Below are 128,284 nucleotides of genomic sequence, written 5' to 3' on the forward strand. Positions count from 1 at the left end.
TGATTTCAGGTCAAAATAATGTGAGCAGCTGATTTTCTGAGGGTGCACAGATCCTAGATGACTAAGATAGTTTATAAATGTGATGACTGGACTACAATAGAGTTACACATAAGTAGTTTTATATTTACAACCACTGTTTATTTGTCAAATGTCACATATTAATTCAATGAAACTTTATTTATACAGGGACAATTCCAACAATAGTCACCTCGTAGCGTGAGATAACAGGCAACACATTGTGTGATCATTGGTTTCTAAGAAGGGTTTACAGATGAAAAGCTCTATTATAGCTAAGTGTGTGCTAATATGCTAACTATTGTAATATACAGTTTTTAATAGCAGACATGATATTTACAGTCATAATATATTGTGTTTCTGGGTGTGTAAAGGTTACAGATGTGTTCCAGTGAATTAATATTATTTTGATATTTATTTGAAATATGTTTTAATTAATATTTCATCCCAAGGTTCCTTTTTCAATGCAGATATGGTAAACAACACCAAAATTCCATATATTCACAATAATAAAACTTTATAAATCTCCCCCATGTGACCAAACTATAACACTGCATTTTTATTATTTCCATTCATTATTAAATAATGATGACATGTATGGTGACCATACGTCTGGTTTTAGTCATGTCCTCTTTTGTTTTCACATGGTGTCAGGGCTGTGTGGGGATGTTTTACAAATTTCTCGGGTTTTCCAGGGACTTTGAACGCATCTCAAGGCATGTGTTAATTTTAAAAGATGTACCTCCCCAAAATGTGTTCTATCTGTCACTGCAGTCATAGATTTTTTATGCATAGATATAGAATCAAATGCACTTTGTAAAAAGACAAACAAACAAATTATATAATTGTGTTACCATTGTTATTGTTGATTTTTAAAAACCAATCATGAAATACCCCATTTTTTTTTTTTTGTATTTGGTTTTTTTTTTTCCTGTTTCTGGTTTTTCTGTTTTCCTGATTCTGGTTTTAAATTAATTAAAAAATTACAGGAAAAAGTGCCACAAAGTAGATGTTTACGTAATAACATGCTCCTTAGTTAATTATTAGTTATGTTTGCTGTGTCAGCATGTCTTTCAGTTAATGTACAGGAAGTGACTTTAATTCAATTTGTTGAAAATTATTCCTAGACAAACAAATGCAGTTATTCTGCATCATGCAGTGATAGACACAACAAACACATATACAGCTGGTTATGTTACTGCACAATATCATATAAGTTAGCTGTTAGCATAATAGCTTTATATTGTAACAGCTCTGCTGTTTGTTGGATGTGTCCGTTGTAGATGTTCCTAATTCCTACAGCGTTGGCAGTCAGTGAAGGCAACTTGAGGATGCGTAGTGGAGATGTGTGTTTACAGTCTATGGTGTAGAGAGTTTGTGTCAGAAGTTAACTTTGGATTCATCTTTGTAATTTACCTTTCCATGTTTTATTTTGTGTGGTCACAGCAAACAGTGACTCAGGAATTTTCATGCAGTGAAAACTCCTGAGTCATGATGGTAAACAGCTAGGCAGGCAGTATTGGTTTCACGTTTATGGTGAAGTGCTACGAAGTGTCACAATGTGTGTGTGCACTCTGTGTATCTGTTGCACGGTGTATATTCTGTTTGCTTTGAAGAAGTAATCCCACTAAGTAATCCCCATTTTTAATAAAAATACTGGCAATCTGATTACATGTTTTTAAATGTACTGTAACAGATTATAGTTACATTATTTTTGTATCCAGATTACATAACGCTGTTACTAGTAATCCATTACTCCCCGTGTGTGTGTGTGTGTGTGTGTGTGTGAGAGAGAGAGAGAGAGAGAGAGAGAGAGAGGAGAGAGAGGAGGAGAGAGAGAGAGAGAGAGCATTTAGGGGCCCCCATCCATGAAGTCAGCAAAATGAAGGTCCGTCGTTCAATGTGATAAACACATGTATTTATTTATCTGAATAATATTCACTGTTATGCAGGATGTTTACTATTATTTGGGCCATTGTATATAGTCATCTTAAAGATGTAAATCCTTGTTTTAATCATAAAAAAAATTGGTTGAAAATGACCAAAAATAGTGGAAAAAGTTGTCAAATGGGATTTTAAAAACCAAAGTTGCAAATTAGAATGGACAAAAACGGACAGAAAAGTGTTTTCACAAGTGTCCAATATTGGAACAATTAGTTTAAACTTCATAAATGGGCATGACAAATGGTGTATGTGGTTAAATTGGCAAAAATAATCATGAAATACGATGAAAAAGGATAAAAGTGACAATAATTGGTCAACATATGGTGGAAAGGAGTTGTAAGTGTCTTGAAAGTGGAAAAATGTGTATTAAAATGAACTAAAAATGCATTAAAGTTCAGGATTGGTCCGTGGATACAGAAAGTGTCTGACACACACAGCCTCAATCAGCTGACTAGGCATTTTACAAAGATTATCATTCAAAAGTATTAATATTGTTCATTTTTAGTGAGTCACACATAAACCTTTTAGTTTCTGGGCAAAGATTTATCCATAGAGACTAGAAACAAATGTAGAGACTTTATCTTGTGTTATTGGAGAGTTTTCTGATGTTTTACAGACATAAAAGCATGTATCACTCACTGCTGTGAGGACAGTAAGAGGCTCAGAGCCACAGCTGATCCTCACACACAAGCAGCTGATCAGAGCAGACACACTCCACACTGCAGATGAAATGTGTCTGTTCTCTGTCTCCACCTTAGATAATGTTTCTCTTAGTTTTACAAGCTATTTATCTCGTTTGTTATCACTCTCTCTCTGACTCAGGGCAGACTGTGCACGAACTGAAAGCAGATCAAGTGAAGTCCACCACACACACAGAGTCAGAGGAACCTCTGTGACTCTGTTCCTCATGAACATGTTTGTGCCTTTATTCTGTTGCTTCTCCACCTCAGTCTTCATTTTTCCTCTTGATTTGACAAAAGTCACCTTAGAGATTTCTGCTGGAATATAAAGCCATGAGACTTTCTCTACTCTCGGATCAAGAACACACATTGATTTTTAATGAGCAGCTCAAGCAGCCAATAGTAATGCTTAAAACAGCTCATTGGATGGTCCCATTGTTAGAAAGACCTCTGATTGGCTGACATCCATTCTGTATTGATCAACTTCATTTTCAGAGCCTGCAGAAGGAGAAAAGATTCACTGTCTACTCAGAACACTTTGGATTACAATATGCTCAAAGATGATTATGGATTTTTCACCAAATAACATTAAAAAAAAAAAAAAAAAAAAAAAAAAAAAAAACATACTGCAGCTTTAAGCTAAGGGATGAGTACTGCTGAATTTTCACCTGCCAACTTTCTGGGTGTTAGCTCAGCTGGTCAGAGCGTGGTGCTAATAACGCCAAGGTCATGGGTTCAAACCCCATACTGACCAGATATTAATCAAGGACCATAAACCTGCTTTCATGTGTTGTAAATGTTAGTGTATGAGTCAGAAAGGACAAGGTATGAATATGTATATAATAAACACAGACAACCTGGAAGAAAATTCACAAAAATCTAGAATGACTGTCAGTAAAGAAGCTTCTTTTTGACATCTTAATAAATCAGCAAGTAGGACAAATACCAATTTATTGATGAATAATCCCAGAACAATTTAGGTTAAATACTAATAATACTTACTTTGTATGTGTATGCCTTGTGTATTCAGGTGTCCAACCATCATTTTGTATCCACAGTTGTGATGGAGCTGCAGAATGTAGGTTATACTTTCATCCAAATCATTGTCTTACAATGTAGTGAATAAATCATGGACTCTGTTTATCCAAAACAATGAGAAAGGTCACAATAGACATGAAATGAAAACTGTGTGTGAAATGATGTAACCATTGTATGTAATAAAAACTCATAGACTAATAATAATGTAGCCTATTTTTAATGATCAAACATGTACATATATTAGCACACTATAGCTACAACTGTGCTTGTTTTGACAAAGTAAGTTTTACTGAACTCTAAATGAAAACTACTGCTAACCTGGACAGATGCTAGAGATAACAAGGACAAAACAATACTAGATGACTTTATACATTAGCTGATATTAAGGACAAGGGCTGATGTGCTGTTAAAACAGACCAGATTGTTTTAATGTAGCCTAATTGTTGTGTAGTCTACATGACATTAGAACCTGAACATATGCCATATAATATGACCAGTCTATAGCTTCATAATATAAGTATTGAAATGGAATAGCAATGCAACGTTAGCCTAGCCTACTATTAATACACATTAACATGAGTAATATTTACACACAAGTATAGTTCTACTGTTGCTACTTTCAAACAAGCAAGAGTTAGAAAACAGATGTTGACAGAAGTAGGTTAAAATGAGCTTATCTCATAATGTACCATCCTCACACTAATTGTTCTCTCACTCACACTGAACATCTCTGTGATGTCCAGAGCAGTGTTCTCTGAATGGAGGTGAGCCTCAATCATATGGGGGGTAAAAAGTAGGAGGGGCATCTGAAGGTTGTTTCTTCAGTCTCTGAGAAGATGCAGAACTGGTGGGAAATTTCTTCCAGACCATCAAACACTGCTGGGTCAACTTCTAAATCCATATCAGAGTTTAGCTGAGCTAAGCTGTTAATAAAACTATCCAGATAAAAGTGAAGGTCGTCATTTGGTGAATTGTTTTCAACTTCATCAGCTAAAGCTCGTAAGTCATTCACTAAAACTCTGAAATCAGCCATCTTCACTTCTTGATCTAAGCCACGCCCATCTGCTGCAACAGGAAGTGGATCTGATTGGATCGCTCAGTTGACCAATCCTGAATGAGACTGAGGTTAGTCCCTCCTACCTCATTAGCATACAGACACAGAAATGTGGAATTAAATAAATGTGGAAATAAATACATGTTGAAAAAATTATTTATGAATAAATACATGTATAAATAAATAAAAGTAGAAATAAATAAAAGTTAAAATAAATAAATTTTGAAATAAATAAAAGTAGAAATAAATAAATGTTGAAATAATTAAAAGTGAAAATAAATACATGAATAAATAAATAAATGTATAAATCAATTTAAGACATTTATTTGTTTATATCAGATTTATTTAGCAGTTTTTATTAATTTATTTATGCATTTAATCATCTCTTTATTTATATATTCATTCTTTTATTTATTTATTCCAATATTTATTAATATATTTATTTATTTATACGTTAGGCAGGTTTGGTCCTTCATACTCCCTGAGCACCAGTCAAACAAAGTTATGTTTATAGAAATACACAAAAAGAGGATTTAAAAGACATTCATCATTTAAAACTACAATTATGAATAAAAATAGTGTGTTTAAAGTGCTGATGAAAAAAATAGAATACTGATATTCTACAAGTCAGTTTAAATCTAAACAACTTAACGTAATATTGCATATTACGGTACATGTAACATAATGGAATGATGTCTTTCTGTCTATCAATTATCACCATGGTACATCACAGGTAAATAAGTCATGGAGCTTCCTCACCCATTCCCTCAGACAGGCCTTAAGTCCTGATGCACAGGAGAACATTCTACCACAACAACTCTCACTCTGAGCCACCATCAGACGTCCATCCAGTGGTGGACCGTCAGGGCCAGCAAGGCCTTCTCTCCTGGCCTAAACATAATCAGAAAATAAATTTCATTTTTTCATAAATATGTATTAAATTATTCCTCATAGTCTTTTCTCTTCATTTCATAGCTTTCCTCTTGGTTTCGCTGCTTCCAGGATTGTATATTTATCTTATAGCTTTCATCCAATCATATTTGAGCTGTCACGTGTTGCCAGGCTAAACGAAATCTTCCCAAGGCCTTCAGAATTAAAAGTGGGGGCGGGCTGTACACTTAAATGAACTGAAACAGACAGATTGTGATAACCAATCAGATTTCGAGTTGGTGACATCAGGGCCAGCTAGCAGGTCTCACGTTGAACGTGACACGTTCTGACGTTCACGTCCTCTGATTGGATACGCACTAGTGAGAGGCAGCGCTATGCAAAGTAGAGTGACGTTAACCAAATGGAAGCTGGTGTCACATTAGGTTGTCCAACCCCCACGCTAGCTAACCTGTCCCAGCCAGGAAAAGGGTTTGTGCGCCACTTTCAAAGCAGCAGCTACGAGCGGTATCCCTGGCTCACAGGTTCAGAGAGACTCTGCTTTCAGCACTAGCCTCCATGTCGATAGAAAAGGACTTATTGGTGGAACTGAGACGGACAGATAAACTGTACAACAGTCATTGAAGTCTTCTTGAGGAAAGAAAGGAGGATGGATTTTGTGTTCAAATAAGCGGGGAGAGTCGTTTTGGTGAGTACAAAGCTTTTATTTCTTCTTTTTTTTTTTCTATATTTTTGTGATTTTATTTTGTAAGCCCTGTCTTGACGGTCTGGCGAGGCGGTCTGCGCCGTGCCGCGCCGGGCGCAGCCTGCGCTTTAACGTCGCGACAGAGCCCATAATGTGCAGGTACCTGGCGCACCTGTGACTTCAGTGAAGGGACTGATTTGTTTCGCTTTAATCTATATCAAATGTTCAAGGAGTAGCTACACCATTTCACCACTGTCGGAAATGAATGAATGAAACTGCTTTACGGGTGCGACAATGTGCTGTTTAGTGGACTTTTGTAGACTAATTGCCTTTTATTTTTAAGTTGTGACAGTATCCAAGTGATCATATAACATTTACTTTACTACTCTTAATTGTTAATACGGATGTATTGATTTTAAATGCTAAAGGAATAAAGTAGTTGTACTCAACTATGTTTGTTTCTGTATAAATGTATGGTTTCGAGAGACATGATGTCATAATGATGGTATTAAGAGGTGGATTCATTCAGTGTAGGACATCACTGAAGGCCTAGGTGTGAAATGCACGGCTCGCCACTGGTCTAATGGGACCAGCTTTGTCAGTGAACACGTGAAATATAATTAAAAAATATTGCATTTCACAAGTTGGGATGAATAAATAGTGACATTAATATTATGCTAACATTTATTTCACACAATGTGTGACATGTTTAGCATTTATTCTTCCATACAAGTGTTAAATCTGACCATAAACAAATCTATGGCTTTATGACAGTAAGACGTGTACCTTTTACTTGGTCTATTATTTATATGGAGTGGTTAGCGTTTGCTCTTAGCTCAGTCTGTGTGTTGGTGCGTTAGCTTTAGTTGAGTTTCCAGTTCATAATCGTTGCTACAGGTTCATCTCTGTCCCCGTGTTTGTGGAACTTTGGGTGGATCTGATGGAGGAACTTGGACTGTTCACTTTGTTGGATGGTTGTCTGGTTTTAACAAAATAGCAGTCCATGATGTATCGCAGCTCGGCAGCTGGGATGACATTCTCACCAGTGAGAATATTTTTGACGATAAATCATAAACAATAAAATATCGCACATTCGTAATATACACATACAGTAGATCGGCTCCTTAACAAACTGCCAGCAGAACATTCCAGTCACTTCAAACGCCATGTATGCCGCAATCAGGATGTCCTAACATACGATTTACAAATGTTTTCATCTTGGTTACAAACTGAAGCTCGTTGTCAACCTAGAAAAGAAAACTCCATCTCATCTCTCAATCACCATAAACACCCATGTAAATCAATACCAGCAATGACAACAATTCTACATGGAACAAACAAACCCAATGAGACCAGACAATCTTCAGAGCTCCTTCAGAAGAAATTCTAAAGAAATTCTGTGACACCTGCAAAAGGAGATATCTGCAGATACTCTGTGATGTAAATCAGAGAACCAACAATGTTCCTGTTCCTGCTGTGAAGACACTGTACCTTGACAGACCAGTTGACAGCAATGGTGTCCTCCTTAAAGTCGTCAATGTGATTCTCCGCAATGGTGACCGAACTTTAAAAACATATGCTGTTCTCGATGATGGTTCACAACGAACAATTCTGCTTCATGCAGCTGCTCAAAAATTCCACCTGGTTGGACAATTAGAAAAATGATCACTAAGAACGGTTCACCAGGACATTGAAACTCTTCATGGTTCATCTGTCAGTTTTCAGATCTCTCCTGCTGCCACACAGAGAAGACCTTTACCATCAAACATGTTTGCACTGCAACCCAGCTGGCACTTTCTGACCACATTTATCCTGTACAAACCCTCCAGTGAAAATAAAAGACTTTCCACTCCCATCCATAGAAAAGGCATCATCACTATTGCTCATTGGCTCAGATCACATTCATCTCATTACTCCTACAGCGCCAATCAGGTTAGGCCCTTCCGGATCCCCTGTAGCTGTCAAAATTCTGTTAGAATGGACACTCCAAGGTCCAATCAGAGAAGTTCAGTCACACAATTCCCTAGTGTCTACGCAATGCTTGTTCTTGTCCATCGGACCCCCTGCAGAAGAGTTGTGCTGCCATGTTGAAAAACTTTGGAAACTTGACACCCTTCCTGTACACAATGAGAAAGTTGTCATCAGATCTAGGCAAGATAAACAAGCCATGGAGCTTCTTAAAACCACAACGAAAAGAGATCTATGTCATGCCCTCTACCTCTGGCATCTCCTGAACTGGTCCGTTGGCACCATCTGGTGGTCTCCATGCCTCACTGTCCAGACTACTCAACTCTAATCATCAGGATTGCTTCCAGCTGCGGCGGGGAGTGGTCACACCACTACTTAAGACACCGGCAGACCACAAACCGACGCCAAACTGTAAGCATTGCAGACTCTGACCCTCTCAGCCGATGGGATCTCTCCTGCTTCCTTCCCACCTGGAACCATCATCACCGCTGGAATCCCAGAGCTCACTCCACCCTTCAGCTGGTTCTTCCCCACTCCTGTGCCAGGCTCCTTCGTTTCGCCCGCGTTGGCTGCAGCTCGAGCGTCTCTGTGTTCCTGCCCATTTGGGGTTCAGAGGTTTCCTTTGTTAGTTTAGTCATTCTGAGTTTATGCCTTTAGACCTAGGGTTCTGTTTTTTCATCAGTAGTTTCCTGATCGTTTTTAGTTAATCTTAGTATTAGGTCTCCCTCAGTTTGCTCAGCACTTAATTTCTCCACCACCCCACTTTGGGCGCTGGTAGGTTTTCTGTTGTATTCAGTTTTTGTGAAATAAATCAGTTAATTGTATCTGTGCCTCCTGTTGTGCTGTCTGCGCTTGAGCCTCAGTTCCGTTTCGTGACAGTACAGTTTGGCCATAATGAGCTCAGCAGACCGCACTACAGATGAGGCCTCAGCCGCTCATCATGCTGTAGTTAGTCATGACGCAATTCTAGGCCGGCATGATGAGCTACTCAAGACTCTCGTGTCTAGCGTTAAAGCTCTAATCAGCCAAATGTCTCACCTTACTGGTCAGCAGTCCGTGTTAGCATCTTCACTAGCTGCGTCAGGTTGCCAGCCTACCCCCATTAATGCCCCCGAGACGACGGTTGTAGGCTCTCCCTCTGCCCTGGCCACAGTAGGCCGTGAACCCACGGTTCCGGTTCCTGAGCGCTCTGCTGGAGATCTCGGCTCTTGCCAGGCCTTCTTGACTCAGGTTTCACTCGTCTTTGAGTTACAACCGACCTCCTACGCGTCCGATAGGGCTAAAATCGCATATCTAATTGGCCTTCTACGGGGGCCTGCACGGGACTGGGGAACAGCTGTGTGGGAGAAACAGGGGGAGATCTGCACCTCCTACTCCCGCTTCTCTGCAGACATGAGGCGCGTCTTCGATCACCCAGTTCGGGGGCGAGACGCTGGAGATCGCCTCATGGCCCTGAGGCAGGGGGCCCGCAGTGTTGCAGAGTACTCCGTGGAATTCCAGGCCCTTGCAGCTACCAGTGGGTTCAACGATCCGGCCCTCCAGAGGTCATTCTATAGGGGACTGTCCGAGGCTCTGAAGGATGAACTCGCCACCAAGGAGGAGGTGGGCAGCCTGGAGGCCCTAATCTCCCTCGCCATCCGGCTTGACAATCGCTTGAGGGAGAGGCGCAGAGAGCGCGCACACTGGAGGGACTCAGCACCCTCCCGCCGACTGAGTCCCACTCTCCAGCCTGCTACGCCCACACCGTTCCCTGAGGCTGCCTCCGAGGCCATGGAGGCACTTCATTGCTTCCTGCCCCAAGAGACCAGCAAAAAAGAGGGCTCACTCGTGACAGGGAGTCTACGAGTGAGCCGGACTGCTTCTACCTCCCCTCATCTGCTACAGCTACCCGCTACACTCAGCTACCAGAACCACTCACTTTCTGTGACCGTGCTGGTGGATTCTGGGGCCGAGGAGAACTTCCTTGACTCGGACCTCGCCAGGCAGCTCCACATCCCGTCGATGCCACTGGATTATCCCGTAGAGGCCCGTTCTCTCAACGGCCTCCCCCTGGCCACGATCCGCCGGAGAACAGTTCCTGTCACCCTCCGGTTAGCAGGTAACCATCACGAAACACTAACTTTTCACTTGATGGAGCATTCTCGCCCACAGTTGGTGCTGGGGCACCCCTGGTTGATTAAACATAACCCCTCTATTGACTGGTGCGGTAGCCAGGTTAAGTCCTGGAGTACTGGGTGTCATGCTAACTGTCTCCGTTCAGCCCCATCCCCTGCTCCTGTAAATCCCAGACCAGATCCTCGGCCTCCAGACCTGTCCGGCGTTCCTGAGGTTTACCATGACCTAGTTCGAGTCTTCAGTAAGGAGGATGCCCTATCCTTGCCTCCTCACCGGCCCTACGACTGTGCCATCGAGCTCCTGCCCGGAGCCACCTTGCCCTCTGGCCGTCTGTACAACCTCTCTAAACCCGAGCAGGCTGCCATGGAGACTTACATCAGGGACGCCCTGGCAGCAGGTATCATTCGGCCCTCCACTTCTCCAGTAGGTGCGGGATTCTTTTTTGTAAATAAGAAGGACGGGTCCCTGCGACCCTGTATTGACTTTCGGGGCCTAAATAATATAACCGTGAAGAACAAGTACCCTCTACCTCTGATAAACTCTGCCTTCACCCTTCTCCACGGGGCCAAAGTGTTCTCCAAACTAGACCTGAGAAATGCTTATCATTTAGTGAGAATAAGAGAGGGAGATGAGTGGAAGACGGGTTTTAATACCCCCCTGGGACACTTTGAGTACTTAGTAATGCCCTTTGGCCTCACGAATGCTCCCGCCATCTTCCAGAACCTGGTTAACGATGTGCTCCGGGATATGATCAACCGCTTTGTGTTTGTCTACATAGACGATATCCTGATTTATTCCAGAGACCAGGAGGAACACGTCCGCCATGTCCGCTTGGTTTTGGAGCGCCTGTGGAAGAACCGCCTTTTTGCTAAAGCGGAGAAGTGTGAGTTTCACATTACTACTGTATCATTCTTGGGTTTTGTCATCTCCCCAGGACGTGTGATGATGGACCCGGCCAAGCTATCGGCTGTCTCCGAGTGGCCCCAGCCAGAGACCCGGAAACAGTTACAGCGTTTTTTGGGCTTCGCTAACTTTTACCGCCGCTTCATCCGTGATTATAGTAGGGTGGCAGCCCCTCTCACAGCCCTGACCTCCACCTCAATTCCCTTCCAGTGGACCCCCAAGGCCGAGCAAGCATTCCAGTCCCTCAAGGTACGCTTTACCTCTGCTCCTATCCTTGTTCAGCCAGATCCCCACCTTCAGTTTGTGGTCGAGGTGGATGCATCTGACTCCGGGGTTGGGGCCGTACTCTCCCAGAGGACCCCATCTGACCAAAAGCTGCATCCCTGCGCCTTCTTCTCTCGCCGCCTGACCCCAGCAGAACGGAACTACGATGTGGGGAACCGGGAACTGCTGGCGGTCAAGCTAGCTCTGGAGGAGTGGCGTCACTGGCTGGAGGGGGCAGAGCACCCATTCATTGTCTGGACAGACCATAAGAACTTGGAGTACATTCGTTCAGCCAGGAGATTGAACTCTCGGCAGGCCCGCTGGGCGCTGTTTTTTGGTCGCTTCCAGTTTTCCCTCACGTATCGCCCGGGGTCCCGTAACATCAAGCCGGATGCCCTGTCTCGTCAGTTCTCCTGCGACGAACCCTCTGGTGACCCTGAATCTATCCTTCCCCCTGCTCGTCTTGTCGCCTCTCTAACCTGGCAAGTGGAGGATCAGGTCCGTCAAGCACAGTCCCAACAGCCAATCCCAGGTAACTGCCCGCCTAATGTTCTCTATGTTCCTGAGTCTGTGCGTACCCAGGTGCTCCAGTGGGCTCATACCTCTCGCTTCGCCTGCCACCCTGGGGGCTTCCGGACCACAGCCATCCTTCGGCAGAGGTTTTGGTGGCCCTCTCTCGAAAGGGACACTCGGGACTTTGTCGCCGCTTGCCCCACCTGCTCCCGGGGCAAGACCCCTTACAGACCCAGCTCGGGTCTCCTTCAACCACTCCCGGTGCCCACTCGGCCTTGGTCACACATCGCTGTGGATTTCGTCACGGGGCTACCCCCCTCTGGAGGTAACACGGTCATCCTCACCATTGTTGATCGTTTTTCCAAAGCAGCACACTTCGTCGCCCTTCCCAAACTCCCCTCAGCCAGGGAGACGGCATCCCTCCTAGTTGACCACGTCTTCCGGTTGCATGGGATACCAGCAGACATTGTCTCGGACCGGGGTCCACAGTTCATCTCCGGAGTCTGGAAGGCCTTCTGCGCTGCCCTAGGGGCCACCCTCAGTCTCACCTCTGGCTTTCACCCCCAGTCTAATGGCCAAGCGGAGCGGGCCAATCAGTCTCTGGAGACGTACCTCCGGTGTCTGGTCTCCTCCAACCCCACTGCCTGGGTTGAGCATCTGGCCTGGGTGGAGTATGCACACAATTCATAGATAAACTCTTCTCTGGGGATGTCTCCTTTTCAGTGCTCCCTCGGCTATCAACCTCCGTTGTTCCCCTCCCAGGAACAAGAACTCTCCGTTCCCTCTGTACAGACCTTCGTCAGCCAGATCAAAAGGGTCTGGGACAGGGCCAGGGCCAGACTTATACAATCAACTGAGAGGATGGAGCGGCAGGCCAACCGCCGTCGCTGCCCGGCACCAACCTACTCTGTGGGCCAACGAGTCTGGTTGAGGGCCAAGGACCTCCCTCTGAAGGTCGAATCCAGAAAGCTGGCACCCCGGTTCATCGGTCCCTTCCCCGTGGAGAAGATCATCAGTCCGACAGCGGTACGTCTCACCCTTCCCAGAACTTTGAAAATTCACCCCACGTTCCATGTCTCGCAGGTCAGGCCCGCCAGGGACTCCCCCCTGGCTCCTCCTGTTCCCCCCCCCCCTCCTCCCAGGATGGTGGATGACTCGCCCGCCTACTCGGTTCGGCGCTTGCTGGATGTCCGCCGCAGGGGTCGCGGCCTCCAGTTTCTCGTGGACTGGGAGGGTTACGGGCCTGAGGAGAGGAGCTGGGTCCCCCGCAGTCAGATCCTTTGCCCTGACCTAATCAGGGATCTCAAGCGGCGGCGTCCTGAACGTTTTGGTCGTGCGCCTGGAGGCGCTCGTAGGAGGGGGGGGTACTGTCATGCCCTCTACCTCTGGCATCTCCTGAACTGGTCCGTTGGCACCATCTGGTGGTCTCCATGCCTCACTGTCCAGACTACTCAACTCTAATCATCAGGATTGCTTCCAGCTGCGGCGGGGAGTGGTCACACCACTACTTAAGACACCGGCAGACCACAAACCGACGCCAAACTGTAAGCATTGCAGACTCTGACCCTCTCAGCCGATGGGATCTCTCCTGCTTCCTTCCCACCTGGAACCATCATCACCGCTGGAATCCCTCAGCTCACTCCACCCTTCAGCTGGTTCTTCCCCACTCCTGTGCCAGGCTCCTTCGTTTCGGCCGCGTTGGCTGCAGCTCGAGCGTCTCTGTGTTCCTGCCCATTTGGGGTTCAGAGGTTTCCTTTGTTAGTTTAGTCATTCTGAGTTTATGCCTTTAGACCTAGGGTTCTGTTTTTTCATCAGTAGTTTCCTGATCGTTTTTAGTTAATCTTAGTATTAGGTCTCCCTCAGTTTGCTCAGCACTTAATTTCTCCACCACCCCACTTTGGGCGCTGGTAGGTTTTCTGTTGTATTCAGTTTTTGTGAAATAAATCAGTTAATTGTATCTGTGCCTCCTGTTGTGCTGTCCGCGCTTGAGCCTCAGTTCCGTTTCGTGACAATCTATTTAATGGTGTTCAACACTATGCCACTCCTCTTCTCAGGTAAGCAAACTCACCCCTCCTGAATATTCCTCAAACGGCAGTAATGTCAAGACTCCGTAACATTGAATCTCGACTATCCAAAGATCTGGACAAAGCAAGCTCATACTGTGAACAAATGTCAATTTAAATAACTAAAGCCAAGTAAACAGGTTTTCCATGTAGACGTCAGTTCAGGAATTACTATTACCATGTAAACATGAAGCACAAGACTTTAATTCCAAATGACTTAATGCAGAAAAACTAATTCCGAATGAAAAAAAACATTATGTAACCGTGGCAACTGAGGAGTTTAGAACAACCGTTGATATGCCGGGGAAGAACTCCACATCAGAGAACATCAAAGGAAGAGCAAAAAGTAGAACTCTAAAAAAGAGACTAAAAGGCAGAACTAAAAACCCAGAGCTCACAGAGCAGATACTTCCTCAGGAGAGAATAAACAGACATAGTGTGAAAGCCCAAAGCTGCAGATAGGAGAGAATAGGAAACAGCTGGAACAGCCCCTGATTCAAAGAAAGACTAAAACATCCCGGAATTAACATCCTTCCCACAGATAACACACTAATACTAAGCTGCTCTTAAACGGTAAATCTCATGTTACAACCATCTATTGGCACAAAGGACAATCTAACAACAAGTGTTGTGCTTAATGATTCTGATTCTTCTCTCCTTTAATATGTCTTTGTTGTGTTTTAATATATGAATCTGTTGTTTTTATATTATTTTGTGTATCATTCTGTAATTTAGTATGTTTCTTTCAGTAATATTGTATAATTTTTCTCCCAGTTTATGTTATTGTTGTCTTTGTGTACGTTATTTATTTTTGTTTATTTTGGTATTTGTTTTATGTAATCCTGTATATTTTTCTGTGGTTTGGTTATCATTTTGTTTGTTGTGTCATTTCTGTGTGTGTATTTTAATAGTCTTTTTGTGTGTTTTAAGAGTAATTTTGTGCATTGTTTTGCTATTGTTTTGTGTATTTATGTCATTTTGTATGTTTATGCTAATGGCAGCACAAAATGAGACCAAAGGCTGCTTGTGGCTCCTGTGGCACCAGTGTCCCATGTCTGGACTAGTGTGACACTTCAATAGAGAATCAGAAGCAAGGTTGGGGTCAATTATAATTGTAATCACGCAATTGATAATTAATTACAATTATGGCGTAATCATAAATGTAATTTTAAAAATATGTTACTGTCATAATTGTAATTAAAATGTAATTGAGTTTAGAGAATTGACTGTCATTTGTAATTGCCATGCAAATTCTCTAAAAATAAGTATCAATATCAATTATAAGTTGTCAGTAAAAAAGTTTCAAAAACAAAACAGAAAACAAAACTGGGGAACCATGTTACAGTTCTACACATACAGTATGTAGTTAACAATTAAAATATGTTCCATATCAAGCTTTCCCACATTTTAATAAAAATGGCACAGATACCCACACCAAAAATATTAAAAACTATATTTTCATTGATTAGGAAGTCTTAAGATAACCAAGAGATAGGAAAGTAATCAGATGATATATATTTGTTTTTAGTGTATTTTACAGCTAATTTAGGACCCGTTATCATGAGAAACCAAAAAAAAAAAAAAAGTTAACCTTCATCTTGTGTTAGCTTTCTGTTAGCATCTCATATGATAACGGTCTTAAGTCAGTTGTAAAATACATTTTTAAAATGATCTAACCTCAACTAAAATTTAAGGAGATTACAACAGCAAAAAAAAAAAAAATCAATTACAATTACGATTATAACTACACCATCTTTGTAATTAATTATCAATTACATGATTACAATTATAACTGACACCAACCCTGCTCAGAATCTGCCAGCTAATAATGGTAATCTAGTTTGTTTTAGTGGTACTTATAATATGTTTCCTTGTGTTTCAGGTTGTTTACCAAAGCAGTGACAGTGCACCAGTCATGAAGAAAGGGAATAAGATTGTCATGGATCAGTCCTTGAGGAGAGAAACTGACCCCCAACCACCTGCTGATGAGTGGTTAGATATCTTTGGATGTAATCTGATAATGAAAAAGGTGCTGCAGCCTGGAGGAGGAAGAGACAGTATGCCACAACCTGGACAGATTGTGAAGATTAATCTAAAAACACGTCTGTTGGATGGGACGCTGGTCGAGGAGCTGTCGGAGTTCTGGTTCACTTTGGGACACAGAGAAGTGATCCCGGCACTGGATTGGGCGGTGCGATTCATGGGAATGGGAGAAAAGGCGGTTATCAAGACAGATGGAAGATATGCAAAAGGTTTCCGTGGAAATCTTTACCCTGAGATTCCGTCAAAGGCTGATCTGTCACTTGAAGTGCAGCTGCTAGAAGCTACTGATGCTCCAGACCTGAAGCTGCTGTCCCCCACTGAGAAGATTGCTCTGGCCACCTGCAAGAAGGAGCAAGGCAATGTCCTTTATCGGTGCAGAGCCTACAACTACGCCATCCTCAAATATAGCACTGCCCTGAAAATAACAGAGTCAATTTCTAAAGATGACATTAGGTCTGAAGAAGAGAACAAGCTGATAGAAATGAAAGTGAAATGTTTGAACAACATGGCTGCTTCTATGCTGAAACTAGAACACTATGCTGAAGCGCTAACGTGCTGCAGCGCAGTGCTGATGTATCAGCCCAAAAATGTGAAAGCACTTTTTCACATGGGCAAGGTTCTGGCCTTGCAGGATAAATACTCAGAGGCCATTCAAACACTACGGAAGGCCCTGGAGCTGGAGCCACGCAACAAAACGGTCCACGATGAGCTCTCCACGATGATGAAAAAGCACCGTGAGCATGAAGCAGCAAAGCAGGCTATGGATGAGAAGATGTTGGAGAACCCGTCCAGCACCCAAAAACATCAGGCCATGGATGAGAAAATGTTGGAGAACCCATCCAGCTCCCAAAAACATCAGGCCATGGATGAGAAGATGTTGGAGAACCCGTCCAGCACCCACAAACATCAGGCCAAGTCAGCATGGGGTTTGAGCTGGAAGTGGCTGCTTGGTGCCACTGCAGTAGCCATTGGTGGCATCGCTCTGTCTGTGGCCATCTATGCTAGAAAATGATTCAAGAACTGTAGTAACAACACGACTTAAACACTGAAGCACATCTGGCAGAGCATTCTGACCATGTGGTCCATGAGGGTGAAAATATTTATCAGTTTATGACCTCCTCACTAGAGATGTAACGATTCACTCAACTCCCGATACGATTTGATTCACGATACTGGGTTCACGATACGATTCTCAGGATTTATTTTACAAAATGGGAATGTAAATAAATGACTGAAAAATATTCCTTTATTTTTTTGGGAAAATACGATACTATTTTTCATTGTCAAAAGAATCCCTTGATAAACTATTCAAAACAATGCAATTTAACTAAAAATAAATCTTGAATGAAATAAATAAAGGAATAATACAAATGAAGAACAAGCTTATTATTTAAATTCTGGTTCTATAGTAAACAATACAAAACTGCATAATAGTTCTTTTTCTTTTTAAAAGTGCAACTGAAAATTTATTTTGTGCCTTAACAATTGCACGAAAAAAAAAAAAAACAAAAAAAAAACGGTCATTTTACTGTATTTAGGTCAGATATTTGTTTGAACCAGCAGAGGGCGCTGGTAACCCAATGGTCGGTTGGCATGCAGATATTTTGCTAGCAGACAGAGCTAATAGAAAAACATGACTTTTACAGATATTCACGTATTATTACAGATATTCTTTTGGTGCTAAAGGGGTAATGAACCATTTATGAATATGTTTAAGAGTAGAAGGCGGCCAGAAAGAAAGTATTAGCAGATTTCGCTCGCCGCCAACACTTCTGGGTAGCGCCCTCTTCTGGTTAAAAAAAGTACTGCGATTCAATTTTCACAGCATCGATGTGAATCGTTATACCTATGAATCGATTTTTAACTGCCTTACGATTAATCGTTACATCACTACTCCTCACTGTCACTCTCTGTTCTCTGCTATGTGTGACAAATGATGTCATCATCCTCTACAGTTACAAGATGCATTTTGTAGGCGAACAAAGGTGAATGAATATTCAAAAATATGAATTATTAATATGAATATGTTTGTTTGCCAGGAGTGCATCTGAAATGGATGTTTAATAAAAGTTAAAATGTAAAAAAAACAATGTTTACAATGTGTACATTTTTATTTTACAAGCATCTATTCACATAGGTTACAAGCATAATGATGATAAATACAGGGTGACTCCAGGTAGGAAGAATATAATAATATATATTTATGACTTTTTAATACCACCTTAAGAAAATTTTAGACCAAACTTAAGATGGAAATACAGACCAAAGGGAAAATATATTGTTTTACAATTAAAGGCATTGATGACAGTTAATATAATGTACAATAAATAAAAATGAAAATATTCAGTTGTTTAAGAACATTATCCAAATGTGTTTATTAATGTGGAAAGAAAAAAAAAAAAAATCAACATTGTCCAAAATTATATTTATTGTAACACAATTCTTACAACATTTAATACCAGTGAACAATAACCAGAAATCAAAACTGACTGGAACCTGTGAGCAAACCAAACACCAAAGTGCTTTTATCAGATCCTTCACTGATTGGGCTTTTCCACCTGGCAGGAGCTGGAGCTAACTTGGAGCTAGCGCGTGTTTTGGCTCAGCAATGGAGGAGCTCGTCCTGTAGAACTGTTAATAATCCTGGTAAGTTTTATTTCACCTGTTGTTAAACTACTACCAATATTAACTTGCTACAATATTCTCTCATCAATATTATGAACGTTACGTCTAACGTGGTACAGGCTAGCCAGTTAGCCGCTGGTTAGCTAGGAAACCATAACAATGCTTTAATATTCCTGAAAGCAGCAGTAATATATCATTGATCTGTATTCAGAACTGATCTTATTGTTACACAATGATCATGTAATAATATTACTGAACTATGTGGTAACAACGTTTCTGCTCATTTCAGAGTTAGATTTAAAGGTTCATCTGTAGCTCAGCTCGTCTTCATCTCAGAACAAATCCAGTTAGATTTATTCATTCTATGCAAACATCAACATGATCAATATTATCTGTTGGTCCATCCTAAAATATCATTATACACCATTTACATTAATTTATATTTGTTTATGAATAAATTAAACTATTATTAAGAACTAATATTTTCTATTCCTGGACAAAACAAGGCTCACACTTAATCATAAAGCATTGTACACTCTATTATACACTTGTTTTACCATATCTGAGTTACTATCTAGAAGTTTAGGGAAATACATACATGACAAACATCCAATCGTTATTCATAATGTAATAAAGATCATCAGACTGATAAATAACAGAATACAGAGAACACACACATGGATTATTGTTAAAAACACCAGATTTAAAACTCCAGATCTCATCAAACTCTAAACTGTCCAAATGATTTATAAAGTAAAGGTGTACTTCCAAAAGCGTTGCAGAAAAGTTTTTTTTTTAGAGAGAGAAGGGGGAAATAATTTAAGAGAACTACATTTCAAGATGAAAAATACTAGAAACACAGTCAAAAGGATGAATATAGCAAAATCAGGGGTTAAATTATGGAACTGCGTAAGTGATGAAATAAAACAACATAAACCAGTTTAAAAAGCTTTTTAAATCATATATTGTTAGTAAGTATAAGAAAGAACAGTAACAATTTTACCAAGTACATGTCATATATACATTCATGTGTATGTATATGTTTGATGTGAATGTATAAACTGTATATAACACGTGTAGATTATATATTACAATAGTAATACAAGCTAAATATTTTTTTTGTGCGTGATTATCTAGAGAGTCTTAGTTTTATTGTGATAAGGTAGGTTTATATAAGCTTTGTTTCAACCTACACACTTCAGCTTAAGAATTACACAATTGTTTGTTTTTGTATTTTCTTATTGTAGAGACTAACGAAATAAATAATAAATTCAAATATTTCTAATGCTTCTATGCAGGAAAAAAAGGAGGAAGATGTTAATGCAGATTTTCTTCCACGGAGCAGTCAGAGACACGGTTCATGGACCAGAACCAGGACCAGGACTACGTCCATGGTCCATAACCTCCAGCTCATGATGAACTCCTCAGCACTGGTGTTGGTTCTGGAGCAGATAGAGGCAGACTTTGGCCCTTTTCTAATAGAAAACCCATTATCATTTCTTAAGTCAACGTTATATTGAGTTGGTTTATATATCCATTTTTACTTTGTGTAAATAAAGTTACTTATTTTGTATTCTACAAGGACTTTGTTCATTGTTTGTTAAAGATTAATATTAAATCGGGGCTTTCGCCTTTAATTGGCCATGTAATGTTGTTACATACATGGAATTTGTCCTCTGCATTTAACCCATCCCTGAGGAGCAGTGGGCAGCCATTTTTGCAGCGCCTGGGGAGCAGTTCGGGGTTAAAGGACTTGCTCAATATCCCACAGTGATGGCCCAGGTGAGGCTTGAACCAGCAACCCTCCGATTACAAGCCCAGCATCCTTAACCACTAGGCCACCACTCCCACTCCATAGTGTGGAGTGTAGTACCATGAAACAATGTTTTCCTCCTCTGACCACTGCTTTGTCTTCTTGGACTCACTTTTAAATGTGTTTTTGTGTCGGATTTGCGATTATGTGACCAGACGCCCGCCAGCTTAAAAAAGGGCTGCTTTTCGTTTTTGGAGAACCGTCGACCGCCCACTTCAGAGCTGAGCTGTAGCCCAGCAGCTATGTGGGGCCAGCGTTGCTCTGGTTTCTGGCACCGAGAGCTGGAGCTATGTTGGTGGAAACAGAATGGCTCGGAACCAAAACACGCGCTAGCTCCAAGTTAGCTCCAGCTCCTGCCCGGTGGAAAAGTGTTATGAGTCACACCAAAATACATCCGACCGGAAACACAGCCTTCTCAACACAATGTTCCCCACCATTTCACAGTCACTGGGTGAATTATGAATGTAACTGATCGCCACAGTATCATCCATTCTATGAACACCACCGGCAACAGAGAAGCCCCTCAGCTCGAAGCGCGTCGCGAGTATCTTCGACGTTGATGACAAGCATCTGTGTTCAATGAGCACAAGCGTCCAACTACGTGCGTGAAGCACATTTTTGACGCCCAAAACACGTTAGATGTGAATGTACCATAAGGGGGCTCTGCATGTGTAATCTGGAAAATAGAAGGCTCCACGCATTGCCACAATGTTGTCGTGCTGTTTTTAATTCTTATTCACGTACCCCGATGACAGTTCGCATACTCCTGGGGGTACCCGACCGTACCCCACTTTGGGAACCTAGGCTTTAGCATTTGACTGCATTGCATGTTAAATGTGCACTTTATATGATTAAGTTTTCTGTTCCAAATTCTTGAAGTGAAAAAAATGTAAGTTGCTTTAAGTGTTTTATGACTTAATTAGCATTAAGGTTGAACATTTGTCTTTATAAAATGGTGACTGATAAAATATTGCTTTTGCCTTGCAGTGTTTGTTCAAATAAATATATGGTTATGTTACACCCCGAAAAGGGAATAAACACATTAGGAAGGACACGGGAAAACAATTAGGATTGTATAACTTTTATTCATAACTGTTAACTATTATTTTACTTCTTCTTTTTCAAAAAAAAGAAGAAAGTTCAGGAACCTGAAGAACAGAATAATGTTAAACACAAATAAAGGAGACAAAAAACCCAAAAAATCCCATATCCTTAAACTAACTTTAACTTTAAACCAAGTTTACCTGGTGGGCCGGCCAAAAAGAAGAAAAAGATGCGGTACTGGGCCAACCCTTTACAGGGCCGTAGAAGCCAGTACCACATCCAAACTAAGAAAGAAAACCCCATCTACTCCTGAAAACCAACTGAAAACGAAAACAGAACAGCCGGTCGCATCAGAAACAAACAAAATATACCTAAACCCCAAAAAGAGAGGCGCAGGTGGAGGAGCAGGAACAGACCTCCGCCCAGCTCCCCGTCTGCAGGTGAATGAGCGAGAGAGAGAGAGCGTGCACTCCAGGCCCAGCCTATTTATAGGCGGAGCCGTAGGCTTTTCAAGCGCCTGAAACAAAAAATCCCCAAATTGGAAAACAGTATAAAAATAAAGAAGAGGTAATTTAATCACAACCAAAAACTACCTTATAACCAAGAAATAAAAAGAACAATGTCTTAAAGTCATATAAATGTATAATATAATAAACAAAGAAACTTGCAAATACCTAAGAGGTTAAATGATAGCATTAAATACAGTGTAATATACATTTTTGGTGCTGTATATATATATATATATATATATATATGTCAATTTATCCATATTATTAATGTTTAACATTACATCTAACCATTCATCAACATCAGGCACCAGATCACAGCGCCATCTCCTGGTTGCTTTTTACAGGCCAACATCATAACCCTCAGTATTTTACCCATCATGTTTATTTTGAAAGTTCAAAGTATTTAATATTCTCAGATACAAAATCTTAAAACTAGTTGGAATCTTAATTCCGATGACCTCCATATCTCTGTCCCATATTGATTTATCAAGGTGCATCTTTTGCCCAGCTTTACTATCATAGAAATATCATAGTTTCTTTTCAGCACATCTCATTTGTGCGCTAGTGATTAAAAATCCTGTGTTTATATAATTAATGTAATGCTCGTGCTGGTTTATCTTTGCAATAAGTTGCTTAATATTTGAAGATTCATTGATATTTTCATTTATCAGACGACCCGACCGTCCACTCCATCCCAAGCCAAGTGGCCTTGGTTCATGACGACTGCATTCACTTCAACTGGACCACCCACAGAACCAGTTCATTCCTTTTAAATGGACACGCTACATATTACATTCAGGTGCACCTGTATTGTTAAGTCAATAATGTTTGTTTGTTTTGTGCCTGTGTGGTTTACTTTAAATTGAATACATTTACAAATCTTTATGCTTTCAAATTGGAGAAAATGTGTAGAACCAGTGTAAGGAGACATTTAAAATCCATAACAAAATAGTTCAATATAGGGTACTGGCAATTATAGTAATAATAATGATAGTAATAAATAACATTAATAATAATAAATACTTGTTTCACTAATGCCAAAAGTGATAAATTAAAACAAGAAAACTTTTTGGGAACCCATGCTTGATTATTTACAGCAGCGCTCACTAATCCTAAACATAAAAATATTACATTTCAGAATCAAAAATATTTTATTAATCCCAGAAGGAAATTATTTGAATAATCGAAATAAATAATTTCTGTAATTATATATGATTGTTATAATTTAATATATGGTAGTGATAATGACACTAAAAATAATTCCATATTATTCAATATAATTGATATATTACATTTTGACTAATTTAATACATTGCTAATTGTACTTCAGAACGTTTTTAAAGTATTAAATATAACATACATAGTACATATTTAATTACATATTATTAAACTCATATATATGTGGGTGTGCATGTATATTAAGTATTATAATTGATTTAATTATCTATTGCTCCCTGCTCCCAGAGGAGCAGGGAGAAGATACAGTACCAGACTTTGTAATCTTGGATAGTAGAGAATCAGTTCTCCGAATCGAGGCTCCTCGGTTGAGTCCAGACTTTGTCCGCAAGATGTTTCAGAGTCTGAACGAGACCCAGTCGTGCTTCTAAAGCAATGGTGCCTTTGGCGCGTGTGGGGCCAGGATCCAAAACCGTTCCACTACTTTGTTTCTGGCGGAGCTGGATGCGGCAAATGCCACATCATCAAGTGCATTTATGAGGAAGCGACAAGGATTCTGCGGGAGCTCCCCAAATTCCGAGACAGAGCCGACATGTCCCAGCCCACCATGCTGCTGACTGCCTTCACGGGCACGGCAGCCTTCAACATTGCGGGCAAAACGTTACACTCTGTCCTCAAGCTCCCGAGGTCACTGGAGCCGCCGCACCAGGGCCTTGGCAATATACATTACATTACTCACATATTTCCATTTGCTCAATTGATGAGAAAAACTAATGTATATTAGTTTGTCACTCTCATTTCTTCACCTAGCTTCAGAATGTTAGACACGCCGTCCAGTAGCAGATGGGCCAGTGGATGTTGCGGTGTCTCCCGACGGTCTGTATAGATTCGGTAACGGCCGTAGCTCCATTTATGTCTAACAGCTACAACGAGACATGCTGGCTGGTGAATATCATATTGATTGATTTGATTCGTGACAACCCCAAACTACACACGTCTCAGGCTGTGGAATTCTTCTTCCCGAATTCTGGTCCTCTGCCTGCACAAGACTCAGGTAAGAACAAATGCCAAATTGAGATTTACATTCCTCACATATATCACAATTGTCACAGTGACACATTATAATTTCTCTTTTTGTTTCAGAGGACAAGTTACACCCCAGAACCAGGACATTGGAGACGCTTCCCAGACCATCAATGCCATCAATGACCGCATGAGTTTGTCTCTTTTTTTTTCCTACATATAGCTCTAATGGGTTGCAATTTGTGATGTCCACAAAGACACAGTTGTGCCGGGTTGTAGCTAACAAACCTCTCCTGACCCTCGTTGTATACCCATTACATTGCTCATGCTGCTTACACACCATTTACACTGATGTCCACCCCATATTCATTCTCATTACATTGTATTTCTGTATCACGTTTTTCTGCAGTGTGTGCCTTGTCCTCGCTCTTCTCTCTCTCTTGTGTTTCAGGTGTCTTGGAGCTGGCAGTTCCTAATATGTTGTAGAGTTAGGGTTAGTGTGGTTCATTGTGTGTATGTGTGTGTGTACACCAACGAACTAACCTGTGTTATGTGTCTCTCTCTCTCTGTGTGTGTGTGTGTGTGTAACAGGGTCACTCAGTGTGTTATTTTGTGCCAGTCCCAAGCCTGGATAAATGGAGAGGGGCACCTTGAGTGTAAAAGCAGTTTTCTGTGTCTCTTCTCTATGGTAGTATGTTGGATGTACATGACATTGGAGACACTTCCTAGACCATCCCTGCCATTGATGACCTGAGTTTAAAGCCTCATGTTTTATCCCCAACAATATTTTATTATTTGACACAGATTGCCTTAAATTGACACCCATTCTCTTTATTACACGAAGAGATGAACAATGTACAATCTGCATTATATAATTTAATGTGTGGTGTCCAAAATTATTTATTTTATACATCAATGATTTTGTCTGTGTCTAAACTGCTAAAATGTATTCTCTTTGCAGATGACACTACTTTATTTTATTTTGTGGAAAATTTAACACTGTTGGAAGTAGTTAAAAATTAATTTAAAAAAAGAAAAAAATGTTTTGACATTAAACAATTGTCACTAAATTTTGGAAAAACAAACTTTATGGTATTCAGTAACAGAAGGAAAGATATTGCATGTTCAGTTATTATACACGATATTGAAATAAATAGAGTAAGGGAAACCAATTTTTTGTGTGCTATGGTTGATGAGAATTTGAGCTAGAAATCACATATAAATTATACAAATGTGAAAATATCAAAAACAATAGCTGTACTACATAAAGTAAATGATCTATTGGATAACAAAGCACTGTTCATGTTATATAACTGTCTGATTGTTCCTTATCTGACCTATTGTGTAGAAGTCTGGGAAAATGCCTGTAAGACAAACATCCAGTCAGTCTTTATATTACAGAAAAGAGCCAAACCAATAATAAGCAGAACACAATATAGACATCCAACAAACCCATTATTCCATCAGTTAAAAATGTTGAAGTTCAATGACATTGTAGATTATAGTATTTTGCAAATTATGCATAAAGCACATCAAAAAAATCTTACCTGTAAATCTCCAGGTCAGATTTGTAAAAATAGTAAGTAAGTATAATTTAAAAGGAAAAGAGATCTTTATGAAACCAAAGTTTAGGACAAAGTTAAAGGAGCGTTGCATTTCTGTAATAGGGGTGTCTTTATGGAACAATCTGAGCAAGGATTTAAAAGAATATAAAGCAAATATAAGATTTAAACATCTAATTAAGACAAGTATATTATTAAAATTTAATGAACTCCTCTGAAGTACCATAATGTGGTGGTGTTGTTATTTACCCTTTTTGCTCGTATGTTTTTGTTCTATAGTGTTGTTTTCTGGTTTGGTTGTAATAAAAAGTTAAAGCATGTTCATTTTTCCAGGTACTTTAAATACATTACCTTTGTGGCCACACCAGCCTGTCATTGGCTGATCTCATTAGATCTCAGAAGCTAAGCAGGTCTGGTCCTGGTTAGTAGGTGGATGGAGACCACTGAGAATTCCAGGTGCCACAGTGGAGTGGCAGTCACCCCAGTGGTATCTGTCATTGTGTCCTTGGGCAAGGCACTTCACCCACATTGCCTAGTATGAATGTAGTGTGTGAGTGAGAGTTGGTGGTGGTCAGAGGGGCAGATGCCCACTTTCCGTCAGTCTGTGGCTACAATAGTAGTTTACCACCACTAAGTGTGGAGTGAAAGAATAATCCCTTAATTCTGTAAAGTGACTTTGAGTGTCTATGATAAAGTATATAAAGTATATGAAATTGATGCATTGTTATAATTTTTTTACCATTTTTGAAATTTAAACATTTTTTTACATGTATATTATTCTGTGCTTTGGCTTTTCCAAACTTGTGTTTTCTCTTGTTATTACTGCATTTGTCATTCATGTGTTCAGGATATGACTAGGTGGTTTCTGTTTCCATTAAAGGAGTTCCTGCTTGTTGCTGTTAATAAATGACCTTGTAATGACAAGTGGGACATATTGTTATAAATGAGCTTAGAATCAAATGCTGCGTCAGCGTTTAGCAAGTCTTTTAGTATGTGAAGCAATTGTAGTTTAAGAATCAATAATTTCAGTAAAACAGATGATATTTTCAGTTAAACATCTTGTAATAAGTGCAGGTAAATGTAGTATCTATATAGAGCCAGGAGGTGGTGGTAGAGCTACAGTATAGATGTGCTGTTCCACAGGTTGGACCATGTGAATAGATTGTAAACTTTCCATGTGACCAGCAGTGATTAGAACTCAGTGAAGGAGAACCAGCAGAACAACAAGGATGCTTTAAAAGCACAGAGTCAGTTCAACTCAGACACAGAGTAGCTCATCTGGAGGACTGGGATCATTCCTGGAGGACTGGGACCATTCCTGGAGGACTGGTCTGATGTCACCTGGTTAGTGATGGAGGATGTGAGGGATTGAAGCACTAGAAATAGAAATAGGAAAGTGTTTGTCAGCAATATATAATAACTCTCCTTATGATTGTAACTATATAATTATAACACATACACTTCTTTATGACTGTGTTTACAGTCTCTCTCTCTCTCTCTTTTTATTTACTTGATATTATATGCAGTGCAGAAGTGCTTGTCTTTTAATTCTCCTTTTGCCAAATGTCACAGTACTTTAAATGATTTTTAATGCAAAAACTGAATTTGTTTCAAATGTTTTGTGAAATTAATTTAAATCAGTGGTATGTGTCGTTCTTCACTAATAATATAGCATTAATAATAATAGTAATAACAGCAATACTAAGATGAAAGAATAATATAATCATGATATTGATATCTGAAGGGAAATTAATTAATAATAATAATACAATGAGAATACCAGTAACTACAATATTAAAGGAGTGAACAAGGGTTCATTAGCATGTTAGCTCAGCTTCTGTAACATCTCACAGCTTCTCCATCAGCTGCTCTGCATTTCATTATGAGGTGCATTCACTTTCCTCAGGAGAGTGTGGGAAAATAGAGTCTCTATAGGAAACCCTAACATATGATCCCTGATATCCAGGTTAGAAGAGTGCTTAGATTGATCAGAAAGAGCTGAACTAGTTTGATCTAAAACACTTCTTTATCAAAGTCTCCTCTTTACAGTAGAATATATTCAACCATTAGCAGGAGACAGAAAAATCCCAGGTTGAGTGAAGGCAGCACAGGTGCAGGTGGTTAATTGTTCACCTCTCCTCTCTGTGTGACCTGACTCACTTTGACTTTCACACGTCATTGAACACTAACTAAACCAGATACACAGACTCATTGTGACCCTGTATTGACTGTGTTTGGGGCCAATCAGCATCACTTCTAGATTGTGGATATCCATCAGATGGTACTATTGATATGTTCAACAGTGATAAACAGTGAATGAAAGCTGCTTCAACTGTTTACTGTTATTAACAATTAAACTTCACTTCCTTATTAAGAGATTTTATGAACGCACCTGTTCACTGGTGTTGTGGATTATCCTGCAGCTCCTCCCAGGGTTTTCTCCAGTGCTGTTGAGCGTAGGGGACCCCAATGTTGTAGTGATGGCGCCCCCTACGCTCCGTTTTCAACAACGTAGGGAGATTTTCTGTTGTTTTTTTAATTTTTTTAATCGGTACCATTGTTGCACACTTGGACACAAAGGGACTTACAGGCATTCACGGATTGTTTAAACTCATTTTTTAATCTGAATAACTGAGAAAGACATACATCAGCCTCACCATCTATTTAATACAGGCGATCTGGACGGATGCTCCAGTCTTTACCTGAGGACCCCTGCAGCCCTTTACCTGCCCCTGATGCCAAGAGGGTCCAGCTGTAGAACCTCTACGCTCAGCTCATCCACGCTCATCTCCGGAAGTGACGTCAGGAAATGAAGAAAAAATTACAAAATAAAACCGATAGCATATCCATGTTAGCTAGGCACTTCCGGAAGGTTTCTCTGCATTTTAATACCTTTATTAACCGGATTCCTCAGCAGTGTTACATTGAAAAAACAAAATATAATACACCTCATCAACAACACATAAACTGATCAGCATTTCCGTGAATGATGTTGATTGTCGAGAGACACAATAGTTTTATTTGTGCTGCAGTCCTATCACAACCTCTTTGTTTTAACCTTAAAACGGGGATAAATGTAGGATAAATTCAATGTTTACAAATTCATAGCATTGTTAATACCTTAAAACTTTAAGTGCAACACATGAAGGTAAAATATTTCATCAAGTCCGTTTTATAACTGGCAGTTATGTATAGTATCCTATATATATATATATATATATATATATAGTTGGGGACCTGTGTAAAAGCTATTCTCCTGTGAAATCTGTGTCCTGTTTATGTGCACAGTTCCACAATAGCGTGCTTGAACAAGCTAGAAAACACGCCTGGAGAGCGACAAATTAAATATTTTTATGTCCAATTGTGTCAAAGGCATTTACAAAGTCCTTAAATGGAAGTTAATCTACAGAACTTGAGGAGGGTTTAATTTTATCCTCTAGTGTAGAGAAGTCTTCTAGGCACACAGGATTAAAAGAGGAGCACATTTGGGAGGGAGGTTCAGTTGGAGTTGGGCTTCACAAAGGAAGTGGTTGGATTTTATCTTTCATGTCCCGGGAAAGTAACTGCTGTCTTCCTTACAGAGCACAGGAATAGCCATAGTGGCTTCTTAAGGAACACTTTTATGTACCTTGGCACTATTCTCTGACACACATTAGTAACATTACACACCACAGACGTACTCACATCATTACTAATGATGTGTTGCGTTAGGTTTGTTAATTTTTATTTTCCTAACGGTATTTTTCTTTATAACATTGTGGATACAGAGCATTTAGTGAAAGTCACTGAGAGGTTGATCTACATTAAAACATCTACTGACGTCTGTAGTAAAGTTCCCTGAATACAAACCTGTGGCAAATGTAAAGGGTAAAAAGTCAATTTAAAAGAATACACATTTATGGCTCAACATTGACTTTACGTTGTTTAATACTGTAATATAGGTGAATGTATAAAAGTAACTCAAGGTTTACATACTCAGGGTTGATTAACCCACTTCATACCAGCTGTAATAGAATCAGATAAACAGAGTTTCCCATCATGGGGTATGTTGACCCAGAGTTTATGGATAAACTCAGAGTTTGTTAACCCTCCTTTATGGAACACAACCCTGGACAGATTGTCAAAGGTTTTCTGAGGACCAATCAGGAGCTATTGGCTGCACCTGTGAAGTTCTCCTTCAGCTGACTCCAATCAGTAGCTCAGAGTCTATATAAGGGGGGGCAGAGCCCTCGCTCAGTGTAGTGTGTGCTATCAGAGGGTCAACACATATTATTGCAAGTTACAACCAATTTTACAAGTAATGCCTCGTCAAATGATGTCACTATCAAACTATGACCCCGCCTACATTTTCTTACGGTGGCCAGGATAATTGGATTGACCATTTTAATGCAAACGCTGGAACTTTGAACGGCAGGAGAGGAGAGAAAACAATAGTCTGAACTTTATGTGGAAAAATACGAATACCTCTGGTGAATATGTCAATACAACATAGTAATGTTTAAGTAAAAACAATAAAAAAAAAAAAACTAAAAAAATCAACATACATAGAAATTAAGGGTGAAAATCGGGGGAAAAAACAAAATTGGGGAACGTAAATGTATTCATGATTACCAACCACACAAGGGGTTACAATTTTTGTTCACATAAGACAGCAAAATTAATCAATTAATCAAGCTCTAATAAATAAAAATGATGAATGGTGGATCTTGCAATGCAGGGTTTATTTATACCAGGGGTCTGCAACCTGTGGCTCTGGAGCCTCATGTGGCTCAGCATTATCTTGTCTCCTTTGGTAAAGGATTTCTTATGCTGCCTTTACACCAAATGCGTTTTTTGCGGGACCGTTCGCATGTATCGCGCGAAACCTTCCGCAGGATTCGCAGGATCAAAAATGTTTCCCTATTTGCTTCATATTCGCATCTGAAGCGAAGCTCCGCCCACCAGACTCCCAAAAAGGCGGCAACCAAGCTCTGTTTCTTTTCACACCCAACTATGGAGGACCCCAGGAAAATCACTGCACTTTACCTCTTTTTGAAGAGGAACAGCCGTCAAAACGCACGACGCCGGCATTCCTGGATTCACCAGGTGTTTCACTGCCTGCTCCAGGAGCTTCGCCTGGATGATGACCGCTTCTAGCGGTACCTGTGACTGATCGTTGCCCAATTAGATGACCTGCTGGGTCGGATTGGCCCACGGATCTCCCGGCAGGACACCAACTACCGGCGTTCTATCTCTGCATCCGCACGGCTGTCCATCTGTAAGTTTCATTAACCGAAGATGCCATTGCCATGATTCATCAGACATATCGCTCAAATACACAATAAAGATAGATACTTCATTAAAATGTTTGTCCTCTTTAGACACCTATTCTGGGAAATAAGGCCTGCCTCATTCATATTATTTATTGTTAGTAATTAATATATTATTTAAGTAATAATTCACAAATCATTATTTATTTACTATTGGTAATTATTTTCGTCTGAAGAAACCTATTCTGGGAGATTAGACCTGCTTCATTAATATTATGTGTTGTTTCTAATTTCTTTAATATGAAGCAATCATAAATCATTATGTACTAATAATTATTGTCCTCTGGCTACACCTATTCTGGGAAATAAGGCCTGCCTCATTAATATTGTTTATTGTTGATAATTAATATATTATTTAAGTAATAATTCACAAATCATTATTTATTTACTATTGGTAATTATTTTCCTCTGAAGAAACCTATTCTGGGAGATTAGGCCTGCTTCATTAATATTATGTATTGTTTATAATTTATTTAATATGAAGTAATCATAAATCATTATGTACTAATAATTATTGTCCTCTGGAGACACATTGTGGGAGATAAGGCGTGTTCTCTCGCTCTCATTTCTCCCTCTTTTATGCACACACCCACATTATGTATATTTGATCATCAATCGATCTAATCTTTTCTGTGTCGTTCACCGTGCAGGTACCTGGCCACAGGTGACTCCTTCAGGACCATAGCAAACAGCTTCCGTGTTGGGGTCTCCACCGTCTCCATCATTGTGCCTGAGGTTGCAGCTGCTATCTGGGACTGCCTAGTGGAGGAGTTCATGGCTGTTCCCACCACGGAGGAGTGGAAGTCTATTGCTGAGACCTTTGAGGCAAAGTGGAATTTCCCTCTCTGCTGTGGAGCACTTGATGGAAAACATGTTGTCCTTAAAGCCCCCCCCCCCAAGTCAGGATCCATGTTCTACAACTACAAGGGAACATATTATTTAGTTCTCCTTGCAGTTGTAGATGTAAATTATTGTTTCCAGGTGATTGATGTCGGGGGCTACAAGTGATGGAGGGATCCTCTCGTCAACTGCACGTTTGGTCAGGCTCTCCGGGCCGGCACCCTCCCCTTGCCTGCAGACCAGACACTGCCAGGAGCAGACCACCGTGGGCCACAGCCACACACGTTTTTTTGCTGATGAGGCATTTCCACTCAGGAAAAACCTCATGAGGCCATTTCCTGGGTGCAACATCCCAAGAGAGCAGAAAATTTTCAATTACCGTCTGTCCCGGGCTCGTATGGTGGTGGAAGACGCCTTTGGCATCCTCTCCTCTCAGTGGAGAATGTACAGACGTGCCATGGAGGTCAGGGTAGATGTTGCAGAGAAATGTGTGAAGGCAACCTGTGTTCTGCACAACTTCCTGCGACACACATCTACCACAGCCAGGGCGAACAATCCGACTGCTGAGGTGGAGCCACTGCCAGGACTGGGGAGAGTTGCCGCCAACTACTCTGGACGGGAGGCCATCAGGGTGCGAGAGGTCTTCACGTCATACTTCTCTGCAGAGGGAGCTGTTCCGTGGCAAGACAGCAGGCTGTCATAGTGCACCAGCGCACACAAAACGGCTCTTTTAAGAGCCAACCACATACGTCTATAGAGCATACTTCCTACTGCATTAACATGTGTATAATAAATATGGATAATTGGGGGAGAGACATTTGCCATCTTCATTTTTAACCAGACATAAACAATCCATGAAACCTCACCTCAGAAATTCAGTTAAGGCATTAAAGGTCTCACAGAGACATAAGGAGACTCTAAATTCTTATATGAACATTATATATAACCTTGATGTGGAGTACACATATAGATGTTTAGATGCATTGGTAAAAAATACAAAGAAAGCGAATGTCAACTTGAAAATGTGATTTTACTCAACAGTCCTTAAAGAACATTATTTACATGAGCTTTATAATACCTCGATTTTAAACAAACTATTATATTAACTTTATAATACCTCGATTTTAAACAAACTATTATATTAACTTTATAATACCTCAATTTTAAACAAACTATTCACATGAACTTTATAATACCTCAATTTTAAACAAACTATTCACATGAACTTTATAATACCTCAATTTTAAACAAACTATTTACATTAACTTTATAAAACTTCGAAATAAACTATTTACAATGTGATTCCTACCATGCAAAGAGTGCCCCCACCCCACCCCACCCAGCCAAATCTAAAACCTATTCAAAATTTTCTAAATTTAGAGTCACCGGAAGATTGTCAACAAGTACTTTGTACATTTGTAATTTTACAAACTCCCTGTTTTCTGGGGGCACTCTTTGCAGGGTAGGAAGCAGGCTTTTTAAAAACATTTCATCTGCCGACATAGGTGGTGGTGGAGAAGGAGGAGGTCTTCTGAGGGCCTCCATGATGACCAGGTCCATCTCACTTGGGCCTTGGCTGGGTCTCTTCTTTGCCCTCCTTCCTTTAAAGAAACATATATTAATAGCTTATCAAGTCACTGTTACTTAAATACGATCATAGATATATTTTAATTAATCGAGGTAATGATCAACATTGTCATCACTGATATACCAAGCATTTAAAGATACATTGTATTTATAACAGAATGCAAAACAACTTCTGTTATGATCATACCAGATGGTTTGGCTGCACTTGATCCTGCAGGAGATGCTGCTGCAGCATTAGCAGGAACCCTTGCAACAGCAGCAGCACCCCCATCAGCACCTCCAGCCTCCACATCAGCACCACCAGCATCCTCTCCTTCGCCCTCACCTTCTGCTTCCTCTCCCTCATTGTTTACCTCTGAGTGACAACAAACATGAGATATGAAATATTACTATACATTTTAAATCATGATACTAGATTTTTATCCCCCCCCCACCCACACTAGAAGAAGCCCTATTGTGCATAAAGGTCTGATTATGAAGCAGATACATTTTTCTATATGTATATATGTCTGCACTGATAAACAAACCTCCAGTCTCTGATGGATGACCATACTCTGCAGCCCTGTCTTCCTCAACCCCCTGCACCATGTTGCTGCTGGTGTCTCTCGGTGAAATGAAGGGGTCGAGGAAGGACATGACCGCAGAGTATTTCCACCTTTTTGATGGCCCTGCAGCTGACCCACTCCTTTTCTCCTGACACTTTCTTTTCTCCTTTAAGTAAGTGTCTCTCAGGCCCTTCCACCTTTTACGGCAGAGATCCGCTGTCATAAACAGCAGAAAAATAAACAATAATATGTATACAACGGTATAACATATATCAATCCTTACTAAATAAAATAAAATGTTTTTATTAATTTATATATTGCCACTCTAAATTTAATTGATGACGTTTGTTTTATAAATATGAAATAGTGTATCAATATTATGTAATATACATGTACAGACTGTATATATAAAAATTGTGCAGAATTTATATTGAGTGTGTATTGTAAAAATAGTAATATAAGTTAAATATTTTTTGTGTGTGATATTATGTAGATAACCTGGTTTTTTATGTTGTGATGGTGAAATAAGCTTTGCTTCAACCTATACCCTTTCGGCTGAAGAATTGAACTACTGGGTGTTGTTTGTTCTGTACTTGTTTATGAAGACTATAAAACGGCGGTAAAATGACACAGCGGCCATTAGCTGCAAATCCTAGCTCATTGCCGACTTTCAAAGATGAAAACTACAGAGAAAGAAGATTTACCTGCTAGTCCCACCGCTTCGCCGATCGTCCTCCACGCCAGGTCCTTCTTGGTCCGGTCCCGGTACCAATAACTGGCTGTGTTGTACAGCTCAGGGTGGTCACACACCGCTACGATTAGCTTGTCATCCATGTTTGAATAGGTGGGTGGACTGGTTTCCGCGTTGACGGCATGACGTCTTTGCCAACAAGGACTCTGATTGGCGTTCGCGCCTGCGCGTCACGCGAAACTGCCGCTGGAGTTCAATATTTTCAACTCAAGTGAACGGCGAATAACGTGAAATCATCATCTTTTCAGTCCATCTTAAAAGAGAAACAGCTGGTCGACCTTAAATATTACCAGTAGAGGCGCTTGATCCCTCTTTGAAGGTGACGCCAAAGCTTCCCATTGGTCAAAACTCTGCATTTAAACGAGGGGTGTGCTCATGAAAAGCCGTTAATAACGTCAGTTCACCTGTTGGCAGAAAGCGACACAAACATGGCGATAGACTGGAGTGGAGCAGGGTTCACGCTAACTTTATTCATGTTTTCTTGTATTTTTGCAGGCATACGGACCGAAGCGGCGGTTTCAGACACTAGAAATGTCACTCAAATACTCGGCATGAGGCTGGAGAAGAGCGAAAAACCCGCGGAGACCACCGTGAAGGGAGTTATTCAGGTGACCGAGGGAAGCCCCATCCTCGTCAGGTTCTACGGGCTCCACCTGTTCCCTAACAGCTCGGAAATCATCACCTTCGCCGAGCTGTATTCAAGCGAGGAAGAGGACGATGATCTTGGCGCCATAGAAGTGTCACTGAACAGAACCTGTCCCGAACACACTAAGGATATAGTGGTGAATGGCCCCATGGAAGTGAGTAACCAGAAAACAGCCGGAGTAGTCAGTCTCAACGTCAAACAGCTCCGAAAAAGCGAGGCGGTTAAAGTGTTCGGGCTGTGTGTGCTGGACCGGGCCGAGCAGAAGTGGCTGCTGCTGGATGAGAAGGACGGTAGACTGCGGGTGGTGGAGGTGAAGAAGTCCCTGTTGCCCATCTGGCTGCAAGTGATCCTCATCGCCTTCCTGTTGGTGCTGTCCGGGATGTTTAGTGGACTCAACCTGGGTCTGATGGCTCTGGACCCTATGGAGCTCCGTATTGTGCAGAGCTGTGGAACTGAGAAGGAGAAGAAGTATGCTAGAAAGATAGAACCCATCCGCAGGAAAGGGAATTATCTTCTCTGTTCACTACTTCTAGGCAACGTCCTGGTTAACACCACCCTCACCATTCTCTTGGATGACCTGATTGGCTCTGGGTTAGAGGCGGCGGTCGCGTCCACCTGTGTCATCTTTGGGGAGATCATCCCCCAGGCCCTGTGCTCTCGGAACGGCCTGGCTATTGGAGCCAACACAATCCTGGTCACCAAGTTATTCATGTTGCTTACCTTCCCTCTGTCCTGGCCCATAAGCAAGATCCTGGACTGCGTGCTGGGCCAGGAGATCGGCACCGTGTACAACCGAGAGAAGCTGGTGGAGATGCTGAAAATCACCGAGCCCTACAACGACCTGATCAAGGAGGAGCTCAACATGATCCAAGGGGCCCTGGAGCTGAGGACCAAAACGGTGGAGGACGTGATGACACCAGTCAGCAACTGCTTCATGATCCACAGCGACGCAGTGCTGGACTTCAACACCATGTCAGAGATCATGAAGAGTGGATACACCAGGATACCCGTGTATGAAGATGAACGCTCCAACATCGTGAACGTCCTCTTTGCCGTGGATCTAACCTTCGTGGACCCAAATGACTGCATCCCCCTGAAGACCATCACCCAGTTCTACAACCACCCAGTCCACTTTGTCTTCCATAACACAAAGCTGGACTCCATGCTGGAGGAGTTCAAGAAAGGTTTGTGGTAATCTTTTCTGCATTGATTGTGACTTTCTCTGCTGATGATGTGAGGAGGTCTCTCTGGTTGCTAGGTAACAGAGGATTGGGATGTGCTTGTTGGAAGCCTCAGGATCAACAATGGAAGATTCAACTTCATTCTCGTGTTTGTTCTTTTGTCGTCCATTTCTCTCTTTCATTTCCCACAAAGGGTCATCACATACATCAATAGAAATAATTTTATAAATTTAGAGAATTTCAACCAATTTATCTCTCAAAAACTCATGACTTCATTGCACAGTATTCAGTGTCAGACTCTGGCTTCAATTTTATAAAGTCATGTTTTTTTTACAGCAAGTCAGCATAGCTCAAAGTGCCGTTACTATAAAAAAAAAAAAAAAACTTGCTCTAACATGTAATTGCTGTGGTAGCTGTCTTGTTTCTGAGTTAACAACATCTGTCCATGTATTAAAGACATGGGTCCTGAATTTATTTATTTATTTTTTAAAGTGAACATGTTTTAGTGACGTCACAAAAATATCATTAGTTGTGAGATTATTTTTGGTTAAGATTTGAGAAAAACTTAAGTGAGTCCCTGAAAAGCAAAGTTGGAGGTCTTTGTCAAAACAGATGTTATCTATTCACGGAAAACGTAATTACCTCAGTTGTAATTTGAATAATACAAATAATTGTATTTCTAACTCTGCTTTAAAACATCCTCATGCACCATCGTACTTGGTTATTTATTACCATACTGGTGCGCATTGCTCATTGTCACAGCTCACTGAGCTCAGTGATTATATCAAGAAAAATACCGAGGAAAATGTGTTTTCCTTCTCAACAATTTTATACAGACCCCATCATTCCCGGGCCGTGCTTCAGTTTATTTTCACTCTTTAATAAAAGGTATTTCGTAAAGTTAGAAGCTGTATTTAGTGACCCCATCTTGATGATATCACACAGTAATCTTATTTATTGCTCAACATATCTAGCAAACAACAGTAGATTGCTGCTGCAGTGTGTGTGCAGTGTGCACAGACTTTAACGTGTCAGGATTTCACCAGTGCATCAAACTTAATGTGAATGTGTGCAACCCTTGCTCAAGATCAAGAATTTGCATTATAACAGCAAAGATAGGCCTTTGATATTTCTCCTTTGCTTAACGTCCTCCTCAAAGTGAATGGTTCTACAAATCAACATATCTCTAGGAATTTTAAAACAGAAAAAGTGTGAAATGGTTACAAAGCCACCTGTAAGGGTTTACGATTAAAATAAACCATCTTATAGGCTACAATTAAAGAACCTAGAGTATTTAGGGTTAGAATGAAATCATTTTCATTTTTTAACCTCGGTAATTAAAATCTTCATTCAAAAAGTAAAATTTTCTATGTTTATCACTTCCAAACATCCATAGAGGCGAGTGACGATAATACGCATAAGGGGATGATCTTAAGGTATGTCAACAATGCTACAGTTTTTGGTGACTCTTTTTTTAGCACTTTATAGCTGTGCCCGTCAGGGAGCCCATGCACTTTGCCTCACTTTTCTGTCAGCATTGTTAATAATTCAAAACCATCAAGTCCAGACAGCGTTCATCAGCACTCGTGAAGGCCTAAACAGGGTGTGTTATGTGCACGTGTCTCTTTGTGTCGTACAGTGCAACTCGTGACCAAAGTCCGGACCCAACCTTGGCTATAATGACTTGTACACATTAACAATCTATTTGTGGTGCAAGCAAAGGGTGGGGGCGGATGGGTTCATGTTAGTAGGGAGTTTTTATTATAGTTGCTCATTATGATTGAAGGCTTTGGGGATTGTCTCTAGTTTCTGACGTGTTTACCTGACAATGCCTGCGTATCATAATCAGTGTCCATCATAATGTATGTGATCAAAAACAAGGTAAAAGACGGCTTTTGTTCCAGAGTCGTGATGTAGCAACTGAAAAAGCTTAGTCGCCTTAATGCTTGTACCGTAATCTTGGTACATATGGCAATTATTGGCTTAAGGAATGAAGGGTTTATGATGAGCAGATAACTAGACAAACAAGCTCACAATGCTGTGGTGTAGGTGTTGTAGCCTTACCATCGAAGTTCACGTTACGATACTATAGACGACCGAGCTCGCAATAACGATAACGTGATATTTTTGTGAAGAAAAAAAGTGAGAAATAAACTACTGTTAGAAATAATAAGTGTTGTTATTTGACATTAACTCTGGACAGACATGCATATTTACTCTGGGTATGACCTTTTCAACTCTCGCAATACCACTCATACCCTTAACTATACATCTTGGGATGTATAGTTACCATTCTTCTACTTGTAAGTTGGAAATCCCCCTTCAATTAAACTTTTTTTTGCTTTGCTACTGTGTTTTATACTCTATTTTGGTGCATCTCAGTCTTCCCTTAGTCGTATCCAACTTGTGCAGAATACTGTAGCCTTAGTACTGCCTAAACAAGTAACCCTTCTTGATGTAAACACACAACTCAAATCTCTCGTTTTCTCTACAAGTGTACATCTACTGAATGCAAATCTTTGAATAATAACTGCTATTCCAACTAGTTATCCTTTTGTTTTCCACTTTAGGAAAGTCTCACCTGGCTATTGTCCAAAAGCTGAACAACGAGGGGGAGGGGGATCCTTTCTACAAAGTGTTGGGATTGATCACCTTGATGGATGTTATTGAGAAGATTATCAAGTCGGAGATCTTGGATGAATTCGATCTTTACAGTAAGTTTTTCTGCTGTCTTTTTGGCTTCTCACTCAGTGTGTTTTTAAAGGCATGAAGCTATCGAGCTATGCTAACAAATTATTAAGGAGCTTTCTCGTCTTGTCTGAGAGTATATAAAGGATTAAAAACAAACTTTTGACCAATTTTATCCGACTCTGTCTTTATAATTGCCTCTTTTGCAAAATGATGCCTATTGATGTAGTTCATTTGACTCAACAAGGACAATTACATTGGATCAGAAAATATTTTCAGCTAATTTACCTCGTGCGTCTCCTGCTTTTCACCCACTGTCAATCTCCTTTTTCTGGGGGACAGTTGCTGGAAAAAAAGTTGCGCATGGACAGAATACTTTGTTGGATTTTTATCTAGTTAATGTGCCTACATGCTATATTAGCTCAATTGTCAATCAGATTATCTGGGTTCTGTATTAAAGCTGCGGAAAGTCGAATTCCAGCAGAGCTAAACTGTTTACATGCATATAGGGCAATAGTTCTTTGAAGTCGTAGTTAAAAATTCAATGTTAATGTTAGCACTGTGGGAAACGAAAAGAAACTGGTTCAGATATAAATACCAATAGTCTTTATTCATAGATATTTGATTGTAATCTAAGTTACCTTTGGTGTGTCACTCAGCTGACAACCGCACCAGGAAAAAGGTGGCACCCAATAAGAACAAGAGAGACTTCTCCGCCTTCAAGCACAAGAGTGAATCCAAAGTGAAGATCTCTCCTCAGCTTTTGTTGGCCACCCATCGCTTCCTGGCAACAGGTGAGGAACAAAGCAACACAAACGGAAAATAAAAACACACCTTATGGCCAAGTGATTGTTTTTAAACTGTAGGTCCATGAGGAAACGCACATTAAAAGGCATCACAATTTAGTCCTCTAAGCAATGTAATGTATCATACAGCGAATCAGCTGTTCTGTTGGGAAGAAAAAGAAAAAAAAATGGACGTAGTTCATTTTTGTGTTTATCCTAATTTTGCTAGCATTTGGTAGCATAAATTACCCTAATGCAGCATAGCATAATAAAGTAGAAAGGCATTTGCTATAACATTAGGTTTGTGTAAAATAATGCTGAAGAACACAAAGTGGCAATGTATAGCATGACAAAACATGAGCTAGCTAAAATTAGCACAACCTAATTAATTTGAGATTTGTTTGTAACATAAAGCATGCTAACATTAGCCCAGTGGACCTTTAAATGTAAATGGAAACACTCCTTGATTTGAGTGACTCACATGAACTTGCATGTTTTAGATTTGAACGTCCTGTGTCTGCCTCTCCCAACCTCTGCACACAAACACATGCTGGACAAGATGCTGACACTACTTAAATTCATGGTGCAAGTTGTTGAGTTAGCACGCGTTGGCCGGCCTTCCCCTGCCAAAAGCAGTAATGTAAGCTAGCATGATGTAGCACTTCCTCTCCCACATAGTGTGGTATGTACTGTGGGAGTATCGCATCACCGTCTGCTCACTTGATTTGGGTTTGCTTTTTCATAATTTTTCCATCTTGATTCATTATGCAGGAATTGGACTATTTTAGTTTTCCAGAAGGTTTGTTTTCTCTAGATCATGTGTGACGAATCCCATATTTGTTTGCCCTCATTTTACGTGTCCAAGAATGCATATTTATATTTCCTAGCCAATATTTCACATTAGACAGTTGGCCTCTCAAACTAATTTTGCACAGGGAATGTATTTTTACATCACTTTGGGAACAGACCATCAAGCTTTGCCAGTTTGTTGAGTTTCTGTTTTTGTTTTTTCTTTCTGCTAAAACAACAATGGAAAACAAAGGAAATACTGCAGAAAATCATTTGGTAAAGGTTGTGTAAAGTTTATTATTCTAGTGCAGAGGTTGAACTTGTGACCTAATATGTAAACATGAGTGAATGGACTTTGTTTGTCTTGTGGATGATGATTACCATCGTTGGTTGTATATGCTCACCACTCTCTGTGTGTGCTGCGGTTTAGTTTGCAGGGTGCACCGCTTCTTTGTTTTTAGTTTGGGTGGGGTCCGGGCATTCATAACTGAGTTCTGATTGCAAAAACCAGGCTTAACTTAGTTGAGTAATGAATGTAAAGCCAATATGCCTCAGGACTTCATTTATATACATACGACAAGTCGAATACATCAACTTCTCTCTGTACATGTGCTGATACTCAACTCAAGCAATAGAAGACAACTCAACTGAACGACTCTTATTTGTATCCTTTATTAGTAGGAATGAGAGGCGATTTGGAAGCTGCATGTGCAATAAAAAGCACTTTAAACGCATGCTTTTTTAAGGCTGTTAGTAACTTCTTGCACAACAACGTGAATATGCGGTATAAACAAAATGATGTGTAACCATTACCATTAGGCCTGGGAAATATATTGAACTTAAAGATATATCGAGATTTCTATATTGGCGATATGGAAAATTCCAATATCGCTTAAAATGTTGTATTATAATACTCATTTTAGGAGTTGCTTATTTGACTACTTCTCTGAATAGCTTGAAAAACACAGTTTGATGGATTGCTGAGTGTGTCCTAAACCAGACCTACCCCTAAACAAGCCACACTATAGAACTCACTCACACATGCTGTCCCTTATAGGAGAAAAAGCCAAAAGTGGCACATTATGTACACCTGTTTGTCAATAAATGTCACTGTATGGCATTTTGCATCAACCAAGAATTATCTTTCTGGTAAGACTTTATTGAGTTAAAAATATTGAGATTTATATTGTGTATTGCCATTTTGAGAAAAAAATATTGAGATATAGATTTTGGTCATTATCGCCCAGCCCTAGCTCCAACACACAGAACTAATCTATGACGTATTTGAGGGATTTCAGAGTAAATTTATCTCTTAAACAGCTCTCAGCAATTTGGCCAGCAGTACTTGAAAATTGTATAAACTATATCATCTTAACTAGCCTTCATGGGTAGAGGTTAGACTAGTTTACAGTGCTACTCAGGAATTGGAGAATCTTGGACTCATCAGACCTTCAACACACACTGAATGTAATGGGTTCTGATTCACACTTTACAATATGTGAGCAACACATTTTGTTTTTAAAGCCCTTGTAAGGTGTGAGGCTGGAGTGTGAAAAGTGTTCTCACCTGCAGTGTGAATGTTTCTGCTGAGAACATTATGTAATCGTCCACATGTTTTCATACAAACAGCCGAGTGAATAGGCAGATCCATTTGTAACATTGGTAAATGATTGTGTATCTTTTCCATGTCCTGCAGAGGTGAGCTTGTTCAACCCTTCATTGATCTCAGAAAAGGCGCTTTTACGAATTCTTCGCCACCCCAACGTGATCCACGAGATCAAGTTCAACAAAAAAGAGAAACACTCTTCCCACCACTACATCTACCAAAGAGGAAAGGCGGTGGACTACTTCATTCTCATCCTGCAGGTATGCAATGAACTGGGGGAGGAGAGCATGGGATGAATGGCTATTAGTGAGACTTACTGGCAGTGTGATAAACTTTTACATTAAATTTTGTTTTTATGTGAGTTTGTCAGCCTATATATATTATATACCCACATATAAGTAAGTCATTTGATTAGGGGCATATTGGGTACAGTACATTTTTTAACCTTCAAACTAACAGCCACACATTACGTCAGGGTATTTCCAACCTTGGGGTCGTGACTCCATGTGGGGTTGCCTGAAATATCTAGTAATTGATTAAAAGAAATTACTGATTAAAATGATATTTTTCATTTTCTAGATTATTCATTTTCAAATTAAAACACCAAACAAAATCTCAAACAACTGTATTCTATACTTTCACTTCCTCAAATATGAATCCAGTTAAAACATTATCAAAATATTTGAGCTGCTGCATCTCAAAACTAGTGCTACGAACACTATCACAAACATGATCAAAAATTAATTAAAAAAAGACTGGGGTTGCCAGAAATTTGTGATATCAAAGTGGGGTCACGACCTAAAAAAGGTTAGGAACCACTGTATTTAGTAGTTGTCGTGCTGTTATGTGATGAAGAGTTTTCTTCTGCTGTATGATCTTGGCCCAAGTTGACGAGACCTAAAGTAAACCATGTCATTCTTTTTTATTTCTAAGTTGAGTCTATCTATAAGAGCTGTCCAAGCTGTGTCCTAGAGGGCTGCAATCCTGAAGGTTTCAAATGATTCTCTGTACAATCTGACTCTCTTGCACGGCTGTGACCAAGTTTAAACAACTTAAACTTAGACTGTCGCTGTCCATCAGTTTGCATGAACTGTTATAATCTACAAATTTTTCCAGTAATTCAATGATTTTTTTTTTTTCCTCCCTGGTTGATAAAAACGGAATGAAATGGTGAATTTCAGCTGTGCGTGCGGACATATTGAGGATTATAAAAATTCATAAACACAAACTGCTGTAGCTGTTTACTCAGCTTGATCCATACTTGGCTTTCAAAATGTCGGATTCCCGCTGCTTCATCCCAGAATAAAAGATGAGCAACTTGGATAATGAGATCAACCTTTAGGAGAGTGCTCCTCTCCATTCCTTTGACCTTCTACCTTCTGTTGATTCATCAAGGCTCACCTAACAGCACAGCTTGAAAGTTAGGCAGCATCCGTTCATCCCTCTGTCAACCAGTCAATGGTGCCCATATGTTTAATCAACGCAAAGCTCAACAACCTTCAATAAAAGAAACTCTCCTATTTTTTTCCACCTGTAACATAAATAGAACTGCTGTGTTTTTAGCTGCTTTATATTTAACTGTATCTTCTATGCCTCCCACTGAATGGGAAAGTTGCAGCTCCATTGATTTAAACTTGTATTTACTTCACACACATCAGTACCCATTTAGTCCACAATCATTTGCCAAGTCCAGTAATCCTGGGAGCTCTAAAAGCTTTTTGTTGTTCTGTGAGGGAGGCTGAACTCAGGTTTCTGTGGACCTCACACGTGGTCGGTGCCTTTTTAATATCATTATTGTCATGTTTTACTCTGAACACCGTTAGTTTTTATTATTAACTTGGATGAAGAGAAATCCTGTAATGACACTAAAACACCAAAGACGAGCAATTTGGGGTTTCTTGCCACGCATTTGCAAAAGTTTGTTGGAAACATCAGAGAATAGTAACTCTATCAATTATATTCTTTGCCTGTAAATATTTAATTCAAACAAGTGCAGAGTCTAGACACAATTATTTATTTTTCAGGCTTGAGGAAGTTTGCCTATGTTTGACACATTGTGGGAAAACGTTTCTAGGCTCATGTCTTTAGTGTTATTTTATTATGCTGTTTAAAATGACAGCTTTGTTGATGATAAATGAGTTGATTTTTTTACTAACATTTTATTAACTTGTTCTTGTTTTCTTATCTCTGTAGTGCACTAGTATGTTCACATTTCAAAGATGCCTCACAATGCATTTAAAAACAGAGCAAGGAAAATGGTGACGTTTCAACAAATATGAGTTATTGCGCATCTACACACCCTCAGATTAAAATGCTAATAAAGACATCTTAGTATTAGTAGAAAATTAATGTAGTTAAATATGGCAACAATTTAATTGTACATCAAAAGTGGGTAGCAAAATGTAGAATAAAAATCTGGTTTAAATATGTCTTAAGGTCAGGTTATCTATTTGTCTGGGGTATTGAAATATCAAGGGGAGAGCACGGAGATTGAAAATGCAGTCATCCAAGAACAATGTGTTCCTGGTTTTAGATCAACTTTAAAGATGGCGGCACACTCAGTCGCAGTGGCTCAGAGTTCTCCCCTCATCACCAACTACAAAGTACAAACCCACATTCATTGCTGCGGAATGGCGATGCTGCACTTGTGGAGATCTTTATGTAAAAAGGCAGCTCTCTACGCTGCCTTTGGACATAACCGTGCTATGCTAAATGCTATACGTACGTTCACAGTGCATTAGTAAATTGATACTGCGTGCTACGTTCTCTTGCGAGTGGGCGGGATAACACTACAGGCAGGATGACAGCGCTAGAGACAATAAAGAAACATTCTTTTGAGGAAAAATGACAGCTTTTAAAAGATGGGAAACTAACACCTGAGCTACCAGACCTTCAACAAAGGTAAGGTCAGAAAATTGTTCATACTTTCCACAGTGAATGGTACAAAAGGAAGGATTGGCTTCTGAGTTGTTGTTGTCATTTTCTTCCTGTTTCTGAGTTTCCAACAACATAGGATGTGCTGCCGTGTCATGAGATATATCTTGTTGGGAGAGTATGCAGTCTATATTGAATAATTGTTTGTTTCTTTAATGGTGTTTACGATGTTGATTTTGTTTGATTAACACTTGCCAGCCGAAACATATGAAATTGTCATTGATGTCGACATTGGTGGTCTCGATTTGCAACACCCTGCCTACCCAAACCTAGTGCTCACGGCACGTCACTAATCCTTGAGTACTCATCCCACCCTGCACATCACCTGTTCCAGCTGTTAGCCTCAGGAAGGCAGTATAGGACAAAAAAGCCAAAAACAAATTGACTGAAAAATACCACATACCCCAGGGCCGTTGCAATACTGCACTGTGCAATACTGCACTGTGCATTACTGCTATGAAATACAATCTTTTTTTTTCTACTATCAACTGCACAGCACATCAAATGCTGCTACATTAACAATTTTTATTTATGTTGTCTATATAGCAGATTTCATGATTTATGTATGTAGTAATTAAGATCATCTTTGTCACTCTTTTTCTTAAACTTTCTTTTCTTGTTGAGTTTTTAATTGGGTCACAGGCTATAATATCTCGCTGCTGTTAGACAGAACTGTGTGATGTTACAGTGTAACACATGAGCAGTGATCAACATTTTCTTGTCTTGTGCCAAAGTGTAAATGTTATTAGGCAATGGCAAGAGGTGTGACGGTGAAACATCATAACACGTGCAAATGAACACATACACACATTTAAGACCTAAATAACTTCTGTCTTCTGAAGCAAAGGTTGGGGGTTTAGCTCCAAGATTCCATCTGTTGATGTGACAAAGTGTTTGTGGGCAAGATGCTGAACCCTAAATTGCTCCTAATGACAGATTAACACTTGACATTACAGTTCTGTCATTGTATTTGAGTGAATGGGTGAATGTAGCTATTATTATAAAGCTTGGAATTACTTCAGTAATCATTCTAGCTTTATATCGATCAAGTTTGATAGGTTGTATCTCTAGCAGACTAAATAAGAGGGTAAAGAATTTAAATCAACCTGTCGATCAACTGGCCTATTTCATAGGGCCATTCATTCTGGGTGATGAGTCATAGAACAATATTTTGAATTAAAAAATCAGTTTTCTGCAAAGAACTTAGCCTTGGAGACAGGTTGAAGAATAAAAGTCAAAACAAAGACATCTCTATGATGTGGATAATCACAGCCGTCACAAGGCTTATATTTCTGTGTTCCCGTGTTTGAGCTTTTCATAAGATCTACAATAAATCTTCAGTCCCACTGCTCTGCTTTTAGAATGAACCTCTTGTACACATCTTATCTGTTGGCAAACAAAAAATTCTAAAACACTTTAGCCCTTTTTTAAAGATTTCAAAACTATTTACTGACTTCCCTTCATTCCATAATCCTACGTCTGCATTTAATGACCTTTTGTTTTGTCACTTGATTTCAAAACTTGCCGTAACCAGTCTTAATCTTTAGTGGTCACACCTACGGTATATATAATAGGACCGCGTCACTTTGCTTTCAAACCTGTTGGAAGGCATCATTCATCAACGCCTTGTGTGACACAAGTTGATGGATTGTTGCCTCAGAGGGGACACAGAGTTCTTTCTCACGTTGATGAGTTGCAGTGCTCTGGTTTGAACTTTGGCCAAGACTTAGTGTAGGTCTCGTGCTCCAAAGCAACAAGTAAAACTCACACACATACACATAGAACCAGTAATGACACATGTTTAAAATTAAGCTGAATCATTCATGAATGTTTGCTACAATATCTTAGCCTTAACTGGTAATTACAAAGTGGCAAGACAAACGCACAAGCTCAGACATCTCATTATCCATTAATCCATTCATTTATTCATTCATCTTCTACACCTGCTTTTCTTGTAACGTAGCAGCAATTACACGTTTCCAACAACTGGGGGCTTATAGTGACTTCCCCCCCTCCATTAACTTCATTTATTGCTTTGTTCATGAAGTGAGTATTGTGCTCTCTGGTTCTAAAAACATGTTTTATTATGTTAAATTAAAAATTACATAAAGGTGTTGTTATGGTCATTTTTATATTCATCATCATATCGTCAAATGTATGTTCATGTGTACAATTTGTCATGTTTTAATACAATCCATTACTCTTTACACTTTTGAACAGCTGAATCATGATTAAACAGTACAGAGCGTACTCAGTGCACAGAGCCAAGGCCAGAGTCTCTGCTCGCATGCAGCACACACTATCAAGGAGATAAGAGTGGCGCACATCTTCTTCATAACATATACGTCTTCATCATCCTCAAATCTTTCCACTATTGGGCATCTGACTCTCCCCTCCTCCTTACCCCAGAGTGGAACTTTGCTCTTATCTGTATAAAAAGCTTAAGCTTTGAAACTGTTAGGGGGCGCAGCACTTCCTTCGGACGTCCGCCTGGATGGACGCTAATTTTGTTTCACTTTGTTCCATCTTGTACCTTTTTTCTTAGTTTTAGAATAAACCCTTTTTTATAAAACCATCAATGCTTCTCCTCGACTCCATCATTCAACCAGAGCAATAAATCATGTCTCCAAATGAGGTCAACCGTAAATTCAGCCGTAACAGTGTCCAAAGCATCGTTTTTTAGGTAAATTTTTTTACCAAGAAGTCCCTCACCCACTTTTTTATCATGATACGCACTGCAGTGATTCCTGCAGAGCCTTCACAAACCATTATGAGGCAACAGAGTTTCTGTGAACAAATTGGTTTGAATGCACAAAACCCTAACCCGGTGTCAATGACTTAGTTTACCTCTGTACTGAGATTGTAACCTGACCCTAACCTAATCCAATAAACAAAAAAATGCCTGTTCACTTTGAAACAAAAAAAAAACAAAACTGAATTTAAAAAAAAAATAAAAAATTTTAGCAAAAATTCATTTTCCGGTAGTGTGCATGCTCATATATGCTCATCATCGATCTCAGTATGAGGTAAACTCAGTCTGTGACACCGGAAAACTTTTTCATGAAAGGGAAAGGCTAAATCCAGTGATGTTCATTGTATGGTGTGGACTTTAAGCTACTAGAAACCAGGGGTGGACTAGCCATCTGGCATACTGGGCATCGTCTCGGTGAGCCGTTGACCTAAAGTGGGCCGGTGTGGTCCGCTAAGTTTTTATTTTTTTGTTTTTTTTTAAATGATTTTTTTCTTACATGACCCGTCTGACGGCTTATGTGGGGCGGTGCAAGTTTCTTCATTTTCTACACTTTCTCCAATGCGAGTCACAAGAATTTATTAACGGGTGGCAAAAACATTGCAAGAAAATTGTGAAAAGTGACTAAATTGGCAAAAACAGGTCAAGAGTGACAAATAATTAGGCAAAAAAAGAGGAAACGGGTGATATGTAATGGCAAAAGGTGGCTTAAATGGGCAAAATGTGACAAACAATAGTGAAAAAGGGCAAAAATATTAAACAAAAAGAGGCAAAGTATTGTGAAAAAGGAAACAAGTGGGATTTATTGGGCAAAAGTTAGTATTTTTGGATGAAAAGTTACAAAAGTATTAAAGAAAGGATCAAAAGGCAATGAAAATGGACAAAAAATAGAAGAAAAAAAGGGGGGGGATATTTATTTGCAAAAGGTTGCTGAAATCTTGAAAAAAGTTTCAGAAGTTTTTGAAAAGGGGCAAAAATGGGACAAAGGAAGTTGCAAAGTAGCCAAAGAAAATGAAAAAGGGTTAAAAAGTTTGTGTGTGCGTGTCCAAACTGGCCTGGAGGTAATGTGAGCTTCATCTGGGTTTTACGTTGTATGTTTATGTTTGAAATTAGAAACTCGTACTGGTGTTAGGTGTCGGCCTGTACCAGTAAAAAATGATTTCTTGACATAGAGTTAATTTCATATTACCATAATTAAAACAAATACATTTATTTGTATATATGTCATAAAAATATAGCCCACAGTCAGAGCCGTACTGGTGTCTTGTTAACTGTCAACGTAGCGTGCACAGATCTGGGAGAACAAGTCTGACTAGCTGTCCTCCACCTTTCTCAGCGTCTACCCTTTGTCTCCCTGTTTTCCACCCCTCCTTTTAAATTTAACTCCAAACATGCTACTGGGTAGTGTGTGTGCAGCGGGCCAAATATTTGACCTCAGCAGACTCTCTCAGGGTGGACCATGTGTCGAGAGGAGATTAGAATATCCACTCATTTTAATTTGAAGGGAACGACTCTTCATTAAGGATCAAAGTCAAACTGATGGCTTTGAATTCCAGAAAGTTTTTTGCGCCTTTGTTCTAAATGATATGATAAAGTTTCATTTATTCAGACATTCTCATCAAAGCGATTGGCAGACGCTTCTGAAGAAGACTGGCAGTTGAAACATTTCAGGAGATTAAAAGTAAATTTCCTGAAAAACAGTCCCATTAAATGAAGGCAGTGCCTATCCGTACGGTTGCCGCATCAATATACCGACATTCTATCCGTACGCAGAGGCCCATTGGTCAGTTTAGGTCACGTGACTAAGGCTAAACCTTGCCCTAACCCTAAAAATTGTTGCGATATTGGGTTCTAACCTAAACTTGACCCTAAGACGCTACGTACATGTACTTCGGTAACCGTACCAATAGCACCGGGTGTTGTCCATACAGCAACCTTACAAATAGACACTTTCATGAATGAAACCATAACATATGATGGGTTCTGGTTCCTCACTGTGAAATCAACAATGTTTCGGAGTATTTGGTAAACTTTACAAAAGTGAAAGAACACCCCTATCCTAAAAGATCTCTAAAGTGATTATCTCATTTGTGCACCAATGCCCTGCATCAATTTCTTCCTTTGATCAAAAATGCACCATCCATTTTCAGACCCGCTTGTTATTGTTTTTCAGGGTTGCGGGGTCAGAAATACACAATGGATAAATTAGAAAATGTATTAATTAATTAAGTGGGACAAGCCTTGTACGGCGCTATAGGAATCTGTTAATGATAATCTCGTGCAATGCCATCTGTTTTGCATTTTGATAATTTTTCGAGAAGACCATTCATTTGATAAACTGATTACTTGTGTCATGGGTTGTTTAAAAATTCTATTTTGTTGTTGGGGTTTTTTCTGATTAAAATTAATAACAAATGATTAAAGAAAGCTAAGGGTTATTGGACTTAAACAAATAGATTCATAGGTAATTTTTCACTTCTGCAGATAATAGATATAGAAATGCATAATATATAGGAATTGTGAGAATGCTGTATTTGAATTTGTCTGATTATAGAAATTAGGGTATCAAAATGTTTGGAAGAATTGAGGAGATTTGTCTGCTTTGTGTCTTTCCAAGCTTTACACTTTAGATTTTTGTCTCCAAAATCTTTCTATTAATTTTTATTATGCTGAAAGATTCGCTTGATTATTTCAGCCGAGCATTTGGGCTTCTAGCATTTTCACTCAGGTCAGTCATGATGCTGATTAAGAAGAGCAAGGAAATGGCACTGGGCTTTTGACATTGCATTATTGCCCCTTTCTTCTCCTTCACCTCTCCTTGTGGCCAAAAATAGCGTGAGTGATTTCTGATTATATTGTTTGTCTGAAGTCTGAACCACAGAACTGTCTGAGATCTTAAAGAAAAATCGACAGCAACAAAGGGAAAACAAAGATATTTGTCTTGAGCTTGAGTTGAAGGCCGCTGTCTGTTACTAATCTGTGAAAAATAGAAATATTAACCCCTGCTTGCCTGCTGGTTTTACACATCACAAGGCTTTTATCACTTTCTTACTCTATATTTCAGTCCTGTTCCTCACTGGGTTTTTGTTTTGTTGAAGCTTAATGCCTGCTGTTAGGTTATTTCTACATTTTTAAATAGTACATTATCTTTAAAATACTGTGATACTAGTACAGAGCTACCAAATGAGGAGGATAACTATTTCTTTCAGTAAAATAAAGGTTTAATAACTTTTGGTCATATGCTCAAGGAACTCACTGTCCTGGTCAGAATGGTTTGGTATGCTGGTTCTGGCTAGTTTTAGTATTTTATTATTTAAATTTTCTTATAAGTATTTATTTGCTTTTCTTTTTAGGATAACATTTACATTTTTCACAAAGACCCAAATAAAATGTCCAGGAAGCAATTTCTTGACCTAATTCTATGCACTATTCAGCGATATGCAATGTTGACTTGAAATGAAATACACTTGCCTTGCATATTGGCTGATGACATTGAGCACAGCATGAATCAAATCTACTTTAATGACTTCTTTTTTAGTGTGGAACGATCAAATGATATTACTCAAATGGAAAACAATAGTCGGCAGCAGTAGGTATGAGAAAAAAACTGGCTCATTTATTGTCAACCAATGAGTTATATAAATTTGAACCTAAACATAAGAATGTTCTGCATATAAATACAGTAACAACAAAATAAACAAGACAGTCATCAACATCCCCCGCCAGATTGGTTCTCATTATAACTCACAACCTTTTCCTAAATGTAGCTTAGATGTATACATAAGAAAAAATTATCACATCAGAATATAAAATTACTCACTATCTTAAATGTTTTCTAAGAAAAGCTGTTTCTTTTGAAGATACCACAGAGTAAAAAAAAAAAAATTACACAAGGGCAATAACTGCGGAAGAAAGAATTGTGCACTTCTCATTTTTGAACTCCATCAAGGTATTGATACCCTGAAGCCACACAGCAAATTTGGTTATCCTATCTCAAATGGTTTCTGAGAAAAGCTGTCCCCTTTGAAGATACCTCGAACAGAGTAAAAAAATAATGGAACTCGAGCAAAAACTCCAGAAAAATTATTGCGCGCTTCTCATTTTTGAACTCCATCAAGGTATTGATACCCTGAAGCCACGTACTGAATTTGGTTATCTTATCTTAAACTGTTTTTGAGTAAAGCTGTCCCCTTTGAAGATACCTTGAACAGAGTTAAAAAAAAAAATTGAACAAGGGCAATAACTCCAGAAAAAATAAGTGCGCACTTCTCACTTTCGAACTCCATCAAGGTATTGATACCCTGAAGCCACACACCGAATTCGGTTATCCTATCTTAAACATTATCTGAGAAAAGCTGTTCCCTTTAACTCGGATGGATGGAACTCAAACCCCCTTCCACATTTGTGGCGGGGGATAATTAGAAAATGTTCTCAATAAATCCAGTAAAAACAATATACTCTATATCATATTGCGGTGGCAGGCCGATATATTTCGATACTAGTTTTTTGCTCCTATGGATCTGGACATCTTCTCCAGATTGGTTATGAGAGTAACTGTGACTTTTGTCTGTGTGTAGGTGTTCTATAACAGACTGGCATCATGTCCAGGGTAAAGCAAATCCATATGACATAGCATTGATTAAATAATTATATATTCAAGTATTGTTATTTTTGTGTTTTGTGATGAAAATATATAGAAATATGTTTTTTGTAATACGTGAACAATGAGCTTGGTCATGTTTTTGTTCTAGTTTTTTGACACATTGTATCCAAGAGTGAGCAGTGAACCACAGAGTATTTTATACACAACAGTCCAGTTGTCTTTGTTACCTCAGCATGTGCTAAGCTGTCACTGGTCAGGTCCTTGTCTGTTAGTGTGTTGTGGGCATGGAAGGATGAAGGGAAGGCAGGATGACAGTGTGGATTAACTGTACCATGTTGTTGCTGCAGTTCACACATTCCAGCAGGCCTGTTCTCGACAGCTCTGTCCACCAACGCTGAGGCCTTCCCAACCCCCTTCTTTCCCTCTTTCTCTCCTTCCCTTTGTGCCGGTTCCAATTTGTGAACTTTCTTTTTTTAGTTGCATCACATCGTTCCTTCGTAGACAGTAGCTTGGCCAGATGTATAGTCTGGTTTCCAAAAGCCTACTCTAGTCCTAGACAAGGAGCCATAGACTGTATGTTTACCCTTACTAATGATGTCCTTTAGAATGCAAAAATGCAGTTCCTCATCTCTTGTATCCTGGTGTTATACTGCCCTCTAGAGACTAGCATGAGTAACTTAAGAAACTTCTGTTTGACATTACACATAAATAATTTAAAGGAAATATCAAGATAACATCAAAAACAGATAACAGACAAACTAAAAACAAAGCTTATCACATAAATTAAAATTCTAGAATTCGAATATTATGATAAAGTCAGAAGTATATCATATTATACCCACAGGAAGTAATATCTTTCATTTATTTATTCAGTTGTTTGTCCGTGAGGAGGATTATGTCAAAAATATTAAAAGGATTTTGACAAAATTTTAACCAAAGGCAGAACTTAAAAATTGAAAAATCCCATTTTCTTGTCATATTTCTGTTCATAATTTGTTTATTTGTTCATTGGATTCCCATTAGCTTTCACCATGGTGGTTGCTAATCTTCATACATTTTTTTTTTTTTTTTTTAAATCATTATGTCATGTTGGTTCCTCGAGTAGCCCAGTGAGTTTCAAAAGCTATTTAAAGTGTGAATTTAAATCAATTTATTGTCTATATTTTTATCTTTTTATTTTATTGGTTGTACTGATTAAATTGAGCTGATTATTGAATGTCTAAGTTTGTGTTTATTTCCTCAGGGTCAAGTAGAGGTCGAGGCCGGCAATGAGAACATGAAGTTTGAGACCGGACCTTTCTCGTTCTACGGCGTCATGGCGCTTAGTGCTCCCACGCTGGGTGAGTTGCAACCTTTTCCCACTCCACTCCTCTAGCAGTGAAATTACGTTGTAGTGAACAGTGTATTTATTGAGAGGCATATATTATCAACCCTAAGCACTATTCCATGTTTTTGTTCATCCTGATTTAAAGGATTGGAGTAATGTTTAGTATTGTTGTGGTCAAATGTATTTCATTTTGTGCTTGAGATGATCAGAGAATCCTTATTGTTCACTTTATCACTATTAGTTCACGTTAGTACAATCATTTTTTTATCAAGGCATTTGTTTGACTCATACCTCATTGATGAAAATTGAGGATAAACTTTTGTGTTAGTTTTGTTGGAATGATTTTAATGTAATTCCACATGTACTTTTCTAGAGTTGTATTTCCATATTTATTATTTGTTTCACTCTGTACAGTTAAAGATTTTAAGTTTATAAATTTCAAACCAAGTTTGAAATGAAACAATTAGTTTTTTCTTTTGGTAAACTTACAGTGAAATTTGGTTAGGGCTGCTCGATTATAGAAATATTGTTTTAGTCATAATTGAAATCACTACCCTTTGTCAACTTGTTATTTGTCAACCAAATAGCTATTTATTTTTTGTACAATAAAAGCATAAAATATATTCTTTAAACATAATAAATAAATAAAATCCTTAAAGGAGACATATCATGCATTTAAGTCCTTCCTTTTTAGATAGAAATCATACAGTTGTGGTCTATATAAAGCGGAACTGCAATGCTTGGATCTGAATTCCTAATTATTATAGCTCCACCCCTTTTCTACCCCTTTTCTGATGTGCTTCTGAGAGCAACTCGTTTTGGTGCGGTCTCTTTAAATGCAAATGAGACACTTCATACCCCGCCCCCTCTCCAGGTTGCAGAGGTGACACTCGATTCAACTCCACCCTATTCGTCCTTTTTGTAGTTTGATAGAAAAGATACAATTATTTAGCGGCAAAGAAAATGTTTATTCACACGTTATTTACAAAATATTTAACTCAATCAGACAAAGTCTTTCAGCAAATCCTTCTTTATACTGGCGGAGGTTGATGAAGAAGTCATCCTTGAAGTGCTTCGCGCACACAAAAATGACCTTACCCACAGATGTGGTACATTTCTGTGAAAAATAAAACTCAACCAGACACTTCGAAAAGGTTCTGATGCTGGGAGACGTTGTAATGAAGCGTGTGGGTTACTACATCCAACAACCCAACATTTTGACTTATCCTCTCGTAACTTCGGCATCCTTGAGCTTGGACTACAAAATAAAAGCGAGAAATAAAAATGGCGGATTGCTCGAAGTGTTGGGCCTGGAGTCGATGTCCTAATTTGGCAGTTCCGCTGCAAATACTGTGACGTTATTGTTCAAAAAACGTAATAGAGAATAGAAAAATCAAAACAGATTGAAAAATATGAGCAAAACAGAATCTAAAGATATCAACAGAGCACCTGAAGAGATTAATTTGAACTTTTGTGTACTTCTAAACACTCTAAATATACAGCAAAATGCATTTAAGGGCTAAAAAATTGGATTAAGCATGATATGTCCCCTTTAAACACACTAAAATAATGAATGTTCACTATTGCACAAAACTAAACACAGTGTTCCCATAGAAGTTTACCAAGCATTTTTGATGCATTTCTCCTGCCTTGTTTCAAGACCACGAGCAACAACTTTCCTCGTGTTGGCCTGCAGGCTAGCTTTGGCTTTGAGGGGGCGGGGCGGAGGGGAGGAGTTTGCATGTGCATGAATTAAACAACTCAAAGTTAGTATTAATAACATGTGTGTGCCGAGCTTCATTATTTGCAGATGAACGAAATAGTGGGTTTGTTTTATTTAGCGAATAAAACATGTGCAAAAAATATTTATATATTTTTTAATCATTTTTCTCGATTGTTATTTTTGTGATCTATGGGTGTAATAAGCAAAATCGTAATCAAATTTTGATTAATTGAGCTGCCCTAACTTTGGTAAATTTTTTGAAAAATGAAGAGTTCTTCGAGAGCACAAGTAGGGACTTGTGTTCATTATGGGGAAGTGAAACAATACTGTGACTTCTGTCTTTCACTTATGGAATAATTTCTCCTTTTACACACACACACACACACACACTGTACTTGTTTATTGCATTAAGTGCTGATTTACATTGCAAAAAATTGAGATTAATGCAAAGGGTTAATGAAGTCCAAGTTTTTGTCTTTGGATGATACTTTTTAGTGTTGGTCTCAACCTTTTCATGGCTATTTATAACTTTAACAACAATAAACTACGACAGATTAAAATGCAGCTTTCAGAACATAACAGCCATTGATTCCTGGCCTTTTTTCCTCAGCTCATGTCATACTTTAGTCTTTTAGGTGTCGAGGAGACTTTTGTGAAGCATGCTTTTATATTTGCTTGACCTTCTGTTCTTCATGAGCCACATTTATTCACTTCGTCAATCGTTTGACCCAGTCAACGTTCAGAAAAGGCTCCGTAACAGTCAGTGGTCCCATTTCCACTTCATCTCCAAACAGCGTGTAACCTGATGTGATGTTCTTTCAGCGGAGCAGCATCTCATCATGGTGGTGCATGTCCTGGTCCTTTCTGGAAACAGATCTGTCTCCCTTTGCTCTCATTGACTGTCCTCCCTCTCCCTCCCCTGTGTCCCATCATTCATCTCCTCCCTCCCTCCCTCCCCACCTCCCTCTCTCCTCTCAGTGGCTGTACCTCGTCCTCGCCTCCTCTCCTTTAAGAGGTTTTCTCTGTTCTCTCGGTTGCCAGGTAAAACGCCGGCATGTCTGGGTGCTGTAAGGCAGGGTTAATGAACATCTGATAACAGAGGGGGTACGAGATTCCTGAAAGGTTTAATAGTAGGTCATGGGTAAGGTTTCTTCACTCATGCTCAAGGACTTTAAGGAGACTTGTTTCTCCAAAGGGATTTGTGTAGACTCATTTGCGCGTATCATCTTTTTTTTCTTCTTCTTACTGCAGTTATTTATATCTAATATTACCATTGAATGCATACATTATTAAGATAAGAATAAGGTAAATATTTTTACTGACACTGGATTTAATTTAAAAACAAACACGTGCAGCCTAAACTATTGTTTAACTTCCCCACACTTACTCAAAAACACTAGGTGTTGTTGTCCTTGAGCTATTCCTTATTGCTGTTACACTACCTCATGTCTGCCAACTGCTGTACATGCAGATTATTGCACTATATTTTAAGAAGGTAGATATTTTTGCAAAATTGGAGAGAGCTTGTAGAATCAGATGCGAGAACTTGAAGGAAAAACATGTGTACATGCATGTTAACATTTTAACTTGTATAAAAATATTATTTATTTATATGATGGGAAGAAATGTGAACCGGTAAAGTTAAAATTAAACCCAAAGAAAATATTCACATGTGCGTGATCTGAATATGAAGTCACAGAAAAAAATATTTACAAAAGTATATACTGATATTTACAGTCATAGCAAAACTAATTTGTACCTGATAGGGCTGGGGGATTTTCGCTAAAAAAAAATCTCAGATTTTTTAAAGAAAAATTCTAGATTCGATTTTCAATGCACTTAAAAATGACTGCGAACATCAGATATGATATCAAAAGTGCAACTTTATTGCTGTGATTGTCCTCAGGAGGTAAAATGTATAGAACAATCCCAAAATAAAAAGTAAATAAGGCTCTGTCATTCAACAATTTCAAGCTTTAACCAGGTTTAAGCAAAAGTGCAACAGCAACTTCACAATAGCTTCAATTTTGATTACGAAATCAGATAACTACATATTTTATAACATATAACATTACAATTAAAAGGGTAAACAAAGAGGGGGCTGGCTCACATTGCACCACAGGAACTCACAAGGACGGAACAAAAATGGGAAAAAAAATAATATATATTTATTTTTTAAACTCGAATTTGCAAAATAAAAATGGTTTTTTTCCTACAAATTCAATAAATCGATTAAATTGATTTTTTTTTTTGCCCAGCCCTAGTACCTGTTGAAATGTTTCCTTCAACTTCTCACATCACATTCTATTTTCCTATTTTCCCAATATATATTTACCTTCATGAATTTTGTTCAAATTGAGTTATTATGAGAGAATTACTAAAAACTTAGTGTTTTTAGTGCAAAACTGGCTTTAAACCGGAGGAATAGGAAATGATTGTCTGAGCTTTTAAAGAAGAGGGTGGGATGTGAATCCCCTGCAAGGATCAAGTTGCCTCATCTTTAAATGACCAAAGCTACAGAAGATGCTTCCGCGTAGCGTCAAGTTATTTCTCTCGTTTCTTTACGTCACCATTTTTATGTCGGCTAAAAAAAAAAACGTAACGCTTTGGGGTGAGTATTTATTCCAACCTAATTTTAGTAATTATGTTCCTCTTTCTTACATCAATACTGTTTAATCCAGTGGTTCTCTACTTGTGGGTCAGAACACCAAAGTGGGACACAGACATATTTACAGTAGGTCGCAGGTCTTTCCTTGGTCAAGAAAAGAGAACTGTCCTCTTATTTTGAAGGATATTTTTGTATCCTTTAAAATAAAATCATTATATCAGAAATTAACATCTCTAACAATTGGTGGTGAATCTCATTGTGTTGGTAAAAGGTCCAATAAATTACACTTTTTCAGTGATTAAGTAGTAACGCATTTTTATTTTTTTGTTGCACTTTCTGTTTATTATTGTCTAAATAATGGGGTAGTAGTTTAGTACTCAAGGAAATATTTGTGCTCCATAGAAAATAATTAGATTTTAAATGTTTTACTGTGTACATTACATTTTTTTTCTAATGTTGCTCTATTATAATCTTGATTATTTCACGTTCACATTTGAACAGTTTTCTAGGTTTAGGCCATGGCTTGTTATTTTTAGGAGGAGTTGCGTCCCGATCCAAGAGCAGTTGAGAACCAGTGGTTTAATAATTAAAAATCATTAGCTTTCCCATTAGATCATAGACTAATAATTTCACTGCCCAGCTCCAAAAAGCACCACTTTACTCCTTTAGTGTTGTGAAGATCTCACAGGTTTGTAGTGAAAGTTGTTGTTTTGGAACTGGGTCACTTCATTCATCCATAATAACTTTATTCACACTAACTCATCACAGGTAGGCTAACCATAAACCTCTCACACCTACAATGCTTAAAGATCCAGTGGGGGAATTCATTACAGGGCAGAGGTTCTCAACTTGTGGGTTGGGACCTAAAATAAGGTTCAAGTGTTTGCCAAGGTGAGAAAAGAAGTTTTGTTTTAAAAAAAAAAAAAGATTTATTCAAGTAGCCATTTTTTTTTTTTTAGACGTATCATACTTCTGGCACTTGTTGGTAGAAATGTGGTAGTTATCAAATAGTTTATTTGGTTATGTAACAACGACCCAAAATGTCACAAGTCCTGAATTATTATTAAAAAATTGTAATAAAACCAGAAATGTAATAGCTGTTCAATATTGTAACAAAAAAGCTGAGCCCGAAATGTAAAAAAATAAAAATAAAAAAAAAATAAGGTAATAAAACACAAAATGTTAAATTTAGTCAGTAATTTAGCAAGACGCTCTATAAACTTTATATTTATATATATTTATTTGAAGGTAAGTGTCAATTCCCCATAAGGCTTTAATATATGTAATAACGCTTAAAGTTTTTACATTTTGGGCTCTGCATCTTGTTACATCATTGAGCAGTTGTAAAAATTTTAGGTTTTTATCACATTTTTTTTTTTGTTTTTTACATTTTGGCCTCAGCACTTTTGTCACATTATTGCCCAGTTATTACATTTTGGGTTTTATTAAATCTTTTTTTTTTTTTTTTTTTTTTTTTTCAAATAACAATTTGGGTCTTGTTACATTTTGTGTCATTGTTACGTAACCAAATAAGCCGCTTTTAAGTTGTATTATTTGATAACTACCACATTTCTACCACCTAGTGTCAGAAGTATGGTACGTCTAAAGAAATGGCTCCTTGAATAATTTCCTATCGAGGTCTACCAAGTCTAAGACAAATGCTGACGTGGAGAGAAAAAAAATATAAATATGTTTTAATATTTTTGTTTTGCTTCAGTATATAAACTGTTAATGGAATAAAGAGCACACTACATGTATTTGGTTGGTTTGATATTTCACAGTTTTTGACTCAAGGAAGTTAAATGAACTTAAGAGATTTAGCTAACCTGTGTATGCATGTTTATTATCAATATATTAAAAAAAACCAAAGCTCCAGACACAAACATGCATTAATTGTCAAACCAACCAACCTTTACTTATATTTCTCCTGTTGCTAATGCTAACTAGCATAGGATGATAATCATGTTGTGGTGGGCTTTAAATAAGGGATGAAATCAAACGGTGCCTGCTGGATCTTTAATGTTTCCACATTTTAAAAACTAAAATCAAAGCTCTTAACTAATACAATGAAATCTAACTACTAGTCACTAGATAGAATTGAGTAGACTAGTTGACGTTGATGAAGCTAATGCCGCTGATGTGTCCAGGTAAAACTGTTTCCTATGACTCACTGAGGCACCCCGCTGGACGACTCACGCCAACTGGTAATAACACACACCATGTAACAAGCCTGCATCCGTGACTGGAGATGAGTGTGTGTGAGTGACACGTGTGGAAGATTCTGTAGTGTAGATACAACCATAGAGAGTTCTGCCAGTATCATTTTTTTTTTTTTTTTAGGCTAATTTTATATTTATTTTCCTTTTAGTATTTTGATCATCTATTCCTATTTAAGTCCACTATGACCCAATCAGAATGAATCCCCACACTAGAATATGAATTCTTATGAAAATATGATGCTGAAAATAGTATGGGTGTCTCGATCCAATATTAACATCTAATATCGATCCAATATCACCAAAAAAAAGAGTATTAGATTAAATCTCTAATATTAGCACTTCAATACATGTTTTTCTTTTTATTGGATTTATTGAGGTTATTTTTTAGTGTCTTCTAATTTAGTTTTCATTTATTTTATTCAATTGTAAAACATTATTAAGTTTAAGCTGGTTAAAGTTTATGCAAACTATTGGTTAAGAACCAATGGGTCAGTTTTACTCATAACTACTATTGCTGACTTTGGTTTGACTCATTTTGACTAATATCACTTGATTAAGCCTTTTCTAACATTCGACACACAAAGTAAGTATTGAAAGTATGTATGATTCATGCTGAAATCCCATCCCAATCCCATTTATTCCCTATGTGTTATCAAATGTAATCTTTTTTTGAGGGAATAAAGTATCTGTTAAACATGTTTAATCCTGTAGCCAGTCCTGGGTGCAATACCTTAATAGCCCACAAGGGGCACCAAATAATAGTTCACTTTTTTAGGGATTAGAATTTTTTTGTGTTTTAACGAGAGTTTAAGGATTTTTGTTTTGATGTCATTGAACTTGAGTGTTACTTCCACTTCTGTGGGCAGCATGCACCACTTTTAGTCCAACAACACTCGTCTGTAGAGGAATGAATCATTCTCGTGATGATTAACACACAGAATGCTCGTGTAGATGTAGACACCTGACGCGTGCCTTTGAGTTTTAGATGTGAAGCAGATAATGATTGAAATAACATGACTCGCTCCTCCTTCATCCCGCCGACTAAGACTTGGTTCACTTTGCATTTTTCTGACATTTGCGTGTGTGTGTGTCTTGTTTTTGTGTCACTAATTATTCTTTTCAGAAAGCCTAACACGCCTTCAAGGACGCACTGCATCTAGTACTTACAAGGCCTCTTTTGATATGATTTCACATCATTACATAAAGGATCATGTGATTGCTTTTGTAGTGTTTAGTATGCAGGACAATCTAAAAGACGGTTATCACTTGAACACACTTTTGAGTGGAGTCCGTTACCAACATGTTCTTTCTTCATTTTGTGTGCAGATTTTCATTCTCCGTCACACATCAGTGGGTTGTACCCCGTTCAGCAGTACACACCTGACTTCTATGTTCGAGCTCTCACCGACGTGCAGTTTGTCAAGGTTGGATCTATTATAGATATTATCAATGTATCATTGTCCCACACGGTGCATTTAGATTTAACTCCAGCAACTTAATTTTGCCTTTTTTTTCTTTTAAATAATATGTTTAGGTTTAATTTATTCAGTCAATTTACTTTGATTTCCCGACATGTTTGGACTGCCAACTGTCAGTCTGAATAAATGAAACTTTAACCCTATCCCTAACATTAACCTAGGAAATAACCTAAAATGTTTCTTTTTTTTTGTTTATGTATTTTTAAAGGTGGAATTTGCTGTGTTTAATATGTAAAAAAAAAAAAATGTCAGAAGTGGGATTCGACACCACACCGGACTCAAACAAGGTCCAAGGGTTTGGAGGAAGACGGCTGAGGATTAGAACCCAAGCTGCTTGAGGTCCAGTGTGAAATATCCACAGTCAGTCATGATTTGGGTTGCAATGCTCTCACTTTTTTATGCAAAAATTGAGAAGTAAATGGTGATTTCTTCACAGTATTCTAAATTTTTGAATTCCTGTTTTCATGAGTTTTATGAGCTGGAAGCCCAATTTATGTAAAAATAAACAAATAAATACTTGAAATCGTTTAAATTGTGGACCCTGAATCTATAATCTATGAAAGTTTAACTTTTTGAATGGAATTATGGAAATGAAACAACTTTTCCATGATATTCAAATTTTTTGAAAAGGGTCTGTACATGTATGCACATACATACAGTACATACACATGCATGTACATAATATTAATATTTTACTGCTCATTATACACTACTACACAAATATCAATTGAATTTGAAATAATACAAAATATAGTGGCAATATTTAAATTCATAATATGCTCTATCACAATATATACTTTTTCTTATGTTTGAGTATTAATATATTTTATACTATTATATGCATATACATCCTAGGTCAAATTGTTGTTGTACGGTATATGATTTATAAAGCTTGTTCAACTGGTTTATGATGCTGCTTTGTTTTATTTCATCATTTCGGCACTTCCATAATTTAGCCCCTGCTATTGTTATACTCATCTTTTTCATTGTTGTTCTAGCACATTGCATCTTGAAATGTCATTTTCCTCTTAAATTATATTCCCCTTCTCTCTCTGGAAATCTTTTCTGCAACTGTTTTGGAAGTGCTTTATGTATCATTTGGACAGTTTTGAGTTGGATGAGGTCTGGGAGTTTAAAATCTGCTATGTTGAAGAATAATCCAATCCTGATGGCTCTTTTTTTTTTTTTTGCATTATGAATAACTGTTGGATGTTAGTTCTGTACATTTTTCCCCAAACTCCTACACAGTAACTCAAATACGGTAAGACAAGTGTAAAATAATTTAAATGAAGCAAACAAAAGTGGCTGGAGACGCTTGTGATAAACCTCACACAGGACCATCACACCCAGCTTCACACCACGAGTGTTTTTTCCGCCTCCTACTGAAGACGAACCCCATAACGTTTCCGTCTCCTTCCTTCCCGTAGATCACACGAGATCAATACCAAAACGGCCTGATGACGTCGCGTCTGTACAGCACGCCTCAGTCCGAACACAACCAACGACTCCACCTGCCAGCATCATTGTTCCTGAAACCCAGATCCTGTTGAAAACGGGCCGGATGAGATGACGCTTCTCCTCCGCAACGAGCATAACTCACCGCACACAACCAACCACCACAGCCAGCTGGAAAATAACGTTTGACCCCCTTCCTCCCCTCCACGCCGCCATCCCAACCTGCCTGATCTTCCGCTATATATAGTTTATTAAATACAGTACAGCATGCCTCCTAACCAGAGTTTTAATTATTTTAAGCAGTTTCTTGTTTTGTTTTTTTTTTTTTTTTTTATTAAATATCTCTAATTGTTAATAAAGTGTCGGCTAATGCTCCGTTTGGTTTTAATTATAGTTTTATACTAATAGATACCATCTCTACAAATGCCATGAGTTGTTGTTTTTTTTTGCAGTTAAATAGGACTAAGGGAGAAATTTCACTTAAGCAACTTTATCCATTCTGTTTCTATTGTTTCCATATTGTGAGAGAACCACCAGGTGTCACTGTTTGGATAAACTGGTTAATCTCATCCTTTACACACCTGGCCACAGGACAGTCAAACGTGTGACTGGTCGTTTGTTGGCCGAAAGAAATGAAAAGCAGTGCCTTACAAATGAGGTAACTCTGTGACGGACTGGTGCTCTGTCAGCGTCCTGTGACCCTGTGAACTGGTTTTCAAGTCGAGGTAGTTTTATCCTGAATAATCTGATCTTTATTGGAATTTTCTGACTTGTTTTGACTCATCAGTGTGCATCCAAATACAACACCTCATCCTCTTTTTTTTAAACTGTAAATGCATGTATTCCAAGTCAGCCACTCAGCCCACAAACCTTCAGACAAGTTTCAACTTGCGCTTCTTCCTCTGTATCGCTTCCAGTCCAAGGACCTCCAGTCAGAGACTCAGGGAGACTCCGCCCTCTTCCCCACACTCCTGTCCTTTTATGATGTACATACATGCAAGTGTGGTTTTAAAACTGACCTGCCGTCACCTCCACCCCCTCCCACTGCATCCATACAGCTAGAAGACAAAGACGAGCCCAGCATGTCGACAGAAGCGAAAGAACGTAACCTATGACCTGTAGAAACTCCTAGTGATGTGTTTATTGATGTATTCTGAGAAGGAGGGACACAGAACCCCCAGGGACTGTATTTATATAAATGGAGCTGAAGTTGGGGGTTCAACTCTGTACATAGATAAATATATATGTAAATATATATATACAGACGTGCGTCCAGGGGAGACTCTTCGACTTGGAATTACACCCAATGACCACGATGAGATTATCCAGATTAGAATCGGAGGTTTGCACATGTGACATCCCAGCAAATTCTACTGCGTGAGATCCAAAAATCTGTAACGAAATCCCTCTCTTTTTTTTTGCCCAATGTTGCCCACTTATACCAGGTATTTGTTCGAATAAAATGCGTGCTGCACTATTGCAGAGATGACATTGGTGTCCTCAGGGTTATTCTTCCTCTTGCACATGCCTGTATATACGTATATAGAGCCTTGAAACCCGAGTTGTAAAGAGATTTCCTGCTGATAATAGACAGCCAGTCTGTTATTGTGATTTGTTTTAAATTTTTATTTTAGTTTTTTGACAATCATCAACATTCTGAATGTGTAGGTACGTTATTCGTGACGCCCTTTTTTTGAACTGCTGAAAGGGAAAAAAAAGGTGCACAAAGACTTTTTTTTTTTTTTTTTTTTAAGGTCCAATTTTAGTGTGTGTGGATGTTTACTGTCACTTAAAAGCTTTAAGGCTGAGGCAGAACAACGCTGTTTGTAGTCTGTGAGGGTCTAGATTCCTCTCCACATGTCTGAGCTGTTGTTTCCCTGGAAATTATCCTCAACTATTTCTTTATACTGCCTCTTTTTGCAGTTTTGATGCCCCTGGTTAGTGCAGCCCTGGCCTGCCTGTAGGTGTCCCGGTCCCCGGATCTGTCTGAGTGCAGCATTGCGGGCCCCAACGTTAACGTTCCTCACTGTGTTCTTGAACCAGGGCTTCTGGTTTGAGAACACTTTTTAACACTGTGGAGGAGTACTGCTCAATGTCCAAGTCCATGAAAACTTTCCATTTTGTGTCATCAAAGCAGTTTTGGAGAGATGAAGTGTCCTCCTTCCTCTATATCTGTACGGTTTTTATCTTAGGCTTTGTTGTGGCAATGATTGGACTGTAGGCTGGTGTTAAAAACATGGAGAAATTATAAGACTGTCCCAGGTGGGGGCACACTGGTTTTGTATGCTCCAGATATGTTTGTGTGTCAAGAGTTTTATTTTTCCCTTAAAGTTTTTGTAAAACCTGGGTAACACGTCTTTCAGATTGGTGTGGTTAAAATCCCCCGTCACAACAAAAGTGCTCTAAGGATACCTATTCTATTCCCTGGCGATGACGTTACACAAAGTTCCCATGGCAACCCTAGCGTTGGCCCGAGGGTGCACGTATACAGCCATGATATAGATGGCACTGAATTTGACACACCACTCATTCATCAACATCCCACAGAAACCTGCTAATGTGCCTAACGCTGTGTTACAATTAGCTACATTAACTCTTGAAATCCTTAATTTGCTTTGTGTGTGGTTGGCCGCTGCTGTCAGACCGGGTTACCCTTGGAAATGCGCAAAATCGAAAAAGCTCTCAAATATCGCAAAAATGTGTTTACTCTTTCATGAGGAGGACCACCTAGGTGTAACACTGCTCTCCCTTTTTATATCTTCCCTATAATAAAAGGTTTCTTACCCTTTCTTAGGGAGGGCTGGTGATGGTCATAATTAAGCAATAAAATAAATCAATTTATTTTATTGCAATAACAAAACATGCATTACTGTCTCATAATGATTGCACTTCTTGTAGTGTTGACCTTTTGACAGCATGTGCAGACAAGGAAAATTTTTTTTTATAAAAAATAAATAAATAAATAAAACACATGTTGAGCTTGATGTCCACTTTAATATGTTCCCACACTTAACACTTTCAGTTTTTCCTAGCTCCCCGATGCTTCGGTGTTATTTACAAAGAGTAGTATTTTAAGTAGCAAGTACTCTTGAAGACTAAATTGCTTTAATTGACAAAATGTCATTTGAGAGAGTTTTGAACAACTACTTTGTAGTTGACCTTTATTTAAATAGCTTTAAAAAAAACATTAAAAATACATTAGATTCTTTTTTGGTGACACAAGTAAGTAATCTATAAGTAATGTACTGTAATGTACTGCTTCCAGTAGTTACCTTCTGGAAGCAGTAACTAAGTAATGTTAAGTAAAAAAGTAAGTTGCTTTTTTGAAAAGTAATGAGTAATTTGTAACTTACTCAACACAACGCACGAAAGGACAACAGAAACACAAAACAAGAAAATAAAATATACAAAATGACATCCAAAATACATCAAAAAATATTTAACACAAACATACAAAGCCTTCCTGTGTTAATGCTCAGGTTGCTTGTTATTCTAATGCTGATATGAATGGTGATCATGTGACCCTCCGATCAGATACAATCACATGTTTGTGGCCTCCCTGTGATTAGTTGCCCATGTATGACTGCCTTTTCCTGATGTTCCTTTTCCCAGGTGAACCTGGTGTCTGAACACATCTGGTGTAACGACTTCCTGGTTCGCAGCTTCTACCTGAAGAACGTGCAGACGCAGGAAACCAGGACCCTCACTCAGTTCCACTTCCTCAGCTGGCCAGCTCAAGGAATCCCCACCTCCACACGCCCTCTGCTGGACTTCCGCAGGTACTGTTAGCACAGGTCAGAGGTCACGACGGTCAAACCCTCAAAAGAGGAATCAAAACTTTCAGTTTAAATGAAATAGCACCTTAAAATGTTTTAATCTTGTAAAATGAAATAATAAAACAAATCACAACCCTTTACCCTTTGATTCTGCTCAGACATTGCTGCTACGTGCTAAGCTTTTTTTTTTTTTTACCTTGTCTGCACATGCTGTCAAAGGTCAACACTACAAGAAGTGCAATCATTATGAGACAGTAATGCATGTTTTGTTATTGCAATAAAATAAATTGATTTATTTTATTGCTTAATTAACCTAAGGAAGGGTAAGAAATATTTTCTTATAGGGAGAAAAGGGATAAAAAGGGAGAGCAGTGTTAACACCTAGGTGGATGTGACCATCAGATCAGATACAATCACATGCTGTGATGAAAGTTGCCCGTCTCTGCTCTAGATCTAAAAGGGTCCAGGAGAGCCTGCAGATGTTTGCTAATTCATGTTTTGCTCTTTAGGAAGGTGAATAAGTGTTACCGAGGACGCTCGTGCCCGATCATCGTGCACTGCAGGTAAAGCTGCTTTGACTCGCTGCTTGTTAAGCTCGGACTCATCCCTCTCTCTTTCTCTGCAGCGATGGCACCGGACGTACTGGAACGTACATTCTGATCGACATGGTTCTCAACCGCATGGCCAAAGGTGAATACAAATATCAAAGGAAGTGTCAGTCCTCCTTTCAAAATAAAGTTCCAGTTTTTTTTTACACTTCTCTGTCAATCATCTTGTGCTTTTAGGTAAAATACTACATAATAATACTGATATTTGATGTAGCCTGTTTTGATTACATCAGAAATAAGGAATGATAACACACGTCAGTCAGTTATTCCGTCTTTTTTGTTGTCCCTCTTTGTCATTTTATGTGTTTAGTTCGTAATTTTGTGTGTTTTTGGAGTCATTTTTGTGTATTTTTCATCCTTTTGTCTATTTTTCTGTTTTTTGTTTCTTTTCTATCATTTTGTGTATTTCTGTTGTTGTTTCATGTACTTTTCTGTCATTTGTGTATTTTCATTTTGGTGTATTATTATTGTCTTTGTTTATTCTTCTGTATTTTGTTAAGGGAGTCATTTTGTGCATTTTTTTAATTCTGTTTTGTGTTTTTGGAGTTGTTTTATGTGTATTTTTCATATGTTGTGTTTTTTACCCCTGCTATTTTGTGCATTCTTTATGTTTTGTGTTTTTTTCCCCCATCATTTAGTTCATTTTTGGTGTACTTTTGTATATTTTTCTCTCATTTTGTGTAATTTTGTTTTCCTTTCTTGTATTTTTTTCTCATTTTGTGTAATTTTGTTTGTGTATTTTTCTGTCATTTCATGAGTTTGTGAAGTCATTTTTGAGTATTTTTGTTGCTGTTTTGTGTACTTTTGTGTCATTTTGTGCATTTACTTTGGGGGCAACCGCTGCCACTGGCCCATTTCTGCTCTAAATGATGTTTCATGATTTTGATGTTTCTATTAGTAGTTTTTAATTTTAATTCTATTGATTTTCATGATTTTTTCTTTGTGGAAATCCCACAGATTGGTTACGTTATGAGCTTTTTGTCCATGATCTTTACACATCACACAGTGTTTCTGTTGTTGTTGCAGGAGTGAAAGAGATCGACATCGCTGCTACACTGGAGCACATCAGAGATCAGAGACCTGGGATGGTTCGCACCAAGGTCAGTCCAGAGGAATCAATGCTTTGACACCAGGAGGGTCAAACTCAAAGCCTGCAGACAATCTTTCTATGCTGAGCGCACATTTTTTCAAATTATTGTGCATTTTTTTAGGAAAGCAAGAAAATACTGATACCATATTTTGCACCGTATAGGCCGTATTTTTTGCCTTTAAAGTTTAGGGTGCGGCCAAGGTGGAAACTCATTGGTTGAAACAGATCAGAATACGTGGTAATACTCCGTTAACAGGAGTACAGCAGCCTGTTGTTTGAAGGTCACCCTCATCAGCCAATTGGGTGCGACCTATGTCACATAGCGGCCTTTACGTGGATTTTTCTTGGAGAATTGCTAGATTATTAAATTGCGACTAATACAACGGTGCGTTCAATAACCTGTGCAATAACTAAGGTGTCGGAATTGCTCCTTTTACCGCCCCAAAAAAATTGGATTTGTATGATCGGGTTTGTTTTTGTATATTTTGTGTGTTTTTTTTGTGGTTTTGTGTATTGTTTGGAGTCATTTTTTTGTGTTTACTTTGGGTGCTGCACAAAACCACTTGAGTGTTCTCTAATAAAAAACCATATTACTATGATGTGATGATTGCAGAGGATGGATGGTCACACCTTGTTGTGCTTCTTTGGCGTTTCCAGGACCAGCTTGAGTTTGCACTGACGGCCGTGGCCGAGGAGGTGAACGCCATCCTCAAAGCTCTCCCCCAGTGAAAAGCATGGGAAACCAGCCTCTACACATGATTCCTGCTTTAGCTCAAAACAAAATACAGCTCTGTGTTTGTTGCCTTTAACAGTCCGCCATGATGTCAAGCTCAAAGGAAATATTTCATTACTTATCTTCCTGAGAACCAGGATTCCTTTAGATTTCTGCCTTTGGAAGCTCACTTATCAAATGTCTGTATTTGTCTTCGTCAGCAGACAACGCAACAACTTCAACAAATAAATCAATAAATATCATCTTAAATAATATGTTCATTAAAGTTCAGATTCATAAAAAGGTTCTAAATTCTAGATTCTAAATTTAAGCTCCTGAAGATGGTTTTGTGTGTTTAGGGAGTAAATTTGTGTGTCTTTGCAGTTATTTTGTGCGTTTTTTCCCCTGCCATTTTGTGCATTCTTTGTGGGTTTTTTTTCATCATTTAGTTCATTTTTGCTGTCATTTTGTGTATTTTTCTCTAATTTTGGGTATTTTTTGCATCTATGTTGTTGGACAGTTCCTTCAACAAATAAATCGCTAAATATAATCTTAAATAATATGTTCATTAAAGTTCACATTCATAAAAAGGCTTTTGTTTTTTCCTAAATTCTAAATTTACTCTGACGTTTACAATATGTCCGTTCAATCTCAGCAGTAAATAAAAGGATATGTATCACAAAATAATAATAATATCAATGTGATAGAGAAAATAAGTTAAAGCAGACATGGGCAGAGGGCGGCCCGCGGACCAGATCTGGCCCTCGGTCTAATTCTGTGTGGCCCCCGAATTAAACTCACAAAATGAGAGAAAAATCCCCCAAACGACCACAAAAAAAATTCACAAATTGACGACAAAACAGACTCCAAAAACAGAACTAAATGAGCTGATTCTCAGAGGATATGAATGAATGAGGGCTGGACTGTGACTGACGCTTCACTCTGTTCAAAGTGAAACCATTCAATCTCCATTTGTGTGGCTCCAGCTGTGGAAAATGTGTTTCCTGTTGCAGAAAAAAAAAACAGCGTGGTCCTCTTTGTGTGCCATTCAGATCACGTGACCTCGCTGATTGTGTTGTTTACCTCAAGCAAATGAAAACTATAGCTAAAAAAAAAAAATGATATATATATATTCTAACTCTGTTGTTCAAATGCTATTTTGTATATGTGAGATCTTCAATAAATCTATTTGTGTTCAACTGCTGCAGGTGCCACACGTGTGACTTCTTCTGGTTACATATATGAATAACAAGAAAACTAAAAATAATAGTGCGTAGCGATGAGAATATCTACAGAAATGTAGTGATGTAAAAAGAACAATATTTGTCTTTCATATGTACACTCTAAAAAAAATCTGTAAATTTTACAGTGATATACTGTTAAACAACGTCAGTATTTGCCTGTAAAAGTAGAAATTGTATATTACTGTAAAAAATACAGCTCTTTTCTGTCAATATTGCAACGGTATAATACTTTAAAATTTACGGTTAAAATTGGATAAAAACACAGAAAATTACTGATAAAAAAACTAAATTCTGTTAATTCAACATACTTTCATTGTAATTATTTTTACGATTATTTTCCATATAAATAACAGTCGAAAGCTGGCAAATTTTACGGAAAAAAACGTATAAAAAGAAATGTTATTTGCCTGGAAAAATAGAAAATGTATATTACTGTAAAAAATACAGCTTTTTTCTGTCAATATTGCAACAGTATAATACTTTAAAACTTACAGTTAGAATTTGATAAAAACACAGAAAATTACTGATAAAAAAAAATAAATTCTGTGAATTCAACATACTTTCATTGTAATTAATTTTACGATTATTTTCCATATAAATAACAGTCGAAAGTTTGCAAATTTTACGGAAAAAAACTAATAAAAAGAAATTTTATTTGCCTGTAAAAGTAGAAAATGTATATTACTGTAAGAAATACAGCTCTTTTCTGTCAATATTGCAACAGTATAATACTTTAAAACTTACAGTTAAAATTTGATAAAAACATAAAATTACTGATAAAAAAAACTAAATTCTGTTAATCCAACATACTTTCATTGTAATTAATTTTACGATTATTTTCCATATAAATAACAGTAGAAAGCTTGAAAATTTTACGGAAAAAAACGTATAAAAGTAAATGTTATTTGCCTGTAAAAGTAGAAAATGTATATTACTATAAAAAATAAAACTTTTTTCTGTCAATATTGCAACAGTATAATACTTTAAAACTTACAGTTAGATAAAAACACAGAAAATTACTGATAAAAAAACTAAATTCTGTTAATTCAACATACTTTCATTGTCAATATTTTTAGGAATATTTTCCATATAAATAACAGTCGAAAGTTTGCAAATTTTACGGAAAAAAACTAATAAAAAGAAATTTTATTTGCCTGTAAAAGTAGAAAATGTATATTACTGTAAAAAAATACAGCTCTTTTCTGTCAATATTGCAACAGTATAATACTTTAAAACTTACAGTTAAAATTTGATAAAAACACAGAAAATTACTGATAAAAAAAACTAAATTCTGTTAATCCAACATACTTTCATTGTAATTAATTTTACGATTATTTTCCATATAATTAACAGTAGAAAGCTTGCAAATTTTATGGAAAAAAACTTATAAAAAGAAACTTTATTTGCCTGTAAAAGTAGAAAATGTATATTACTGTAAGAAATACAGCTCTTTTCTGTCAATATTGTAACAGTATAATACTTTACGGCCGTGATGACCAAAATACCCATTTCGTCACATTTGGACAAAAAGGTTAAAATTAGGTGTAAGACACAGCTGGTCTGAGGAGAGATGTCGAGTGTTTGATGACCAGTGACTGACCTCTCTACAAATAACCCACTATCACTGTTGACATTCATGATAATGAATGATATCAAACAATGATAACAATTATCATTGTTTGAATTTATATGTAGTATTTTACAACTACAGATGTTTAATAGATATCATAAATATATATAAATATAACCCTCACAGCACCCTAAGGACTTTTTGTGTACTTTGACATTTTCATTTTTATGGCATTTTTTCTGTTTTTATTGGATGTTCCTCAAATTTGCCTAAGGATAATCATTTTTGGAGAAGTTCATTTTGGCTATTTCAGTAGTTTTCCATAGCCTCCCAGAGCTGGGACTGGAAAAAAAAAAAAATCACGCTCAACACCCATAAGGCCCGCAAAGTGGCCTCTACTTTTAGCAGCTATAAAATCACTATATTTTAATATTTTTTTATACTTTAAAAACTCAAGACTTGTAGAACCACTTCTGCTCGACACAAACATACCAAATATGTGTCATAACTTATATGTAGTTAACCCTTTATTGACCCGTATGCATTCTAAACGCATTTTTGCTCTTGAAGAGTCAGTAATACTTGCATAACCTTCATAAATGGGATCCAAACTGAATGAGCTTTCTTTGTTCATTTGCCCTAAGGGTTGGTCATACAATGATAGTAACCTTGTTTTGAACAGTTTTAAAATTTTTCTGTTGTGGCACACTAAAATGAACAAAATGCTGTCATCCCATTGAAAATCAATACAAATGTTCCATAGAAATTTTGTCTTCTGGGGGATTATCTCAGGAGCAGTTTACAAATGTGGGTATATTTTTATACAAGTTGGGATGACTGTGCATAAGATAAAAGTTCGGAGGGTGTGGGTGTGGTGTCGTGAGGGGGGATTTATTTGGGGGCGTGTGTGGCATCAAAAGACTTTCCTCTTTGAAGAAACAACTAAAAACAACAGCAATAACGTCAGTAAGAAAAGGTCAACTAAAGCGTGCAGTGTTATGATTTTCCCACAGTGCTTTCACAGGTGCACTGGTCACTATCCCAAAGAAGTTCATTTGGACTATAGCAGGACTAAATCAGGAACCTGGACTAAACCAGAACTAAGCAGGGCCCATTCACTGTTTCATTAAACTATACCAAGCAATCATGTAATGCACAAAGAAGAAAATAAATACTAGCATTTTCAAATCTCTCATCACACTTTCAGTGGTGATTCCATAAAGTTGCAAGTCTTTTTATTTTATTTGCCCATCTTTTCTTTCAAATGTGTCAATGTTATATTGTGTGTGTTGCAGTCAGAGACTCAGACAGGGGTGCAGGTGCAGGTGCAGGTGCAGGTCACTGAACTCTTCACCTCGCTTCTCGGCCTCTGATTGGATAATTGGTTAACAAGCCGTCTATGGCAAGCCTTTTAACATTTAAAAAGTCTGGCTGACATGTAGCAATTTTGTTTTCACTAGTGGAAATTACATTTGAACATGTTGAAATGTAATTTTGACATGTTGAAATGTAATTTTGACATGTTGAAATGTTAATTCAAGATATCTGTAAAGCCATTTTCACACGTAACAAATATATTTCTACATGTCAAAATGTCATTTCGACATGTAGAAACTGAATTACAGATATCTGCAATTACATTTTTACATGTAACAATTATATTACAGATATCTACAATTACATTTTTACATGTAACAATTATATTAAACATATCTGCAATTGAATTTCCACGTGTGGAAATGCAGTTTCGGATATGTGGGCGAGACAATGATGTCATTTCGGATATGTACTCCAAATTACCATATTCATTTCGGATATGTGGGCGGGATAATGACGTCGTTTCGGATATATGGGCGGGATAATGACGTTGTTTCGGATATGTAGTCCAAATTACCATATTATTTATAGATATCTACAATGTTATTTCAACATGTGGGAATTCAATTGTAGATATCTGTAATATAATTTACATGTAAAAATGTAATTGTAGATACAACTGCACATCTCATTCTCACTTGAAAACATTCAAGTGAGAATTTTGAAGGTGGATGAAGTGAAGTGTCCCTTTCCATTTCCCTCCTCCCTGTTCCCTCCCCCCCCCCACCCCCTCACTTTGGTGTAACACTACCCTCTCTTTTTTACATCCTCCCTTTAATAAAGTATTTCTTACCCTTCCTTAGAGAGGGCTAGTGATGGTCACAATTATGCAATGAAATAAATTCATTTATTTAATTGCGATAACAAAAAATAAAGTAGAATATGTAGTTGTTTGATCTATTAATTAATTTCTTTATTTCTCTTTTCTTTTTTCCCCCTGTTTTATAAAACAAGCGTGACCGTGCGCAAAACCGACGCAAAAGAGTGACGTACAAATGAGCGGGAAACGGAAGTGCCCGGGATGGGCGTGTGCACACAGTCGAGGCACAGCTCAGCTCAGAGTTAGGTGTGCAGTCAAACGCGAGAGCATCGTCCGACTCGGCAGCAGGTTGAGCAGAGATTTTGAGAGCATTTTCTCTGAGATAAGGCAAGTCTCCAGATAGTCTCTAAAAAAAAAAAAAAATGAACTCAGAAGTCAGAGACCCTCGATTGATGACCCAAACACAAGATGGGTATTTGTCATCAGGAGCAGCGAGTATTGTGAGTTCTTTTTTGTGTGATTAAAAACATTCTAGTAAGAATTCTGACCATGTTTGATAGTTAATTGTGCTTTTCTTTATCTTTGCCTTTTCCCAGCCATCCTTCAAAAATCCAATAAGATAACGGTCTTCCCCTTCAAGATGGATTTGGTGAGTACAAACTGTTCAAAACGTCTAATATTTCGTAACCCTATTTTATAATGTACTTTATTCAGGGTTTATCTTGTGTTTTCGTAGAGTTACGTTCCTCCTGAGTTCTTCAGCGTCAACCCACCACCTCTGCATCAGAACGTGCTAATAGATCAATGGCTGTGCAGAACCTGCTCTGACTGGTGAGAGTGAGTTTTACCATAAGTTGAATTTTTGTATGACGTCAAAACATAATTTGCTATTAGTTGTTCAATATAAAGAATTAGGGCTTAACGATTTTGGAAAATAATCTAATTACGATCTTTTTCTTCAATATTGCGATTGCGATTAGATATGCGATTATTGTTGCAAGGTCCTCTTCTCATGTATTTTTCATCTAACACAAGCAATAAATCAGTCTTTTTCATAATAAACAGTATTAGATTAATTTGAAGCGAAAATTGCAACAATAAAGTTGTTGCTTGACCTATTCAAAGTTTGTGAACCACACTTCATAAAAACTGTCTGAACTTAACAGTACAGTCTATAAAAAAAAAATATATACATATCAAATCCCTGTATGTGCTGCGACTCGTGGTTGCTTCAGATGCGCGTTATTGATTGATACGGAGAGGCCAGATGGAGCACACGCAAAAACACAGTTGAGTTAGGAGCAGCATTTTGATTTTGGGATGTAATTTTGGACAATATGAAGAAAGAGAAGAACATTGACGCAAGGAGACGGCGACATGAGGTGCCAAACACAGACATGTTTCACTTTCTCTTTGACTCGCAGCCATTTCAGCACTAAACTGCACATTTCCTCAGCAAAATAAGACATGACATGGACTCCTGCCTCGGATCGTAGTTTCAAACCCTTTTCATACAGCAGTTTAGTGTTTATATCTAGCGTCTGTACTACCTACGGGAACGCATATGCGGTAGATGCAAAGGTAAATAAAGGCACATGGCACATCGCCTTGGAGAATACTTTATGGTCATGAACCGTAATTATGCTTTTGAGATAAGTTCTTTATCCACGACATTCCCAAATATAAGCCTCCTAAACTGAGCCACAAACGATTCTTTACTCTTTACAAGCAGCACAGGCTCACCTATATCTTTGTGGAGGCAGAGATGTGTGAATCCGCAGGTGAGACAGGAGTTTCTGTGATCATCAGAGAGTGTAGTAGCAGCGAGAGAATGGCGTGACGAGCGTTGCGGCTAACGCAATGCTAACGGAGAAGAAAGCAATAGTCCTTCGCGGTGGCTGCATGATAAACGCTGATATTTTCACTGTACATCCACAATCTACCACACACCTTAAGAGACGTAAACAAAAGCACACGGCGGAGCGGACTTTGCTGCCATATGTCGCACCTCCATTCACTTTCAAAATCGCGTACCCTGCGATTACGAAATCGCTTTGTGTAATATTGCGATAAAATTGCAAATGCAATTAATCGTTCAGCCCTATAAAGAATAAATTGTCATTTGTTAATCTCATAAGTATTCAAAGGTTTATGTATTCTGTTGTTTCTCAGACTGGAAAAGCATCCCCAGCACTTTTGGAAGAATACCCAGAGGCAACAAACCAGCAGCGTAGTCCAGGACATCCCAGCACCACTGAGCTACACTAAAAGCGCAGATCAACAATTGTTACCCAAACTAGTGATGAGTACCAGAGACATTTGCAATTTGCAACCTGAACCATTCAAGTGCAGTGTAAATTTATTATGTATATGAGCTCCCTGTCATGTGGAAAGTTAGAGCTTGTCATTAACACTCGCTAACTAGCCTCTATGGATAACGGCCTGTCAATCAAAGTCCGGCCCCGATTAGTTTACGAGATTTTCTAAAATGTTCCTTAGGAAAACCAGCCTGGTCCCAGTAATTGTGCCCAACCCAGCATTATCACAGGAGGAATATTTAACTGTAGAAAGTTTTGGAAAATTGGCACCAGGCTTTAAAGTTAAAGCTTTCTAATGGGAGACTAGCGGCTGGCTATACTGTATGCAGGTACTACAGCAATGGGGGACAAATGGCGGCCTCTAGTGCCGTGGTCACGAAGCTGAGCAGCCAGCGGCCATTGGTTGTAAAGCATAACATCTAAATGCATACCAGGGTTATCATCCATGTTATACATTTTTTGCCATATTGCCCTGTATTTTCAACTTGTTCGTTGTAAATATTTTTACAGTGAAAGTTTGGCAGCTAAGCTACAGGTATTTTTCTGTTGAACTTAATAAAATTCCCTGTATTGTTAAATACAATTGTAATGTGTTTATTACAGGAAAATACATTAATCCAGACAGAAGATATGTAGTTTTAAAGGCAATTATCTGTAAATAAGATGGCATTTGTTACCGTCATTTTTATGGTGACTCACTGGCAGCTGCAGTTGCCATTTTTTCACCGTTATAAATACGGTATGGTATTCTGTAAAATTTACGGTAATTCACTGGCAGCTGCAGTTGCCATTTTTTCACCGTTATAAATACGGTATGGTATTCTGTAAAATTTACGGTAATTCACTGGCAGCTGTAGTTGCCATTTTTTCACCGTTATAAATACGGTATGGTATTCTGTAAAATTTACGGTAATTCACTGGCAGCTGTAGTTGCCATTTTTTCACCGTTAAAAATACGGTAAGGTATTCTGTAAAAATTTTAACAGATCATATTACTGTATTTTTAACGGTGAAAAAATGGCAACTGTGGCTGCCAGTGAATTACCGTAATTTTGACAGAATTTTTTTTACAGTGTACAGTATAATTTAAATGTTTGGGGTCTAAAACTTCAAACTTGTGAAATATTAAATTTGCACAGTTTATTTATGATAAACTAATGTCAAATGTTTCAATTTTCTAAATAAATGTTGCTGGTCTCTCTTTAAAACAGATGAACATGATGTGTTAGAGCAGATATGAACAACTTTCATCAGAAATAAGGGTTAAAAAAAGAAAAATCTATTTAGTTTATTTAGTTACTATTATGTTTAAAATGTAAATAATGTATATATAATAATTGCTCCACTATTTTTGAATCTGTCAAACACCTTTAATGGTTGGTTTTCTTTAACTCTATGACAAAGTTGTTTATGATGTATATGCAAACACTCATCTCACGTCATATATTTAAATCCAGCTTCAGGTAGTCCAGTTTGTTTTCCAGGGAAAAGACATTAGAATACAGGATGGAAGGAAGCGGCGTTTTTTGAGGATTAGCTTTTAGCTTGGTTGCTAGCCCCGCTCAGCATCCCTGCTCCTGCTTCTGATCACACCGCTTATGTCTCCTCTGCTGGCGGACACCGCTGGTACGAGACTCCACTGCTTCACAGGCTGCTGGTTGTAGCTGGCTCCGTAGGAGGTCCAGATCTTCACATCTACCGGACTATAACTCTTTGTTTTGCCTAAATCTAAGATTTCCTGGTGGTCGTATTCTATTTTATAGTAACTACGCTGCAGGTTCACTGAGAAATGATTAGAGGTGACTGAGTTATCTGCTGATATATATCTGTTGCTAACGCGAGCCTCTACAGACGCAGCCTGTAGAGATTTTATAGGATACATGGGGTGAAGCTGCCCCGTGTAGTTAGTACCACCTAACTCTACAGGTCTTCTGCTGTGTGTGGGCTTGGTGAAATCCAGGTAGTTGATGATATATACCTGAGACGGTGTTGTTCAGGGACGACTTCTTCTTCCTGTGTTTTATGGCAGGTGGCACTCTCAGGGATGGCTCTGCTGTAAATAGACTTATACTCAAAAAGGTACTACAGGTTGGCCAGGCCAGCAATATTTATTGTTTATATAATTATATAATCTAAAAATAACAAAATAAAACAACTCATATGGCATGTGTAGGAAACAAAACCCCCAAGCGTAAAGCCTCCCCCTTTGCTAGCAGGAATTAACCAAGGAGCCTGTTTTTGTGTTATCATCGAACTGTTTACACACAACTGCCCCCGTAACTCTGGGATGCAGGACTAACCCCACTATGTGGTCTTTGAACTCGATACCGGAGCCGCTAAGACTGAACCAGCTATGTGAAGTAATCAGTATGAACCCGTCTTTTACGACTCCCCTTCCGGCCAAACAAAACGACCGGAGAATCCAAGGACAGTTTTCCCTTATATTACCTCCCTGCGACATTTATGATCAAAAGAAGAACATTCCTCTTCTCCCCCTTATCAAACAGATACCTCTGGATGCTGTAACATCAAAGAACGGTCCCAATGACCCCTTTGACCCCCTGCAGATGTTGTCACCTCCCGAACCCAAACCAATGGTTACACAGGACGATGGAATAACCCCAGTTCTCCCGAAGAAAGGAGAACAAAGAAATTGTATTATGTTTGAAAGTTACAAATGAAAACATTTTGGGAATGATTTCTACAGAAATTGAAATTGCAAATATTGTCTGTTCGATCACACTCGTTTCATGTAATGCAATAACCAACAGAATGCTATTTTAAAGTGTTTATCATTTAAAAGTGCTTAAAAATACCAGAAAACATCACAAAAGTTAGTTTGAGGTATCTACGGCAACCATATAGTTAAGAGGAGGCATAACATGATTTTTGATATTTATGTCTATGAGTAATTACAGGTAAAATGCATTAATTAATTCCTAAAGTGATTCTAGGATATTTTCCAGTCATGTTTGGTATCAAACCCTTTCGTAATACATGATATTTCAGGATATGATGTTGAAAAGATGTTTTGAAATATGTGGAATTAATTATTAGGCATTCTTTTATGTTTAGAATCATCCCTTGTCGTCTGTCTCTGTCTTACACTTACACACACCCAAGACACACCCACAAGCTGAAAGCAGAGACATTGACCAATCACCGACATGATCACAGAAGGATCCACCCAGACGCCTCCTCCAAAAGGCGTCGCCAAACGTCCTTTAAAAAAAGACGCGCGACCAGAAACTATAGTTTTTGGACGCGGGCGTTCATGCTCACCCGTGTTCCCTCATGTTCCAGCTTTCATTTATTTCATGGTAGAAACAGTTAGATTTTTGAGACAACAGCTGCTTGGTTCGGACGAATCCGGCACCGAGGGACGTGCGTAACAGCCGAAAGGAAGCCCGGCCCGCGACCCGTTGTGGTTAGCCAAGAGCCATTATCGAAGCCAGCTGCGAAGGCCTAACCGCCCGGATCGGCTGAAGGGGCTAAATTCTGTGGAACCGAAACAGAACCAACGGAGGCACGTCCTGCTACATTGCTTCAACAGCACCTCCAGGTCCAGCCTGACCTCACCTCCAAGGTACCAGAATGAACTTTCATCAGCAACTTCATCTACAATAGATCACATACATATTTCCATAACTACAAACTTACACGCATTAACAACTTGCTACACACAGAGTACATCTCATTCATGTTTGTTCGTCTCCCCCTTGTCCGTCCTCCTCTCTTTGTTATGAGCTCTCTTTAGTTTATTCTTTGATTTTATGATTTTATTATTGAATATGTATCCTGCATTTTTATTCAATATTTAGTAGATTAGCATCCTCCTAGATTAGTGATTTCACTTTATTACATATAATCCTCACTTTTATTAGCCTAGAAATGCATTTTATCATGATTTAATTATCCCATTTCAATTGATATTTTGACTGTGTTAATTGTTGACTTTTGAATAAAAGGTTAAACATAATATTTGATTCCTCTGATTCATTAAAGCTGTGATGATGGTGTAGATGTCTGGTAGAATTCACTTTTCCCTGGTTTCACATTGATGAGTTTAGTCTAAAAACTTAGACATATTTCTCCTGTTAAAAGGAGTGGCACCCCGCAAATTTGAAGTAATATTAATAATCATAATTAATATTCTCAGTTATATAACCCATTGATAATAACTCATCTCATCTTCCTACACATGACAGCTAAGGACATGTTTCTTAACACTCAAATTACGATTTTAAGTATTTCAAATATATTTAAAAACTGAAAATGTACAATATTTCTATATATTGCACCTTTCATAAGGTTCCTCCTGTCAGGGTTTGGTGTAGGTGTGGACCTAAACACAGAGAAAGATGGAGGCAGAATGCAGGCGTAGCATTCCTGGAAACAGTCCATGTTTATTCCAAACTAAAAAACTCAAAGGGCAGCACAAAGAAACCAGGGAACAAACACAGCAGGACATGAGGAAGGTAGACATTGACAATGAACCAGCAAACATTCAGTGTTCAAGCACTCAGCTAAATAGTAGAGGAGGCCTGATTGGGAATGGGCCACACCTGGGTGGAAACATGAGGGAGCTAATCAGTCACACACCAAGCACACAGACATCACTGGGGGGTGGAGCCACAAGCAGGAAACCCTGGAACACAGAGACAAGAGTTACAGTAGAAAACAGAATAAAGAAAGACTGAGAACACAAGGACTAAACACAAACTAAACAGAAGCTGACACCTCCATCCTGTTTAAAATACTGATGATTCAGCAGAATGGCTTTGAGCCTGCTGGACACAAACAGCTTGGGTCAGTCCTTTTTTTACTGGTTACATGATGAATTATCAATGAAGAGAGACTGTTTCACTTTAACCCTAATCCTCTATCATTAACCTTCTAAATGAATCCTTTAGAAATCATTTTTTAACGTTCTGACCAACAGTGTGCATTAGTTTGAGCTCTACTTCTCCCACTGATCAGTTGATGTCTCCACTACTGACCTGAGGGCCATTGTTGGGGTGTTGGGAAGCATCAGTAGACAGTCCCATGTCTGACGCTCACTGTTGTCATACAACACAAACTCTCTGATCTTGACTTTTACTCCACTGTTGAAGTCAGCAGACAGCTTCATGAATCTGACTGTGTGATTGTCCTCCATCCTCACCTGGTAACACAGAGAAACTATTAGGTCAGCACACTGTTTTAACTACATATACAAAAACTCACCCATTCACAACATTGACAATCAGAAATTAAATGAAAACTAAAATAAATCAGAAGTCACCCAATTAACACACTTCTAGCAGGTTTAAAAAGCATAAACTTAAAGCTGCAGTATGCTTTTAACCTCTTTTCACCATATTTCATGATTATTTTTGTCAATTGAACCACATTCACCATTTGTCGTGCTCATTATTCACCAGTTTAAACTAATTGTTCCAATATTGACTCTTTGAACCTTTTTTTACCATTTTTTCTGTCTGTTTTTGCCCACTTTAATTTGCAACTTTTAACCAATTTATGTGGTTTTTAAAATCTCATTTCACCACATTTTTCATCATTTTTGGTCACTTTGAACTAGGGCTGAAAGGATTCATAGAGTTTCTCAATTAACTCGATTACAAAAATTCCTCGAGGCAAAAATTGTGCCTCGAAGCATTGTTACATTCCTATATGACACACACTATACGTGCAGGAACCACACACCGCTAGCACGTCATCAACGCGTGACAAACATTCTGCATTTAGTTTAGTGCCATGGTGGAGAGTAAACGACAGAGAACGTCTAAAGTCTGGGATCATTACATCCTCAAAAATAAAGAAAACATGGTTCAATCATATGTTTACTGTAAACAATACCTGTCATACCACAGCAGTACGACTTCAATGATGCAGCATCTGAACCAAAAGCATCCACATGCTGTTTATACAAGTGTCGCTGAAACAAGGTAATGTAGCGTTAATTTAGACCTGGGCCGATTATCAATAAATACATAAATTAACCGGACGATAAATTAAAATGAACGCGGAAGTTTTCCAGCCTTGATATATTGACATATGCATGTGTATTTGGCTGTGTGTCTGTCAGCTGCAGAGGTTAGCGTTAGCATGGATATAAAACAGCAGATAACTCAGTCAGTTCTAATAATTTATCAGTGAACCTGCAGCGTAATTACTCTAAAATAGTACACGACCATCAGGTAATCTTAGATTTATGTAAATCAAACAGTTATAGTCCGATAGATGCAGCAACTCTAGCTTCAGATTGCTACAGCGGCTACACCCAGCAGCCTGTGGAGCCTCGTACTCCGCCAGAGGAGGAGACGTAAGCGGTGTGATCGGAATCAAGCACTGCACACGTGTAAACACAAACCAGGGTAGATGGTCTTTAAATCCTTAAAAAGGTAAAGTATTAAATGTGATGTAACCAAATCTAAGGCCTTAAAAACTTTACATTTGAGAAAAATGGGATTAAATTAGAGAAATTGTAGCATTAAATATTGTGGTACGTCTCAGTGCCTGTGCTCTGAAGTGTTGTGGACTTTAAACACTGTCTCTGATCATCACTGTGACAATTCTAATAATGTCAGCAGCACAATATTTTAATATACAATAGAAATACTTTATTAAGCCTGATATAAATTAATTTTCTCAGCTGCTAAAAACATAATTCCAGTGTTTGTCAAACACATACACACAGGTTTCTAGGTTACCATAGCAAATAGGCTGAGCCCAGAAATTATATAATATTTGTTAGTAGTTAGTTAGTTGACTTAACTGGCACTTATTAACACTACATGGTTAAATTGCAATAAATGGGCTCAGTTTTTCAACTGTGAGCCAGATAGCAAAATAATAATAATTTGACTATCAAAAGCCTTGTCTCAGTGTTGTTGTTGTTGTTGTCTTTTTAAGAAGGATACCAATGTTCATACTGTATATTATAGTTTTCAATAAAGCAAAATAAATTGCTTCCAAGTCACTGAGAGATTTTTTTTTATTTTTTCAGCTTTTTACTCTGAAACTGGTGATTTGTGTAAAACTTGCTCTATTCAACGGCTGATTACAGAAGAAAACCACTGGCCCAGTGCACACGTTCAGAAGCTGATCGAGAAGCTCTGTGCGCTCTCACTCAACCACATCACCGTGGTTACTGACATGTCACCAGATCAAGTGCAAAGTAATGAACTTTGCACTTGATCTGCACTTGAGGTTAACCCTAACCTCACAAGTGAGGTTAGGGTTAACCCTAACCCTAATCCTTAGTGCAGGAAGTATATTTATCATCTTTAACATTTAAAATCCCTTTTATTGGGAAAACCTGGTAAGACTGTGTAAATAGTTCTCAGGAAGTTATTTCTGTGATTTTTTTTTTTTTTGTTTTCCCGTTTTCTGCAAACTTGGAAAATCAGAGACTATGTGTTGCTATCATTGTCTCGAAGGGAAGGTTGGTACTATGTCAACAAAGTGTTCTGTAACCAGGTACAGGAACAGCATAATTTCACTGAGACTTGGTAAACAATCCAGACTATAGGTGTCAAACGTGCTGGGGCACGGAAGCCCTAGTTAGTCCAGTGTCCAGAACCTCTGCCTATCACTGGAGAAACAGAGAGTCAAATATTAAACCTATCTTTGTATTTTATTATAAAACATCAATCAGAAATGCTGAAAACATGAAACAACAATATTATGTATGTGAACTATATTACACACACTAAAACTAAAATATACCAAAATGACTGAAGAATATAACAAATTGTCAACTTAACAAAATTCAGCAAAAGCTCTTTTGCTGGTAACTATGGTAACATTCTGTTTGGAAGAAATGGAAGCTTTAGGTTCTAAAATGCTTTGATCTTTGAAGTTCTAAAATGCTTTGATCTTCACATGATCTTTATTGTCAGAACATTTCACAAACTCCTTGGACTCAGTGACTTTACTTATTGTATCTCTGACAACAGCAATAATTTTGATCTAATGATGGAAGTGCATCAGTTCAATGTAAAGAGTCTGGAACAAACATGCTTTGAAGCTCTGAAGGATCATCTCTGTCCGGAAAAATGCATCGGGCTGTGGCAGTTTACTAAAGTCTGGTATATTCCCATTTTGTTTCAACTGAAGAATGAGGCCTTTCACTTTATCTGTGAGAATTTTGAGGAGGTTTCACTCTGTGAAGAGTTTTTGCAGCTTGCGGAGCAGGAGCTGGCTGATATCCTGGGTCAGGATGACATTACTGTGACCCAGGAGAGCACAGTTTATCAAAGTGTTTTAAGATGGATAAACCACATGCCTGAGGAACGACAGGGAGCCATTTCTACTCTGTTACCAAAGGTACGACTGGGGCTGATGGACAAAAGTTACATCACGGACAATGTGCTTAACAATGATGTGGTAAAAACAAACCCTGAGTCCCACCTCTTGGTCACTGATACCCTTAAAGTCATGTCTCAACCTTCGTTACCCTGCTCTGAGTCTGGGATCAACAACACCTTGTTTTGCCGTCGCTTGCCAAATGCCGTCTTACTGATGTTTAGACTATATTCTAAGACTATAGAGGCCTTTGACTACAGAACTAACAGCTGGATCACAGTTCACACTCATCCCAGTCTGAAGAATACCATGACTCACTTATTCTTCTACAGCACTGTCTTCCTTGGTAGATGCTTCTATATTGTGGGTGGTGGTTTAAGTTGGACCGACCCCTGTAACAGAGTGTGGAGGTTTAACCTAGTCACACACACTTGGCAGGAGATGTCACCAATGCAGGAGTCACGGGCCTTAATGAGTGTTACTGTGCTAAAGGGATGCATCTACGCTATGGGAGGCTGCAGGGATGATGATGTTATCTCACACAGAACTGCTGAACGCTACCAGCCCAACATCAACCAGTGGACGTTCATTGCATCAATGAATGAAGGGAGGAGCTACGCCAGCTGCACCACACTGAACAACAAGATTTACATATGTGGAGGAATGAATAACAGAGTACTGAATACTGCTGAGTATTACAACCCAGACACCAACCAGTGGACACTGATCACTCCTATGGGAACACCTCGGTATGGACTTGGGGTCGTTGCATATATGGGCCACATTTTTGCAGTTGGAGGAAGCAATGACTCCAGAGATCTGAGGTCTGCTGAGGCTTATGACCCAGTGACCAACACCTGGTACGATGTCCCTGAAATGGTCCACACACACAGTTACTTTGACATTGCAGTGATGAACAAGAAGATCTTTGTTGTCTCTTGTAGAAGACGAAACAGAATTGTTGAGTGCCATGACTACACTACAAATACTTGGTCTGTGGTATTTTCTGGCATGAACTACAGCGGGTTTGATTGCGTGAGATGCTGTGTGATTTCTGGACTTCCCAACATGGCTGAGTACTGTTCACCTCGTGAACCCATCATACCCAGGACACAGGTCTAAAAAAAGTCTAAAGTAGATACTGAGATGGAGCAAATGTTATTTTCCATGATCCTAACTGGGAGTGTAACCTGCTCTGACCAGGTCTGTGTGTATCAATAAAAGTGTTTAAAGACAATAGAAGAACTAATGTGTGAATAAATGGATCAGTTCATGTCTCAGCTCAGATGGGATGGTTTTAATCAGCCTGGATCAACCTGAGTTGATGATGATCTAGAAAAAAAATACTACATTTTAGTGGTGACAACATATAGCAGACGTGTAGATGTACTGAATTTAATTAGAATTAATGTCGTGGTTAGCAAGATAAGTATTCTAAAGGGTTAAAATAAGCAGAAATGGATGATTATTAGATTAAATTACTTGAAATCAAACTTCCTACAGCACAATAACAAGTGAAATATACTGAATATAAACAAATAATTCTTGTTAACAATGTTTTTGCTTTTTTAATTTATGCAAATTAAAGCTTCAGAACAAGAAGAAAACAACTAATCTAAGTAAAAAATGACTCAGTATTAATGAAAAATGATTAAGCTGTTTCTTGATACAAGTTGACTCATCTTGAAATAAACCTAAATCTATATTAAAACTAAAACCAAAACCTTAAAACCAGTTTTTGTTCTTAGAATAAACATCTTATCAGAATCACAACCAGGAGTATGAGTACCATCAACATTTATTAACAGTATGAACCGTACACCAGAAACAGTGGTTGCTGCACACTTTTTATGTCAAATTTAAGACAATTTAAGACTTTTTATTAAAGCAACACAAACAGCAATGAACAAAACACATTTATTTGGGCCATAGTATATAGTCATCTTAAATATGTAAATCCTTGTTTTAATCAGAAATAAAAATGACCAAAAATAGTGGAAAAAGTTGTGAAATGGGATTTTAAAAACCACAGAAATTGGTTAAAAGTTGCAAATTAGAATGGACAAAAACAGACAGAAAAAGTGTTTTCAAAGTGTCAATATTGGAACAATTAGTTTAAACTTTCATATAATGGGCATGACAAAAGGTGTATGTGGTTAAATTGGCAAAAATAATCATGAAATACGATGAAAAAGGATAAAAGTGACAATAATTGGTCAACATATGTGACATTAGATGCATAAGTGGTGGAAAGGAATTGTAAGTGTCTTGAAAGTGGAAAAATGTGTATTAAAATAAACTAAAAATGCATTAAAGTTCAGGATTGAAGCCACAGATGCTGCAGGGTGAGAAAACACACACACACACACAGTTTACACACAAATGCCCCAGGGACGCGTTCACACAGATTCTGTCACAAAGTCACATGTGTTGGAAAAAGACACACAAACACCACTTCTACTACACATTATTTGTGTAAACATTTGTTCCTCTAAAGATGTTTATTATGAAGATGAAGCGATCATCTGTGGTTTAAAGATGTGTAGCTCTGTGGGCCTGTACTACAAAGCTGGATACGTATATCCTGGATTTTTCTCCGTTAGCGGGTTTCACCTAACCAAACAGTCAGAGAGCAGCTGCACTATGAACTGAGATATCAACTCACTGATGATCTCAGTCTTTCCTGAGTCTTGGAAGAGAACAGACGTGTTTCAGATGCTCTGCAGGAGTACAATACTCCTGTCTGATAACACCACCTTGGGAGATTAACAGCGAGCAGCGACCAGCTGCATCCGAAGAGAGCCTGAGAAAACCTGAGCCTGAGAAAACTTGGGCCCAGACTATGGCTGGAAAAAAAAAAAAACAGGTCCATCGGGACCACCGGATCCACCAGAGGAGCAGTAATAACAGGAACAATGACTGCAGATGAGAACACATCCAACAAAAAAAAGGAAAAAAAAAAAACATAAATGAAAAGATGAAATTGTGGTATGAAGAAGATAAGAATGTTTGACCAGGAAAGAAATGAGCTTTGATGTAAAATGTTCTGTGTTCAAAGCAGGGGATGGGTTTAGATAAGCAAATTGCTTTTTTCCGTCGCCCTTTCCGGCATGCATGGTGACGATGTGATTTCTGCTCTGACTGTCAAAGTGAATTTCTGTGATTGCAACCATGTCGGAAATGAACTGAATAAATAAAAATAAATAAAAATATCAATTCACTCTCTTAACCCAGGTGATGTCAGCCTGGCTACGTGCACGCTCCTGTGACAGGGGTGAGAAAGGACCCCCACACTTTGTGTATAGCAGCACAACTGCTGTATGTTCCTGCTGAGGCTGTCAGCGTCACCACAGTGTATAATGAAAGTGTATAATGAATGAATGAATGATCTGATTGGTCCGTGGATACAGAAAGTGTCTGACACACACAGCCTCAATCAGCTGACTAGGCATTTTACAAAGATTATCATTCAAAAGTATTAATATTGTTTATTTTTAGTGAGTCACACATAAACCTTTTAGTTTCTGGGCAAAGATTTCTCCATAGAGACTAGTAACAAATGTAGAGACTTTATCTTGTGTTATTGGAGAGTTTTCTGATGTTTTAGAGACATAAAAGCATGTATCACTCACTGCTGTGAGGACAGTAAGAGGCTCAGAGCCACAGCTGATCCTCACACACAAGCAGCTGATCAGAGCAGACACACTCCACACTGCAGATGAAATGTGTCTGTTCTCTGTCTCCACCTTAGATAATGTTTCTCTTAGTTTTACAAGCTATTTATCTCGTTTGTTATCACTCTCTCTCTGACTCAGGGCAGACTGTGCACGGGCTGAAAGCAGATCAAGTGAAGTCCACCACACACACAGAGTCAGAGGAACCTCTGTGACTCTGTTCCTCATGAACATGTTTGTGCCTTTATTCTGTTGCTTCTCCACCTCAGTCTTCATTTTTCCTCTTGATTTGACAAAAGTCACATTAGAGATTTCTGCTGGAATATAAAGCCATGGGACTTTATCTACTCTCAGATCAAGAACACACATTGACTTTTAATGAGCAGCTCCAGCAGCCAATAGTAATGCTTAAAACAGCTCATAAGATTGTTGTGTTGGTAGAAAGACCTCTGATTGGCTGACATCCATCCTGTATTGATAAACTTCATTTTCAGAGCCTGGAGAAGGAGAAGAGATTCACTGTCTACTCAGAACACTTTGGATTACAATATGCTCAAAGATGATTATGGACTTTTGACCAAATAACATTAAAAAAAAAAAAAAAAAAAAAACATACTGCAGCTTTAAGCTAAGGGATGAGTACTGCTGAATTTTCTACTGCCAACTTTCTAGGTGTTTAGAACCGTGATCGTTTTAACTCAACCATATTTTTACACATTTTTGCAGCTTCATAGGCCAGTTAGCTCAGCTGGTCAGAGCGTGGTGCTAATAACACCAAGGTCATGGGTTCAAACCCAGAAGCATTAGAAAAAAAATTATTTGTATTCGGAATTTTTCTGGACCTAAAAAAAGCCTTTGACACAATTAATCATGATATTCTAGAAGAAAAACTTGAAAACTATGGAATAAAGCACAACGCCTTAAAATGGATTAAAAGCTATATGACAAATAGGAGACAATATGTTGACTTTGAAGAACACACATCAAAATGCCAAACCATACAATGTGGTGTGCCACAGGGTTCAATTTTAGGGCCAAAACTGTTCATTTTATACATAAACGATATTTTCAAAGTCTCAAATTGCCTTAAATTAACGTTGTTTGCAGATGACACAACCATCCTATGCTCAGGCAAATATATTGAAACATTAATTGAGTCAACAAATGAAGAACTATCAAAAATTCAAACATGGTTAGATGTAAATAAATTAGCCCTAAACGTCAGTAAAACAAAATTCATCAAATTTGGAAAGAGAAAAATAACAGGAGATATAAGACTGAAACTAAACATGGAAATAATAGAACAAGTAAAAGAATATAGGGTACTAGGAGTGTGGATGGACGACAAGCTGACCTGGAAAAAACATATACAAATAGTTAAAAACAAAGTTGCTAAAAGCAGTTACATCCTATGGAAGCTTCAACAAATCCTACAAACCAAATCACTTAAAACAATCTATTCTTCACTCATAGCATCACACTTAAATTACTGCTCCGAAATATGGGGTAATAACTACAAAACGTATCTTGAACCACTATTTAAACTACAAAAAAAAGCTATAAGAATTTTACATAAAGCACCACACAACGCACACACAAACGAACTATTCGAGAAGGCAAAATACCTAAAACTGCGAGAAATAATACACTACAACACACAAATACATGCATTTAGGGCTTCATCTAAAAAACTACCACATCAAATACAAAAACGTTTCACATACAATCTAAATTCCTATGACTTCAGACATAATAATGTGTTCAGACCAAACATGATCAAATCTAACGTTGGTAAACATAGTACTGTGTATAGAGCCATGAACCTCTGGAATAGCCTTGACGCAGAGACACAACAATCTGTAAATCTGAGAGGATTTAAGGAGAAAACGAAGAGAATATTTCTACACACATACAGATCTCAAGTCAACTCCTCATCGAACTCTACAGCAACGACATGGAACTCATCAACTGGTCACTGAGCGCCATTGACAAAATATTCACGACGAGGCAATTACTACAGCACGAACAAGCGTGTCCAAAGGACACATACCCGAGTGGATACGTCACGGAACAAGGGAGAAGCCAGATGCTCTGTCTCTCTCTACTGACGGTGGAAGATGTGGAGGATATCTATCTGCTAGGGGTCATGATCTTTGGCCTGCTAATGACGTGGGTATGGATATGTGCTTGTGCCTTTCTGATGGATCGTAAGCTGAGGCGACTTTCAGAGGATATGAAGGTTCTCCGAAAGAAGAAGAACTTTTCGTTTGGAGAGTTGGAGGAACGTAAACAACGACTGGAAAAGAAAGCTCGAGGAGATACGGAAGAAAAGGACAGTGAGGAGGAGTAACAACAGGAACAATGACTGAGACGAGAACGCATCACATAAAAAAGGACAAAAAATAAATAAATAAATAAATCAATAAATTAAAAAAAAAAAAAAAAAACATTAATGAAAAGATGAAATTATGAAGAAGATGAGAATGTCTGACAAGGGAAGAAACGAAGTTTGATGTAAAATTATCTGTGTTCAAAACAGGGGACGGATCTGGATAAGCATTATGCTTTTTTTCCGTCACCCTTTCCGGCATGCAAAGGACAAAAAAAAAAAAAAAAAAAAAAAAAAAAAAAAAAAAAAGATGTGATTTTGCTCTGAATGTCAAAATGAATTTCTGTGTTTGCAACCATGTCGGAAATGAACTGAATAAATAAAAACAAAAATAAATAAATGGTAATAATAGTTTGTTTTTATTGTTTTGTTATTTTAGGAAATGGTGAAGAAGCAGTTGTTGAAAAGGGTTCAGAAGGTGACTGTCAAGTCTATTTTTTACAATGCTTGCCCAACTTGAAAGGACATGGATGGAGCACAAGTAAGACGTGAGGCCAACTCAGCTTTTAACCATTTATTCAGTTTTGTTTTAGGTTTGTAGCAGCAGCAGCAGCAGGTTGAAAACCTTGAGAAAAAAAAGGGGTGAAAAGGAGAGAAAGGAAGAATGAGTTCTATTCAAATGTTTTCCAATGAATGAACAATCTGACCTTATATTTTAAATAATGTATCTTTTAAATAAATGAATTTTCTGCTACTTAATATTTAACCCAAGATATGTAACTACTTTTAATTGTAAAATTAAATCATACTTTGATATCCCTATTTTAACCATTTTAATCAAAGTCTAACTTTTTAACAATGTATTTTACCCATAAACTTATTTATTAATTTTATTTTATATATAAACTTATCTAAAACACTTAACCAATATTTATTGCTCTTAATAATTTAGAGATGTTTTCTTAACATAAATTACACTATGAAATCAGAATATATTTATATCAATTGAATCAACTGTAAACCTAATGTGCTTTGACTAAGACCCCTCTGGTAAACACATGGTAAGGCCAAACACTATGTATGTAGATTTAACTTAAAGTTGGGTCAAAATAACATACAAACAAGCACTCAGCTTGTGTTCTTTAACATGACACATAATCCAACTTAAATACTTGCTTTTAGTAGCTTAACTTTAAAAATAAACCATATAAATTCAATAACCTTGAAGCCACTCACCAACAACATCCCTGAGCTCCTCCACTGCATTGTCTGTGTGTCTCAACAAAGGTGTGACTGATTACCAACCAGGTTGGAGCATGAGGAGCTTAGAGCCAACACTCATGCTGGTGCTCCCCTAGTGTTTAGATGCAGAACTACCCCTACATCTGACCTAAGGTGGAGTGGACAGAACAGGTTGGAAAGGAGGAAAGGTTGAAATTGTTGTGCAAGGTGTTTTCTCCCGGAGTATTGGATGCCTTTGTTTGTCTCTTCATTTTTGGCAAACCAGTGACAACTCCAAAAAAGAAGCAGGGTCCAACCCCATCAAGAAAAGGACCTAGAAGCCTAAAATTCCAGAGCAGCCAGGCGACGTGCACTGAAGAGAGTGATGAACCTTTCTCCTCCCCTGCTTCAGTCTCTTCAGCTGCCTCATCAGTCGCCTCGTCGTCTTCCTCCACTGTGATCCTAGAGAAGTCAACTCCTTCTACAAGTACTTCCCAAGAGGTGGATCTCTTTAGTGCTATAGGTTAGAATTTGACTTTACTTTTACATTTACTAAATGCTTAAGTAATATTTTCATTTGTATATCATGTTGTCAACACAGTGTTATAAATAGTTGGTGTATTGCTTTTCTTTTGATATCATTTTTGTTTGTGTTCCCAGAGAGCCCACAGAGCCAAGCGAGACACTATAAAACTCTGCAGGATTTGTACAAAACTAAGAACAAACCCAACAAGGAAGATGTATCCCAGCTGCTGGAATTGGAGTTCCAATCTAGACGAGCTTTCATTGACTCTGATGTGATGAAGGAACAGGACAGGCCTATGAAGATACTGCAGGCTTATCCATGTTTTAAAGAACTTGGCCATGTATTTTTTTCTCACTTAACTTGTATATTTCACTTGAACGAAGGCCTCTTAATTTAAATCTTTACTGTTAGATCATCGATGAACTCCAGTGAATCCTTAATAAAGGAAACCCCTTCTTCACAATGGAGCTGAAGAAACGTTGGCTGAGATTTTTTGACCAGGCACAGTTTTATGGGGTGTTCAAAAAAATCATAGGACCACCACTGCAGGACCAAGGTAAGGATGATTTAGTTGCTGTTACCCACATACACAAAGACCTAAAATTATTATGATTTATTATTATTGTTTAAACAGTAAAGAATGCACTTGCTGTCCTGAAAGTACTGCCTCAGATGTTCCCTTCGCATGTAGCTCTGCCGAAGAGGTTGGGACACCCAAGTGATGCTTTGATTCACATTTTGAAGGTCAGGTTAATATACATATATACACACACACACACACACACATATAATTAGAATATCATGAAAAAGTTCATTTATTTCTGTAATTCAACTTAAATATTGAAACTAATATGTGATATAGACTCAACATGCAAAGTGACATAATGTCAAGCCTTTATTTTTTATAATTTGGATGATTATGGCTTACAGTCCATTTTCAAAATATTCAAAGTTTTTTTTAACTCTTATTTTAAGGTAAATTGTCTTTCATTAAATTCTGATTTTAAGCATTATTTTTTTGTAAACTTTATCATATTTAAGTGAAATGTGCTTGTTTTTGGAATAGCTGTTCCTATTTCAAGTTTTATTTACTAAGCTAATTTTTCTTATTTACAATAATCAGGTCTAAATAGGCCAAAAATAAGTGAATATTTCTGATTTTAAGAAAATTGTTCTAAACATTACAGCTTGAAAAAAGACAATATTGCTTGTTTTTAGTCTAAAACTACTAATTTCAAGATTGCTGTTGGTCATTTGGGGCTAAACACCAATCTTAAACATAAAGGAAACTTATGGATTGAGTGTTTTAAGCTTTGTGTTACTCTGTAAATATCATGTATAAACTCAGCTAATTATGATCATAGCAGAGGGAAAGGTAAGTTATAAACCATCAGTGAGATTGAAAACACATGTTTAAAATAGACCAACAATGATGAAAATAAATCATACTAAACTAAACGAGGAACTATACTTAATACTATAAGTATTATAGGCTATTACTGTATTATACAAGTTATTATACAAATCATGTAATTTGGTTAGAGTGTAAGTGACCTACTGTAGGAGCACAGGGAGCAGTGATGTCACAAGACTGGTTTCATATGATGGAGCATCAACAGACCATGATGAGTCATGAAAACATGACAAGGTGTGTTTCAAATGTGTATTATACTGTGATATTACATTAGATATCATACTGAACATTTTATATGAATTATATTAGTAATCACACCTATTCTATGTAATAAATTCACACTACTACTGCTGTGATGCTGCATGGTGAGGACCAATGATGCTGCATGGTGAGGACCAATGATGCTGCATGGTGAAGACCAATGATGCTGCATGGTGAAGACCACTGATGCTGCATGGTGAAGACCAATGATGCTGCATGGTGAAGACCAATGATGCTGCATGGTGAAGACCAATGATGCTGCATGGTGAGGACCAATGATGCTGCATGGTGAAGACCAATGATGCTGCATGGTGAAGACCAATGATGCTGCATGGTGAGGACCAATGATGCTGCATGGTGAGGACCACTGATGCTGCATGGTGAAGACCAATGATGCTGCATGGTGAAGACCAATGATGCTGCATGGTGAAGACCAATGATGCTTCATGGTGAGGACCAATGATGCTGCATGGTGAAGACCAATGATGCTGCATGGTGAAGACCAATGATGCTGCATGGTGAAGACCAATGATGCTGCATGGTGAGGACCACTGATGCTGCATGGTGAAGACCAATGATGCTGCATGGTGAAGACCAATGATGCTGCATGGTGAAGACCAATGATGCTGCATGGTGAAGACCAATGATGCTGCATGGTGAGGACCACTGATGCTGCATGGTGAAGACCAATGATGCTGCATGGTGAAGACCAATGATGCTGCATGGTGAAGACCAATGATGCTGCATGGTGAAGACCAATGATGCTTCATGGTGAGGACCAATGATGCTGCATGGTGAAGACCAATGATGCTGCATGGTGAAGACCAATGATGCTGCATGGTGAAGACCAATGATGCTGCATGGTGAAGACCAATGATGCTGCATGGTGAAGACCAATGATGCTGCATGGTGAGGACCAATGATGCTGCATGGTGAAGACCAATTATGCTGCATGGTGAGGACCAATGATGCTGCATGGTGATGTTTTCAATGTGTCCTGTCTGGATGTGGTGTAAATTACTCGTCTTTTAAAGAAAATTCAAAGCAATACATACTGTATACAATACATATTAAGATATTTTTTAGCATTTTTTTCATTAATACAAATTTACATTCGGGAAAAAAACTATTTATGGAACTACATAAATTGTATATACACATACTGTACATATGATGGTGTACTGTATAAATATTGTCAATCAATGCAGTTATTGACGACAAATTACCAAAAATCCCAGATATGTCAATGGATTCAAATTGCCCACCACTAACTTCTGGAACAAATTGAGTTTACATGAATCATGTGATGGTCAATTATTTTGGACTTTGTCGTACCAAAGCAGTGACCCCCAACAGAATCTGTATCCCCTGCTGTGGGAGCACGCATGAAGGGCGGAGCTTTATTCTGTGTTTAGATATCAGTTTAGCTTATTATTAAAACTAAATGTGGATTGTTACGATCATGCTTTGATTGTTAAAGATGGATTGTTATTTATGGTTTCTTTTTTAACGTACGATAATTTAACGTTATTTTCAGAACATCTAATTTCAACTTAATCTAAATCTAACAACAAAACCATGTACGTAAACAGAGACAAAACTGATATAATCCAGACAGTAAGATTAATACTAAAAAGACAGTTTGAGCAAAATACATTAAATCTAAATTGTTAACAAATAAAAATAATTATATTTTAAATATTAAACTTAATACACATTAAACAACTCATATGCTGTATATCTATGTACATTTAAATGCTTTTATATTTAGTACATTTATAACTCAAATCACTCTCAAAATTGTCTAGGAAGTTATTGTCTCTTTAAAATGGACACTGTTCTTACGTCAACTTTATATGTTTATTTCCTCTGATATCAAATTAAAAAACATCCACAGTGACAGGAGGTGTCACCACCTTGTTTTCTTTACACATCTAGCAGCCGAAGAAGAAGCGGTGGGCATTCTTGTTTCAGATAGGGGGTGTTCCCGTGATAAACGGAAATGCCCATTTTTGGCCGCAGATGGACGATATTGAGTTTTATGGGGTATGTTACTAATCTAGATTACCTCTTATCTAACGCTAACTTCCAGGATTTAATCAGTGTGTCCTGGACTACAAAGCTAACGTCTTACAGAGCTAAATCACCATGGTAACTTATGCTGAACAGCTTGCCTGCTCAGCACCAGGTTTTTCTCTGTCTCGGATCTTAGTGAGTGATAAAGTCAGAATATTGATGCAATCCTTTCATTTACTGATGACATCATTTAGTAAAGATATAGATTTATATCAGATAGACTGCTCTACTGTCAGTATGACAGATCATATGCACAGACGGGTGAAGTCATATATTAATTCAATGAATTAATTAATTTATGACCTCACTCGTCCACACATACAGATCTAGACACAGGCTTCATCAGCTGACTGTGAATGTGTAAAAGCATGAGATTATTTATGATTAAATGTGATATTCCATCTAATGGATTAATATCATAAATAATCTCACACTTTTACACATTAACAGTATCAACAGCTTCCTGTCTGGGTTCTTTCATTCCTACCTTTTCTGTAACAACTGTGTTGTTTTTGGTCTGAATTATGGATTTTAATTATTCATCATTTTAAACTTCAGTAACACCTAACCTAATCAGACCAGATTATGAAGTGGATCAGATCTGAGGGAGTATAAAAGCTCCGCCTCCTGGTGCGCTGCACTACTGTTGCTATTCACAGTCATTATGGATATAAATTCATGATATTTAATTAATCAATCAATCAATAAAATGTTATTTATAAAAAGAAGCTCCTTTCATACAGTAAGTATAAGATCATAAGATGTTCCTCCTAGAAAGACACTCTGCCAGTTTTCTCCATTGTAGTGATTGGTCAGATGCTGCAAGCTCCACCCCTTTCATGTAAATGTGCACATACCCAGACTGAAAACACTTGGCTATAATTAGCGTGTTGTTATCGACCTTCATAGGACAGCTTCTCTCTGACAGGGAATGTTTGGTTAGTTGAAGCTAACAGATTAATCCAGGATATAATAATCTACATTAGTAGCATAGGGCCTTAGTGTCAGACACTTTGTTTATTTGTTGAATCCATAAATAATAAACATTGATAATGAAACATTAACCTGTTCTCTAGTGTCACCATCAAGACTAACTTTCACTTTTACAGTTAGTGGATCTGGTGAACATTCATAGACATATATATTTACTTATTTTTATCTCTTTATATAATGATAATAATAGAATCAAAGCATGAACAGAAACAATTATTCATTCACACCAGTCATACTAGTGGTGGTAAGCTACATTATAGCCGCAGGTGCCCTGGGGCAGACTGACAGAAGTGTGGCTACCATTTGGTGCCTACGGTCCCTCTGACCACCACCAACATTCATACACAGTTCATACACATTCCTATGGAGTTATTCACTATAAAGTTTCACTCTTTTAACAGAGCTTTTATTTATTTATTTTTTAGTTTATGGGTTTTTTTATGTTTTTTGTGGTTGTTTTTTGTGTGTGAGGGGTTTCAAATGTTTGAAAATGAAAAAATGAAATATCAGTTTTACTTTATAATGTCATGTATCAACTCTGTAGGTGTGGAGATGTAAAGTCACACACACACACACACACACACACACGTTTTACACCAATGTGTGTAATATGTTTTCATCACAATGAATAAATATCATCATAATCATCTTATGTTTAATATATTATATCAAATTAGGAAAAGTCATGAAATATGGAGAAAAAAAAACAATAAATGCAAATGAGCCTGAACGTGTGCTAGCTTTAGAACAGGTGGGATTAATCAACACTGCTGTGTGTACGACCTCTGTCCACACGCTTCATAAATACTGATTCTTTTTGTACTGGTGCACATTCTACATTTCATTGGTCTGAACGTATTTAGAACCAGTTCTATGAACGAATCAATAAATGAGGCCCCTGGACCATCAGGAAGACAACCAGCAACCTTCTTTATGTGGACTCACTGTGGGTCAGTAGATGGACCTCCTTTGAAGAACATGAGTCTGTCCATGGACTCGTTACTTCCAAAGGACACACAGCTGGGTCCAGGTTCAGGTGTGAGCTGCTTCCTGCTCCTTGAACACACACACACACACACACACACAGTGTAACACTGATGTACAGAGGTGTGAGTGCTGAGCTCTGACGTGGTCTCACCTCTGATCTTCAGTCTGGATCTCATGTTGTTCCTTCACCATGTCCTGATCCATCTCCACGTCATGAGATGATGAGCTGAAGATATGAGTGTGAGACAGACAGAGCTACCTGAGTATCATGGTAAAGAGTGTAAACACACATTAGAGAAGATAAAAGATGTCAAAGCTCTGAGTTTCACAACAGATATCTGGAGCTCTGAAGTTAACAGCACACTGACTGGATGAGATAGTGCTACACACTGTGATGCTAACGCTAAATGCTACACACTCTGATGCTAACGCTAAACGCTACACACTCTAATGCTAACGCTAAATGCTACACACTGTGATGCTAATGCTAAATTCTACTTACTGTGATGCTAACGTTAAATGCAATGCTTACGCTAAATGCTACTCGCTGTGATGCTAACACTAAATGCTACATACTGTGATGCTAACGTTAAAAGCAATGCTAACGCTAAATGCTCTACTAAACCATTTTAAAAAGAAGATTTATGTTTCTTTTTAATGTTTACCAACCAAGCTAGTTAAGCTGTTTTTTTTTTTCTCTCAATTTCAGATCCTTCATTATTTAATTTTACATTGTTAAATGCACTGACTGTAATTCATATATGTATCGGAGGTATCGGCCAATAGGAAACACCAGATATCGGTATCGGAGGTGAAAAAAGCAGATTGGTGCATACAGTGTGGCACCAGTATGTGGACAAAGATGGAGGACAACGCCACCTTTGGACTTTCACCCAACGAAATATAACACAAGGCACTTAGGCCTGTATATTGATTTTAAAAGTGACTTTATTATTAATGCTTTTTAAAACCATTAAAAACTGCATTCATATAAAAAAGGAAGATAATGAACAGAGTATAAGATGATCAGTGCTAAGGCTAACCATGAAGAAGAGGAGATAATGCTGTGGTTCCCAGGGAAAAGAAAACAACATATTTACTACTAAACAATGAAAAGTAGAATATTTACATTTCCTGAAGAAAATATAAATGAGGATGCAGGTGCTGGCACTGTATTAGCTTAACATTAACATCAGCTTTACATTAGCATTAGCCTAGTGTTAGCACTTGCCTAGCATTGAAAAAGTTGATAAAAGCTGAAATGTGTTGATTGTTTTATCTGAAAGTGAACAGACAGATGACCATGTTAAAGGTTGAAATCAGTTGAAGAATGGATGAACAGCTGAAGTTCACTGTTGAAGGTTTAAAATATTCGAATGGTGATGAAAAATGAAAAGTTAAATAGTTTAAAAAAAAAAGTTGAAAAGTTAGACATTATTTAAAACAGCATAAATTAAATTATTTCAACAGTTTGACACCAAACTTGTTGAAATGTGTTGAAAATGCAGGAGTAGTTAAAGGAAGAGGGAATAATAATAATAAAAACTAACTTAAACACAATGTAAACAATGAGAAATGTCAGGATTAAAGAAGAATAAAACACACACACGCAGAGTGTAGACTTTAGACAATAGTCAATCATCAACTGCCCTATTATCATGGAAACCACTAAAGATACCACACGATACACTATGGTGTCCCTGTAGGTAAATGACTTTTGGACTCCAAGCTGCATAAATAAGCTGCTAACACATCATCTATTGCACGGAGTCATTTTACACAAAACCTACAGACAATAAATAAGAATCAAATACAAAATAGAAGGAATAAAAATATAACACCATGGCATTATTGCACAGTCCTGCTACATTATTATGAGGCACCAGGCACATGCAGTGTGTGTGTGTGTGTGTGTGTGCGTGTGCGTGTGCGTGTGCGTGTGTGTGTGTGTGTGTGTGTGCGTGTGTGTGTGTGTGAGTGAGTGAGTGAGTAACTTGAATTTGATAACACACAATGTCAGTCAACACATGCTAATTGCTAATCTCTTGCCACATATCAAACATACATATTTAGCCATATTTTGGCAGGTAAATGAATCTGTTCCCACACAATTAAAATGTATATTTACTTCTAGAATAGTCTTTAGTTGGTTTAATTATCTTACCAGGGATTTAAAACTTCAGGTTAACCACAGGTGTAGGAAAGTTAATGGTCTGGAGATGTTTCAGGAGGTGAAGTCATTGCATAATGTGATTTATTTTTAAGTTAACAAATTGTTATATCATGATTTTATTTGGTGTCAAAGTCATTAATCATTAAAAACCTCTGTGAGAAAATATTTATTTATTTCAATATTATTTTAAAGCTTTAGGGAGCCATTACAAAAGAGTCAATGGGCCACATAAGGCTCCAGAGCCACATGTTGCAGACCCCTGGCTTAGGATAGTAAATTAACCTAATTTTAATCATTATCACACAACGTTAGCCAGTTGTTTAATTTGACCTGCTGTGCTAATGCTAGTGCTAGCACTGGTGCTGCTAAGTATGTCACAGACACAGCATTGCTTGAGTATAACACCGTGTTGTGTGGCCAAATGTTTGGACGTATTGGTTGTGTTAGCGCCGTTAGCCACAGATCCTTCTAGCAGGAATTACAGGTGACCATCCCAGAGGTGTGGTCTGTGATTTAGGTCAGTGATTCAGCTGAATTGTTCATAATACAGTGAGCCGGTTACACGTATTCTATCCTTTTATGTCTTTATTTGCAGGTTTGGTGTTGAAGTAATCCAAAAGTAATCAATTACATTACTTTAATATAGTGATACTTAGAGTAAGTTACTGATTCCATTTTTAACAAATAACTTGTAATTTGTACTGAATTACTTTTTAAAAGTAACCCTCCCAACCATGACTACATATTCACTATTGTTACTATTAATATAATCTTATGTATCTTTGATTTTCAAAAAGTTTTATTCCCCCCATTGTATTTATTATTATTATTATTATTATTATTATTATTATTATTATTATTATTATTATTATTATTATTAACGTCCTCGGGGTAGGTGCTTGGGTGGTGGGGGGACCTCATTGGCTCTGGGTTAGTCTCCTCCTGCTAGATGTCGAAACCATCATTGATCCCTCTTCCTTTTATTTATATATATATATATTTTTTTTTATTATTATTATTAATGAATGAATGAATGTGTAAGTCGTGTTAGTTATACCTCCCCCCCAAAAAAAGAAATAAATAAATCATTTAAAAATTACCAGCCGCCCCTTAAATTGTAGCAAAAGTATGTCAAAAACACAATATTCAATAAACTATTAAAATATAGTAGAACAGATTTATAAAATACAATTAATGGATATGGAGTCATTAGGTTATTGCAGTTTTTTCAACCTTGGGGTCAGGACCCCATGTGGGGTCAGCCTGGAATTAAAATGGGGTTTAAATGTCTAGTAATTAAAAAAATAAAATAAAATAAAAAAAAAAAAAGTAGATGAAAACTTTTTTTTTATTTATCGTTTTTCAAATACACATCACACACAATAAATATCAAATAACTGTATCCTATACGTAAACATTCTCAAACATATAAATCTAGTTCAAATAAAATACAGTATATAAATACATAATCCTGGCTACTCTGTATTAATAACACACTTTAATAAACATGATCAGAAAATAATTCTTGAAAAAAATGTCCCAGGGGTCGCTGGACATTTGTGATATTAAAATGGGGTCACGACCCAGAAACTTCTGGGTTAATGTAAAGATAAAAATAAAGTTTATATAATAATACTAGTTTAGTTTCCAGGTGAAATAAAAGTGTACATATGAAAAGTTACAGGAGGGGCCCAACAAGATGGTTTGTACCCAGGACCCAAAATGTGGTGCTACGCCCCTGCCTTTCCCCCACATATTAGTCTATTATTAACTTGTTGTTGGCTCCTCCCCTCACACTCTAACAGCACAATACCATTATTATAATTATGAGAATATCACACACACTTCCTGTATTATAATGTCTATGACTTGTAAAGACAAAAAAATAAAAACATATATCCATATAGACACACATGTGCATCCGTACATACATATATACATAAAGTACATGTACATATGTATATATACATACATGCATGGACATAATATTTATAAATACATAAATGTATCTCTCTCTCACACAGACTCAAACCTTTTCTCTGCAGAGTTTGTTCCTGGAGGTCTGCTGTCCTTCCTGTTTCAGATGTTGGTCAGTTCTTCATCAGTGTGTGTGTGTGTGTGTGTGTGTGTGTGTGTGTCTGCTCTGTGACTGTGTGTGTGTGTCTGCTCTGTGACTGTGTGTGTGTGTGTGTCTGCTCTGTGACTGTGTGTGTGTGTGTGTGTGTGTGTGTGTGTGTGTGTGTGTGTGTGTGTGTGTGTGTGTGTGTGTGTGTGTGTGTGTGTGTGAGGTGAGGACTCCTCCACACCCTCTTTCCTTCCCAGTATAAAACATATGAAACCAGTTTACCCTCATTCTGCTGTGATGCATCACCAGTGACTGTAATTAAATACACCAACAGCTAAACCTGTCTTTGTTCCAGAGCCTTTTCAGATTTGAATGTAGTCCTAGTAATAATAATCACATTAAAAACACACTTCAGATCAGGCTTTACACCACCAGGATGTTTGGGACAATCACAGTTACAGTTTTTATCAGTTGTTAAACATAAATACTGCTATTTGAGACACAATGACCACAACATGTAACTCATGCACCCCTCTACTATGCTCACTAACTGATCACATGATCAAACACCTGTCACATATTTTTACAATTATCAATCAGACCTTCAGCATAAAAGGGCAACAGGTGAGTGTTTCTGTTTTGGACCAATGGATGCCAACATTAGAAACAGAGGCGGAGCCAGAGGAGTGAAAGGAAGAGGAGGAGGAAGAGGAAAGCAAAGGACTGTAATCTCTGATGAGATCTGAGCCACTTTGATTGATCATGTGATCAATCATGGTGTTACAATGAGGGAAGTCCCCACATTGTTCACACACTCAACTTTGAATGAAAAAAAAAAACATCCTCTACGCTGGAAAATATGGTAATAATCGCTATGTGAATGAGCGTCAAACAATTTAAGTTGTACACAAATTAACATGATTTTGCCAAATTAAATTATTTTCATGATTCCACATTTCTTAATGCAGTCCAAGTATGATCTATACTATGAGCTAGTGTCTATATAGACAAGAGAAAGGTCATCCTACAGGGTCATATCTCATCACCATATATGGAATCACCTTGCTCTAGAAATAGATGAGAAAAAGACAACCTATCAATCAGTGAAACAGGGAGCTTGTTGTTTGACCCCCAAGTTTAAATATATCTCAGTGGTACACTGACTCAAAAATGAAGGCCTCTAAGCTCTTTGCTGTGATGTATAAGAAACAGTTCATCTTTGTTCAAAAGAATAAAAACCTTTTAATATCAGGATGTTAAATACTTTGATACACTTCAAGAGCGTTAGCTGTTAGCAGCTAGCAGAGCGTTAGCTGTTAGCAGCTAGCAGAGCATTAGCTGTTAGCAGCTAGCACTAAACAGAAACAAATAAAATAAGTAACTAGCTTAACAAAAAGATGCTGATCGCATGGCAACAGTGGTCTATTAATTTATTTCATTGTAGTTTAACGTCATTTGAAGATAACTGTGTATTTTAATGCAAATGTAAAGAGTGATGTCACAGTTTGTGTTTTATAAAATTATGATTAGCTTGATGTTGATGTGTGTTCATTACTGTTTTCATTTTGGCTAAAGCTGTTAGTGCAATGCCTTTAATCTAATAATATTAATACTTTGTATTTTTAACTTGTCACTAAGATCTTTATTTAAATTAACTTTTATTTACTTGTTTGTGTTCTTTTGTGTGTGTTTGTGTGTGTGTGTGTGTGTGTGTGCTGGGACTCTAACACACCCTCATTACTTCACTGGATAAAATATGTAGAACCAGTCCAACCTGAAGCTGCCCCACACCCACACACACACACACACACACACGCACACACACACACACACACACACACACACACACACACACACACACACACACACACACACACACACACACACACACACACACACACACACACACACATTGGAATGCACTATGATAATGCGAACCAACACTTCAGATGAAGCTCTGCCTTCATTTTCAGTCACAGGATAACTTTGTATTCGCTCATTTCATAATACAGAGGCAAACTCTATGCCTAAGTTTTTAATGTTTTGTAAATAAATATTTAATGAGTAATATAGTTGTCTTTGTCATATTTTATTTGGCATAAGTAAATAATTATTCACATTTACAGATATTGTATATGATATGAGTGATAACACGTGTTATAAAGGCTATTTTACACAATATGTGTGTCTTCAGATTAATACATGTCCGTTGGTGTACCATGGGCACTAAAGGTTTGGGAGCCACTGCGTTACACTACATGTAGCAAGAGATTTATACGTTATTATGGGTAGAATTCAACGTATGTGTTTGTTACACTTTCTAGGGTTGGGGTCAATTACATTTTTCAATTACAATTACATCTTAAGTTATCCATGTTTGAAAAAATTACAGTGACTGCCATTTTTTTTTTCAAATTTCAGTTATTATTGTCCCCTGAAAGTAATTTACAATTATATTCTCAAATACTTGAGTTAAAATTCAATTAATAACAATTACCGATAATAAATAACCCTTATTTCCTTACTGTGTACATGACTGTGCTTTAGAAAGCCTTTGATCAGTGAGAGTGGCTGTTCTTTCTATGAGAAGGATGATCGTGGCTATGGTACACTGCCCCCTGGTGGAGGCTCGTGTGCTTCGAGTTGTCACAGCAGAAGTCAACTGTACAAAGTTCTTAGGAGGTGCTGGTGCACAGTGATGTCACATTCTATGGGCCAATCGTATTGATGCAAATCTTTGAATGTTGTCAAATTGTAACAGTGAATATTTCTGAAGGACTAAACAGTGATGGTGTTGTGGTGGTTTTCAGCGTTAGATGCTCTGGTGGGTGAAGTTAATGCTTAAAAGTTTAAGGGGGAGTAAATGTCCACCGAGAAGCCACAGGGGTTGGAACTGTCGTTACCTGTGGTCACAGATTTTGGCACAACACCAACATTCGGCTGCCTTTTTTTTTTTTTTTTGCACTCGGCTGTCACTCAGCTCGGCTTCGGCTCTCGGTGATGTCATCGACTCAACTAGAGTGCACAAAAAGTCGACCTTTAAAATGATGAAGTCGTTCAACCCATAATATATAAATATATATCAATCCTGAGTGAATCCATCTGTTGTGAAACATTACAAAAACTATTCCAATATAACAACAAAAGGAAAGCACGGTGATCAAAGTCATTTATTAGTTAATGTGAGAGTTCTAAGATCTTTGTTACATCAACAATAAAATGGTTCAGAAACCGACACATTTCAGAATAATTGTCTTCATCAGACACTTTTTTACATCATCCACACCCTCACTTTAACTATAACTAAAAATCATCTCTCTCACTTTTTACAGAGGGATTAATTGTTGAAAACGTATTGATTCAGTTAGAATGATTGAATGGTGATCAGCCAATCACAGCCAGCCATTTGAAAATTAGTGAGTAATATTTTGCATTATTTTTTGGGGGAACACTTTACTTAAAGTTTTATATGTAAGGTTGACATTACGCTGTTATTTTTATGACATGACACCTATCATTAGCATTAATAAGGTGTCATGAAAGATGTTATTAAGTGTCATTCGTTACCCTAACCTACACGTGTCAAACGCATGGGGCGGGGCCAAATCCGACCCTTTATAGCATTTAATTTGGCCAGCAGGAGAAAGTAAAAATGAGAGAGAAAACACGAATCATTGTGTAAACCAATCTTAACAATATTTGCAGAAGCTCACAGTTTTCCCGGTGCTTATATCGCATGATTGCAGTTATTTTTTAAAGTGAAACAGTTGAAAAACTCAAAATTCTTACAAACTCCTTCAGTTTTCCTCAAATTTTTACATAGTATTGCCTTTAATTAAATTGGTCACAAAATCTAGAGTATTTAAAGTGAAGATCCTTTTGGGACTGATATCGGCTTAGATATGGTTTGTTTCTTACATATTTTATAAATTATGTACTGTATCTGTAGAAGTGCAAACTAGGGCTCAATAATGTTAAAATTACTCGTTTTCCAGCATAAAATCTGTGGCCCATTTAAAATTAAACTGTTGTGTATTTGGCCCCTGAACTGAAATGAGTGTCATAATGTGTCATAATTTTGTAAACAACACTTATTGACAGCTTAATGACACCTTATCAATCAATCTCAATCAATCAATCTTTATTTGTATAGCGCCAAATCATAACCAATGGTATCTCAAGGCACTTTACAGTAGAGCAGTCTTAAGGACGGACTCTTCATTTTATGGATACACACATATGCATATATACGTATATACACATACATATGTATCCCACACCCAACATGAATTCATCATGGCGGCAAGGAAAACCTTCTGTTAAGCAGCAGGAACCTTGTGTGGATCCCATTCCTATGATGAACAGCCATCCACGTTATGCTGTGTTGGGTGTGTGCAGAGGAAAGGGTGGAGACAGAGTTGTTGAGACTCTGTAACTCCACACTGAGGATCCCACGGACCTGCAAGACAAAAGCCAGAAGGAGTACAGGAGCAAACACACAAGGGAAGAAGCAGACATAGAGGGAGTGTTTGAAAGAGGAATGGGACCCTCTCCGGTCCCTCTCTAACCTAAATGACCTCTCTCTTAACGCCCTCTCCAACCTCTCTCCAACCGAGCATGCCAGACCCCCCCCCCCCCCCCCCCCCCCCCCCCCCCGGCAGTCTATGCCTATTGCATCTTAATTATGAGCTATGAGCTGGTTCCTAACTAAAAGCTTTACCAAAGAGGAATGTTTTGAGCCTAACCTTAAAGGTAGAGAGGGTGTCTGCCCCCCGAACCGTGGTTGGTAGACGGTTCCAGAGAAGTGGGGCCTGATAACTGAAAGCTCTTCCTCCTATACTACTTTTAGAGATGAATGGAACAACGAGTAGTCCAGCATTTTGAGAGCGTAGTGTTCTGGGGGGATTGTATGGCACTACAAGCTCCTTGAGATAGACTGGTGCCTGTCCATTTAGGGCTTTATAATTGACAAGAAGAATCTTGAATTCTATTCTATATTTTATGGGAAGCCAATGCAGAGAGGCTAATACAGGAGTAATGTGATCTCTTCTCCTAGTTTTAGTCAGTACACGTGCTGCAGCATTTTGAACCAGCTGAAGTGTCTTAAGCGACTTGCTCGGGCAGCCTGCTAAAAGAGAATTACAATAATCCAGTCTAGAGGTAACAAAAGCATGGACTAGTTTTTCGGCGTCGCCCTGAGACAGGATAGATCTGATTTTAGCAATGTTACGGAGATGAAAGAAGGCAGTTCTTGAAGTTTGTTTTATGTGAGAGTTGAAGGATAAGTCCTGATCAAATAGAACCCCAAGGTTTCTAACAGTTGTGCTTTGTGCCAGAGTAATGCCATCTAGGGCAGTTAGGCTAGCATAGGTTTCTCTAAGGTGTCGTGGGCCCAGTACAATGACCTCAGTCTTGTCTGAGTTGAGAAGAAGAAAATTTTGGTCCATCCAGGCCCTAATGTCCTTTAGACAGGCCTCAAGTTTAGATAGCTGATTTGTCTCACCTGGCTTCATTGATACATACAGTTGGGTATCATCAGCATAGCAGTGAAAGTTAACAGAGTATTTTCTCATAACATTACCAAGGGGGATCATATAGATACAGAAGAGGATTGGACCTAGCACAGAGCCCTGAGGAACCCCGTAGCTTACTTTAGTGTACACAGAAGACTTATTATTCACGTGTACAAACTGGTACCTATCAGATAGGTAAGACTTAAACCAGTTTAGGGCAGTCCCTGTGATTCCAAGTAATTTCTCTAATCTCTCTAGTAGAATATAGTGATCTATAGTGTCAAAAGCTGCACTAAGATCTAATAAAACCAGCACTGAGAGTCGTCCTTCATCTGAAGCCCAGAGTAGATCATTAGTTACTTTAACTAAAGCAGTCTCTGTGCTGTGTTGAGCTCTAAAACCTGACTGGAAGTCCTCGAACAGGCTGTTGTTTTGAAGAAATTCACTGAGCTGAGCTGCCACAACTTTCTCAAGAATCTTTGAAATAAAAGGAAGATTAGATATAGGCCTGTAGTTTGCTAAAGTGCTGGAATCAAGAGTAGGTTTTTTGAGAAGGGGTTTGATTACAGCTACTTTAAAGGACTGTGGCACGTAGCCTATTGATAGGGATATATTTATTGTCTCCAACAAAGATGGGCAGACTAGGGGAATAACTTCTTTAAACAGCTTAGTTGGGATCGGATCTGAAAGGCAGGTTGATGGTTTGGAGGATGAAATAATAGAGTTAAGTTCCTGAAGTCCTATATGTGTGAAACAGTTTAGGTTAGGCCTATTTACATTTAATGGTACAGCAGGCCCAGGTGAAGGCAGGGAGTGGCTAATTTTATCTCTAATCTTGTGAATTTTATGGTTAAAAAATGTCATAAAGTCCTCACAGCTGAGGGCTAGAGGAATCATGGGCTCAATAGAGCTCTGACTTTGTGTTAGCCTGGCTACAGTGCTGAAAAGGTACCTCGGATTATTTTTATTTTCTTCAATTATTTATGCTGATGACAGCGTAATGTCAGCCTTATGTATAAAACGTCAAATAAAGAGTGACCTTTTTATGTATACAGTACATACATTAGTTTTCAAGAATGTAATTTCAGAATCAGAAATACTTTAATAATCTCAGTGAGAAATTGCTTGCGTTACAGCTGCTAAATATTTACTTCAAATAAAGAACAAACACCAAACAAGAGAAAAATAAATTATTATTTCTATTATTATACATCATTATTAACAACTGGTTGACCAGCTAGGTTACACTACAAAGTAAAGAAAGAAAAACAAATACAGTATATCAGAATTTTTTACATGAAGATTTTATTCTTTAAACAACAACACTTGAAGATGAACATGAGACTTCATCCACTTTGTTGTCAATGCTCGTCTCAGCGGCGCTGGGTTGTGAAGCGACCTTCTTCCTGACCACCAGCTCCTCTTCCAGAGCCCATGCTCAGTTTAGGGGCCATGTCCACCCGGCCGGGACGGGTCTCTTGTTCACGGACTGCCCTCGGCTTCCTCTCCTTCACTTTGAGACGCACCTTATCTTGGAGCATTATGGGCTCTTCTACCTGCGCCTCCAGGATTCTTTGAACGGAATCAGAGTTGTCGAACACCACGACTTCAAAGTTGGGCAATTTTCCCCCAACGCTCTTGGTGTTAATCCACAGGTTCACAACATTTCCATATGTCATGAAGAATTCCTTGAGTTCGCTCTTAACAATGTCCTGTGGAAGGTTTCCAACAAACAGCTGGTGACTGTCAGGGTGTCAAAATCTATAAGTATGATATCCAAAAGTTATTCTAATTGTCATTTCAAAACTATCAACGTATGACCAACAAGAAAAAGTTTTTAGTAATTCCTTAAAAATAAAGATCCTAACCCATCTTAAATTAAAAAGAATTTAAAGAATTAAACAAAAACTAGTATGTGTGTAAGTCTGTATGTATATGTGTATGTATGTGTGTATGTATATATGTGTGCAAGCAGCTATCCTTCTATCACATGATCACTCACTCAAAGACACGCCCTGGTACATTTTTCACTCACAACACGTTTCTCTCAGTTATACATAAAGTGTCATCATCCATCAATCAATCACTCTATGACACGCCCACTGGCACACTCACACTCACAACACGTTTCTCCCATACATACAGCATGACATCATCCTTATTCATTCACCCACACATACATATATATATATATATATATATATATATATATCTGTGTGTGTGTGTGTGTGTGTGTGTGTGTGTGTGTGTGTGTGTGTGTGTGTGTGTGTGTGTGTGTGTGTGTGTGTGTGTTGTTTCCATAATGTATTATTTAATCAATGTTTATATGTTGTAATTATTCTGTTGTGTAAGTGTTTATTTTCTAGGTCAAACATTATTTTTATATTCTTTCTGTATCAGTTGTGAACAAGTTGTGTTGTGTGTTATCTAATGTTCTTTCTACCAGTTCACTGCAGTTCACACAAGATATAGTTTCATAATCATTCATTTCATTCATGTCAAAAAGAGGAGAAATTTATTTCTGGTTTATCTATTAAAGCTGTTTTAATTTAATATATGTTGATTTGGACATTTCTGATTTAAGATCAGAAAAACATTTGTTTGATGTGTGTTTTGTTTCTATGTTTATTATTATTAAATAATGTAATAATGTGAAAGTTGTGACTTTTTAGGACATTAGTGATTTTAAATGAAATATTCAAAAACAAACTAAAACTATTTTTTTCTTAGTCTTTATATATTTTAGGTTTAAAAATAAAATAATTACTGGTTTATGGAGGAGATGTTTTTATGTGAAACATTTCAAATCTAACTTTGAAACAAAGGCTGAACTTTTATTAAAAAGTTTCTCAACCAAAATGTATTTTAGTTTATTTTCCTAATTTTATATTACAATTTAAGTTTTTTATGTTCGTTCAATAATTAGTATTTTATCTTATTTCATTAATTTTTCGTTTTTTAATTAAACATGAGACAAATTACAGAATTATTAGCGTTATCTATAAAACCTTATGGGATTGAACATATAGTTTTGATTTAATGATTTTAAACTGTTTCATGTTAACATACACCAGAAAACTATGAATATATGATGGTATTAATGTTTGTAAACACAGACAGATTAGATGTGATCAATACGTTAGATCACATGATCACATGAGTTCTGATTGGATTTCAGCCTAGGTGACCAAATAGTGTAAATACACATATATATAATAGTGTATAGTTAAGATCAGAGGAGGTGGAACCAATCAGTGAGGATGAAGAGAGGAACACTTTGAAGGAGATGAAGAAGGTGAAGCTGTTGAAGACAAACCAGTAGAAACATGGAGAGCTTGATGGAGATGGCATCAGGTTTCTGAGCAGCACTTTGGACTCTTTAGGTGTGTAAATCACTGCCTGTGTTTGCTCCTGCAGGGCGGACCATGGAGGAGAGCAGAGGATCAAAGCTGGTGTGAGGAAGTGTAAGTGTGTGTGTGTTCATTCAAAGTGTCCTCATGAAGCTCTGAGTGAATGAACATGTCAGTGATACAGAGACAATGAAGCATCACATGATCAACTGTTGTTTCTTTGTGTCTCATCAGATTTCTGTCACATTCACCTCGACACAAACTCCATCAACAGAAACCTCAGACTGTCTGACAACAACAGGATGGTGACATATGTGAAGGAGGAGGAGCTTTATCCTGATCATCAGGACAGATTTGATTACTATCAGGTTCTGTGTAGAACTGGTCTGACTGGTCGCTGTTACTGGGAGGTGGAGAGGAATGGATATGTTTATATAGCAGTGAGTTACAGAGGAATCAGTAGGAAAGGAAACAGTTATGATTGTTGGTTTGGATTTAATAATCAGTCCTGGAGTCTGAGATGTTACAGAGGTTTTTACTACTTCAGACACAATAACATAGACACACCTACCTCCTGTCCCTGTGGTTCCTCTGGTAGAGTAGGAGTGTATGTGGACTGTCCTGATGGACGTCTGTCCTTCTATGAAGTCTCCTCTGACTCTCTGACACTCATCTACACCGTCTGTACCTCCTTCACTGACACTCTGTATCCTGGGTTTAGATGTTGGTACTATGATTCCTCAGTGTCTCTGAGTCCTCTGTGAGACAGACAGACAGACAGATAGACAAACACACACACACACACACACACACACACACACACACACACACACACACACAGAAAGACAGACACTTTGACAAACAAATGCACAGACAGACAGACACACCGACACACACTGCTACACAGACAAACAGACACACTGACAGACAGACACACACAGCTACACAGACAGACAGCTACGCAGACAGACAGACAGACATACAGATAGACAGGTAAACACAGACACACAGACAGACGCAGGCAGGCGGACACACACACACACACGCACACACACACACACACACACACACACACACACACAGACAGACAGACAGACAGACAGACAGAGACACCGACAGACAGACAGAGACACCGACAGACAGACAGCCACACACAGCTACACAGACAGACAGGCAGACAGACAGACAAACACACACAGACAGAAACTTAGACAAACAAATAAACAGACAGACAAACCGACAGACAAACACACACAGATACACAGACAGACAGTCTCACAGACAGACACACACACACACGCTCACAGACAGACAGACACACACAGCTACACAGACAGGCAGACACACTGACAGGCAGGCAGACAGACACTTAGACAGACAGACAAACAGACAGACACACAGACAGACACTTAGACAGACAAACAGACACACAGACAAACACATAGACAGACAGACATGCAGACAAACAGGTAGACAGACAGGCAGATAAACACACACAGAGACAGACAGACAGACACACACATTCAGACAAACACAGCTACACAGACAGACACACCGAGAGAGACACACACAGCTAGACAGACAGACAGACAAATAGACAGACAGACAGACACACCGGCTGACGGACAGACACAGGCAGGCAGGCAGGCAGACAGACAGACACACAGAAAGACAGACAGACAGACACATAGACAAACAGACAGACAGACAGACAGACAGAAAAAAAAAACACACACACAGAGACAGACAAACAGACAAACACAGCTACACAGACAGACAAAGACAGACAGACAGACAGACACACCGGCTGACAGACAGACACAGACAGACAGGCAGACAGACAGACAGACAGACACACAGAAAGACAGACACACACACAGACAGACACTTAGACAAACAAATACACAGACAGACACACCGACAGACAGACACACACAGATACACAGACAGACAGTCACACAGACAGACACAAACACACGCTCACAGACAGACAGAACACACACAGCTACACAGACAGGCAGGCAGCCAGGCAGACAGACACTTAGACGGACAAACAAACAGACAGACATACAGACAGACAGACAGACACTTAGACATACAAACAGACACACAGACAGACACATAGACAGACAGACATGCAGACAAACACACACACAGAGACAGACAGACAGACACACACAGACAGACAAACACAGCTATACAGACAGACAGACAGACACCGACAGAGACACACACAGCGACACAGACAGACAAACACACCGACAGACAGACAAACAGACACACTGACAGACAGACATATACAGCTACACAGACAGACAGACAGACGCACACAGCTACACAGACAGACAGACAGACAGACAGACAGACAGACAGACAGACAGACAGACAGACAGACACAGCTACACAGACAGACAGACAGACACACCGACAGACAGACACACAGAACTACACAGACAGACAGACACACAGCCAAAACAGACAGACACACAGACAGACAGGCAGACAAACAGACAGACACACAGACAGACAGACAGACAGACAGACACTTAGACAGACAAACAGACACACAGACAGACACATAGACAGACAGACAGACAGACAGACACAGCTACACAGACAGACAGACAGACACACCGACAGACAGACACACAGAACTACACAGACAGACAGACAGACACACAGCCAAAACAGACAGACACACAGACAGACAGGCAGACAAACAGACAGACACACAGACAGACAGACAGACAGAAAGACACACACACACAGACAAACAAACAGCTATACAGACAGACAGACAGACACACCGACAGAGACACACACAGCGACACAGACAGACAAACACACCGATAGACAGACAAACAGACACACTGACAGACAGACATACACAGTTACACAGACAGACACACACACACACAGACAGACACTTAGACAAACAAATACACAGACAGACACACCGACAGACAGACACACACAGATACACAGACAGACAGTCACACAGACAGACACAAACACACGCTCACAGACAGACAGACACACACAGCTACACAGACAGGCAGGCAGCCAGGCAGACAGACACTTAGACAGACAAACAAACAGACAGACACTTAGACATACAAACAGACACACAGACAGACGCATAGACAGACAGACATGCAGACAAACACACACAGAGACAGACAGACAGACACACACAGACAGACAAACACAGCTATACAGACAGACAGACAAACACCGACAGAGACACACACAGCGACACAGACAGACAAACACACCTACAGACAGACAGACAGACAGACAGACACACTGACAGACAGACATACACAGCTACACAGACAGACAGACAGACGCACACAGCTACACAGACAGACACACAGCCAAAACAGACAGACACACAGACAGACAGGCAGACAAACAGACAGACAGACAGACAGACAGACAGACAGACAGACAGACAGACAGACAGACAGACACAGCTACACAGACAGACAGACAGACAGACACACCGACAGACAGACACACAGAACTACACAGACAGACAGCCAAAACAGACAGACACACAGACAGACAGGCAGACAAACAGACAGACACACAGACAGACAGACAGACACTTAGACAGACAAACAGACACACAGACAGACACATAGACAGACAGACACAGCTACACAGACAGACAGACAGACAGACACACCGACAGACAGACACACAGAACTACACAGACAGACAGACAGACACACAGCCAAAACAGACAGACACACAGACAGACAGGCAGACAAACAGACAGACACACAGACAGACAGACACACACAGACAAACAAACAGCTATACAGACAGACAGACAGACACACCGACAGAGACACACACAGCGACACAGACAGACAAACACACCGATAGACAGTCAAACAGACACACTGACAGACAGACATACACAGCTACACAGACAGACAGACAGATGCACACAGCTACACAGACAGACAGACAGACACACCGGCTGACAGACAGACACAGACAGACAGGCAGACAGACAGACAGACAGACACACAGACAGGCAGACAAACACACAAACACACACACACACAGACAGACAGACACTTAGACAAACAAATACACAGACAGACACACCGACAGACAGACACACACAGATACACAGACAGACAGTCACACAGACAGACACAAACACACGCTCACAGACAGACAGACACACACAGCTACACAGACAGGCAGGCAGCCAGGCAGACAGACACTTAGACAGACAAACAAACAGACAGACATACAGACAGACAGACAGACACTTAGACATACAAACAGACACACAGACAGACGCATAGACAGACAGACATGCAGACAAACACACACACAGAGACAGACAGACAGACACACACAGACAGAAAAACACAGCTATACAGACAGACAGACAAACACCGACAGAGACACACACAGCGACACAGACAGACAAACACACCTACAGACAGACAGACAGACAGACAGACACACTGACAGACAGACATACACAGCTACACAGACAGACAGACAGACAGACAGACGCACACAGCTACACAGACAGACACACAGCCAAAACAGACAGACACACAGACAGACAGGCAGACAAACAGACAGACAGACAGACAGACAGACAGACAGACAGACAGACAGACAGACAGACAGACAGACACACACAGACAAACAAACACAGCTATACAGACAGACACACCGACAGAGACACACACAGCGACACAGACAGTCAAACACACCGACAGACAGACAAACAGACACTGACAGACAGACATACACAGCTACACAGACAGACAGACAGACAGATGCACACAGCTACACAGACAGACAGACAGACAGACAGACAGACAGACAGACAAAGCTACACAGACAGACAGACAGACACACCGACAGACAGACACACAGAGATACACAGACAGACAGACACACAGCCAAAACAGACAGCCACACAGACAGAGAGACAGACAGACCCGTCTCTGAGTCCTTTGTGAGACTGACAGATTCGATGGCTGACTTCCTGTTTGGTTTTCGGCGGGGTCATTATGTAACTTTTTGCTCATCTTGGGGTCAATAATACAGGTAAATTTGATGTGAATCCATTGAAAAATAGGGTGAATAAAAAAATACACCAATATCTAAAGATCAGATCTCCTGTGTAAAGGAAAGTGAGTTACATCAACAACTACTGTTGGCAGTGCTGCAGTAAGTTCATCAGAACATCATTGAGTGAAAAAGGTGGATCTGAGTCTGACAGTGTGTTCAAATGTTCACAGTGGTGTTGATTTTACTGTATCACAAGTTGGACACATTGATCTAAAGACTGAATTACAGCGTGTTTGAGTCTAAAACCCAGAGAGTATTTAGCTAACGTTTAGTTAGCAGGCGGGTCGCCTAGCAACATTACACTATCATAGAAAAAGGAGAATATATGACATTGTCAAGCAGACCTATGAATACTATTAACTTTAACAACACGTATGTACAGAATAGCATTATTATTATTATTATTCTTATTCTTATTATTATTATTATTATTATTATTATTATTATCATCAAATTATATATCATTTAGGGGTCTATTGTCTCTGCTTTATTTGATTTATAAGGTATATATGAGTTGTTTAATGTGTATTAGGTTTAATCTTTAAAATATGATTATTTTTATTTGTTAACGATTTAGATTTAGTGTATTTATCTCAAACTGTCTTTATAGTTTTAATCTTACTGTCTGGATTATATCAGTTTTGTCTCTGTTCACGTACATGGTTTTGTTGTTAGATTTAGATTAAGTTGAAATTAGATGTTCTGAAAATAACGTTTAATTATCGTATGTTAAAAAAAAAACCATGAATATTTATCCATCTTTAACAATCAAAGCATGATCGTAAAAATCCACATTTAGTTTTAATAATAAGCTAAACTGATATCTAAACACAGAATTGTAGCTCCGCTCTTCATGCGCGCTCCCGCAGCTGGGGATACATATTCTGTTGGGGGTCACTACTTTGGTACGACAAAGTCCAAAATGTTTGACCATCACATGATTCATGTAAATTCAATTTGTTCCAGAAGTTAGTGGTGGGCAATTTGAATCCAATGACATAACTGGGATTTTTGGTAATTTGTCATCAATAACTGCATTGATTGACATTATTTATACAGTACACCATCATATGTATGTGTATATACAATATATGTTTATGTAGTTCCATAAATAGTTTTTTTTCCTGAATGTAAATTTGTATTAATGAAAAACATGTTAAAAAATATGTTCATATGTATTGTATACAGTAAGTATTGCTTTGAATTTTTTTTTAATTTTCATTAAAAAATGGGTCATTTAAACCACATCCAGACAAACACATTGAAAACATATTTATTATGTTCATATATATACCTCACCGTGCAGCATCATTGGTCCTCACCGTGCAGCATCATTGGTCCTCACCATGCAGCATCATTGGTCCTCACAATGCAGCATCATTGTCCTCACCATGCAGCATCATTGGTCCTCACCGTGCAGCATCATTGGGCCTCACCATGCAGCATCATTGGTCCTCACCATGCAGCATCATTGGTCCTCACCGTGCAGCATCACAGGTCCTCACCGTGCAGCATCATTGGTCCTCACCATGCAGCATCATTCATCCTCACAGTGCAGCATCATTGGTCCTCACCGTGCAGCATCACAGGTCCTCACCATGCAGCATCATTGGTCCTCACCATGCAGCATCACAACAGTAGTAGTGTGAAATTATTACATAGAATAGGTGTGATTACTAATATAATTCATATAAAATGTTCAGTATGATATCTAATGTAATATCACAGTATAATACACATTTGAAACACACCTTGTCATGTTTTCATGACTCATCATGGTCTGTTGATGCTCCATCATCTGGAACCAGTCCTGTGACATCACTGCTCCCTGTGCTCCTACAGTAGGTCACTTACACTCTAACCAAATTACATGATTAGTATAGTAACTTGTATAATACAGTAATAGCCTATAATACTTATAGTATTATGTGTAGTTCCTCGTTAAGTTTAGTATAATTTAATTTCAACATTGTTGTTCTATTTTAAACTTCTGTGTGATTTCAATCTCAAAAGTTCTAAAGTGCATCACAGACTGTCTAATCTACTGTAGCTTCAATGTGCTACAATGATAAAGGCTCAATGAGCCGCCATTGCTGTAAATAAAACAATCATTGGAGTGAACGAGTTGTTGCTACTCTCTATCGCCTTTCCTATCTCCTTTCCTATCTCCTTTTCAATCCACTGTTCCTTCACCCCTGGAAGTGTTTAAGTCGTGGCCATGATAAACAGCGTCCAAGTTCTCTTTAAGCTCAGGAAAAAAGAAACACACACCAGAGCGTTTACGGAAACTCACGATGACCGAAAAGTAACAGAGATCATGTAAGTTATCAATGCAATAATATGAACAACTTTAAATAAATAATCTAAAACCCATATATTATTATATGTAGAGATATTATCAGATTATAACTGACATAAAACAGACACTCTGTGGTTCTAGAAAAAGGATCAGAGACATTTTATCCACATGATGTTTTATTCAACATAATTCATATTAGTGAGTAGAAGGTGAGTGGGATCAACTATTCTCTAGGGCAGTGCCGTAGTGCCCTCTGTGTATGTTATTTACAATGACCTGATGAAAGTCGTCGGACCCAAACCTTGGTGAATATAAAGAGTTGCTCAGATCTAAGTGTGCATTAAACCAGTTTTTTTTGTACTTCAATAAATTTAAATTCCTTTTAAAACTTTCACAACCCCTTTTTTCCTAAATATTATCAGTGTTTATAATTGTATTAAATATGTTTTCATACAGTTCAAGCCTTTGAATGCTACCTTATTAAAATGTTTGCTGTGTTAATTTAAGTCGTGTTCTGCTTTTGTTTGGTCACTGATTTTTTAGTTCTTGTCAATTCCCTTTTAAAACTAATGACTTAAACTGTACAGAACACCATGATGCTTTGATCTAAATCATTTATTTATACATGTTGGTAAAACATTACATACATGATTGACCTCCCTTACCCCACAGTACTACTCTACTGCTATAGGCTCCAGGTCAATCCCCCACCACACATCAGCAGTCTGACTGGATGGTCTCAGAAGCCTTTTGGTGAGGTTTTCAGCAGAGCTTTCCCCCCTGGTGTGACAGACCTCTCTGAATATGGTGGGGGTAATGCAGCACCTCCTTAGTTGGTGCCACTCAGCACTGGAACTCTGCTCTAGTGTGATGTTCTCAGTTTTGTGTGATGTCACCAAAGATGTTTCAAGAGACGCCATATGATGGTGTTGATGTTCAGAGCAGATGAATGCACAGGTAGAGGGTACCAGCCTATAATCAGAGAGTGGCAGCTGTGGGGGAGGAGGGGCTACTGTATGTGGGCGGGTCCTGAGGACTGTCCTTGTTGGCAGCTGGTATGACAGCACACTTACCTCTTACACCTGACCAAACATGGATTATACCAGAAGAAGATCAGTAGAACAAAAACACGTTTCTATAAACATTGAAGCAATATCCATAGATAATGTGTCATTAAAAGGTTGGTTACCATGGTAACTGGTTTGTACCACTTCTGTTCAGTCTCTGTACAGCTGAACACTGGGAGAACAGATGTAATCCTCAGCTGGGAGTAGTGGGCCGTCTGGTACGGTAGAGCTGCCACGTGGCTGCACAAGGCTGTACCTGCCACACAGGTGTACTGGTATCTCTGAATCTTCACTGGTTTGAATCCCTGAGCACAATCTGTTAACAATAGCACATGTTAGATAGAGAACAACATGTATTGGCTGTAAGTGTAATAATAAAAAGACAACATTAAACTAGAATTTTTGCATTTCCTGCAGACAATGCAAGTGAAGATGCATGTGCTTGCCCCCATTGCACCGCAATTTGAAAAAAAGTTGAATTTGTTGAAAAATATGAAAAAGTTGAAATGGGTTGAAAAAGTTGAAAAAGTTGAAAAGGTTAAAAAGGTTAAAAAGGTTAAAAAGGTTGAAAAAAGTTAGCATTGGCATTGCATTAGCATTAGCATTGCGTTAGCATTAGCATTAGCATTAGCATTAGCATTAGCATTAGCATTGCGCTAATATTAGCTATGTGTTAGCAATATTATTGCATTAGCATTAACATTGTACTAGCATTAGCATTGCACTAGCAGTAGCATTCCGCTAACATTTACATTGTGCTAGCATTAGTATTGCGCTAGCATTAACATTGCGTTAGCATTAGCATTGCGCTAGCATTAGCATTCCGCTAGCATTAGCTTTGCGCTGGCATAAGCATTGTGTTAGCATTGCGCTAGCATTAGCATTGCGCTAGCATTAACATTGTGTTAGCATTAGCATTGCGCTAACATTAACATTGTGCTTGCATTACCGTTTGGGTAGCATTAACATTGTGCTAGCATTAGCATTTTGCTAGCATTAGCATTTTGCTAGCATTAGCATTTTGCTAGCATTAGCATTTCACTCGCATGAGCATTGTGCTAGCAATAGCATTGCGCTAGCAATAGCAATATGCTAGCATTAGCATTACGTTGGCATTGCGCTAACAATAGCATTGCACTAGCATTAGCATTACATTAGCATTACATTAGCATTAGCATTGCATTAGCATTGCGCTAGCATTAACATTGTGCTAGCATTAGCATTGTGCTAGCATTAGCATTGCGCTAGCATTAACATAGCATTAGCATTAACATAGTGTTAGCAGTATATTAGCATTAGCATTGTACTAGCATTAATATTGCGCTAGCATTAGCATTGTGCTAGCATTAGCATTACATTAGCATTGCATTAGCATTAGCATTGTGCTAGCATTGTGCTAGTATTAGCATTGCGCTAGCATTAGCATTGCACTAGCATTAGCAATGGGTTGAAAAGGTTGAAAAAAGTTAAAATGGGTTGAAAATGTTGAAAAAAGTTAAAATGGGTTGAAAAAGTTAAAATGGGTTGAAAAGGTTGAAATGGGTTGAAAAGGTTGAAAAAAGTTAAAATGGGTTGAAAAGGTTGAAATGGGTTGAAAAAGTTAAAATGGGTTGAAAATGTTGAAAAAAGTTAAAATGGGTTGAAAAGGTTGAAAAAAGTTAAAATGGGTTGAAAATGTTGAAAAAAGTTAAAATGGGTTGAAAAAGTTAAAATGGGTTGAAAAGGTTGAAAAAAGTTAAAATGGGTTGAAAAAGTTAAAATGGGTTGAAAAGGTTGAAAAAAGTTAAAATGGGTTGAAAAGGTTAAAAGAAGTGTAAATGGGTTGGAGGTAGAAGCTGAACATCTTAAAGGTTGAATGGTTTGGATCAGTTAAAGAATGGCTGGTGGGGGACATTTCCAATGTAAGTGGATGGGAGCAAAAAGTTGCCAGGGCAATAACTCAAAATGTTGACAAGTTACAAATTATAAAAGCAACAGCATACGAGTCCGGAATTTTTTGAACAGTTTGACATCTTACATGTCAAAATCGGAAAAACAATGTAGGAGTAGAAGCTTCTGATGGAAGAAGAAAAACATATAAGAATAATAAAGGTCACAGAATACATTAGTGATGATGTCATTGCATCCTCACTAATTAGTGACATTATGTTAGTAAACTTCTAAACTGTGCAAAGTGAAACAGGAAAAAGTCTTATAAAAACTATTTATTTATAGTTAATCATGTCAAATATATATGTGTAATCTCACTTTACTTATTTCATAGAAAAATACAAAATAAATGTTTAATTGAAATTCTAAGAACCCAGAACATAATCTAGTTTCTGTGAGAACCATTAATTTTACATTATTTCTAAATATGAAACCTCGGTACCTTAGGACAATGGTTCACTAACTATATGTACCCATGGTACACCAAAGGACATGTAAAAATATTAAGGTACATCTATTGTATAACACGTGTTATCACTCATATCATGTACAATATTTATCAATGTGCATAATTAATTATTAATGTCAAATAAAATGTGACAAAGACAACTATGAGGCTAAGCTATTTAGCAGAGACTAAGCTAGTTATCAAAGTCTAAACTAGTTAGCAGAGATTAAGCTAGTTAGCAGAGATTAAGCTAGTTAGCAGAGGCTAAGCTAGTTAGCAGAGACTAAGCTACTTAACAGAGGCTAAGCTAGTTAGCAGAGACTAAGCTAGTTAGCAGAAGCTAAGTCATTTAGCAGAGATTAAGCTAGTTAGCAGAGACTAAGCTATTTAGCAGAGGCTAAGCTAGTTAGCAGAGACTAAGCTAGTTAGCAGAGGCTAAGCTAGTTAGCAGAGGCTAAGCTTGTTAGCAGATACTAAGCTAGTTTGCAGAGGCAAAGCTAGTTAGCAGAGGCTAAGCTATTTAGCATAGATTCAGCTAGTTAGCAGAGGCTAAGCTAGTTTGCAGAGGCAAAGCTAGTTAGCAGAGACAAATCTAGTTAGCAGAGGCTACGCTATTTAGCATAGATTAAACTAGTTAGCAGTGGCTAAGCTAATTAGCAGAGCCTACGCTAGTTAACAGAGACTAAGCTAGTTAGCAGAGACTAATCTATTTAGCAGAGGCTAAGCTAGTTAACAGAGACTAAGCTAGTTAGCAAAGGCTAAGCTAGTTAGCAGAGACTAAGCTAGATAGCAGAGACTAAGCTAGTTAGCAGAGGCTAACGATATCAATATTATTCAGATAAATAAATAAATGTGTTTATCACAGATTCATAGAACAATAAACCATCATTTTACTGACTTTATGGATGGACCCCAAAAATCTCTCCTTTATTCCCCCTCATAGATGGTCCTGTCTCCACATGACTGTTCTTCAATGTTCATGTCTGTGTTCAACCACCTTCAGCTACAGTGGGGGTCCCCGCTTTATGGAACCTTTATTTTGGAGGTCGTGGGCTGCAAAGGTTGAAAACCACTGGTCTACAGTACATTCAGAGCTGTTTAGGGATGTCAGTCCACAGTTCCTCTTTATCACCAACTGTCCAGATATCCACTACATTCTGTGCAATGTGCTTTAATGTGTGTGCAAGCATTTACAAACATACTGTAAGTCCCCTCATAATGATCCTATAGTAATCTGATTACCTACAGGCAAATATCCAATACTTACGTAACCTTAACACATGCAGTTAGACGCCATATTCTCACAAATCTCCCTTTTCTCCCAATCACAGACAGGGAGAAACCCACGTGTAATGAAAATGAAAAGAGTTACAAAAATGTCACCAGGTGCCAAACAGGCAAAAAGTGCTGACTCAGTCTAAAACTTGTTAACGGAGCTCATTAAAAGTTACAGTCTCTCCTCTCTTATGAAGCCCAACAGATCAAATACAAGCTTTTCTCACTGTATTTACAGTGTGTTGCTTAGACTGTGTTGCTAATCTCTACTTCTCTTTATTTTCAGGAATGAGTACGGCTCCAGAAGTTGTCGTGGCAACCCACTGTGGCCTTAGGGTTTTTGTCCTGTCTCTGATCACCAACAAGGTATCACACACCTGAGACATGAATCAATGAGTTGATGTTGAAGTGTGTGTTGAACTGATGAAGGGATTCATCAGTGACACAATAGTAGACCAATAGGCCTGGACCTATAAAGAAGGATCAGGTCCAGGTTAAATCTGGACCTATAAAGACTAACTGGTGTCTTCCATAGAGAGATGATCAATTCATGCCAGTCTATGTGTATTTATAAGAAGAACAAAAATGGATTGTGGAGGCCTGTTGATGAATGTAAAAAAGTCTTTTTACTTCATTCTTCCTGGGATTTCTTGTGTTTCTTTGCCAGACAAGGAGGACAGTGATTAGCTAGGCTCCATTTTTGTTCTAGTTTGTTCCAGATGTTCCCTGTGACATCACTTCCCTCTGCAACATGTTACATTTTGGCCAGATTTGGATTTTTCTTTGTAAGCCCCAAATGAAACATCTTCCATAGTTTGGCCAAGAGTTTGAGTGAAAACACCAGAAATGTGTTGGGAAGGTACTTTGGTAGAGTTTTTGGGTCCAAACACAAGAAATCACAATAAGAATGAAGTTAAAAAAACCCCAAAAATTTCTATGCAATTGTTTACGGGACAATAGATATTAGTTTTTAGTGTATTTTACAGCTGATTTAGGACCTGTTAGCATTAGAGATGCTAACAGAAAGCTAACACAAGAGAAAGGTTAACTTTTATTAGGTTATTTATTTCAGGCTCAGTAATTGTGATTCATTGTAATTGAACTTAAGAATGTAATTGTAATTGACTTTCTGAGAATAAGGAATAATTGTGATTTAATTGTAATTAGAAAAATGCTGGTCACTGTAATTGTAATTGAACATGGGTAATTGAAAAGTTAATTGTAAGTGAAAAATGTAATTGAGCCCAATTACATTGAGCCCAACCCTGATCAACGTTAACGGTTTGATCTTTTTTGGTGCTTAGTTTGGTTTCCAGATTGATTGATTAATGGAACCTATTGTTGAATTAGATTCTAATAAAGCTACTGATTGGTTTCCTTCAGGTGGGGGAAAGCTACGAGGACACAGAGTGTGAACCATGAAGGCGTCCTGGAGGTGGGACGGCTGTGTTCATCTACTGTACAGCAGTTAGTGACTGAACTGATCAGCAGAATGGAGATCAATAACACCAATACACATGTCTGAATACAATTTTACTGTGGATATTGTGTATTTTTGATCTTTTATTACATCAACGTGGTGATTCATAGACTGTTAGGATGAATAAGAGTGTAAGTATTCATTATTGTTATATGACGTTCAGCGTAAGATGTGATATAAATGATAACGTTTGTGTTTTCATTTAAAAATCAATCATTTTTTAAAGAATAATCAGTTCTTTGTATATTGTTTCTGCTAAATGACTGAATGTTGTTTTATAATGTGTTACTGACTGATTCTATGCACCATGTTAGTCTGTTTAAAACGTGCTGTCATACATGATATCACCATATTTGACATAACAATAAAAACTTTGTTGTAAATAACTTGTTCTCGTCCATTGAAATGTAGATAAAAAGCACCATGATTATTCCTAAATACAGCATTTTCCCACATGAACTCAAAACTACACCAAGTACAGCTTCTTTTAACAAACCAGTTTCATCACCATTTTCAAAATGTTTCCAATTCAAAACCTTCTGCTTTTCCACGAAATTCCTTAAACTGTGTCAAACTCATTTTAGTTCAGGGTCTGAAAACGGCTCAGTGTAATCTCAAGTGGGACACACATTTTTTGGAGCAAAAACCAGTGATTTCATCATTAATGTGTCTAAGTTTACACTTCTATGTTTAAATAATATGTAAAGTATGGAAGGCACGGACAATATTCAACAATAATTAACAGATATCAGTCCCTGCAGGATCTTCACTTTACATTTACTGGATTTTGTGACTAATTTTTAATTACATTCCAAATATTTGGTGAAATATTTTGAGGATAATTGTTAAATCTTGGAAAAATTGAGAATTCTTTCAAACAATTGTGATTACGGTGAAATAATGATGGTGAAACTGTAAACCCTGCAAATATTGTGTTGTTTGATTGAGATTTGTATTACTCATTTTTTCCTGTGGGCTGAAACTGGATGCTCTAAAGCAGGGGTGTCAAACTCATTTTAGTTAACGGGCCACCATATCTTAAGGTGGGTCATAGATTTTACCACAGGCAAACGATTCATTTTAACCATTATTGTGTCCGTTTGCACTTCTACGTAGACAAGAAATACAGAATATGTAAGAAAAGTGACTATATTCAAGTAATAAGTGATAAATACAGTCATATAACGGATCTACACTTTACATTTCATACATTTTCTCATCAATTTCTATTTAATTAGGGAAACATTGTCATATTTGAGGAAAATGGAAGGATTTGTAAGAATTTTTGAGTTTTTCAACTGTTTAAAATGAAAAAATGCCTGAAAATCATGCGATAAAAGCACCAGGAAAACTGTGAGAACCTGTAAATATTGTTGACTTTGGAATTGAATAGACAACAACAAATGGTGATTGGAATGGAATGGTTACATGGTGACTGTGATGTGGTTCTTGATTAAATAAATGATGGCATAGCCAGGATATACATTTTTAGTGCTTTTATTCCATTAAGTGAACAACAACAACAAAAAAAAACTCCAGGATGAAGAGGAGCGCTAGACAAATAAACAGAAAAAGAGAATAAATATTTACAATAGATACAACTGCACATGCAACAAAATAACAGAGGCCTTCTGGCTTACCTTCATTGCACCCAGACAGGACATACACTGACAGGGAGAGCAGAGACTGGCTCCCTTCTATAGCCCTTGGCTCCTCCCCCTTGTCCATTAAAACCCATAATCAGGGTTTTCTACCTAAAAACCCATTCATTTCCTTTTATTATTAATTCAAGCCCGTTGTATCTGCCAACATGACATTAATTAAATTAGTTTTGTCACGAAAACTGCTATTTGCGCTGACGTCACCGATGACGTCAGACGCCGACGTCCCGCATGTGATGGATAAAACCCGGAAGTGTGCGCGGTGCTCGGTTTGAATAGATGGATGGTGAAATGAGAGATCGTACGTTGTCTACTTTATGGACTACTAACTATGGCTATGGATGATTTTCACGGTGGCCTTGTGTGCACCCAAGACTACTGTGATGGATGGATGGATGGAGAAACCGGGCGGAAAACGGAGCGGATGAACAGGTAAGTAACTATCGCGTGTGTGTATGTGTGGATGTGGTTAGAGAGAGAGACTGCTGCCCGCCTCTTACCATGCTTTGCCGTAACGTACGCTTAGGGACGGGTTTGCACCGTCACAGTGACATCTGGGATGAAATCCAATCAGATTAAAGTACGGACTAGTTGGGAAGGTCAAAAGGTCAAACCTCGGACCACAAAGAAGAGCAGACGTGTGGACAAACTTTATATTTGATATAAATGAGGGACAGACAGTACAAAGCTGTGTGTCAACAACAAGCCTGAAGCGACACCTGCAGGAGAATCAAAGTATTGCACTACTGACAGATTTTATTCAAACTTTGAAACATTTGAAGACATTTCTTTCCTTATATTAGATCACATTCCTTAATGGTGTGGTCAGTATTTTTCTTTAACCATAATTGGGATTCCCAGTTGAAATGCTGAACAGTGAAATGATAGAAATGTATTATTTATTACATTTAAATA

General features: G+C 38.3%; 3 protein-coding genes, 1 long non-coding RNA gene and 1 pseudogene across 11 annotated transcripts; 4 read left to right on the forward strand and 1 right to left on the reverse strand.

Annotated features, from left to right (window-relative positions):
* The first annotated feature begins 14,068 nt into the window (after positions 1-14,068).
* On the forward strand, positions 14,069-17,384 carry LOC114464469 (peptidyl-prolyl cis-trans isomerase FKBP8 pseudogene; annotated as a pseudogene).
* Positions 17,385-33,277: 15,893 nt separating this feature from the next.
* Positions 33,278-35,589, reverse strand: LOC114464477 (transcription factor Adf-1-like). Its single transcript, XM_028448710.1, has 4 exons — positions 34,911-35,589; positions 34,189-34,422; positions 33,849-34,016; positions 33,278-33,675 (listed from the first exon to the last, which is right to left on the reverse strand). Exons 1-4 carry the CDS (start codon positions 35,038-35,040, stop codon positions 33,431-33,433), a joined length of 777 nt encoding a protein of 258 aa, XP_028304511.1. The 5' UTR covers positions 35,041-35,589; the 3' UTR covers positions 33,278-33,430.
* On the forward strand, positions 35,185-71,137 carry LOC114464461 (metal transporter CNNM4-like). 8 transcript variants are annotated; one of them, XM_028448680.1, is made up of 9 exons: positions 35,190-36,787; positions 39,355-39,498; positions 40,132-40,266; positions 42,743-42,912; positions 67,361-67,527; positions 68,034-68,087; positions 68,150-68,214; positions 69,159-69,232; positions 69,880-71,137. In XM_028448680.1, exons 1-9 carry the CDS (start codon positions 35,386-35,388, stop codon positions 69,949-69,951), a joined length of 2,283 nt encoding a protein of 760 aa, XP_028304481.1. In that variant the 5' UTR covers positions 35,190-35,385; the 3' UTR covers positions 69,952-71,137. The 8 variants fall into 8 exon arrangements, 7 of the variants coding, with proteins under 7 accessions (XP_028304484.1, XP_028304487.1, XP_028304485.1 ...); XM_028448679.1 differs by lacking the exons at positions 67,361-67,527; positions 68,034-68,087; positions 68,150-68,214; positions 69,159-69,232; positions 69,880-71,137 and adding exons at positions 54,182-54,278; positions 56,967-57,029; positions 60,744-60,800; positions 62,142-62,239; positions 63,721-63,987 and having other exon boundaries at positions 35,193-36,787; XM_028448681.1 differs by lacking the exons at positions 67,361-67,527; positions 68,034-68,087; positions 68,150-68,214; positions 69,159-69,232; positions 69,880-71,137 and adding exons at positions 54,182-54,278; positions 60,744-60,800; positions 62,142-62,239; positions 63,721-63,987 and having other exon boundaries at positions 35,196-36,787.
* A 3,778-nt stretch (positions 71,138-74,915) lies between these two features.
* On the forward strand, positions 74,916-90,576 carry LOC114464494 (uncharacterized). The gene is made up of 3 exons (XR_003674216.1): positions 74,916-75,534; positions 75,622-75,726; positions 90,565-90,576. It is a non-coding gene; the product is annotated as an uncharacterized LOC114464494 (long non-coding RNA).
* Positions 90,577-92,832: 2,256 nt separating this feature from the next.
* On the forward strand, positions 92,833-93,695 carry LOC114464222 (uncharacterized). Its single transcript, XM_028448282.1, has 4 exons — positions 92,833-92,862; positions 92,912-93,260; positions 93,398-93,603; positions 93,675-93,695. Exons 1-4 carry the CDS (start codon positions 92,833-92,835, stop codon positions 93,693-93,695), a joined length of 606 nt encoding a protein of 201 aa, XP_028304083.1.
* The last annotated feature ends 34,589 nt before the right edge of the window (positions 93,696-128,284 follow it).

The sequence above is a fragment of the Gouania willdenowi genome, chromosome 6, assembly GCF_900634775.1.
Source record: "Gouania willdenowi chromosome 6, fGouWil2.1, whole genome shotgun sequence".
In the NCBI taxonomy this organism is placed as follows: Eukaryota; Metazoa; Chordata; class Actinopteri; order Blenniiformes; family Gobiesocidae; genus Gouania; species Gouania willdenowi.

Excerpts from the sequence above, each read along its gene's own strand:
- LOC114464477 (XM_028448710.1), bottom strand. The coding sequence starts at position 35,040 with ATGGATGACAAGCTAATCGTAGCGGTGTGTGACCACCCTGAGCTGTAC. Across the intron at positions 34,017-34,188 it reads TCATCCATCAGAGACTGGAG|AGGTAAACAATGAGGGAGAG; the intron begins GTTTGTTTATCA and ends GTTGTCACTCAG. Across the intron at positions 33,676-33,848 it reads AAGTGCAGCCAAACCATCTG|GAAGGAGGGCAAAGAAGAGA; the intron begins GTATGATCATAA and ends GTTTCTTTAAAG.
- LOC114464461 (XM_028448679.1), top strand. The coding sequence starts at position 35,386 with ATGGCGATAGACTGGAGTGGAGCAGGGTTCACGCTAACTTTATTCATG. Across the intron at positions 40,267-42,742 it reads CCATCGCTTCCTGGCAACAG|AGGTGAGCTTGTTCAACCCT; the intron begins GTGAGGAACAAA and ends CATGTCCTGCAG. Across the intron at positions 60,801-62,141 it reads TGGACGACTCACGCCAACTG|ATTTTCATTCTCCGTCACAC; the intron begins GTAATAACACAC and ends TTTTGTGTGCAG.
- LOC114464222 (XM_028448282.1), top strand. The coding sequence starts at position 92,833 with ATGAGGAGCTTAGAGCCAACACTCATGCTG. Across the intron at positions 92,863-92,911 it reads TAGAGCCAACACTCATGCTG|GTGGAGTGGACAGAACAGGT; the intron begins GTGCTCCCCTAG and ends ATCTGACCTAAG. Across the intron at positions 93,261-93,397 it reads GGATCTCTTTAGTGCTATAG|AGAGCCCACAGAGCCAAGCG; the intron begins GTTAGAATTTGA and ends TTGTGTTCCCAG.